Raw genomic sequence first — 144,179 nt, 5'->3', positions numbered from 1 at the left:
ACATCATTTCCATCTCTCTGCTTCTCTTGTCCTTACTCTTTAGCATGTCACCTCATGGTCATAAGACGGCTGCTACACCTGTAAGCATTGCTTTTTTTTTTTTTTAAGCAAGAAGGGACAGGCTCAAAATGTCCAAAGGAACATTCCAACGCAGTCTATCCTTTTTATTTATTTGTTTACGGCTGTGTTGAGTCTTTGTTGCTGCACTCAGGCTTTCTCTAGTTGCGGGAGCCGGGGCTTCTCTCTAGTTGTGGTGTGTGGGTTTCTCACTGCGGTGGTTTATCATTGCAGAGCACAGGCTCTAGGGCACACAGGCTCGGTAATTGTGGTGCAGGGGCTTAGTTGCCCTCACAGCCTGTGGAATCTTCCTAGACCAGGGACTGAACCAGTGTCCCCTGCATAGGCACCAGTCTCCCCTGCGTGGCAGGCCAACTCTTAATCACTGGATCACCAGGCGAAGCCCCCAGTCTATCCTTTTTTAAAGCTTTCCTGAAATTTTATCCAGCAACTGTTTGTTGGATAGAATTGGACACATGGTTACTCCTGGGCTAATACTGAAAGATGGTTAGGGAGAAAGGAATTATGCATTGGGGTTGAGCCAGCCAGAAACATTGTACCACGAGGTTTTATTCTAATTAGACTTGAAATGATTATTGCAGATTGTTTGGCACCCCCTACCATGATCTGACAGCCAAGAAAATCGTGGGCCAGAAATGTCTGAGATCCATAGCCAGGTAATGGCAGAACAGAGACTAGAGTAAGATCCAGCTATTACCATTCTTAAGCCACTGAACATTACATACATCTGCACACAGACTATTAGAAGGTCCTACTTTAGAAGCTATGAGTCATTTCCAAAGACAGAATTTAGATTGCTGGAACTTTGTTTTAGCCATCTCCCAAAGAACCTTCCCCTTCCTATAAATCATCAGAGCAGCAAATAGGAAAACAGACCTTTCAGTCTTCCTTTGATGTAAAAGATGGCAAAATAAACTGTCCAAAATTTCCACGGGACATGTCCTCCATAAGTTGTCCTCTTGCTTTGTGTAACTGAGAAGGTTGTTTTTTTTAAATCTCTAGTGTAGAATAAATTAATTAAATGGTGAAAATCCAAAAGTGTTTAAGTGCAATCCCAATTTTTGTTCCTCTCCCTTACTATTCACTACCATTATTTTTGCTAGGAATTTTTTTGAAATTATTGTTGCTGTCAAATTACTTTAATTCTGACCTCTGACCCCCCCAAATAAGGTTTTGCTAAATGTATGCCTCCTAAATATCAAAATTTTTGTTTCCCCAAATGACTAATTTTAGCTTTCTAGGTATGATATTCCCATTTAAGGAAAAAAAAAACTATATCTATTTCAACCAACCAATGCTCTACGAGAGTGCTGATTATTCTCCACATCTATGATTTTTGTCATTATGAATAAATGCTGAGTAAGTGGTGGCTATTATTATGCTTGTGCTTAGTCATTCAGTCATGTCGACTCTTTGAGACCCCATGGACTGTATAGCCCACCAGGCTCCACTGTCCATGGGATTCTCCAGGCAAGAATACTAGAGTGGGTTGCCCGATCCTCTTCCAGGGGAATCTTCCCAATCCAGGGATTGAACCCAGGTCTCCCGCATTGCAGGCAGATTCTTTACCAGCTGAGCTACCAGGGAAGACCCTGTGACTATTATTAAGTTGTTATAAGTTCAACATGACAGTAGATGCACATTTTTTAAAGTTAAAATAGAAATCAATTGTATTTTTATCATGCTCAGACACGTTTGGGCCTGAATTTCTAAGACTCTAATGGTTTTTCATAACTAAATCATTACCCCATGCATGTATGCTTAGCATAAACATAATTAAAGCATTCAGTCACCTGCTATCATGTTTGTTTGTTTTTTAACTACCTTAAGGATTGTGTGTGCTAAGTCGCTTCAGTCGTGTCTGACTCTGCGAGCCTATGGATTGTAGCCTGCCAGGCTCCTCTGTCCATGGGATTCTCCAGGCAAGAGTACTAGAGTGTGTTGCCATTTCCTCCTCCAGGGAATCTTCTCAACCCAGGGACTGAACCCATGTCTCTTACGTCTCCTGCGTTGGCAGGAGGGTTCTTTACCACTAGCGATTATTCAGCAATAATCTTGCTACCACTGCAAACTCTGTTAGGAGGAATAATTTCTATGAAAATTAAACTTAACAAGCTATCATTTTTTAAAGAGAAGCATAGTAATGTTTTATACACATTTTGCAATTACCCTCTATAGTCTTTCTAAGTCAATTTTAATCTGTTTGGGGTGTGTAGTTTATTGGTTATATTTCAGTTTCTATGGCAACAGATGCAATCATTGCATACACATTTTGCAGCTGGGTAGACAAGCAGTCTCCTCTGAGACTTACACTTGCAAATAAAGCAGTGTGTGAGTAAAAGGAAAGCATTCTTCTCCTCCAGGAAACTGAGTACACTACACTTCCAGGATACCAGGCTTAGGCGATAGCCAAAAAAACGCTTCCAAACACAACCCGTTCTCCAGGTTTCACATGGAACAATTGAGATGTCTTTACTCAAGGCATAAAGATACTTCCACTGCTGCTTTTAGGATTTGGGACACAATGGAAAACTGTACAGTAAGTACCTGGTTCTCATCCATTTCTTAAGACGTCCTGTGTTTCTGAAGTGGAAATTTATAAAAGCACAGTTCAGATATTCTGAAATAAAATTTAGATGATGATGAAAATAAGTAATAGAAGTCACTGCAAAAAAAAAAAAAGGAACCAAAGAAATCTCTGTAACAGAAATTCCTTAAAAGTCTTTCACAATGTTCTAAAACTGAGATTGTGCATTAATTTGAGCTACTTCTTCTGAGCAAGTGAATGTCTTATAGATAATGGACTCAAAGAAAAAATATTTTCACTTTTTTGTTATAGAAAATTTAAAACATACCACACAACTAGAAATTTAAAACACACCACACAATCCACCCGGTTGAGTCCTTTTTCTCAGTACTAATGCCCTGACTTCGGAGAAGGCAATGGCACCCCACTCCAGTACTCTTGCCTGGAAAATCCTATGGATGGAGGAGCCTGGTAGGCTGCAGTGCATGGGGTCGCTAAGAGTCGGACACGACTGAGCGGCTTCATTTTCACTTTTCACTTTCATGCATTGGAGAAGGAAATGGCAACCCACTCCAGTGTTCTTGCCTGGAGAATCCCAGAGATGGGGGAGCCTGGTGGGCTGCCGTCTATGGGGTTGCACACAGTCAGACGCAACTGAAGCGATTTAGCAGCAGCAGCAGCAGAATGCAATGAACTTTTATGTACCTACCTCTCAGGTTGCTATCATTAATACTTGACGTGTTTTATCTATAAACTCTCATACTCTTCTTTTAACAAATAATATTAAATTATTTCCTTTCACTCATATATATCTGTGCTGTGTTGTGCTTAGTCACTCAGTCATGTCCAACTCTTTGTGACCCCATTGACTGTAGTCCGCCCAGGTTCTTTGGCCATGGAATTCTTGAGGCAAGAATACTGGAGTGGGTTGCTATGCCCTTCTCCAGGGGATCTTCCTGACTCAGGAATCAAACTGGGGTCTCCTGCATTGCAGGCAGATTCTTTACCAGCTGAACTACCAGGGAAGCCCCGTATACATCTAGTATATATTTAATTGATAAGGATTTTGACATGTAATAATTACACTGTTATCTATAACACTTAAAATGAACAGTTAAGTCATTAATATCAAAATATTCTATTTTAACTTAATAATATGGAAAGTGATTGATGTTAACAATTGTTATACTTTATGTAAAAGGCTTATAAACAAATCACTTCCATAAAAGTGTATGTGATTTATTATACCCATGGAAAACAAAATACATTTTAAAAATCACTTTTTATTTTGTCCTACAAGTTTCCTTTTCTTTTTCTAGAGGAGATATCAGTATGTAGTTATTTCCTATCGTTTTACAGTAGTGTAGGGAATACCTATTGAGGAATTTAATTTTCATCAATTGAGATAATATTAGAGTATCTCTGATTTAGTCCTCAATTTCCCTTCAATTGGCCCAGAAGTAAATACCAAGACGTTTTCATTCCCCATATACCCATCCTGCTTGATACTAATATATTTATGAACTATGTCTCATTAAATGCTATTGATTTAGCTCTTTCTCCATGAAAACACTCTCTTGGAATGACTCATGTTTCACTGTTGAGTGTCTGTCTCTTTGCTTTTCCATTTAACTTCTGTGAAAGTCTTTCTAATTTTGTCTCTTTGTTCTTGATTTTGCCTGTTTATCTCTGTGAATATCTTTATCTTTTTCTCATTTTGTTTTTCTCCTTATTCACCTTTCATTTCCTCTAATCTCTGACTCTCCTTCATGGTTATTATATTTATTGGTCATAAGGCAATATTTTCTGTACTTTATTTTTAAAATAGATGAAAGAAACATTTGGGGCTTCTGTAGAAGAAAATAAAATGGTTTTTCACCTGATTTGTTTTCTTCTTTCAAAGTATTAACTGTCTTAGCATGTTCTTTTAGAATACATATTTAGCCATTCTAAGAGGTATTGCACATTTACTGAAGATTTCCAAAGAACTTTTTTTCAAAGAAAAATTCAATTTAAACAAAAACAGTTCACCCATTCCTCCCACCTCCCCACTTCCCCCTTCCCCCTACCCCCCACCCCTGACAGCCACCAATGCATTCTCTGTATCTATGGGCTTGGGTTGATTGATTGCTGTTTCTTTCCTTCCTTCCTTCCTTTCCCTTTCTCTCTCTCCCTCTCTTGCTCTCTCTTCCTTTTTTCATTCATTCCTTCTCTCTTTTCTTTTCTTCTTTCCCTTTTGATTCCACATATTTAAAGAGATTGGGGCTTTCCTGCTGGCTTATCACTAAAGGAGACTCGGGAGACATGGGTTTGATCCCTGGGTCAGGAAGATCCTCTGGAGGAGGGCATGGCAAGCCACTCTGGTATTCCTACCTGGAGAATCCCATGGACAGAGGAGAGTCAGACATGATTGAAGCAACTGAACATGCACACATAACAGAGATTATACAGCAATTGTCTTTCTCTGACTTATTTCACTTAGCATAATGCCCTTAGCACTCATCTCACATGCTAGTAAAGTAATGCTCAAAATTCTCCAAGCCAGGCTTCAGTAATACGTGAACCATGAACTTCCAGATGTTTAAGCTGGTTTTAGAAAAGTCAGAGGAACCAGAGATCAAATTACCAACACCCGCTGGATCATCAAAAAAGCAAGAGAGTTCCAGAAAAACATCTATTTCTGCTTTATTGACTATGCCAAAGCCTTTGACTGTGTGGATCACAATAAATTGTGGAAAATTCTGAAAGAGATGGGAATACCAGACCACCTGACCTGCCTCTTGAGAAACCTATATGCAAGTTAGGAAGCAACAGTTAGAACTGGACATGGAACAGACTGGTTCCAAATAGGAAAAGGAGTACTTGAAGGCTGTATATCGCCACCCTGCTTATTTAATTTCTATGCAGAGTACATCATGAGAAACGCTGGGCTGGAGGAAGCACAAGCTGGAATCAAGTTTGCTGGGAGAAATATCAATAACCTCAGATATGCAGATGACACCACCCTTATGTTAGAAAGTGAAGAGGAACTAAAAAGCCTCTTGATGAAAGTGAAAGTAGAGAGTGAAAAATTTGGCTTAAAGCTCAACATTCAGAAAACGAAGATCATGGCATCTGGTCCCATCACTTCCTGGGAAATAGATGGGGAAACAGTGGAAACAGTGTCAGACTTTATTTTGGGGGGCTCCAAAATCACTGCAGATGGTGATTGCAGCCATGAAATTAAAAGACGCTTACTGCTTGGAAGAAAAGTTATGACCAACCTAGATAGCATACTCAAAAGCAGAGACATTACTTTGCCTGCAAAGGTGTGTCTAGTCAAGGCTATGGTTTTTCCAGTAGTCATGTATGGATGTGAGAGTTGGACTGTGAAGAAAGCTGAGCGCCAAAGAGTTGATGCTTTTGAACTGTGGTGTTGGAGAAAACTCTTGAGAGTCCCTTGGACTGCAAGGAGATCCAACCAGTCCATTCTAAAGGAGATCAGTCCTGGGTGTTCTTTGGAAGGAATGATGCTGAAGCTGAAACTCCAGTACTTTGGCCACCTCATGCGAAGAGTTGACTCGTTGGAAAAGACTCTGATGCTGGGAGGGAATGGGGGCAGGAGGAGAAGGGGACGACTGAGGATGAGATGGCTGGCTGGCATCCCTAACTCGATGGATGTGAGTCTGAGTGAACTCTGGGAGTTGTTGATGGACAGGGAGGCCTGGCGTGCTGCAATGCATGAGGTTGCAAGGAGTCAGACACAACTGAGCGACTGAACTGAACTGAATCCCCTAGATCCATCTTAGTTGTGGCAAATAGCCAGATTTCATTCTTTTCATGGCTTAGTAATATTGCACTGTATCTATATACCACAGTTTCTTTATCCATCCATCCATCAATAAGCATTTAATTAATTTCCATATATTGGGTATTATAAATAATGCTATGATGAGTGTGGGTGTGCATACATCTTTATTTGGGGATTAATTTTTGTTTTCTTTGGATAAATACCCAGAAGTAGAATTCTGAATCATACCATAGTTTCATTTTTAATTTTTTAAGGAACCGTGATACTTTTTTCCATATTGGCTATACCAACTTACATTCCTACCAACAATGCACAAGTGTTCCCTTTTCTCCACATCCTGCTAATACTTGCTATTTCTTGTCTTTTTGATAGTAGCCATTCTAACAGGCAAGAGGTGATATCTCATTGTAGTTTTAATTTGCATTTACCTGATGATTATTGATGTTGAGCACCTTTTCATGTACCTATTGGCCATCTTTATGTCTTCTTTGGAAAAATGTCTATTCAGGTTTTTTTTTAAGTTCATTGACTTTTATTTATACATGATAAATGATTAAAAATTCTGATGTGTCATCTGCTAAAACAATGGATGCCATATTTAATTAATTTATTTATTTTTAATTAATTTATTTATTTTAATTGGAGGCCAATTACTTTGCAATACTATAGTGGGTTTTTTCCATGTAGACATGGAAAAATGTCTATTCAGATTTTCTGCCTAATTTTTGAATTGAATTGAGTTTTTGCTATTGAGTTGTATGAGTCTTTTTATGTATTTTGCATATTAACCCCTTATTATGTATTTTGGGTATTAACCCCTTAACAGATATACCATTTGCTAACTTTTCTCCCATTTGGTCAATTGTCCTTTGCTGTGCAGCTAATTGTAACTTATTAAAAATAAGTCAAAATGCTTTTGCCTGGGAGTTTCAAAAGGGTAAACTCCCCTCCTAACAAAGAAAAAACTGGAAAATTTTATAAAACAGTACTCCAGTTTTTTATCTGTGAAAGAGAAAGAATATCATTCTTTTCTCCACCTTCAATAATTCAATGTATTTGTTGGCTTAATAAAATAGTTCCTATCATTTTTGCTCTGTTTTATTATTAAGTTCCCAACAAGCATGTTTCTTGCTTTATTTATATGACAAGCATAAATGGGTACACATGCCACATTCTTGTTGTGAATAGAGTGCCTTGATAATAGTAATAGTGGGGAAGATAATAACACACTTGCCATAAATACTCATTTAAGTGATTTAAACCCAATGGCTATTGCTCTCCAAAAGCAACTTTGGGAAATGTGTTTCAACCCCTAATGAATGAACTATATTTTAAGACATTATTAACTTTATTTAATATTAGCTATTTCTCTCATGTATTTTTAAAATTATTAGGTTCATTTCTATTATGTTTAACTCCCTTTTATGACACACAGTTTTATGTTAAGGATATGTTATCAACAATTCACTATGTTTTTCAGTAGGTTTAGAACCACTGCTGGAAGAAAAAGAAAAAAACATTATCCTTCACTCTGTCTTTCCAGTGAAAAAAATAAATAAGTAAATATTAGAAATGTCACTTTGGTGAGGTTATTAACAACCTTAAATTATAGGGAGTTTCCCCTAAAAGGAAAAAGGGATGATAAAACATGTCTACTTGAAATGGCTTCATAGTTTAAGCAAACAACATGGTAAAAAAAAAAAAAAAGTCCCACCCAGCAGGAAATGGTAAGAACAGCCTTAAAATATTCCAGAGAAATAGACTATTTCAACAAAAAATTAGGGGAAAAAAGTCAGCCCTCAACATCAGTTGAGTTTTGATGGAGACTGTCAAAGACTTGGACTGGAAAGACATACTAGAGAATCTCAGATTTTTAAACAGCACTGGAAAACACAGTTCCTAGGAAAGCTCATGCAGATTAATGAATGAAAAGAAGGTAAAGATACTGATCATATTTTAAGTATAAAATTAAACATTGTCACAACATAGCTAATTAATTTATTCTAGTGTTATTAAAATGCACTCACTAAAAACATACTTCCAGATCTCTATACTTCACATCTAACCCATGCTGGGTACTATTCAAATTATCTCTTCAAAAATTTCCCCTGATATCTCAGAAAAAGTTCTTAACTTGTAGTAGCTTTTCCCTAACTTTAGTATCAAGTAATAATCAAGAAATATAAATAGGATATAGTCATGGGAGTTGATATAATGGAAAAAACTGGTAAACTCCCCTAATGGAGAAACAAAAAATTGAAATAATTGGGGCCTGTAAATTTAGTTGAAATGTTTACATTCTAGTTTCTAGTCAGTGACCTTAGCTAGGTTATTTAACTCCTCTGAACCTCTCTTTATATATAAAGTGGGACTAATGATATTTACTTTATTGGTTTTTAAGCAAGATTTAAGCAAGATTACGTATGTCTTGCTTAGAGCATGGTAGATGCTCAATTAATACTTAACTTTCTTCCATTTTTATGATTAAGATAGAGCTTGAATTAAAACTTGGATATCTTAAAATGCAGGTCAGTGCTCTTTTCCTGTAGCTAGAGGGCCATCCTGAGAAGGAGGCTGGAGAACATAGATTTGTCTAAAGAAAAAATTTTAAATAACATTTATTTATTTGTTTATTTATTTATTTAGACTTCCCAAGTGACTCAGTGGTAAAGAATCCACCTGTCAATTCAGGAGATGTGGGTTCGATCCCTGGGTTGGTAAGATCCCCTGGAGAAGGGAATGGCAACACACTCCGGTATTCTTGCCCGGAAAATCCCATGGGCAGAGGAGCCTGGCAGGCTATAGTCCATAGGGTCACAAAAGAGTCAAACACAACTTAGGGCACACACATTTGTTTCCTTATTTATTCTTGGCTATGCTGAGTCTTCGTCACTATGTGGGCCTTCTCATTGCCGCGAGCAGGGGCTCCTCTTTCTTGCAGTGGGCGGGCTGCTCACTGGAGCGGCATCTCTTCTGGAGCATTGGGCTTCAGTAGCTGCAGCACGTGGACTCAGTAGTTTCCACTTGCAGGCTCTCGAGCATAGGCTCAGTATTTGCGGTGCAACAACTTAGTTGCCCCAAGGCATGTGGAATCTTCCCCAGACCAGGGATCAAACCCACATCCTCTGCTTTGGCAGGCACATTCTTATCCTCTGTACCACCAGGGAAGTCCTGAAAAAAGAAATTTTAATCAAGTTTAGAGTGTTCCGATAGACAATATGATAAGCAAGGAGAAGATCCTGTATGAAGCAAATGTAGAAATAATGCTTCAGGTTTCTGTACTCCAACATCTAGTGCCTCATAGGAATCTTTATTGACATACAAGTACCCTAACACTTGTCTTGCATTTTAATCATTTATAAGATGACTTCTTATAAATTTCAAATTTTCTTAATAAAGCCTGGTATCTTGTTTTTCTGATTCTTATAATATATACAGTTGAGATACTTTATTTTACAAATTATCCAGGTAATAGTTAAGGGATTGGTGAACATCTGTATAGAACATTGCCATCTTTTGCTTAGATTTTAATGAAAAGATATATGTTTTAAGCAAACTGCTTGGAAATATATTTTTACAAAATTCAGAAAGGGCTAGGCAAGAGCTATCACAAATATATTTACTTTTATTTAACAACTCTGTTAGTGGTTGTGTAAGCAGATAGGGTAAGGGGTCCCAGGAGAAAGAGAACCAGTCATGGCTTTCTTGACAACAGAAAAGCAATTTTTCGTTGAAGACTTTTTGTGATCTGAGTCTGGCCCTGTTCTATGCTTGCCCTTGAATAAGTGTCAGTAATTAATGATCTTAAAGGAACAAAAAGCTGTTTGTCAGGCAAGAGAAGGAATGATAGTAAAAGTAATATATCGATTGTAAAGACTCCCAGTTCTGTTTCAGTGGAAAGATTAGCCTTCAGGGCTCAACCACCAGAACAACCAAATCTAAGGGATGATGATGTTGACCTTTTTTGACCCTCATGATTTCAATCAACTAAAACCTGGACTCTATCTCCCACCCAAGCCCCTTCATGAATATGTGTATACCCTTAACATTGCTGTTCAGGAAGACACTATTTTGGAAAAGACCCCGGTGTTCTTCTTACTTACTGCAAGTGATAAATTCTGCCTTCTCCCAGTCTTTGGCTTGGTTGTGTTTTTTGGATAGATGCCCACCATCTAGAGTTGAACCCAGTTTTAGGTAATAGTTGGACATAGCATGATCTGATCAACTCAAAAGGATTTCCCCTCCTATTTCTGAAACTGTTCAGCCCAGGTTGGGACTGGGTCAGGATTTGAACCCAGCCAAAACCTGGACTGGAAGTTGAACACACTTTAACTGAGACCTAGCATACCTGGTCTCAGGACTTAATGAAACACAGGATCTTGATGACTCAACACAGAAAGAATTTAGAGAGAGACAAAGCGATAGGTAAGAAGTAGATTTATTTGAGGAGAAATACTCTCCACAGACAGAGTGTGAGCCACCTGAGAAGGCGGGAGCAGCCCCAGGGTATGCAATTGTCAGTTTTTATAGGGATGGATAGCTGGCACTAACGGTAAAGAATCCATCTGCGAATGCAGAAGAAATAAGAGATGCAGGTTTGATCCCTGGATCAGGAAGATCCCCTGGAGAAGGGCATAGCAACCACTCCAGTATTCTTGCCTGTAGAATCCCATGGATTCAGGAGCCTGGCAGGTTATGGTCCATAGGATCACTAAGAGTCAGACATGATTGAAGCCATTTAGCATGCTTGCATGCATGCATGCAACCAGTGGGTGGGTTAGTCTAGCTATTTTAGGAAGTGGTGGGGATTTCCAGGAATTGGGCTACCACCCACTTTTGAACTTTTATGGTCAGCCTTGGAACTGTCATGGCACCTGTTGGTGTATCATTTAGCTTACTGATGTGTTACAATGATCATATTACTGAGGCTAAAGGTCTAGTGGAAGTCAACTCACCTGCCATCTTGGACCTATTTGGATCTCATCAGTTTGTGTCCTTGTGCTAAGTCATTCTTTCAAAGATTGTGCCCTGCCCCCTTCCTTCCTGTTTCATTTCTACTTACTTAATTTCTGGAGAATGCTCTGAAAAGTGCCACTATTTTGGCAGCAACTAGGTAAGTTTAAATTCTCAGTCTTTGTCCTATGATATGAAAAGCATAGTCACTGATGATGATTATTCTTACTTAAGAGGTCACGCTTGATAAAACTAATATATCCTGAACAGCAGTCTAAAGCTTTACCATACTTACTGCATGTCAACACTCGTTGATTCTCGTGAGATCTGTATTATTGTTTTCTGTATAGATACCTTTTAAGAATATGGCTCTTCTTCTATTATCTCCTTTTTACAGTTCAATAAATTTTAACTTATTAATACATAAATATTCACAGTTTGATTGGAACAGAGATGAACTAGAAACTCTAACTAATGACTCCAGATCCATGCTATAATAAGATCAACACTATATTCCTGAAATGGTTAATACATATTTTTTCCTCTAAGGCAACTTATCTTCTAGGGTTGTTGTTGTTGTTGTTCAGTAGCTAGGTTGTGTCCGACTCTTTGAGACCCCATGGATTGCAGCACACCAAGCTTCCCTGTCCTTCACCATCTTCCAGAAAGGTGTTTTTTTCTGTGTGTGTGTGTGAAAGTGTTAGTCTCTCAATCGTGTTCAACTCTTTGCAATCCCATAGTCCACCAGCCTCTTTTCTCCATGGAATTCTCCAGGCAAGACTACTGGAGTGGGTTGCCATTCCCTACTCCAAGATATCTTCCCAACCCAGGGATTGAACCCAGGTCTCCTGCATTGCAGGCAGATTTTTTACCACCTAAGCCACCAGAGAAGCCTCACTATCTCCCAGAGTTTGCTCAAAAGAGTCAGACACTACTGAGTGACTAAATCACCACCACTTCTCTTGGATGTTCTGTCATTACAGAGACTCAACTTGATGAAACTGAATGCTTCTTTTTCTTAAATAACTTTCTCTTTCAAACTGTCCCCTAATCACTCTGGAGTGGATTTTTCCTTCTTCCTCCTCTACTACATCCTGTCAGTCACATAATCTTGTTAATTAGTTAACTGATTTAGTCTTTACATAGGTCCTAGATATGCCCTGTGCCCCTAAGCACGGGTCTGGGAGCTAAGAATATCAAGGTAAGTCTCTTCCCTCTAGGCCCACAGTGAGTGGATTTCAAATTCTTATTTAATGTCTTTCACATCCAATACTTCCTTTTCATTTCCACTAACCATATTTTAATACAATTATGATCTTGTGAGGATCAGACCTTTGCGAAAGTTTTCTAGCTCATGGTCTGTCATCTTCTAGTCTCCCTGCTCTTCCCCAGTCTGAGCCCCCATCCATTGTGCCCCATCTAACCATCCTATTCACTACCACCCGAAGAATCTTCCTGAACCTTGCTTTGCAATGTTGCTTCTTTGCCCATATGCCTTTAAAGCCTGCTATTGCTGGAAGAGTTATGTTCAAAGACATTAAACAACTTCTTTTTATTTTATTTATTTATTTATCTTTGGCTGCACTGAGTCTTCATTGCTGTGCGCAGGCTTTCTCTAGTTGCGGTGCAAGGGCTTCTCACTGAGGTGGCTTCTCTTGTTGCAGAGTATAGGCTCTAGGCATGTGGGCTTCAGTAATCGTGGCTCGCTGGCTCTAGAGAACAGGCTCAGTAGTTGTGGTGCATGGGCTTAGTTGCTCTGAGGCATATGGAATCTTCCAGAACTAGGGATCGAACTCGTGTCCCCTCCATTGGCAGGTGGACTCTTAACCACTGGACTACTAGGGAAGTCCAATTGCTGCTTCTTTACCGATTATAGTTCTAGCATTGCTAGGTTCTTTTCACCCTCTAGGTAAAAATTGTTGAGATACACAAGAATTACCCTTGTTTCTCAACAGCATCTAATCCAGAGCAAAGCCCTGCTTCTTTGGACCTTCCCCCAAATCACTAGCACAAACCTAAGTCGTTTTTTTTAATTTCAATATTTTATTTTATTTTATTTTGCTTTATTGCCATGATTAATTTTTTTACTTTACAATATTGTATTGGTTTTGCCACACATCAGCATGAATCCACCACAAGTGTACATGTGTTCTCAATCCTGAACCCCCCTCCCATCCACCCCCCTACCCCCCAACCCCCCACCCCCCAACCCCACACCATCCGTCCGGGTCATTCCAGTGCACCAGCCACAAGCATCCTGCACCCTGCATCAAACCTAGACTGGCGATTCGTTTCTTACATGATATTATACATGTTTCAATGCCATTCTCCCAAATCATCCCACCCTCTCCCTCTCCCACAGAGTCCAAAAGACTGTTCTATACATCTGTGTCTCTTTTGCTGTTTCGCATACAGGGTTATCATTACCATCTTTCTCAATTCCATATATATGCGTTAGTATACTGTATTGGTGTTTTTCTTTCTGGCTTACTTCACTCTGTGTAGTCGGCTTCAGTTTCATCCACTTCATTAGAACTGATTCAAATGTATTATTTTTAATGGCTGAGTAATACTCCATTGTGTATATGTACCACAGCTTTCTTATCCATTCATCTGCTGATGGACATCTAGGTTGCTTCCATCTCCTGGCTATTATAAACAGTGCTGCGATGAACACTGGGGTACACATGTCTCTTTCAATTCTGGTTTCCTCAGTGTGTATGCCCAGCAGTGGGATTGCTGGGTCATAAGGCAGTTCTATTTCCAGTTTTTTAAGGAATCTCCACACTGTTCTCCTTAGTGGCTGTACTAGTTTGCATTCCCACCAAGAGTGTAAGAGGGTTCCCTTTTCTCCACACCCTCTCCAGCATTTATTGCTTGTGGACTTTTGGATCACAGCCATTCTGACTGGAGTGAAATGGTACCTCATTGTGGTTTTGATTTGCATTTCTCTGATAATGAGTGATGTTGAGCATCTTTTCATGTGTTTGTTAGCCATCTGTATGTCTTCTTTGGAGAAATGTCTGTTTAGTTCTTTGGCCCATTTTTTGATTGGGTCATTCATTTTTCTGGAATTGAGCTGCACAAGTTGCTTGTATATTTTTGAGACTAGTTGTTTGTCAGTTGCTTCATTTGCTATTATTTTCTCCCATTCCGAAGGCTGTCTTTTCACCTTGCTTATAGTTTCCTTTGTTGTGCAGAAGCTTTTAATTTTAATTAGGTCCCATTTGTTTATTTTTGCTTTTATTTCCAGTATTCTGGGAGATGGATCATAGAGGATCCTGCTGTGATTTATGTCGGAGAATGTTTTTTAAAACCCTTTTACTGAGACATCCCTTGGTTCTCCATGGTGTGTGGTCTCCCTCTTTGCAATAAATTAATAAACGCAAACTCCTTCAACCATAGGTGTGTTCCTGGTGGTCTTTGAATGGAGGGCATTGATAGATCACATGAATTCTCATTTTATTGAGCTTCTCAACTGAATTCAAAAGAAGTTGAGAATCATTGCTATTAAGACAACCAAGCTATTCTTTATGTTTTCCTGTAAACAAGTTATATACATTATTAACTATCTAAATCCTTTCTATCTCTTGAAGCTAACTCATGCTCCCCTTCATCACTCAGGGCCTCAAACCCTGCCATTGCACATCGCTTCCTCCTTCACTGAGCTCACACCAGTGGACCCATTTGGAACTAAGTGCAAAACATTTCATTGCTTTCTTATCCTTTAACATTGCTTGGACCTCCTCTCCTTACAAATTGTGGCTATTCAACATCAGACTCTCCAAAGAAGAATCAATTCTAACTGATAATAACAGAAAAATCTTCCTGAACCATGCTTTGCAATGCTGCTTCTTTTCTGGGATAACTTTGATGGTTGCTATTGCTGGGAAAATTAAGTTCCAATATTTCAGCCTGTGAGGAATGAACAAATTGGGCTGTTCAATGTCAAATCTTTGAAAGCAAGAGATAGGAAAGAGAGCATGTACGGGAAAGTCAGGTCTCTGCCAGGGCCAAACCTAGGAAGAGACCTCCAAGAAGGCTCCAAAGGACAAACAGGAGAGGCAAAACCTGGCATTGTTTACTATTAAGGAGGAAGAAAGAATGAAAAATAATTAACAAGTGCTTGTGCTCCTGGCAGGTTTATCATCAGACATACTTGAATAGCCTTAGATGTTGATTTCACGTCTCTCTGATGGTTTTCTTGATATTCTGTTTTGAAGAAAGCATAAATATGATAACTGGTCTTTTTTTTTTAACCCTCTTTTACCGCCATTTATTTAATCATTTTTTTCACTACACACGTTTTGAGAGCACTTTCTGTGTGAGAGACACTGTGCTAAGGCCTGGAGGCACAAAATCCATCAAGAAAGATAGGCCCCTGTTCTCATTGAAAGCCCACAATATACTGGATGGAAACAGACAATTAAATATTAGATTGCTCTAAATTATGCTAATTATAGGACCAGGGACAATTGGACTACATATGAAGGATTCTTGGAAGAAACAACTTTAAATGGACACCTAACAGATTAGAAGGAGTTAGTCATTTTATAAAATTGTAATAAATCATTTAATATAAGTGAAAGTCGCTCAGTCGTGTCCAACTCTTTGTGACCTCATGGACTATACAGTCCATGGAATTCTCCAGGCCAGAATACTGGAGCGAGTAACCTTTCCCTTCTCCAGGGGTTCTTCCCAACCCAGGTCTCCCGCTTTGCAGGCGGATTCTTTACCAGCTGAGCCACAAGGGAAGCCCTGATATCTACTACTTGCTCAAATAAAAAATTTTAAATACCAAGGTTTAAAAACTTATTTTCTAGGGACTTACCTCCTCCCTTCAATATGCTCTGACAGTTATGCTAGCTGTGACAATATGCTAACTGCCTACTTTTAAGACACAGCACTATTCTGTCTCTCCAAGATTTGTGTTCTTTGCATCAGGTTATGTGAGTGCATCTTTCTGTCTTACAAAGCATTCTGTGTTGCAAGATCTTACAAAGTTTTATTTGGTGGGAAATATCACTTATGGCATGGTGTCAGATTGAAAAATGTATCCTCCATTGGGGAATATTATGGCATATCACGAGTATTGCCTTCACATATTCCCAGAAGCTGCTGCAGTTTCTGTGTATTACTGATTAATTAATGTTTTACCCAATACTGCACAGACTACTTTGGTAGCAAAAAACAGGAAGGCAGGGTCCACGTCTATCCTTATCTATAGCACTAACACCTAGTGCCATTTCTTACACTACATCATAATGACCACAATATAAAAAAAATGATAATACCCTTATGCAAAAATTGGAGAGAATGTAACCAATAGTATAGAGAAGCAGAAGAGGGGTAGAAACGGATAACCCAAGGGTGTTGAATTTTACTAGAGATAAAATGGTGGTAACTTGAAATCATTCATGCATAATGATCCAAAATTCTTGTGGTTTCAGAGAAGGTATACAGAAATAAGTCCACATATACTCATATTTCAAATGAGAAGAACTTGTGGCTAGAGGAGGATTACTGAGACATGATCCTTTCCTTAAGCAGCCTCCAGTCTAGCTGAGAAGACAAGGCTCAAGAACAAGAAACAAGCTGGTAGCAATTAAGTGCGAGGCATGAGGTGCTGAGAGCCTTAGTTGTGACAGAGGCAGAGAGAACGAGGAGGAGAAAGAGGAACATGCGTTTCAGATTTAGCGCCACATCCTTTTATATGCAGGGCTCCCTGATGGCTCAGATCGTAAAGAATCCACCTGTGATGCAGGAGATCAGGTTAGATTCCTGACTCAGGAAGATCCCCCTGGAGGAGGGCACAGCAACCCACTCCAGTATTCCTGCCTGGAGAATTCCATGGACAGAGGAGCCTGGAGGACTACAGTCCATACGGTTGCAAAGAGTCAGACACGACTGAAGTGACTTAGCACACACACCTTTTATATGCTTGGTAGCAATTGTATCTATTTAGATGACTAAACTCTGATGATTAAACTTCTTGATGAAAGTGAAAGTGGAGAGTGAAAAAGTTGGCTTAAAGCTCAACATTCAGAAAATGAAGATCATGGCATCTGGTCCCATCACTTCCTGGGAAATAGATGGGGAAACAGTGGAAACAGTGTCAGACTTTATTTTGGGGGGCTCCAAAATCACTGCAGATGGTGACTGCAGCCATGAAATTAAAAGACGCTTACTTCTTGGAAGAAAAGTTATGACCAACCTAGATAGCATATTCAAAGGCAGAGACATTACTTTGCCTACTAAGGTCCATCTAGTCAAGGCTATGGTTTTTCCAGTGGTCATGTATGGATGTGAGAGTTGGACTGTGAAGAAGGCTGAGTGCCGAAGAATTGATGCTTTTGAACTGTGGTGTTGGGGAAGACTCTTGAGAGTCCCTTGGACTGCAAGGAGATCCAACCAGTCCATTCTGAAGGAGATCAGTCCTGGGTGTTCTTTGGAAGGAATGATGCTAAAGCTGAAATGCCAGTACTTTGGCCACCTCATGTGAAGAGTTGACTCATTGGAAAAGACTCTGAAGCTGGGAGGGATTGAGGGCAGGAGGAGAAGGGGACGACTGAGGATGAGATGGCTGGATGGCATCCCTGACTCGATGGACGTGAGTCTGAGTGAACTCCGGGAGTAGGTGATGGACAGGGAGGCCTGGCATGCTGCGATTCATGGGGTCGCAAAGAGTCGGACATGACTGAGTGACTGAACTGAACTGAACTGAACTGAAACTACGATAGCAAAGACAACTTTCACATCAAATGTCTTACAGAGTCTCCTAACCTATGAGGTAATTCTAGCTTCTCTATAACTTCCTCCTTTAGGTCACTCATCTACATCCTCTATTAACCTTTGGGGTTAAAACTCTTTGGTGCCAGCTTTTCCAGAGTGTGCCAGTTTTGCTGGCTTCCAAACCCCTAGCCTTGATACAGTGATGGTCGAGGCCTGTGGCATATATTCGCTTCCCTTAACCGACCTACTGAAACATGATATATTCCTGTTTAGTCCTTCTGCTGAGATGAGTTCTTGGCCTGTCCTTTCTAGCCTAGACTGTGTGTTATTACTCCTGCCCACTTGTACGAGTTACCTATTGTTGCATAACAAATTACCCCAGTGCATAAAGTGGCTTAAAGCAATGAACATTTATTATCATACATAGTTTCTCAGGATCAAGACTCTGGGAGAAGCTTAGTGCGGTGGTTCTGATTCAGTCTCATGAGGCTGCAGTCAAAATGTCAGCTGGGGCTGCAGTCATCCAGTGGCTGGCATGGGGCTGGAGGATGCACTTCCCAGCTCATTCACATGGCTGTTGGCAAGGGGCCTCAGGTCCTTGCACATGGGCCTCACTATAGGGTTGCTCATGGTATTAATACTGCAGCTGGGTTCCTATCAAGTTAATGAGATAAAGACAGACAGAGAGAGAGAGAGAGGCAGGGAAGGAGGGAAGCACTGCCTCTTAGGACATACACCATTAGTTCCACCTTATTCTGTTCATTAAAAGTGAGTCACTCAGTCTAGCCAACACCCAATGGGTAGGGATTACACAAAGATGTGAATATCAAGAGGTATGAACCATATGTGGTAGTTTTATAAAGACACCACTTTATAAAGTGACTCCTCCATTCTTCATTTGAAATAGTTACCTTAGTTTTCTCATATATGTATAATTTTCTGATGAAATTAAAGTGAATTCTAATCTGTTTGCCTGTGAAACTATATGAAGTCAGTATTTTATATGGTAGCCTCAAAATAAGAGTTCCCTTTTCCTCCTACTTTTCGAGAGTGAAAACGTATGTGTCTTTCCCCCTAATATTGTCTTCCAGTGAAAGCTGTAGGTTACAATTTTGTAAGTATGTCAGGATAACAGCACAAAACATTCCTTAAACTCACCATGTCAAGAAGCAAACAGAGAACTCTTTCTCCTTCTTGCTGCCAACTGAAAATATTCATATCCAAATCCTTTACCACTCAGCAGGCCAAACCAAATTCACTGTAAAAGCGAGCATTTGCCAAACGTTTTCTTTGTTTACTTATATCAAGTAAATAAAGAACTGTATTAATGTGAACATTTGTTCATTTCATAAATAATTGAAATAATTCAGGGCTTGAGTCTTCAGTGTTTAGAGGAAGCAAGAATTCAGTAACTCAGATATAGCCTACTGTTGCCATGGTTTGACATGTGGCAAGATTCCTTTAAACCAGGTATAAATTGGAAATTGGAAGTCAAGGTCATGGCCTCTGTCATTCAGGAATTTACAGCTGCTGAACACTTTAGAACTTGGTTCCTGAAACCATACCTGTTGTCACCAAGAAAACAAAGACTGGTCTGATATCCCCTTCTTCGAAGGAAGCAGTAGAGATTTCACTTTCTTAAATGCGTGCCAACTTGGACAGCAGTGAAAGGATTGTCTGATGAAGAAATAATGTTGAAATACCCATGATGGTTGCTCCACCAGAAGTCATCTGCATTCATAGATTTGGACATAGATCCCTGGTTGTGTGTATGAATAGAAAGAAGACAGAATTGTACTCCAGTCTCAGTTCCATCACAGCTGTGTTAACCTCAGCAGTATTTCTGACCTTAGTTTCCTTAAAAGTGAAATGGGAAAAATTCATAAGTATACTTGTAAATTTGCTCTGAGGACAAAATATGTTAAAATACTAGTAAAAGGGTTGACACGTAGACATTCAGGAAATACTGATTCTTCTTCCCTTTGTGTCCCATTGAAGTGTTCTGGAAATACCTCTACCAGAGTGTTTTTTCATGTAACAGCTGTCTGATTTTGTGTCTGTGCTGGTGGATCTGGTGTGGAGGGAAGGTTTTCTGTCTTCTGCATGCAGGACATCAGATTGTTAACTGTATTCTGGAGACTTAAGAGAGAATTGTGCTGAATATTTAAGTACTCCCTGAAGTCAGTGCATGATTTAGGAAATTATGTATATTAGAATGTTATGCTGCAACATGATACATTAAGTCCCAACGAAGCTGTGGTTCCTGGTTCAGACGGTATTAAGTTTCTCCGCTTAAATTTTATTATAGTGTAGATCATCGATATCAAGTGAATCAAGCCAACTATGAAAGCATCACTAATAAGAGAAACACATTTTAATGTATCAAGAAACCACTCTGTGAAATTTTACACAAAATACACCACTTATTTCAGAGACATTTGCTGGAAAATTGCTAATGTTGACCTTTATATTAATTTATGTTTACTGAATGCTTTGCAGTCACCTTTGTTTCCCATCTCCAAGGACTGTTGATAATGGATCAAATCAAACCATCGCCTTGAAGATAAGACTTTGCTGAGATGGAAGGTACCATCCCACCACACACCAAGTGAAAAGTTAGGATAATCTGGTCCATAGTATTTTGTAGAGTCCCTTCTACTGTCAAAATGGGCCAAGCTCTAGTCTTGAACCTTTTCTCAAATACTTTATCCTCTATTAATTGAGAACAATTAGTTATTGTCTCCCAAACTTCCTTCACTTTGCCCACAGAGCCAGGAAGAAGAATCAGCACACTCTTCGCACATTTTACTCCTTCCAAGCCATTTATTTCCACTGGAAACTTTCTCTCAACTGCCTTTTCTTACTAGAACTTAATGTACTCAACTCTCTCCTTGTCATATCATCTTGATTCCCTTGTCATATTCTTGCTTGATATGCTCAGCCTTTTCCATCTCACACCATTCAAGTTCACAAAGGACTACTCTGTAAACCACAACTCAGTTTTGAAATGTATAATGATAGATATGACAACGAAGAGAATATAGTTATTCATGATGAAAATGTCTATCTTACCCCTGTAGACCAGGAATTTATGAGGAAGTCTGGATAGAAGCTGATGCTGCTTAGTGAACATGCAAGCGGAGTAGATAAAGTTAGGTGATATTTCTAGTTAAGGTCTCTAATACCATGTCTCTAAGCAATGATTGCTTGATGCCCTTCTTCACCAAATACCATGCTGCTAAGAAGACTAGATACTCAACCCGTTCACAGGAGACAATATGGACAATAACTCTACTGAAGTCATGCAGAGCGTCTATGGTACTTTTTGCCTTCCTCTTAATAGGTCCTATGCAGACTTGAAAAAATGGGATATATTCTCTAACTCTAGCCTATCTTTCTTTACTTAAACACAATATGATCATTTGGGCTTAGGCATTCTTACTTATGACTTCCTTGGTGGCTCAGATGGTAAAAAATTTGCCTGCAATGCAGGAGACCTGAGTTTAATTTTTGGATCAGGAAGATCCCCTGGAGAAGGGAATGGCTACCCACTCCAGTACTCTTGCCTGGAGAATCCCATGGACAGAGGGGTCTGGCAGGGTACAGTCAATGGGGTTGCAAAGAATCGAACATGACTGAGCGACTAACACTTGGATTGGATTCTTATTTATAGTCACCTTGATAAATCTTGGGTATTCCTATATTACCTTCTATTTGAAAGTAACCACATCTATTGATGGTTATGCCATGTTATTTTTCAAATATTCATCATGAAAGGGTATTCATCATCTTGCACCCCACCTCACATTCTCTTAACATACTTCTAGCCTGAGTGTTGGAGAAGGCAATGGCACCCCACTCCAGTACTCTTGCCTGGAAAATCCCATGGATGGAGGAGTCTGGTAGGCTGCAGTCCATGGGGTCACTAAGAGTTGGACATGACTGAACGACTTCACTTTGACTTTTCACTTTCATGCATTGGAGAAGGAAATGGCAACCCACTTCAGTATTCTTGCCTAGAGAATCCCAGGGACGGGGAGCCTGGTGGGCTGCCGTCTATGGGGTCGCACAGAGTTGGACACGACTGAAGCGACTTAGCAGCAGCAGCAGCAGCCTGAGTGTTATTATAACAACCAGGCGCACACAAGCATAACGTTATAGCACCTTACAACCACTGCAATTTGTTGCTTTCTACATCAGGAAATTTTTGCTGTAGCCCCTGTAGGAAACTGTTCAGCTAAAGTCTGACTCATGTACAAATCTGGAACTGCAAGGGATTAACAAAACACAGGACAAGAATCGGTAGAGAAGTAATACTCTCTTCCCTTGGGTGGACAATTATGGCTGAGTTCCTCAGACCATTCCCAAATGATAAGATCACACTGGTTGATTTGCCATGTTTCTTAAAAAGAATGTTTTTTCCCCTCAGTTGATAAATGTAAGATTTAGGAGTATTTTAGTCATGCCCATTGTTATAATACATTGGCAAGTAGATATGCCATCATGACTTTAAGAAATATTTTATCAGTTCCCAAATCAATATGCATATTTTTCAGAATATTTAAACCAATCAGAATATTTGGTCTATTAAATAAACACAGCATGAGAAAAATTTCAATGAGAGATGTAAAGTAAATCAAATGTTGAATTGCATGATTCTCTCTTTTCAGTGTTTTGGCATAAAAAAGCAAAAAATTGTGAAGTCCCTGATGGTCCAGTGTTTAGGACTCTGTGCTTTCACTGCCAACAGCCCATGTTCTATCCCTGGTCAGGGGATACCCCAAGTGGAGTGAAGTGGCAAAAAAAAAAAAAAAAAAAAAAGATGAAAATTGAAGATTTGCCCTTAGAAATGTATTATTTTTTTCTCTTTAAATAATGGAAACATGTTATAGAAAATAGTAACAAAGTAAAATTACTGCAGTAAAATATAAAAAGTATAAAAACCCTAGTATATGACATGGTCTTTGATTTTTGCCTCAAAATGATTTCCCATTTAATACCTTCCCTTAAATATTGATATAAAATCAGGGGTCAGACAAACATCTTGGTAATGCTAAGAAATTGTACGTTAAATGAAATATGCAAACACTTATTTTCATTTTCCAATCTTAACTCAGAGAAGATAGAAAATACAAGTATTCAGTCCCCAAAGAAATATTAGAATCATCAAACTGGGCTGCTTTGGAATAAAAAGACCTACATGTGTGCCCTGTGAACTTAGTTAATATAACTACAAGTACTGTAATTTTTGCATTTCCTGATTTGTACTAAAATTGCAAGTATATTAGTTTAATATTTTATAGGGGGTTTGGAAGACTGCTCTTGAAATTTTCAAGGTATAGGGTTGTTTTTCTTCTGGAAGGAGAAACCCAGCATCTGACAATAATTCTCTGTAATCTTTTACTTGGCCAAAGGCTCTGATTGGTTATAGACATGGCTTTTCCTCACACACAAGTTGAACAATTTCACAAGTAAAGAGGCTTCATTTTTTTCCTGTTTTGTTCAAAACGGTAAAAACTATGCATCATACCCTCCTTTTGTGTCTGTCCTAGAGACCCTAACGTATTTGATCTAATACCAGACATTCCAATTAGTTACCCAGTCATCATAGTTAGTGTGTTTTTTTGTTTTTTTTTTTTTAATTTTTGTAGGCTCTTAATTCCTCAACCAGGGACTGAAGCTGGCTCTGGCAGTCAAAGTGCAGAGTCTTGACCACTGGACCGCTCAGGCACTCCCCATAGCTACTTTTTAAAAGGTATGGGGGGAAAGCTACTTTTTTTTTTTTACTTTTATTTGCATTTATTTTTTGCAGCATTTATTCCCAAGCCATAATTTTTTGTTTCTTCAGTTTCTTATGGGATTTCTTTTTCTTCTGTGCAGCCTCCTCTTCTGGTTTAGGAACAATCTGTTCTTTTTCAGCAATGATCATCTCAGTGTGGCAAGGAGAGCTCACGTACGGGTTGATCCTATCATGAGCTCTGTAAGTGCTGCACCGCATCTTGGGTGCTTTGTTCACCTGGATGTTCTCAATAACCAGAGAATCTACACCTAAGCCCTTAAGTTCAGCATTATTTTCTGAATTTTTGAACACGTGCAGTAAAAATCCAGTACTCATTTTGGGCCGCCCGCCCTGCGTCCAGCCCCACTGCTTGGCTTGTGCACACCTGCCACCTCCACCACTGTAATGATGGAATGTCACACACTGCTTCTTTAAAGTGACCTCCTTCAGATACTTGGTGGCTTTTCAGATATGCATACCCTTAATGGCCTGAGTTTCATGCAGTTTCACATGTTCTTAAAGTGAACATGAAGATTTGAACCTCTGGATTTGCATGATTTTGCGGTGTTTCCTGGGTCAAGTGAATAGCATACCATTTTTAGAGGTCACCTCAAGCCACTTATCAGACAAAAAAGGAAAAGCTACTTTTTAAAAAAACTTTTAATTTTATTTTGGAGTATAGCTGTTTAACATTGTTGTGATAGTTTCAGGTGGACAGCAAAGGGACTCAGCCATACATATACATGTACCATTCTCCCCCAAATTCCCCTCCCATCAAGGTTTCCACATAACCTAGAGCAGGGTTCCCTGTGCTATACAGTAGGTATTAGTTGGTTATCCATTTTAAATATAGCACTATATACATGTCCACCCCAAACTCCTAAAAAGGGAGAGTTTTTATCTGAATACCTAGAGTGCTTCATGCCTTGCAACAGTACCACTGACATTATTCTTTGTTCTGTGTGACGTTGTTTGTCTTTGTTTTTGTGACCTAGCACATCCACAGAGCACTCTGTTATTGACTACAGACAAAACTCTTCTCAAATAATAAACATTATCATAATTGTAAATTATTTTGTGGAAATAACAGGTTTATGTTCAGATGCATAGACTGCCTCCATAAACCTCTTCCTCCCCAAAAATGTGTGTAATTTTGTTTTCACATGGTCATAAGAAACAGTAAACTTCTTGTTTATTTTTCGTAGCAACATTCATGGACCTTACATTTTGGCTATATTTATTAAATTACCTAGAAACTTCCTAAAAATCAAAAGTTCAATTAAAAATTCAAGAAGGTATACAAATGATTTTTATAATTATCAAGGGCTGATTTTAAAAACAGTACAAAACAATTGGAGTAGCTAGCACTTACTAAACACTTCTTTTTACGCATCTGTGACAAATAATAATTAGGCCTCCACAAACATTCCCTTTATATTGGTCATTTTCATCAGCATATTATAATGTCTACATCCTTTAAAAAACATCCTTTGTGCCTTTTCCCTCAAGATATTGATACTGTCTTTTCCTTTACTTCCCTATAAACACCTTTAAAAAAAATTTTATTGGAGTATAGTTGACTTACAATATTGTGTTAGTTTCAGATGTATAGAAAAGTGAATCAGCTATACATATACATAGATCCACTCTTTTTCTGATTCTTTTCCCATATAGGTCATTACAGAGTATTGAGTAGAGTTCCTTGTGCTGTTATTAGTTATCTATTTTATAGATAGATAGATAATAGTATCTATCGCTATTAGTTATCTATTTTATACATGAAAGTGAAAGTGAAAGTGAAGTCGCTCAGTCGTGTCCGACTCTTTGCGACCCCATGGACTAGTAGCCTACCAGGCTCCTCCCTCCATGGGATTCTCCAGGCAAGAGTACTGGGGTGGAGTGCCAACATAGTAGTGTGTATATGTCAATCCCAATTTATCCCTGAAAAACATCTATATTCTCACCATTCTCACTTGCTCTCCTCATATTCCTATTTTTAAACCTGTGTTTAACCCCTCTAGTCAGGCTTTTGGGCTTCCCGGGTGATGCTAGTGTTAAAGAACACCCCCCCCCCGCCCCCGCCAATGCAGGAAAGATAAGAAATGTGGGTTTGATCCCTGGGTGGGGAAGATTCTCTGGAGGAGGACATGGCAACCCACTCCAGTATTCTTGCCTGGAGAATCCTATGGACAGAGGAACCTGGCAGGCTGCAGTTCATAGGGTCGCAAAGAGTGGGACATGGCTGAAGAAAGTTAGCACGCACAAAGTCAGGCTTTCATTCTTCCACTCCACTGAAATATACACTCTTTAAGGTCACTGTTCTTGCTGAATCCAGTGGTTTATCTTCAGTCTTCATATTATTGTACCTGTCTTAGAGCAGCATTTGACAGTAATTGATCAAGGCTACCTTTTGAAAATTTTCTTCTTTTGGCTTCAGAGACGTCATACATCTGTTTTCCCTTCTATGAAATTGTGGGGTTTTTTTTCCCCCTAGTTTTTCTTACTCTTCCTGGCCTCTAAATTTTTTAAGAGTCCTAAAGTTGACCTTCACTCAGATTTTAAGGTTTCTTTGCTATTGTTTACATAGAGTTAAGTGCTCTATGGGTATAGAGATCCTGATTCTTGGAGGGAGAACTTTTCAACCAGGGGACATATCAAGAGTCCAGTTGAACAACTATGGCTGCTGTTTGGGCACTTCCAGCTCTTAGAGTCCAGGGATCAGTCAGCAAGATAAGGAGTCACCATTCTTTTGCAAGGGTAGGACTGGTTAGAATATGCGAGGAGCTCAGGTAATCCACTTGGGCAGACCCTCGGTACTCCTTTGACCAATCCTTTTTTTTTCTAAGATTTTTTTTTTTTTGATGTGGATCATTTTTTAAGTATTTATTGAATTTGTTACAATATTGCTTCTGTTTTAGTTTTTTGGCTGCAAGGCATGTGGGATCTTAACTCCCCAACCAGGGATAGAACCTGCACCCCCTTCATTGAACGGCAAAGTGCTAACACTGGACAGCCAGAAGAGTCCCCTCTCTTGAGTAATTCTGATGGTAAATTGAATTTGTTATTGTTGTTGAGTCATTAAGTCGTGTCCAACTCTGTGACCTCATGAATTGCAGCACGCCAGGCTTCCCTGTCCTTCACTATCTCCCTCTGTTTGCTGAAACTCATGTCCATTGAGTCAGTGTTGCCACCCAACCATCTCATCATCTGTCACCCCCTTCTCCTCTTGCCCTGTTTTTCCCAGGTGTAGTAACTCTGACCAGAGAGAGATATGGTAAGCAGTGCACAGATACCAGAAAAGAAAGGGTCTAGGTCATGTCAGGTAAACCATCAAGACCAGCAGAGCTGCTAGCTGAGGGTGAGGGGATCTGGAACGTATAGGAGAGGAGGGATACAGCCAGTGTTAGCTGTGGCCCCGTGATCAGCTACAGCAGTGAGACCTGTTGCTTGTCTCACTAACCTCCCCTTTCTGAATTTCCCTCAGGAAGAAAAATTCATAAGGAGCTGCTTTGGAAGCTATGCAAAGAGTAAGAAAGGCAGGGGATGGGTTATGGTGACTCTGACTTATTTCCCCAGCTTCTGAGAATGCTGCTGGAAGATGATCCTCAACTGTCAGCCTTCTATAGGAATTTCTTCAGAAGAAAATTGCCTTGCCCAAGGTCATGACTCCTTTCCAGGATAGCTGCTACCCTGTGATCCATCACAGTGGGAATATAAAGGTCTGAACCCATGTTCCAACTCAGGACAGTTCTGAAGGGCTGTCCCAGCTGCACAGCTACATGTGGGGTCAGCTGAGGCTTCACTGGGACTGCATTGCAGCTCAGCTTCTACCTCTGCCTGATCCTACTTCATTCTCTTCTCTGCCATGAGTATTGATCCCGAACACACTCCTCAGTAAGCTTCCCACACACTAATCTCCTTCTCAAACTCTGCTTCGGAGGAAATCCAATTGGAGGCACTAGAATATTGTCTCCAGTATCCTGAACTCACTACATGCTTGTAACCAGGCATATAACTAATTACAGTTCCTCAACATGCCGAAAGGATCTGTACCTGTCCTCCCTGCCTCAAAAGTACTCAGGCCATTTTGGTCAGGCCCACTCACATTCATGGTCCAAGACTAAGCTCAAGACAGTTTCACCACCTTCTTGAAGCCTCCTCTAACCCCACTGCCATTCCCAACATGTGTTCCTCCAGAAGCCTGTGCCTCCTTTGATCACATATTTCACTGTACCAATCTGGAATTACAGATTTACTTGTCTGTACAAGACTGAGACTTTCTTAAAGTCAACATTTGTCTGGTCTTTCATTTTTGTATTCTAATGCTAATACAGGGCATCTGATAATGATGGGCCTTCAATAAATGTTTTTTAAATGACTGAATGGAATAGAGACTTTTCTCTATGTCACAGGCAAATGTTTATGCAATATAGATTTGAAAATATAGATTTTGGAGCCAGCCTGTCTTGTAATGGAGACCTAGCTCTATATTTAATTAGAGTTCTGTTGAAATAACCTTGGGCAAATTGCTTAACCACTCCAAGCCTCATTTCCCTTAGGCATAAAATGGAAATTATAATAACACCAATTTTATAAGGCTGTTATAAGAATTAAAACAATAATCATAATGGGTATGATATTATGAAATACCATTTTCATTTGTTGCAGCCTACCATACTGTAGACAGAGTGTCAAGGCTTTTTTTTTCTTTAAATCGGGGTATAGTTGCTTTACAAAGTTGTATTAGTTGTGTTGTGTACAGCGTTGTGTACAGCAAAATGAATCCACCATATATATATATATATATCCCCTCCTCTTGGACCTCCCTCCCAACCCCACCCCTCTATGTTATCACAGAGCACCGAGCTGATCTCCATACACTACGCAGTAGCTTCCCACTTGTTATCTACTTTACATGTGGCAGTACACATATGTCAATCCCAGTCTCCCAATTCATTTCACCTCCCTTGCAACCCCACCCCTTGTTCACACATACATTCTCTACATCTGTGTCTCTATTTTTTCCCTGCAAATAGGTTGATTTGTACCATTTTCCTAAATTCCACATATAGGTGTTAATATACGATATCTGCTTTTCTCTTTCTGACTTACTTCAGTCTGTATGACAGATTCATTTCACCTGTAATTCTCATTCAGTCTTCCAGACAAATCTACAGTTAATGGCAACACCATTAAGATTAAAAAGAAGAAGAAGAAGAAGAAGAACAGCAAACTTAGACTCACAGATGATATTTAGTTTATCTAATATGCACAGTGTGTTCATGAAGATAGGCTATGCCAAGCTGCCGTAACAAATCAACCTCAAAATTTCAAGGGATGAATAGATAAAGGTTTACTTCTTACACATACAATGTATACTGTGAATCCAGTGGTTCTCCTGGGTACCTTCATTCCAACTTTTCTTCAGGGTTATAAGACTGTGTCTTGCATCTATGCCATCTTGAATATATGGCTTGCAGTTCACTGCAGCAGGAAAAGACTGACCTGAGGGAGGATGGTGGCTGCATGTGGGCCTTTAAGTACATCAATCAACTGACATACATCCTTCTAACAATAGCACATTGACCAGAACTACTCACGCAGTTTTACCTGACTTCAAGGAATCTGTAAAATGTGATGAGGGAACATAGGGCTATTTAGTGAATAATAAATGTTTCTGCTATACCTGGCTTGTAGGCCAGATTCAAAATGGTGATATGTTTGCCTTATATGGGGGCTTCCGTGGTAGCTCAGTGGTAAAGAATCTGCCTGCAATGCAGGAGCTTCAGGAGACATGGGTTCGATCCCTGGGTCGGAAAGATCTCCTGGAGGAGGGCATGGTAGCCCACTCCAGTATTCTTGCCTGGAGTACCCCATGGACAGAGAAACCTGGCAGGCTATAGTCCATAGGGTCGCAGAGTCAGATACTACTGAAGCAACTTTGCATGCACACACACATGCATGCCATATATGCTCCAAAGCTAGGTTTGCTAGATAAAGTACAGGACACCCAGGTATCTGAATTCCAAATAAATTAATATTTTTAGTGTAAGTATACCCCATGAAATGTTTGGGATATTCTTGTAATAAAAAAATAGCCATTTCCTAATCTGAAATTTTGATTTTAATTTGCTAAATTTGGCAATCTTACCCTAAGGCCATAGGTTTCACACATGACTAAAACTTGGTACTCGTTTCAAGTAGAGAAGTACTTCTTCACCTAGAGAAGTACTTCTTCACCTAAAGTTATTTAAAAATGTTTAGCTAATGAGGACACATCTGCAGGTTGAAATTTGTTAGTTGCTCAACCATGTCTGGTTCTTTGCAATCCCATGAATGGTAGCCTGCCAGGCTTCTCTGTCAGTGGAATTCTCCAGGCAAGAATACAGGAGTGGGTAGCCATTCCCTTAGCCACTTGCCAATTCACAATTTCAACCATACCTACAATTACACCATATTAAGGTTTAAAAAAAAAAAGTTGAATTTTAAAACCTGGATCTACGTAAACTCCATAACCACCTAAGGATGTAGCTAATTTTCTGTAATTTCAGTTGCCTAAGTCTAACATTTCCTTATTTATTAAAAATAAGAAATTTGACTGGAAAATCTTGAGTGGCTTCTTCCTCTTAAAATCTAGTATCCTATAACTCTATCATGTTTCTTCTGTAGCAAGGTGTCAGGGTATTAATGAAAACATACCACAAAGAGTACTTCTCTCACAAATAACACGTTATCTCTCAAAGTTCATTCCTCAGGAGGCCATAGTCTTATTTTAATTACAGTGCTGTTGCTTAAATCATTTTTGGAGAACATAGCAACATATTGAGTATCCTCTCTAGTGGCAAATTAATTTTCCATGAAAGTGGATTTGATTTTTGTAACTAAACCAAAAATTATTCAGAGCCAAGTCCAATGGATGGTAAAACTGAAAAATACATAGAAATTGTAAACAAAATACGATATGAGTTTATCAAATATATGAAACTGATTTATTTTTGAGCATCTTAAGCCAGAGGTTTAAAGCATTTAGGAGAACCGATACTGAGCAACAGTTACATCCCTGGAATAAGTACTTGGCCTCCAACTTTAAGTGGCTCACACTCAATGGGATGTGCAAGTTCTGCCAGTTGGTTACAAAAAGTCACTCTCTATCAAGAAGCTAGTGATTCATGGCTCTTCATGATAAAGGATTGAAAATACGATCCACATAATTTATTACCCAAATGCTCTTTTATCCTGAGACAGTTCCTTTTCAGTGAACTTTTTAACTATGTTTAAGAAAAGAAATGCCAAGTCCTGATGGTTTTCCACCTCCCAGCAGAATACATACATACATATATACACATGAAACTTCCCTTTGCTTATTCATCAAATGATTTTAAAAGTACCAGGACCTATATTCTACCACATAAAGATTGTATGACAATGGAAGAAAACAGAAAAAGTTCTTTCAAAAGGAAAATGTAACATGTTATCATTGAAGATGATTTTACATAAAAGGCAAAGATTTGAAAATAAAACATATTTCTAGACAGAAACAAAACAGGGATAATAAAATAAATAAATCAAAATCACACAAATTTGGCCGTATCTCTAGGCCTAGTCCAATAGCATATGTTTTACTGACACAACTATGGACAGATAAAGGAGTAGAGATGAAAGCCTTCTGCCTCCACATATTTTTATTTTCTCCCCACCTCCAATTTTCTCTTCCCTTTTCTTTCCTTTTTTGATTTTTATGGATTACACATACATTTTTGCATGGTGTGTATAAAAGCACATACACATATGTAAAAGAACATTAAAAACACAATTCATAGTCACACTCAAGCATGATTTGGAAATATTTATCTAAAACTATTCAAATTTTTATATAACCTGAACTAATAATTTTAATTTTAGAAATTTACCTTAATAAAACTCTAGTGGGTTGAATGGTGCCCCCACAAAGTTATGTGCTTGTTCTAGCCCAGCATTTATTAATGTTACTATATGAAGAAAAAGAGTCCTGGAAGTTACAATTTAGTTAACGATCTTGTGATGATAAAATCATTCTGGGTTGGCCCTAAATTCAATGACAAGTGTACTTGTAAGACTAAGGCAGAGGGAGATTACAGAGACAGATGAGGAAGAGCAGTATGAACACAGAGACAGATATTGAAGGATGCAGCCACAAGTCAAGCAGTGCCAACAATAATGCAACGAACATTATCTCCCTTAAAAGCCTGGCGTATGGGAATTCCCTGACGGTCCGGTGGTTAGGACCCTGTGCTCTCACTGCCCAGAGCCAGGGTATGACTCCCGGTTGGTAAACTAGGATCCCACAAGCCACAGGCAAGGCTGGAAAAAAATAAGCCTGGGATCAGTGTGGCTCTGCCAGACATATGATTTTTAACCCCTAGAACTATAAGAGAATAATTTCTGTTGTTTATACTGCCAAGTTTGTGGTAATTTGTTATAGCAAACTCTGACAACTATACAGAAACTACCATAAAATCAATAAATATGATAAGCATAGTTTAATATATAATAGCAAGGTGAAAACAGCATCTTATAATATACCATGTCTATAATAGAGGGACCGTTATGTCTACTACTGTGGGCAAGAATCCCTTAGAAGAAATGGAGTAGCCATCATAGTCAACAAAAAAGTCCAAAATGCAGTACTTGGATGCAATCTCAAAAATGACAGAATGATCTTTGTTCATTTCCAAGGCAAACCATTCAGTATCACAGTAATCCACGTCTATGCCCCAACCAGTAATACTGAAGAAGCTGAAGTTGAATGGTTCTATGAAGACCTACAAGACCTTCTAAATTTAAGCCCCCAAAAAATGATGTCCTCTTCATTATAGAGGACTGGAAAGCAAAAGTAGGAAATCAAGAGCTACCTGGAGTAACAGGCAAATTTGGCCTTGGAGTACAGAATGAAGCAGGGCAAAGGCTAACAGAGTTTTGCCAAGAGAATGCACTGGTCATAGCAAACACCCTCTTCCAACAACACAAGAGGAGACTCTACACATGGACATCACAAGATGGTCAATACCAAATTCAGACTGATTCTATTCTTTGCAGCCAAAGATGAAGAAGCTCTATATAATCAGCAAAAACAAGACCGGGAGCTGACTGTGGTTCAGATCATGAACTCTTTTTTGCCAAATTCAGACTTAAATTGAAGAAAGTAGGGAAAGCCACAAGACCATTCAGGTATGCTCTAAATCAAATCCCTTACAATTATACAGTGGAAGTGACAAATAGATTCAAGGGATTAGAGCTGATAGACAAGAGTACCTGAAGAACTATGGATGGTGGTTCATGACATTGTACAGGAGGCAGTGATCAAGAGCATCCCCAAGAAAAAGAAATGCAAAAAGGCAAAATGGTTTTCTAAGGAGGCCTTACAAATAGCTGAGAAAAGAAGAGATGCAAAAGGCAAAGGAGAAAATGAAAGATATACCCATTTGAATGCAGAGTTCCAAGGAATAGCAAGGAGAGATAAGAAAGTGTTCCTCAGCGATCAATGCAAAGAAATAGAGGAAACAACAGAATGGGAAAAGACTAGAGATCTCTTTAAGAAAATTAGAGATACCAAGGGAACATTTCATGCAAAGATGAGCACAATAAAGGACAGAAATGGTATGCACCTAACAGAAGCAGAAGATATTAAGAGGTGGCAAGAATACACAGAAGAACTGTACAAAAAAGATCTTCATGACCCAGATAACCACAATGGTGTGATCACTCATCTAGAGCCAGACATCCTGGAATGCGAGGTCAAGTGGGCCTTAGGAAGCATCACTATGAGCAAAACTAGTGGAGGTGATGGAATTCCAGTTGAGCTATTTCAAATCCTAAAAGATGATGCTGTGAAAGTGCTGCATTCAACATAACAACAAATATGGAAAACTCAGCAGTGGCCACAGGACTGGAAAAGGTCAGTTTTCATTCCAATCCCAAAGAAAGGCAATGCCAAAGAATGCTCAAACTACCCCACAATTGCACTCACATCACATGCTAGCAGAGTAATCCTCAAAATTCTCCAAGCCAGGCTTCAACAGTATGTGAATCATGAACTTCCAGATGCTCAAGCTGGATTTAGAAAAGGCAGAGGAACCAGAGATCAAATCACCAGCATCCACTGGATCATCGAAAAAGCAAGAGAGTTTCAGAAAAACATCTATTTCTGCTTTATTGACTATGCCAAGCCTTTGACTATGTGGATCACAAGAAACTGTGGAAAATTCTAAAGAGATGGGAATACCAGACCACCTGACCTGCCTCCTGAGAAATCTGCATGCAGGTCAAGAAGCAACAGTTAGAACTGGACATGGAACAGCAGACTGTTTCCAAATCAGGAATGGAGTACGTCAAGGCTGTATATTGTCACCCTGCTTATTTAACTTACATGCAGAGTATCTTGAGAAATGCCGGGCTGGATGAAGCACAAGCTGCAATCAACATTGTCAGGAGAAATATCAATAACCTCAGATATGCAAATGACACCACCTTATGGCAGAAAGCGAAGAAAAGCTAAAGAGCCTCTTGATGAAAGCAAAAGAGAAGAGTGAAAAAGTTGGCTTAAAACTCAAGATTCAGAAAACTAAGATCATGGCATCTGGGACAAAGGACTTGACATTTCTCCAAAGAGGATATACAAATGACCAAAAAACATACCAAAAGATTCTCAACACCACTCATCCTTAGAGAAATGCAAATCAATATCACAATGGGTTATCACCTCACACCCATTAGAATATCTCCTATCAAAAACAAGCAACCAGAAAATAGTAATTGTTAGCAAAGACATGAAGAAATTGGAATCTTTGTGTACTGTTGGTGGGAATATAAAATGGCTCAACTGCCATGGAAAACAATATGATAGTTCCTCAAGAAATTAAAAATAGAATGATCCAGCAATCTCACTTCTGGGTTTATATCTAAAAGAACTGAAAGCAGGATCTCAGAGATATTTGCACAGCCATGTTCATAGTATTATTCACCACAGCCAAGAGATGAAAGCAGGGAATATGTCACTGACAGATAAGTGGAAAACCAAAATTTGGTGCATTCATACAATGGAATAGTATTTAGGCTTAAAAAGGAAGGGAAGGAAGGTGTACTTGCTATATACTGTAACATCTATGAACCTTGAGGACATTATGCTAAATGAAATAAACTAGTCACAAAAAGACAAATACTATATGGCTCCATTCATGTAAGTTGCCTAAAGTGGTCAAATTCATACAAACAGAAAGTAGGATGGTGGTTGCCAAAGGCTGGGGAAAGGGGAATTGGGAGATGTTGACTAATGGTTATAGAGTTTTGGTTTTGTGAGATAAAGAGTTCTGGAGATCTGTCATACAATGATGTGAATATACTGAACACATCTGAATTGTATACTTAGACATAGTTAAGATGGTTAACAAAACATCAAAATATATATTTTAAATATTTTCAGTTTATTGTACATATAAATAAGCTGCTGCTACTGCTGCTAAGTCTCTTCAGTCGTGTCCGACTCTGTGCGACCCCGTGGACTGCAGCCTACCAGGCTCCTCCATCCACGGGATTTTCCAGGCAAGAGTACTGGAGTTGGTTGCCATTGCCTTCTCCTGATAAATAAGCTATTGGTAAGCAATTTTATCAAGTGACTAAGAATGCAGATTCCAAAGTCAGACTGCCTGGCCTCAAATCTCAGCTTTGCTACCTACTAGTGATGTGGGCAAGTCATTTAATAACTCTGTTCCTCAGATTTCTCTGTAAATAGAGTTTAATTACAATAGTACCACTCTATTATTGTTGTTGTTTAGTTGCTAAGCATGCTTTTCAGTCCATGGGATTATCCTGGCAAGAATACTGGAGTGGATTGCCATTTCCTTCTCCAGGGGATCTTCCTGACCCAGGGACTGAACCCACATCTCCTGCATTAGCAGGCAAATTCTTTACCACTGAGTCACCAGGGAAGACCCAGTACCACCTTACAGAATTGTTTTTTGAATTAGATGAGCTAATATTCATAAAACAAGGTCTAGAACACTGTACTAAATAAATGTGGTGACCTATCAATCTCACTCCTGATGTATTTCTACATAGAAATATTAACAGAGATTATTTCTAAGGGGATGGCCTATTAGAGATTTTAATCTATTTTTCTCAGCTTATATGCATTTTAAAATCTTTTTATTACACGTGTATCAGTTCCATAATAAAAGCAATAGAAGATTTTTTATGAATACAAAATAAGTCAGATGGTCCATCTAGTTTGGAAGTTTGTCTCTCTTGGTAATACTTAGGAAATAATTTCTGAGCCAACATGCATTATTTATTATATTTCAAAAAAGTAAAAACAAGTGTTAGTTGCTCAGTCGCATCTGACTCTTTGAGACCACACAGCCCGCCAGGCTCCTTTGTCCATGGGATACCCCAGCCAAGAATACTGGAGTGGGTTGCCATTCCCTTCTCCATGGGATCGTCCCAACCCAGGGAGCGAACCCAGGTGTTCTGCATTGCAGGCAGATTGTTTACTGTCTGAGCCGCCAGGGAAGCCTGATATTTCAAAAATCTTTCTAGTATTTTTAGCACTATTATTGAAAAGAAAAAAGAGAAAGATACTATTATATGTGAGTGAGAATAACAAAGTCTACAATAACAGCCTGTAACTGTTGTTATAAAAATTATGGTCTATAATCCCCTAATTTTTTTTTTACAGTTATTAACTATGAGTGTAATTTCCTCACTGTTTGTAGGCTGGGTGACAGTAACAAATTAAATGCAAGACTGCAGAGGTATCCCATAAGGATGCCTTCCTGATCCATTATTTTTGCAACACTGGGAAAAGCCATGGTAGATTTGGTGTTGATCCTGCGTTTCCCCTGGACGGAGTCGGCTCTGGCCTGCTCTATCTCTCATTACTGTGATGACGGCCCTATCCAGATGCTAAATACTCAAGAGACGCTCCAATACAGTATTAAACACTCTGCACACTTCATCCCCAAAGAATGTAGCATTCTAAGAGAAAACAGGCCTCCTTCTGACACCAGTAAAATTGTGAAGGTGTGTGATAAATCAGGCATCAAAATGAGAGGCCTCAAACTCTTAAATGTGCTCTGCCCCTTACAGTGAGTCCCTGCCCTTCTAGTTCCAAAACAGAAAGAATCATATATTTTAAATAATGATACTAAAGCTTGCAAATACACATCAGTGGAAACAACTGTAAAATATGTTCAACTATAAAGTGTTCCAGTCACCTGCTATGCAGTTAAGAAGGCTGTTCTAGATGGGAATAAGAATAAATAGAGATGTTCACTAACAAACTGTGTGAAATATCTTAAGCCCCTTGAGGTGATTTATTTTGTGAGGATGTGCAGGAATGTTTTGTCTTAACCATTTGTCTTAATGGTTTCTTCCATTTTCTTTCTTTCATTTCTTTTCTTTTCCTCCCTCCCTCTCTTCTTTTCTTCCTCCCTTCTTTCACCCAAAAGTTTTTAATTCTTAGTGTACCATTTACTTGAAATATCAACTTTCTAAAGAAATACAAAATTTTTAAAATCTAAAATAATGATTTTTACTTATATCAAAGAAAACAAAACAATGGCTTGTTTTTCAAACAAATAGATTTGGTTATAAGCTAGAATTATTTTTCCATTAAAAAATAAACCTGTTTCAACCAGAAATATATAAAACATTGTTTCTGAAATGACCAGGGCTTAGTTTTCTAACAAAAATGCAAAATAATCTGCCTCAGAACAATGGAAATATATAAATTATGACTACTAGTATTAACTACAATTTACTAAACATTAGATTTACTTATTTTGCTAAAGCAATATATAATTCCTACTATTTTTATTCCTCTTACTTTTTACTGAGATAATGTGAAGTAAAGAAGTGTATGCCTCAATGAATTTTTACATCCATGATCCACCAGCCAGATCAAGATAGAGAACACTTAAAGATAATGTTTCCCTTCAATTTTGGGTGTATAAGTCTCTCCCTGAAGATGTAGACAAAAATGTAGATACATAGGCCACATTCCCAGAGATTCAATAATAATAATCTGGGATAGGGTCACTAAGAATGCATCTTAAATAAACTCCTCTACTTGGAGAATCTTTGCCCTTGAAGGAAGCCTAACTTGACTTATGACTCAAAGTTCCACTACTCTCAACTTCAAAGATAATTTTTTTAGGAAGTCTAGGTGGTTTTTTTTTTTTTTTTTACTGAGGAAGAACATAGATAGGACATTTGGTATCCTTGTGTAATTTTAACTTTTAGTGTTATTTTCTCTTTTTTTGAGGCAGTCTCCCAAATGAAGTTTCTATCAATCCATGACAAAATGAATAATTTTAGTCATTAGTGAATATATCCTAGTAATATATCCTTTCTGTAGAAAATTTTTTAAAAATGGGAAAACTTAAATCAAGACCACTAAACCATTGTTTATATAGTGATTTATCTTTTTCAGTGCTTTTCTATGTACAGTTTTTTTTTTTAACAAGAATATGTGTGTGTGTGTGTATATATATATATTGAACCTGCCATTACCACCCAATGCGGGAGACCCAGCTTTGATCCCTGGGTCGGGAAGATCTCTTGGAGAAGGAAATGGCAACCCACTCCAGTATTCTAGCCTGGAAAATCCCATGGACAGGGGAGCCTCTTAGGCTGCAATCCATGGGGTCGCAGAGTTGCACACGACTGAGTGGCTTCACTTTCACTTTACCACCTGATTTTTCTTCAGCACTTTGCAACATTATTAAAAATTATCTCAATGTAGTTTTATCTAATAGAATGTTCTAACTTTTGAAAGCATCATAATTTATTACTCTGTATTTAAAATTTTAAACATAGACCTTGTTTCCACTTTTAAAAAATGTAAAGAACACTGTAATGAATAGTTTTGTACACATTTTTAAATTTCATTTAAAAATATTTCTTTAAGATAGATTGTTAAAGAAATTGATATGGAGGTATAAGCATTTTTAGGGCTTCCCAGGTGGCACTAGAGGTAAAGAGCCTGCCTGCCAATGCAGGAGCCACAGGAGATACAGGTTCAATCCTTGAGTCAGGAAGATCCCCTGGAGGAGGATATGGCAACCCACTCCAGTATTCTTGCCTGGAAAATCCTGTGGACAGAGGAGGCTGGCAGGCGGCAGTCCATAGGGTTGCCCAGAGTCAGACACAACTGAAGCAACTCAGCACACATGCACGCAAGCATTTTTAAAGCTTTTAATATATATTGTGATTCAGTTATCTACTGCTATATAACAAAATCTCCAGAGCTTAGTGGCTTAAAATAAAATCATTTATTATTTAGATATATAGTATTGACTGAGTTCACTCATGCAGCTGCATTGAGCTGAAAGCTTGACTGAGGCTAGAATGTCTAAAATGGCTTCACTTAGGTATCTGGGACCTTAGCTGGGGTAGCTGGAATACCTGGGGACTGGTTTGACCTGTTTCTGCATAGTGTCTCATCATCAAGTAGTCTAGCTTGAACTTATTTACATCACAGCTGGATCCCCTAAGAGTAAAAGTGAAAACTGCCAGGCTTCTTAAGATCTGTACCTAGAAGCCAAAGCAAGTCATGGCGCCAACCCAGATTGAAGGAGAAGAGAAACAGACTCTACTTTTTAATGGAAAACCTCCAAAATCATGTTGCAAAAGGGCATGTGGGGTTGAAGGTATTGCTGTGGTCATCTTTGGAAACAATGACCACCTACTGCCATATTATTACTTTATAAAGCACAGCCATTTCTCATCTAACAGGTTTATTATAAAAAGTATATGCAAAACATACTTCTATCAGATTGGTATAAATTAAAAAGTGTCAGCAAGGATGTATAGCAATAATACTATACTTTCATATACTCCTGATATGGGGACAATCTTGATGCTCACTTTATAAAACAATTTGGCCTTAATTGCCAAAGGTCATAGGTATATACCCTGATGAAACAGGGATACAGGTAGGCCAAGGTATATGTATAATAAGGTTCATAGCATCATCATTCATACATCATTACATCCCCAAACGAAAACAAACTTAAAGTTCACTGAATCTAGAACAGATTTTAAGAAAATGTGGAATATTATAGAACAATGAAAATGAACAAACTATACTCACAGCAATATAGATGAATCCTCCAAACATAATGTTGAATATAAAATACAAGTCATAAAGTGATTCGTGTAACTTGATTTCATTTATTTAAAATTCAAAAACAATCAAAAGTAAACTATGTTGTTTAGGGATAATATATAAATAATCAAACTATAAAGAGCAGAGAAATGTTTACTATATTAAAGTCAAAGAATGAGTTTGATCTAGTAAGGGGGAAGGAGGATGGAGAGTAGCATCCAGGTAGAGGAAAAAGAATAACTGTATGACAGATGAAGTTGACAGGATTTGAGGAATTTAAAGGAAGCCCGTGAGCAACAGGAAGAACAAGAACTCAGAGGCCAATGTAAGGATTTTCAGACTTCATGCTAAGAGAAACGAAAACCACTGATTGGCTGTAAGCAATATGCTCAAGTTTTCATTTTCAAAGAGCTATTGTGTCTGTCATAGATAAAACAGATTAGAGAAAATAAAAAATGCATACAGGAGTAATATTAGGAATCTATTGCAAATGGCTTCAGGTGAGAGATAATAGGGCTGCAAGTGGTACAGTGAGAGTGAATAAAAAAAGGATGGATCCGAAATGGGCTTGGTGAGTGGAATTAAGAAGACTTGTTGATTAGGGGCACATCCCTGGCAGTCCAGTGGCTGAGACTTTGCCTTCCAATGCAGGGGCTGCAGGTTCCATCCCTCATCAGGGAGGTGGGATCCCACATGCCTTGAGAAAAACCAAAACATAAAACAGAAGCAATATTGTAAGAAATTCAATAAAGATGTAAAAAAAAAAGAAAAAGACTTGATGATTAGGGAGTTCAGAAAACAGAATGAGTCATCATGATTCCTATTTTCTGGCATGATCAGCAAGGTGCCATTGATCCAGAAAGGGGACATTAATGGGGAGTTCAGTCTGGATTTGGATTCCTGGGAGACACACAAGTGTAGACATTGCCTAAGCAGGTAAATAAATTATTTGGAGTTCAGACTGAGCTAGAGAGAGAAATTTAATATTTTTTCTTTTAACGTACCATGGTAGTAAATGACATAGAGCATCCCTGAAGTACCAAGAGCAGATAAAATGACTCAGAAAGGACAGACGGAAGCAAAAAACAGTGAAAATGATAACATTATCTATGTGCAGGACACTACACATGATTGCAGGATCACAAAGGTAAGCTATGGTGCCTAGTTTACCATGAAGTAGAGGAAACAGACACTTAGATTATACAAATCTTACCTGGTAAATGATAAGAACTAAAAGATAACTCTGGGATCCCAGGGCAGGGCACTTAAGTCTGGAAAGCTGAATAAGAATCAGCAATAAGGGGAAAGATGGAAAAGGCATTCCAAGCAGAAGCAATAGGATGTACAAAAGCATTGAGTCCTGAAACAGTGTGGTATATGTGCATAATCACAAGCAGGCTGGCAGCATTTATGCATAGGGCTTGAAGTTTATGCAACAGGAGGTCAGACAAAAGAGAGAGAAAAGCCCGATGATGGGTGGTTTGATGTCCTTCTATGAAGTTTAGGGTTTATTGGGTAAGAAAGAGAGTGTATATTCCTATGTTTGGGAGATTGCTTAGACCAAGCATGAAGGGTAAGGGCAAAGCTGAATACAGCAAAGCTGGTTAGGAAACAAATAAGCTGCTACATGTATGGAAAATGGTGATAGGGATAAAGGTGAGCAACATATTTGAAAACTATTTAAGTTTACTCTTTAACTCAAGGAGCCTATGTGAGGTTGTACCTGCTTAGTTCCAGGTTTCTTCCAGCTTTAAACACAGTTGTCAGGTATACGGGAGAGATGGCAGAAGCCCAAGTTTAAAAATTTTGAATTTCTACAAAACAAAAAGGAAAAACAAGCAACCAATAACAAGTAACCACTACATAAGCAGAGCAATCACATGGAGTTGCTGTTGCCAAAGCACCTGGGTAACATTTACCACAAAGCTGTTGTTTTTTAGTCACTAAGCATTCCACTCTTTTCCAAATCCATGGACTGTAGCCCACCAGGCTCCTTTGTCTGTGGGATTTTCCAGGCAAGAATATTGGTTATTCAGTCGCTCAGTCATGTCCAACTCTGTGACCCCATGGACTGCAGCACACCAGGTTTCCCTGTCCTTCACCATCTCCCAGAACTTGCTCAAACTCATGTCCATTGAATCAGTGAGGCCATCCAACCATCCCATCCTCTGTTGTCCCCTTCTTCTCCCGCCTTCTGTCTTTCCCAGTATCAGAGTCTTTTCCAATGTGTTGGCTCTTTGCATTAGGTGGCCAGTGTATGGGAGTTTCAGCTTCAGCATGAGTCCTTCCAATGAATATTCAGGGTTGATTTCCTTTACGATTGACTGGTTTGAGCTCCTTGCAGTCCAAGGGACTCTCAAGAGTTTTCTCCAACACCAAGTTCAAAAGCCATTAATTCTCTGATGCTCAGTCTTCTTTATGGTCCAACTTTCACATCCATACATGACTACTGGAAAAACCATAGCTTTGACTATACAGACATTTGTCAGCCTAGTAATGTCTATGCTTTTTAATACACTGTCTAGGTTGGTCATAGCTTTTCTTCCAAGGAGCAAACGTCTTTTAATTTCATGGCTGCAGTCACCATCTGCAGTGATTTTGGAGCCCAAGGAAATAAAGTATGTCACTGTTTCCACGTTTCCCTATTTATTTGCCATGAAGTGATGGGACCGGATACCGTGATCTTAGTTTTTTGAATGTTGAGTTTTAAGACAGCTTTTTCACTCTCCTCTTTCACTTTCATCAAGAGTCTCTTTAGTTCCTCTTCGATTTCTGTCACAAGGATGGTGTCATATGCATATCTTAGGTCATTGATATTTCTCCCAGCAATCTTGCTTCTAGCTTGTGCTTCATCCATCCCAGCATTCCGCATGATGTACTCTGCATGTAAGTTAAATAAACAAGGTGACAATATGCAGCCTTGACGGACTCCTTTCCCAATTTTGAATAAAACGATTTCACGATGGTAGAGTAGAAGGATCCATGCTCATCTTCTCCTGGGAGAACACCAAAATCACAACTAGCTGCTGAACAACCATCCACAAGATAATGTTTGATCCCACAAAAAAAAAAGATACATCACGTCTATGGGCAAAGGAGAAGCCACAACAGGCCAGTAGAAGGAACACAGTTGCATTTAAAATTAAACCTCAAACCTGCCAGAGATGCAAACAAAGCCTTGTGCACACCAAGACCCAGGGAAAGGAGCAGTAACCTCCACAAGAGACTGAGCCAGATCTTCCTTTGAGTATTTGAGTGTCTCCTTTGGAGGTATGGGTCAGCAGTGGCCTGTGCAGAAATAGGGTCTCTGGCAACAGCAGTCCTGGGAGGTGCAGTATGCTGGCATTAGTACTTTTGAAGGAGGTCTCCATTACTGCCATTACCCCTACCATAGTTTAGCCTCAGGACAAACTACAGGGAGGGAACACAGTCCCATCCATCAGCAGAAAATTGGGTTAAAGATTTACTGAGCATGGCCCCTAAAGGAACTCAGTCCTGAATATTCATTGGAAGGACTGATGCTGAAGCTGAAGCTCTAATACTTTGGCCATCTGATGCGAAGAACTGACTTATTGGAAAAGACCCTGATGCTGGGAAAGATTGAAGGCAGGAGGAGAAGGTGATGACAGAGGATGAGCTAATGGGATGGCATCACCAACTCGATGGACATGAGTTTGAGCACTCTGGGAGTTGGTGATGGACAGGGAAGCCGGGCGTGCGGCAGTCCATGGGGTCGCAAAGAGTCAGACAGGACTGAGTGATTGGACTGAACTGAACTGAGCATGGTCTCGCCCACCAGAGCAAGACCCACTTCTCCCCACAGCCAGTCCATCCCATCAGGAAGCTTCCACAAGCCTCTTATCCTCATCCATCAGAGGGCAGACAGAATGAAAACCAAATTAACCAAACTGACCATGTGGATGGCAGCCTTGTCTGACTTAATGAAACTATGAGCCATGCCATGCAGGGCCCCCCAAGACAAATGGGTCATGATGGAGAGTTCTGCAAAATGTGGTCCACTGGAGAAGGGAATGGTAAACCAATTCAGCATTCTTGCCTTGAGAACCCCATGAATAGTATGAAAAGTGGTTTGCCATTTCTCCTCCAGGGGATCTTCCCGACCTAGGGATCGAACCAGAAAATCCTGTGGCTCCTGCATTGGGAGCACATTCTTTACCACTGAGCCACCTGGAAAGCCCCAAAATACAAATGGGTATGGCCACAACAGTCACAGATTCTGAGTTCTGTGCTGGAGGAAGGAAGCTGGCGGGCTAAGGCTACAAAGCAGTGGAATTCAGTTGCAGGCAGGTGTGCCTGGCCATCAGGAGTGTGTGGCTCCCAGCATAGCAGCAACAGTCCTGGCAACAGGGCAGTGGGCGAGGGAGCTTGTGCTTTGCTGGCTCTGCCCCCGCCAGCACGTGCCTGTGCAGGGCTGCAGGGGTCAGAGCAGCTGGGCCACTCAGTGACTCCAAAACTTGAGACTGGCTGGTGCTCAGATATAAGGCACAGCAGCCACGAAATTAAAAGACGCTTACTCCTTGGAAGAAAACCTAGATAGCATATTCAAAAGCAGAGACATTACTTTTTGCCTACAAAGGTCTGTCTAGTCAAGGCTATGGTTTTTCCAGTGGTCATGTATGGATGTGAGAGTTGGACTGTGAAGAAAGCTGAGCACTGAAGAATTGATGCTTTTGAACTGTGGTGTTGGAGAAGACTCTTGAGAGTCCCTTGGACTGCAAGGAGATCCAACCAGTCCATTCTGAAGGAGATCAGCCCTGGGATTTCTTTGGAAGGAATGATGCTAAAGCTGAAACTCTAGTACTTTGGCCACCTCATGCGAAGAGTTGACTCATTGGAAAAGACTCTGATGCTGGGAGGGATTGGGGGCAGGAGGAGAAGGGGACTTCAGAGGATGAGATGGCTGGATGGCATCACTGACTCGATGGATGTGAGTTTGAGTGAACTCTGGGAGTTGGTGATGGACAGGGATGCCTGGCGTGCTGCGATTCATGGGGTCACAAAGAGTCGGACACGACTGAGAGACTGAACTGAACTGAACTGAAGGAAGTAGAAGCCTCTGAGAGTAGAGTAAATCTCAGCGGCACCTGAACAAGGAGGACAAAGTAAAGGAAAATCCAGGGGGTAGGAAATAGGGCTAGGGAATTACAGAGAGCAAGACACCAAGGTTTTGACCACTGCACAAAAGCAACAGAAGAGGGAGCATGCTGGAATTGGAAAAGCTTTTCTCCATCAATCTCACTGTAAAAAGGCGAGGAGGGGTGGGGTGGGGACACACACACAAAAAACCCACAAACCTCCCTGACTTCCCATAGAAATGAGCATGTGGAAAGTATCCAGGGAAAATCTCATACAACATTTATTATAAGAAAAAATAAGGAGCAAACTAGCATCTTTATAGCCGGAAAAAGCAGGCCAGGATGTGCCCACAAAAGAGACCAAACTATAACCTACCATTTCAAAACAAACCTAACAGACATTAAGCAAATGATTCAAGATGTGAAAGAACATCATAAATCAGGATCAGAGAGGCTCAGCATTGAGGTGACAGAACTCAGAAAAGAATTAATTAACTTATTAAGAAGAATTAGGTTAACGAATGCCTTAAAAGTAATAGAAAATGAAAAGGGGAAGTTCTTCAGTTTAAAAGAGAAATTAGAGAATTCTCTGGCTGTCCAGCATTAGGACCCAGTGCTTTCAAGGCCATGGCCTGGGTTCAATCCATGATCAGGGAACTAAGGTACTGAAAGCAGTATGGCTCAGCCAAAAAAAAAAAAAAAAGAGAGAGAGAGAGAAATTATTTTAAAAAGATAAACAAAATGAAGAAATAGATTAAAAAAAAAAAAAAAACCAGTGACTCTAATACATAGATCTGTTCTGGCAGCTACAGACTGGGAACCCTGCTTTTTACCTGTTGCTCCATCTTTGTATATTGTGGCCCCACTCAGGTCTTGTTACATGGCAAGTATAGAATTATTGTTTAGTTGCTCAGTCGTGTTGGACTCTTTTTGCAACCCCATAAACTACAGCCTACCAGGCTCCTCTGTCCATGGGATTTTCCAGGCAAGAACCCTGGAGTGGGTTACCATGCCCTTCTCCAGGGGATCTTCCCGACCCAGGGATCAAACCTCTGTCTCCGCAGGCAGATCCATTACCATCTGAGCCACCTGGGAAGCACCAAGAATAGAATACCTTTGTTAAATAAATGGTGCTTAACTCCTATGACAACTCCCTTATTCCCCATCTCCAGGACTCAGAGGAGCCTTCAAAGGTAAGAATACCTCTTCCTCCATGGCATTGAGTTAATTTTCTAAAGTCACCTAGGAGAATAAAAAAGGGGAGATCTCTCTTTCAGAGATGAAATACCAGGACTCAGGGCATTTTTTTTCATGTTTTTTCCTTTTTCAGTTATTTCTACTTCTCCTGTTATCCACTGTGTCCTGGTATGTAAGCAGACTTTTCTATCATGTAAGAAATGTTAAGGAGAGAGACATATTCATTTGGCCTAAATCACACATATTAATTCATTCAAAATTCAATCAGGGGCGGTCCTAAGATGGCAGAGGAATAGGATGGGGAGACCACTTTCTCCCCCACAAATTCATCAAAAGAACATTTAAACGCTGAGTAAATTCCACAAAACAACTTCTGAATGCTGGCAGAGGACATCAGGCACCCAGAAAAGCAGTCCATTGTCTTCGAAAGGAGGTAGGAAAAAATATAAAAGACAAAAAGAGGGATAAAAGAGGTAAGGATGGAGCTCTGTCCCTGGAAGGGAGTCTTAAAAAGAGAGAAGTTTACAAACACCAGGAAACACTCTCACTGCTGATTCTGTGGCGAGCCTTGGAACCACAGAGGGCAACATAACTGGGAGGAAAATAAATAATTAATTAAAACCCACAGATTACGAGCCCAACGGTAACTCCCCCAGAGGAGAAGCAGCGCAGGCCTGTATTCACCACTAGCAAGCGGGGGCTGGGCAGGGAGGCGGGGGCTGCACTGCTTAGAGTTAGGACCGGGCCTGAATGCCCCGAGGGCTATCTGAGGGAACTGACTTGGGCTAGCAAACCAGACTGTGGGATAGCTACCAGGCAAAAAGTTCTAACCTAAGAGCGCCAGGCCCACTTACAGAACAAAGGACTGAGCAGAGCTCCGCGAAAAGTCCTAACCTAAGACACCGTCAGGCCCGCTCACAGAACTAAAGACTGAACAGAGATAGCAGGGGGCAGATCATCCTCCTCCAGTGACAGGCAGCCAGAGCAGGAAGGGGGCAGTCGCAGTCCCAGAGAGGCATTATCTACCAAACTGCAAGCAGGCCTCTTTGCTAACTAAGACTTCTTGGGGTTCTGGACGGTCAACATCCGCCTGAGAAGGCGCTGGTTGTACACCCAGAAAACTGAGCGGCAGGGACGAGGGAGGTGATAAGTTGCCGTGACTGCGCTCGCCAAACACCTCATCACCTGAGCTGCTTGGACCTGGGAAGGGCACAAAATGCAGGCCCAACCGAGTCTGCGCCTCTGAGGACTACCCGAGTGCCCGAACCTGAGCGGCTTAGACCTGGGAGGTGCATGCAGCCCAGGGCCAGCCTCAGAAGGTCCCGGGCGGAGCAACCTAAAACCTGAACAGTGTGGGCAGGGAGAGCACACGCGCCGTGAGCGGGGGCAGGCCCAGTGTGGCTGAGACACTGTGAGCACACACCAGTGTTATTTATTTGCAGCGTTCCTCCCTCCCCCCGACAGCGGGACTGAACAAGTGAACCTAAATAAGTGTCCACCACCACCCCCTTGTGTCAGGGTGGAAATCAGACACTGAAGAGACCAGCAAACAGAAGAAGCTAAAACAGAGGGTACCATCTTGGAAGTGACAGGTGCAATAGATCAAAACCCCGTAGTTAGTACGAACTACATAGGAAGGGGCCTATGCTGCTGCTGCTGCTGCTGCTAAGTCACTTCAATCGTGTCCGACTCTGTGCGACCCCATAGTTGGCAGCCCACCAGGCTCTGCCATTCCTGAGATTCTCCAGGCAAGAACACTGGAGTGGGTTGCCATTTCCTTCTCCAATGTATGAAACGGAAAAGTGAAAGTGAAGTCTCTCAGTCGTGTCCGACTCTTCTCAACCCCATGGACTGCAGGGTACCAGGCTCCTCCGTCCATGGGATTTTCCAGGCAAGAGTACTGGAGTGGGTTGCCATTGCCTTCTCCAGGGAAGGAGCCTGTGGATCTTGAGAAATATAAGCCGGACCAAGGAACTAGCCGAAAATGATCTGACCCCACACTGCCCACAACACCACCAGAGAAAGTCCTAGAAATATTTTTACTATCATTTTTTAACTTTTTAAAAAAATTTTTAAATCTTCTATTACTCCTTTGATTTTCATTTTTATAACCTACTATTACTTTGCAAAAAAAAAAAGAGATCCTATTTTTAAAAGCAAACTTCATACATATATATTTATATATATATATAAAATAGTTTTTGTGACTTTGTTTCTTTTCTTTTCTTTAATATTGTATTTTTGAAAATCCAAACTCTACTCTAGATTTTTAATCTTTGCTTTTTGGTATTTGTTATCAATTTTGTACCTTTAAGAACCCAATCTACAGTACCCATTTTTACTTGGAAGCGAGATTACCGGCTTGACTGCTCTCTCCCCCTTTGGACTCTCCTTTTTCTCCACCAGATCATCTCTATCTCCTCCCTCCCCCTGCTCTTCTTTACCCAACTCTGTGAATCTCTTTGTGTGTTCCAGATGGTGGAGAACACTTAGGGAACTGATTATTGGCTGGATCAGTCTCTCTCCTTTTGATTCCCTCTCTTTATCCTCCTGGCCACCTCTGTCTCCTTCTTCCCTCTTCTCTTCTCTGTATAACTCCATGAACATCTCTGAGCGGTCCAGACTGTGGAGCACACATAAGGAAGTGATTACTGGCTAGCTTGCTCTCTCCTCTTTTGATTCTACCTCATCTCATTCAGGTCACCTCTAACTCCTTCCTCCCTCTTCTATTCTCCATATAACTCTGTGAACCTCTCTGGGTGTCCCTCACTGTGGAGAAACTTTTCATCTTTAACCTAGATATTTTATCAACGGTGCTGTATAGATGGAGAAGTCTTGAGGCTACTGTAAAAGTAAGACTGAAAACTAGAAGCGGGAGGCTTAAGTCCAAATCCTGAGGACACCAGAGAACTCCTGACTCCAGGGAACATTAATCAACAGGAGCTCATCAAACACCTACATACCTGCACTGAAACCAAGCACCACCCAAGAGCCAACAAGTTCCAGAGCAAGATATATCTCACAAAATCTCCAGCAATACAGGAACACAGCCCTTAGCTTCAATATATAGGCTGCCCAAAGTCACTCCAAACCCATTGACATCTTATAACTCATTACTGGACACTTCATTGCACTCCAGAGAGAAGAAATCCAGTTCTACCCACCAGAACACCGACACAAGCTTCCCTAACCAGGAAACCTTGACAAGCCACCCATACAACCCCACCCACAGTGAGGAAATGCCACGATAGAGAGGAACCACAAACTTCCAGAATACAGAAAGGCCACCCCAAACACAGCAATATAAACAGGATGAGGAGACAGAGGAATACCCAGCAGGTAAAGAAACAGGAGAAATGCCCACCAAACCAAACAAAAGAGGAAGAGATAGGGAATCTACCTGATAAAGAATTCCAAATAATGATAGTGAAATGATCCAAACTATTGAAATCAAAATGGAATCACAGATAAATAGCCTGGAGACCAGGATTGAGAAGATGCAATAAAGGTTTAACAAGGACCTAGAAGAAATAAAAAACAGTCAGTATATAATGAATAATGCAATAAATGAGATGATAAACACTCTGGAGGCAACAAATAGTAGAATAATGGAGGCAGAAGATAGAATTAGTGAAGTAGAAGATAGAATAGTAGAAATAAATGAATCAGAGAGGAAAAAAGAAAAACGAATTAAAAGAAATGAGGACAATCTCAGAGACCTCCAGGACAATGTTAAATGCCCCAACATTCGAATCATAGGAGTCCCAGAAGAAGAAGACAGAAAGACCATGAGAAAATACTTGAGGAGATAATAGTTGAAAATTTCCCTAAAATGGGGAAGGAAATAATCACCCAAGTCCAAGAAACCCAGAGAGTCCCAAACAGGATAAACCCAGGGTGAAACACCCCAAGACACATATTAATCAAATTAACAAAGATCAAACACAAAGAACAAATATTAAAAGCAGCAAGGGAATAACAACAAATAACACACAAGGGGATTCCCATAAGGATAACAGCTGATCTTTCAATAGAAACTCTGCAGGCCAGGAGGGAATGGAAGGACATACTTAAAGTGATGAAAGAAAATAACCTACAGCCCAGATTACTGTACCCAGCAAGGATCTCATTGAAATATGAAGGAGAAATCAAAAGCTTTACAGACAAGCAAAAGCTGAGAGAATTCAGCACCACCAAACCAGCTCTCCAACAAATGCTAAAGGATCTTCTCTAGACAGGAAACACAAAAAGGGTGTATAAACTTGAACCCAAAACAATAAAGTAAATGGCAACAGGATCATACTTATCAATAATTACCTTAAACATAAATGGGTTGAATGCCCCAACCAAAAGACAAAGACTGGCTGAATGGATACAAAAACAAGACCCCTATATATATTGTCTACAAGAGACCCACCTCAAAACAAGGGACACATACAGACTGAAAGTGAAGGGCTGGAAAAAGATATTCCATGCAAATAGAGACCAAAAGAAAGCAGGAGTAGCAATACCCATATCAGATAAAATAGACTTTAAAACAAAGGCTGTGAAAAGAGACAGAGATGGATACTACATTATGATCAAAGGATCAATCCAAGAAGAAGATATAACAATTATAAATATATATGCACCCAACATAGGAGCACCACAATATGTAAGACAAATGCTAACAAGTATGAAAGGGGAAAGTAACAATAACACAGTAATAATGGGAGATTTTATTACCCCACTCACACCTATGGATAGATCAATTAAACAGAAAATTAACAAGGAAACACAAACTTTAAATGATACAATAGACCAGTTAGACCTAATTGATATCTATAGGACATTTCATCCCAAGACAATGAGTTTCACCTTTTTCTCAAGCGCACACGGAACCACGGAACCTTCTCCAGGATAGATCACATCCTGGGCCATAAATCTAGCCTTGGTAAATTAAAAAAAGTTGAAATCACTCCAAGCATCTTTTCCGACCACAATGCAGTAAGATCAGATCTCAACTACAGGAGAAAAACTATTAAAAATTCCAACATATGGAGGCTGAACAACACGCTGCTGAATAACCAACAAATCACAGAAGAAATTAAAAAAAAGAAATCAAAATATGGATAGAAATGAATGAAAATGAAAACACAACAACTCAAAACCTGTGGGACACTGTAAAAGCAGTGTTAAGGGGAAGGTTCATAGCAATACAGGCATACCTCAAGAAACAAGAAAAAAGTCAAATAAATAACCTAACTCTATACTTAAAGCAACTAGCAAAGGAAGAAATGAAGAACCCCAGGGTTAGTAGAAGGAAAGAAATCTTAAAAGTTAGGGCAGAAATAAATGCAAAAGAAACAAAAGAGACCATAGCAAAAATAAACAAAGCCAAAAGCTGGTTCTTTGAAAGGATAAATAAAATTGACAAACCATTAGCCAGACTCATCAAGAAACAAAGGGAGAAAAATCAAATCAATAAAATTAGAAATGAAAATGGAGAGATCACAACAGACAACACAGAAATACAAAGGATCATAAGAGACTACTATCAGCAATTATATGCCAATAAAATGGACAACGTGGAAGAAATGGACAAATTCTTAGAAAAGTACAACTTTCCAAAACTGAACCAGGAAGAAATAGAAAATCTTAACAGACCCATCACAAGCACAGAAATTGAAACTGTAATCAGAAATCTTCCAGCAAACAAAAGCCCAGGTCCAGACGGCTTCACAGCTGAATTCTACCAAAAATTTAGAGAAGAGCTAACACCTATCCTACTCAAACTCTTCCAGAAAATTGCAGAGGAAGGTAAACTTCCAAACTCATTCTATGAGGCCACCATCACCCTAATACCAAAACCTGACAAAGATGCCACAGAAAAAGAAAACTACAGGCCAATATCACTGATGAACATAGATGCAAAAATCTTTAACAAAATTCTAGCAATCAGAATCCAACAACACATTAAAAAGATCATACACCATGACCAAGTGGGCTTTATCCCAGGGATGCAAGGATTCATCAATATCTTCAAATCAATCAATGTAATACACCACATTAACAAATTGAAAAATAAAAGCCATATGATTATTTCAATAGATGCAGAGAAAGCCTTTGACAAAATTCAACATCCATTTATGATAAAAACACTCCAGAAAACAGGAATAGAAGGAACATATCTCAACATAATAAAAGCTATATATAACAAACCCACCACAAACATTATCCTCAAAGGTGAAAAATTGTAATCATTTCCCCTAAAGTCGGGAACAAGACAAGGGTGCCCACTTTCACCACTACTATTCAACATAGTTTTGGCCACAGCAATCAGAGAAGAAAAAGAAATAAAAGAATCCAAATTGGAAACGAAGAAGTAAAACTCTCACTGTTTGCAGATGACATGATCCTCTACATAGAAAACCCTAAAGACTCTATCAGAAAATTATTAGAGCTAATCAATGAATACAGTAAAGTTGCAGGATATAAAATCAACACAGAAATCTCTTGCATTCCTATACACTAATAATGAGAAAACAGAAAGACAAATTAAGGAAACAATTCCATTCATCATTGCAATGAAAAGAATAAAATACTTAGGAATGCTGCTGCTGCTGCTAAGTCACTTCAGTCGTGTCTGACTCTGTGCGACCCCATAGACAGCAGCCCACCAGGCTCCCCCGTCCCTGGGATTCTCCAGGCAAGAACACTGGAGTGGGTTACCATTTCCTTCTCCAATGCATGAAAGTGAAAAGTGAAAGTGAAGTCGTTCAGTCATGTCCGACTCTTAGGGACCCCATGGACTGCAGGGTACCAGGCTCCTCCGTCCATGGGATTTTTCCAGGCAAGAGTACTAGAGTGGGTTGCCATTGCCTTCTCCAACTTAGGAATATATCTACCTAAAGAAACTAAAGACCTATATATAGAAAACTATAAAACACTGCTGAAAGAAATCAGAGAGGACACTAATAGATGGAGAAATATACCATGTTCATGGATTGGAAGAATCAATATAGTGAAAATGAGTATACTACCCAAAGCAATCTATAAATTCAATGCAATCCCTATCAAGCTACCAACGGTATTTTTCACAGAGCTAGAACAAATAATTTCACACTTTGTATGGAAATACAAAAAACCTCCAATAGCCAAAGCAAGCTTGAGAAAGAAGAATGGAACTGGAGGAATCAACCTGCCTGACTTCAGGCTCTACTACAAAGCCACAGTCATCAAGACAGTATGGTACTGGCACAAAGACAGAAATATAGACCAATGGAACAAAATGGAAAGCCCAGAGATAAATCCACACACCTATGGACACCTTATCTTTGACAAAGGATGTAAAAATATACAATGGAGAAAAGATAATCTCTTTAACAAGTGGTGCTGGGAAAACTGGTCAACCACTTGTAAAAGAATGAAATTAGAACATTTTCTAACACCATTCACAAAAATAAACTCAAAATGGATTAAAGATCTAAATGTAAGACCAGAAACTATAAAACTCCTAGAGGAGAACATAGGCAAAACACTCTCTGACATAAATCACAGCAGGATCCTCTATGACCCACCTCCCAGAATATTGGAAATAAAAGCAAAAATAAACAAATGGGACCTAATTAAAACTAAAAGCTTCTGCACAACAAAAGAAACTATAAGCAAGGTGAAAAGACAGCCTTCAGAATGGGAGAAAATAAGAGTAAACGAAGCAACTGACTAAGAATTAATCTCAAAAATATACAAGCAACTCCTGCAGCTCAACTCCAGAAAAAATAAACGACCCAATCAAAGAATGGGCCAAAGAACTAAACAGACATTTCTCTAAAGACGACATACAGATGGCTACAAACACATGAAAAGATGCTCAACATTCATTATCAGTTCAGTTCAGTTCAGTTTAGTCGCTCAGTCTTGTCCGACTCTTTGCAACTCCATGAATCGCAGCACGCCAGGCCTCCCTGTCTATCACCAGCTCCCAGAGTTCACTCAGACTTGCGTCCATCGAGTCAGTGATGCCATCCAGCCATCTCATCCTCTGAAGTCCCCTTCTCCTCCTGCCCCCAATCCCTCCCAGCATCAGAGTCTTTTCCAATGAGTCAACTCTTCGCATGAGGTGGCCAAAGTACTGGAGTTTCAGCTTTAGAATCAGTCCCTCCAAAGAAATCCCAGGGCTGATCTCCTTCAGAATGGACTAGTTGGATCTCCTTGCAGTCCAAGGGACTCTCAAGAGTCTTCTCAACACCACAGTTCAAAAGCATCAACTCTTTGGCGCTCATTATCAGAGAAATGCAAATCAAAACCACAATGAGGTACCATTTCATGCCAGTCAGAATGGCTGTGGATCCAAAAGTCTACAAGCAGTAAATGCTGGAGAGGGTGTGGAGAAAAGGGAACCCTCTTACACTCTTGGTGGGAATGCAAACTAGTATAGCCACTATGGATAGCAGTGTGGAGATTCCTTTAAAAACTGGAAATAGAACTGCCTTATGACCCAGCAATCCCACGACTGGGCATACACACCAAGGAAACCAGAATTGAAAGAGACACGTGTACCCCAATGTTCATCGCAGCACTGTTTATAATAGCCAGGACATGGAAGCAACCTAGATGTCCATCAGCAGATGAATGGATAAGAAAGCTGTGGTACATATACACAATGGAGTATTCAGGTCAGGTCAGGTCAGTTCAGTTACTCAGTCGTGTCCAACTCTTTGCGACCCCATGAATCTCAGCATGCCAGGCCTCCCTGTCCATCGCCAACTCCTGGAGTTCACTCAGACTCACGTCCATCGAGTCAGTGATGCCATCCAGCCATCTCATCCTGTGTCGTCCCCTTCTCCTCCTGGAGTATTACTCAGCCATTAAAAAGAATACATTTGAATCAGTTCTAATTAGGTGGATGAAACTGGAGCCTATTAGACAGAGTGAAGTAAGCCAGAAAGAAAAACACCAATACAGTACGCTGCTGCTACTGCTAAGACGCTTCAGTCATGTCCAACTCTGTGTGATATACTAACGCATATATATGGAATTTAGAAAGATGGTAACGATAACCCTGTGTGCGAGACAGCAAAAGAGACACAGATGTATACAACAGTCTTTTGGACTCTGTGGGAGAGGGTGAGTGTGGGATGATTTGGGAGAATGGCATTGAAACATGTATAATATTATATATGAAACGAATTGCCAGTCCAGGTTTGATGCAGGATACAGGATGCTTAGGGCTGGTGCACCAGGATGACCCAGAGGAATGGTACAGGGAGGGAGGGGGGGTTCAGGATGGGGAACATGTGTATACTCGTGGTGGATTCATGTTGATGTATGGCAAAACCAATACAACATTGTAAAGTAATTCAGTTCAGTCAGTTCAGTCACTCAGTCGTGTCCGACTCTTTGCGACCCCATGAATCGCAGCACGCCAGGCCTCCCTGTCCATCACCAATTCCTAGAGTTCACTCAGACTGGCATCCATCGAGTCAGTGATGCCATCCAGACATCTCATCCTCTGTCGTCCCCTTCTCCTCCTGCCCCCAATCCCTCCCAGCATCAGAGTCTTTTCCAATGAGTCAACTCTTCGCAAGAGGTGGCCAAAGTACTGGAGTTTCAGCTTTAGCATCATTCGTCCAAAGAAATCCCAGGGTTGATCTCCTTCAGAATGGACTGGCTGTAAAGTAATTAGCCTCCAATTAAAATAAATAAATTTATATTAAAAAAACTTCATTCAGCAAGTAGTTATTAAGCAACAAATAGTTACTGGGCAGTAATGAACAAGACTGAAGATTAGTTTCCTGCTTTCATGGGATTACCATGAACTGAGAAGGATGTGGCTTCCCAGCTGGTACTAGTGGTAAAGAACATGCCTGCCAATGCAGGAGATGCAAGAGACACAGGTTTGAATCCTTGGTTGGGAAGATATCCTGGAGTAGGGCATGGCAACCCACTCCAGTATTCTTGCCTGGAGACTCCCTTGGACAGAGGAGCCTGATGGGCTACAGTCCATAGGGTCACACAGAGTTGGACACGACTGAAGCAACTTAGCATGCCTGCATGAACAGGATGTAAACCAATACTGAACAACAGCATAGGCTGTGATAAGAATTGGGAGTGAAGTGAACAAGGTGAGGTAATGTTGGAGGGAATTATTCTAAATAGGAAAATCAGGGAGGACCTCTCTAACCACATGCATAGTCTCAAATCATCTGGAAAGCTGGATAATATTTTTCTTAAATATCTATCTATTTGGCTGCACTGGGTCTTAGTTGCAGCCTTTGGGATCTTTCATTGCATCATGAAGGATCTTTCATTCCAGTGCAAGGAATCTCTAGCTGTGGTACGTGGGCTTCGTTGCTGCACTGCATGTGAGATCTCATTTCCCTGACCAGGGAAAGGACCCACATCTCCTGCACTGAAAGGCAGATTCATAACTACTGGACCACCAGGAAAGTCCCAGTTGGTTAATATTAAGATATTTAAGTGCTTTCACATGAACCCCAGTTGCTGTTCTACTCTAAGGGCCTCCTTTCCATTACATCATTTTCTTCAAAAGGTACCTGGGTATAGACATAAATAGACATAGACATAAATGATCTTAAGACCATTCCTGATCTTAAGAACTCATAGTTTAGCAGAAAAAACAGACATGTAAACAGTTAAGAAAATACAACATGGCAAAGAGGATACCAACAGCATGAACAAGGTTTCTGTTCCTCAATAACTCTTCTGCTTTAGCCTTCTGGTGTCCCTGAAAACTCTGTTTACCTGTTTGGGTTTTAGGCTGAAAATTCTGCCTGTCTCCCTATACAATCTTAATGTTTACTTCTACACTGTTGGCTATATCAAAAGTAACTTGACTTGCATGCTCTGCTAGCTTAATTCCCTCACTGGCGGTAGATTCTAGTGTTGGCTTGAGATATACATAACAAAGTACTGGGGAAAATATTTTTAAAACTTACTTTCTTAAAGAGACCATATTTTTCATGTCAGATTTTTCAAATAAATGCTAAATAAGATGTCTGGCTAGATAATTGAAGCTGGCTGTTATCACACAAGAGAATGTGTTCAAGTGATAATTGTCATGATTAGAAGCCTGTACTGCATTTCAGTATTACAATTTCCTGTCAGTAATCATGCTAGTCTGGAAAGCAGGCAGTGAATGTTTATTTGGACTGCAGGAATTTTTAAAGACAGATAACACAGGCACAGAATACTCTATGAAAGAAACACAGAGTTAAAAGTATTTGAACAGATACATAGGTATTTGAATTATGTCCTGAAGTGGCTAGTGGTTTATATTAGCTTGTCAACTCTTAGATTCATCACAACTCTTTCAGATTCCTCTGAGATACTTTTGACTACTGGGAATTGCTAGTTTCCCCCCAAGAATGGTGTCACCACATTCCAGGTCCTAGCATCGGGGAAAGATAAAAAGAGCAGTGATGGTTCCCTTTGCCCAATATCCTTCACTTCACATATTACAATGTCTCCAAATAAGGTAAGTTTAGCTGTCAATCCTAGCTTTATATGAGGTGGTAAGTGAAGAAAAAAGGGGATTTAAGTCCTCCAAAGGCACCTTTTCTCTGTGTGATTCTTTAATGAGGATGACAGCAGAATTGAGGTTTCTGGAAATGCTCACAGGCATTAGGTGGAATCAGTACACAGTTCCAATAAGGCCCCCCAGAGAAAAGGAATAAGGTCAGGAAAAAGTCAGCTTCTGAAGATACACACTCCGAGAAGCAATAATTATTTGGAGGCAGAGGGAGACTTAGAAAACATAGAGATGTAAGATGTGTCTATGCTTATGATTTAATTAAACCACTATATTAACACTCCATGCACACCTTCATAATTGCACTTACCACACTGAAATATAAATTGTTTAGGTATCTGTCTCTTCTGCCTAATTATGAGTTCCTTCATGTTGTTGTTGTTTATTCACTAAGCCATATCCAACTCTTTGCAGTCCCAAGGACCGTAGCCTGACAGGCTCCTCTGTTCATGGGATTTCCATGGAGTGGGTTGCCATTTCCTTCTCCAGGGGATCTTCCCAACCCAGGGATCGAAACCGTGTCTCTTGCATTGGCCGGTGCGTTCTTTACCATTGAACCACCATGGAAGCCCTCCTTCATGTTGAAATAGCATTTGAGTTATTTTCTCACTCTCAGGATCTAGTACTGTGTCAGGCATGTTGAATAAATGAGTGGGAAATATAAAAAGGCAGACATATTAAAATGCAATAGGTATCTGCATGCAGTATGTAAAAAGGGTAGCTGGATTAACATAATGTTATTTAGCATTATTTAGAAATATTGAAGAGAGCTATTGAATAAGAAGACATGAGAATTCTGAATATGTGTCCACTATAGTAGTGACAGGTATTCATTAGACTATTCCAAAATATGGATGAATTTCTATCAAGCATATGTTGTCTGGATATCCAGGTTCTATGCATATCTGTTCATTTCTATAGCATTTGTTGAGTACTTGGACTGCAAGGAGATCCAACCAGTCCATTCTGAAGGAGATCAGCCCTGGGATTTCTTTGGAAGGAATGATGCTAAAGCTGAAACTCCAGTACTTCGGCCACCTCATGTGAAGAGTTGATTCATTGGAAAAGACTCTGATGCTGGGAGAGACTGGGGGCAGGAGGAGAAGGGGACGACAGAGGATGAGATGGCTCGATGGACATGAGTCTGAGTGAACTCTGAGAGTTGGTGATGGACAGGGATGCCTGGCATGCTGCGATTCATGGGGTTGCAAAGAGTCGGACATGACTGAGCGACTGAACTGAACTGAACTGATATATGTGAGGTACTAAGACAGAAACTGGGACTACAAAGACATCTATTTCTGCTCTAAATCTTTACTATTTCCTTTCTTCTGCTAATTTTGGACTAAGTTCTTTTCTCTAGTTCTTTAAGGTATAGAGTTAGGTTGCTTTGGGGGAATCTTTCTTGCTTCTTAATATAGAGAAACAATAAACTTGGTGACTTATATGAGCAGAACTTAGCATGGAAGGAGTATGTGGCTCCAGAGAGATAAGGTTCTAAAGAACTTTACAGAGTATGAAGACATTTTTATCTCCATGAAATAGTAAGTGCAGAGTCTATTAAGTACCACAGATTGTGTGGCTTAAACAACACAAATTTTTTGTGTCACAAATCTGAAGACTAGAAGTTCAAGGTCAACATTTTGGAAGGGTTGTTTCTTCAAAGGCCTCTCTCCTTGGCTTACAAATGGCCATCTTTTCCCTGTGTCTTCACATAGTCTTTCGGTTGTACATGTTTGTATCCTATTCTTTTCTGCTTATCAGGACACAGTCATCTAGGATTAGAGTACACCCTAATGACGTCTTTTTAACTTAATTACCTTTGTAAAGATCCTATCTCCAAATATAGTTGGAGGCTTGGCGTTCAACTTATGAATTTCAACAGTTGTTGTTTAGTCACTAAGTCATGTCTGAATCTTTTGTGACCCCATGGATGGTAGCCTTCCAGGCTCCTCTGTCCAAGGGATTTCCCAGGCAAGAATACTGGAGTGGGTTGCCATTTCCTTCTCAAGGGGTTCTTCCTGACCCAGAGATCTAACTGGAGTCTTGTGCATTGGCAGGCAGATTCTTTACCACTGGACCACCAGGGAAGCCTGAATTTCAGGAGTTGTTATTCAGTCTCTAAGTCATGTTCCACTCTTTGCAGCTCTATAGACTGAAACATGCCAGGCTTTTCTGTCCTTCACTATCTCCCAGAGTTTGCTCAGACTCATGTCCATTGAGTCAGTGACGCTATCCAACCATCTTATCCTTTGCTGCCCTCTCCTCCTTTTGCCTTCAATCTTTCCCAGCATCAGGGTCTTTTCTAATGAGCTGGCTCTTCACATCAGGTGGCTGAACTACTGAAGCTTCAGCTTCAGCATCATCCTTCCAGTGAATATTTAGGGTTAATTTCCTTTAGGATTGACAGGCTTGATCTCCTTGCTATCCAAGGGACTTGCAAGAGTCTCCAACATGACAATTCAAAAGCATTAATTCCTTAGTGCTCAGCCTTCTTTATGGTCCAATTCTCATGTCCATACATGACTCTGGAAAAACCATTGGCTATATGGACCTTTGTTGGCAAAGTGATTTCTTTGCTTTTTAATATGCTGTCTAGGTTTGCCATAGCTTTCCTTCCAGGCAGCAAGTGTCTTTTAATTTCATGGCAGCAGTCATCATTAGCAATGATTTTGGAACCCAAGAAAATTAAACCGTCACTGCTTCCACTTTTTCCCCTTCTATTTGACATGAAGTGATGGGACCTGATGCCATGATCTTAGTTTTTTGAATGTTGAAATTTAAACCAGCTTTTTCACTCTCCTCTTTCACTTTCATCAAGAGGCTCTTTAGTTCCTCTTTGCTTTCTGCCATTAGAGTTTTATCATCTATGTATCTGAGGTTATTGATATTTCTCCTTGCAATCTTGATTCCAGCTTGTGCTTCATCCATCCTGGCATTTCACATGATGTACTCTGCATATAAGTTAAATAAACAGGGTGACAATATACAGCCTTGTTACTCCTTTCCCAATTTTGAGCCAGTCAGTTTTTTCATTTAAGGTTCTAATTGTTGCCTCTTGACCTGTGTACAGGTTTCTCAGGAGGTAGGTAAGGTGGTCTGGTATTCCCATTTCTTTAAGAACTTTCCACAGTTTGTTGCAATCCACACAGTCAAAGGCTTTAGCATAATAAAGGAAAGCAGAAGTAAATGTTTTTCTGGAACTCTTTTGCTTTCTCTATGGTCCAACAAATGTAGGTAATTTGATGTCTGGTTCCTCTGCCTTTTCTAAACTCAGCTTACACATCTTGAAGTTCTTGGTTCACATATTGCTGAAGCCTACCTTAAAGAATTTTGAGCATAACTTAACTAGCCAAGAGAACACACTGGTCAGAGCAAACACCCTCTTCCAGAAACACAAGAGAAGACTCTACACATGGACATCACCAAACGGTCAATACCGAAATCAGACTGATTATATTCTTTGCAGCCAAAGATGGAGAAGCTCTATATAATCAGCAAAAACAAGACCAGGAGATGACTGTGGTTCAGATCATGAGCTCCTTATTGCCAATTCGAGACTTAAATTGAAGAAAGTAGGGAAAGCCACAAGACCATTCAGGTATGATCTAAATCAAATCCCTTACAATTATACAGTGGAAGTGACAAATAGATTCAAGGGATTAGAGCTGATAGACAAGAGTACCTGAAGAACTATGGATGGAGGTTTGTGACATTGTACAGGACACAGTGATCAAGCCATCCCCAAGAAAAAGAAAGGCAAAAAGGCAAAATGGTTGTCTGAGGAGGCCTTATAAATAGCTGAGAAAAGAAGAGACACAAAAGGCAAAGGAAAAAAGGAAAGAGATACCCATTTGAATGCAGAGTTCCAAGGAATAGCAAGGAGACATGAGAAAGCCTTCCTCAGTGATCAATGCAAAGAAATAGAGGAAAACAATAGAATGGGAAAGACTAGAGATCTCTTTAAGAAAAGTAGAGATACCAAAGGAACATTTCATGCAAAGATGGGCTCAATAAAGGACAGAAATGGTATGGACCTAACAGAAGCAGGAGATATTAAGAAGAGGTGGCAAGAATACTATACAAGAATATATACAGAAAAATTCAGAAGAACTATACAAAAAAAGAATATATACAGAAGAACTATACAGAAAAAGAATATATACAGAAGAACTATACAAAAAAGATCTTCATGACCCAGATAACCATGATGGTGTGATCACTCACCTGGAGCCAGACATCCTGGAATGCAAAGTCAAGTGGGCCTTAGCAAGCATCACCACAAACAAAGCTAGAGGAGGTGATGGGATTCCAGTGGAGCTATTTCAAATCCTAAAAGATGATGCTGTGAAAGTGCTGCACTCAATATGCCAGCAAATCTGGAAAACTCAGCAGTGGCCACAGGACTGGAGAAGGTTAGTTTTCATTCCAATCCCAAAGAAAGGCAATGCCAAAGAATGCTCAAACTACTGCACAATTGCACTCATTTCACACTAGCAAAGTAATGCTCAAAATTCTCCAAGCCAGGCTTCAACAGTACATGAACTGTGAACTTCCACATGCTCAAGCTGGTTTTAGAAAAGGCAGAGGAACCAGAGATCAAATTGCCATCATCTGTTATGTCATCAAAAAAGCAAGAGAGTTCCAGAAAAACATCTACTTCTTTATTGATTATGCCAAAGCCTTTGACTGTGTAGATCACAACAAACTGTGGAAAATTCTTCAAGAGATGGGAATACGAGACCACCTTACCTGCCTTCTAAGAAATCTTTATGCAGGTCAAGAAGCAAGATTTAGAACCGGATATGGAACAACAGACTGGTTCCAAAACAGGTAAGGAATACATCAAGGTTGTATATTGTTACCCTGCTTATTTAATTTACATGCAGAGTACATCATGTGAAATGCCGGGTTGGATGAAGCACAAGCTGGAATCAAGATTTCCAGGAGAAATATCAATAATATCAGATATGCTGATGACACCAACCTTTTGGTAGAAAGTGAAGAGGAACTAAAGAACCTCTTGATGAAAGTGAAAGAGGAGAGTGAAAAAGTTGGCTTAAAACTCAACATTTAAAAAACTAAGATCATAGCATCAGGTCCCATCACTTCATGGCAAATAGATGGGGAAACAATGGAAACAGTGAAAGACTATTTTTGGGGAGGCTCCAAAATAACTGCAGATGGTGATTGCAGCCATGAAATTAAAAGACTCTTGCTCCTTGGAAGAAAAGCTCTGACCAACCTAGATAGCATATTAAAAAGCAGAGACTTGACTTTGCCGACAAAGTCCATCTAGTCAAAGCTATGGTTTTTCCAGTAGTCATGTATGGATGTGAGAGTTGGACTATAAAGAAAGCTGAGTGCTGAAGAATTGATGCTTTTGAGCTGTGGTGTTTGAGAAGACTCTTGAGAGTCCCTTAGGCTCAAGGAGATCAAACCAGTCAATCATAAAGGAAATCAGTCTTGAATATTCATTGGAAGGACTGTTGCTGAAGCTGAAGCTCCAATACTTTGGCCACCTGGTGGGAAGAACTGACTCATGTGAAAAGACCCTGATGCTGAGAAAGATTGAAGGCAGGAGGAGAAGGGGACAACAGAGGATAAGATGGTTGTATGACATCAGCGACTCAATGGACATGAGTTTGAGGAAGCTCCAGAAGTTGGTGACGGACAGGGAAGCCTGTGTGCTACAGTCCATGGGGTCACAAAGAGTTGGACACAACTGAGCAAGTGAACTTACTAGCATGCAAAATGAGTGCAATTGTTCAGTAGTTTAAACATTCTTTGGCATTGCCTTTCTTTAGGATTAGAATAAAAACTGACCTTTTCTGATCCTGAGGCCACTGCTGAGTTTTCCAAATTTGCTGACATATTGAGTGCAGCACTTTAACAGCATAATCTTTTAGTATTTGAAATAGTTAAGCTGGAGTTCCATCACCTCCACTAGCTTTGTTCTTAGTAATGCTTCCTAAGACCCATTTGACTTCAGACTCCAGAATGTCTGACTCTAGGTGAGCGATCACACCATTGTGTTTATCCAGGTCATTAAGACCTTTCTTATATAGTTCTGTGTATTCTTGCTACCTCTTTTTAATCTCTTTTGGTTCTGTTATATCCTTCTCATTTCTATCATTTATCATGCCCATCCTACATGAAGTGTTCCCTTGATATCTCCAATTTTCTTGAAGAGATCTCTAGTCTTTCGAGTTCTATTGTTTTCCTCTACTTCTTTGCATTGTTCATTTAAGAAGATCTTCTTATATCTCCTTGCTATTCTCTGAAACTCTGCATTCAGCTGGGCATATTTTTGCCTTTCTCCTTTGCTTTTCAGTTCTCTTCTTTCCTCAGCTATTTGTAAAGCCTCCCCAATCACTTTGCCTTCTTGCATTTCTTTTTCTTTGGAATGTTTTTGGTCACTGCCTCCTGTACAGTGTTCTGAACCTCTGTCCATAGTTCTTCAGGCACTCTGTCTACCAGATCTAATCCCTTGAATGTTTTTGCCACCACTGTATAATCACACCAGATTTTATTGAGGTCATACTTGAATGACCTAGTAGTTTTCCCTAGTTTATTCACTTTAAGCCTGAATTTTACAATAAGGAGCCAATGATCTGAGTCACAGTCAGCTCCTGGTCTTGTTTTTACTGACTGTATCAAGCTTCTCCATCTTTGGCTACAAAGAATATAATCAATCTGATTTCAGTATTGACCATTTGGTGATGTCTATGTGTAGAGATGTCTCTTGTGTTGTTGGAAAAAGGTGTTTGCTATGACCAGTGTGTTCTCTTGACAAAACTCTGTTAGCCTTTGCCCTGCTTCATTTTTTACTCCAAGGCCAAACTTGCCTGTTACTCCAGGTATCTCTTGACTTCCTACTTTTGCATTCCAATCCCCTAAGATGAAAAGCACATTTTTGTGTGTGTTTGTGTTAGTTCTAGAAAGTCTTGTAGGTCGTCCTAGAACCAGTCAATTTCAGCTTCTTCAGCATTAGTGGTTGTTGCATAGATTCGGATTACTGAGATGTTGACTGGTTTGCCTTGGAAATGAACTGAGATCATTCTATCATTTTGAAGTTGCACCCAAGTACTGCATTTCAGACTCTCTTGTTGACTATGAGGGCTACTCCATTTCTTCTAAGGGGTTTTTGCCCACAATAGTAGATATAATTGATATAGATATATAGAGTAGATATAATGATCATCTGATCACCAGCAGATACATCCACAACTGATCATTGTTTCCACTTGGGCCCTTCGGCTTCCTTCTTTCTGGAGCTATTAATAATTGCCCTCTGCTCTTCCCCAGTAGCATATTCAGTTCAGTTCAGTCGCTCAGTCGTGTCCGACTCTATGGCACCCCATGAATCGCAGCACGCCAGGCATCCCTGTCCATCACCATCTCCCAGAGTTCACTCAGACTCACATCCATTGAGTCCGTGATGCCATTCAACCATCTCATCCTCAGTTATCCCCTTCTCCTCCTGCCCCTAATCCCTCCCAGCATCAGAGTCTTTTCCAATGAGTCAACTCTTCTCATGAGGTGGCCAAAGTACTGGAGTTTCAGCTTTAGCATCATTCCTTCCAAAGAAATCCCAGGGCTGATCTCCTTCAGAATGGACTGGTTGGATCTCCTTGCAGTCCAAGGGACTCTCAAGAGTCTTCTCCAACACCACAGTTCAAAAGCATCAATTCTTCGGCGCTTAGCCTTCTTCACAGTCCAACTCTCACATCCATACGTGACCACAGGAAAAACCATAGCCTTGACTAGACGGACCTTAGTCAGCAAAGTAATGTCTCTGCTTTTGAATATACTATCTAGGTTGGTCATAACTTTTCTTCGAAGGAGTAAGCGTCTTTTAATTTCATGGCTGCAGTCACCATCTGCAGTGATTTTGGAGCCCAGAAAGATAAAGTCTGACACTGTTTCCACTGTTTCCCCATTTATTTCCCATGAAGTGATGGGACTGGATGCCATGATCTTCGTTTTCTGAATGTTGAGCTTTAAGCCAACTTTTTCGCTCTCCTCTTTCACTTTCATCAAGAAGCTTTTTAGCTCCTCTTCACTTTCTGCCATAAGGGTGGTGTCATCTGCATATCTGAGGTGATTGATATTTCTCCCGGCAATCTTGATTCCAGCTTGTGTTTCTTCCAGTCCAGCGTTTCTCATGATGTACTCTGCATAGAACTTGAATAAGCAGAGTGACAATATACAGCCTTGACGTACTCCTTTTCCTATTTGGAACCAGTCTGTTGTTCCATGTCCAGTTCTAACTGTTGCTTCCTGACCTGCCTGCATACAGATTTCTCAAGAGGCAGATTAGGTGGTCTGGTATTCCCATCTCTTTCAGTATTTTCCACAGTTTATTGTGATCCACACAGTCAAAGGCTTTGGCATAGTCAATAAAGCAGAAATAGATGTTTTTCTGGAAGGGGCTCATCTTCCGTTGTCATATATTTTTGCCTTTTCATAATTCATTGGGTTCTTTCATCATGAATACCACAGTGGTTTGCCATTCCCTCCTCCAGTGGATCACGTTTTATGAGAACTCTCCCCTATGACCTGTCCATCTTGGGTCGCTCATAGTTTCATTGAGTTTCACAAGCCCCTTCACCACAACAAGGCTGTGATCCATGAATGGGGATTTTCAGGAGAGGGGGGCGCAATTCAGCCCATAACAAGGTTAGATATACATTTAGGTCATCCAAACAGGAGGGTGGATGACAGGCTTGATTGGTGCAGGACTTGGGACAGGAAAAGCCTTTGGAGGACAATCACAATAATCTGTGTGAGTGATGATCAGAGCCTGAGCTAGAAAGAGGACAGTGTATTGAAGCGAGATGCTAAAAGATTTATCAGGAAAAAAGGGCTTGCAGGATAGAATTCAAACTCCTCAGTATAGTCCGTAGAGCCTTTGACAATTCAGTCCTGATCCCTCAACGCAGCTGAATGTTCTGCCACTCACCATCAGGCATGCTACCCTCTAGGCCTAAAGACCTTCTCAAAGTCTCCAATCACTTTTTCTCCAGGTCAATTCTGTGTGCCTGATCTTCCCTCTTCAGGAAACATTCTTTTCCCTTTTCTCAGCCAGCTGAACATCTATTCCGGCAGAGGTAGCCCAGTGTTATCTTCCCCATGAAACTCCAACTTTCTCTGGCAGCGAATCACTTCCTCCTCCAGACACTCTGTGCATCAACTCTCTCACAGGGTGCTCTGATTCTTTTATATTTTACAGCCTGTCACCCCCACTAAACTGTGAACTCCTTTTGAGCTGGGATTGGTTCTCTTTCTTTGTTTCCCCAGAGGCTGACATGGTGATCGGCAAATGGAAATTGTGAAGGTATCCGATGAATGTATGAGAATACCACTGATATCCTATGAGGTGAGGCCTTGCCTGTCATTCCTCTGTAATATCTCTTTTTAACTATAACACTAGGAAGAGATTAAAGCAAGAAAGTCAGACTTTCCATATTTGGGGCTTAATCTCTCTTATAAGAAGAAGCAAGATATTTTCACGAACCAGCAAGGAAAATTCCAAGGGAAAAGCCAGGCAAATCAGCAGAGTTTCCAATTTGTCACCATTTTAATCCTTCTTGTAAATCACTTCCAGGATAATTTTAAAGGACAAAATACCACTGTCTTCATGTCTTTTTCTATTGAAGAACTTCAGGAGTGACTTCCATTGCCTATCTGGTTAAATCCAAGTTTCCCAGTCTGGTTTTGAAGATTTTCCACAGCCTGGCTGTGTTTCACCTATTCAATCCACTGTCCACCCAACAGTCAGAATTAACTTCCTAAAACACAGATAAGATTATTACTCTCACACTCAAAAATACTTTAAGGCTCCTCATGACCACAGATAAATTTCACATTCCTCACAGAAGCTTTCTACTATTTGGCTCTGGTCTTGTGTTTTCTATAACATCTAGTTTTCTATATAACATCTAGTTTTCTATCTCCAGCTCTTACCTTTCTCCTGAATTCCAGATTCATATGCACCACTGCCTAATCAGTATTTCAACTTACATGTCTAATAGACATCCAAAACATAGTATGCCCAACTCTTGATTTCTCTCCTTTAAATATGCAACTATCACATCCTTCCTTACCTCAGCAAATGGTCTCTAAGTCTAGAAAGACCTTAGTTATCTTGGACCCTTGTCATCTAATCTGCTGGCAATTTTTGCTAGTTCTGCATTCAGAAAATATGCAGAATTTCACTACTGTCCACAACTGTTTCAGTGCTACCACTCTGATCTAAGCCACCATCATCGCATTTGTTATTTCAGTAGTCCCTTAACTGGTCCCTCTGCGTATATGTTTGTTCTCCCACCCTCTTTCAAACCCTCAAGGCTGTGTATTATATTATTACATTCATATGACAGTCCTGAATAGTTATATGCCTTCTCTACTCAAAACCCTCCGATAGCTTTCCACCTCCTTCAGGATGCAATCCAGTCTTTAACATGGCCTACAAAACATTATGTCATCTGTCCCACCCCTCCCTTTCTGAACTCATCTTCTTCCACACTTCTCTTGCTCAATCAGCTATTGAATTTCAAGCATCCTTGTTATCCCTCAAGGATACAAATTGCACTTTTGCTTCCATACCTTTATACTTAATATTCCTTCACCTGGAATTTTTCTCCTCTAGGCAGCCACAGGCACTCTCACTTCCTTCAGATCTCTTCAAATTCTACCTTATCAGAAAGGCCTTCCTGACAACTTTATATAATTCAACAACCCTTCCCATCATTTTCTAACTTCTACCTTGCATATTGTTCTTCATAGCATTTATCACTACCAAATTATGCATCTGTTAATATGTTTTTATCTGTCTCCCCCAACTTGAATATAAGCTTCTTTAGAGAAGGCAGTTTGTATTCTTTACTGACATATTCCCAGGACCTAGACCAGTGCACAGCATATTGTAAGCACTCAATTTATATTGAATGAATGAATAATTGCCCCTCATTAGAGTGAAAGCTCCTGTGGCCAGAGACTAGCTCTCATAAATTATGTATTCCCTTTAACACCTAGCTTAGTACCTTGAATATGGTAAAAGTTCCAAGTGATAATCAAATTGAAGTGCATCTTATTCCTCTTTGCTTCTCAAAGATGCTCACTGTTCCTTTTTGACAAGTTTCCATACTCTACCTACTTCCTTCCCTCCTCTGTTGAAGCTCCCTTCTGGTGGAAGCCTCAGTTCCTACAATTTCTCTCTTTAATGTCCTCTTTCCAGCATGCATGCTAAGTCGCTTCAGTCATGTGGGATTCTTTGCAACCCAGTGGACTATAGCCTGCTAGGCTCCTCTGTCCAGGGAATTATCCAGGCAAGAATACTGGAATGGTTTGTCATGCCCTCCTCCAGGGAATCTTCCCAACCCAGGGATTGAACCTGCATGTCATGTGACTTCTGCATTGGCACGTGGGTTCTTTACCACTAACACCACCTGGGAAGACCCCTCTTTTCCTGTCTATATTCTGTTAAAACTTTGGTCTCTGGTCGTCCAGGAAACTTCATATTACAACTATAATTTCTCAACTCTAAGAGGCTACAAAGACTATTCCCTATATTAGAGCACCCTAGAATATCATTTATTCTCTGCTTCATGGATATTCAGCCTTGCTTTCCTGATAATACTGAAGTGACACTATGGCAAAGATCATGTTGTACTTCCAAATCCTTGAAAACAGCTAGTACAAGGCTCTACTCATGATAAGTGATTAAACTATGTGAACTGATCCAGAATAGTATTTCCCTTTGCATACAAGACAGCATCACTTGGATATCTCGTAGGGATCTTATTCCTTCTGAGACAGAATTCCTGATTTTAGCACTCATACATATTCCTTTGTCACCCCCCACACACCTGTCACCAGTAGGTATTCAATTTTTTAAGCTCAAAGTCTAGGAATCATTTTTTTAATTAAACTTTAATCTGAGATCATAGATTCACAAGCAGTTGTAAGAAATAATATGAAGATTCCATATATCCTTCAATCAGTTTCCTCCAGTGGAAAATTATATGCAAAACGATAGCATACTCTGACAGTTCCTCAAATAATTAAACAAAGAGTTACCATATAACCCAGCAATGACACCTCTGAATATTAAGAGAACTGAAAACTTACGTACACATAAAAATGTGTACACAAATGTTTATAGCAGCATTATTCATAGTACTCAAAAAGTAGAAACAACCCAAATGTCTATCAGCAGATGGATGGGTAAACAATATGTGGTATATCTGTTTAAGGGAATATTATTCAGGCCTAAAAAGGAATGAACTACTAATACATGCTACAACTTGGATAAACATTGAAAACATGGTGCAAAGTGAAAACAGTCAGATCCAAAAAGTCATATATTATAGTATTCCATTCATATGAAAGTCCTGAATAGGAAAATCTTTAGAGATAGAAAGTAGAGTAGTAGATTGGGGTAGAATGAGCAAGAAGAGGAGATGGAAAAGTTGAAGAGAGGTAATGTGGCCAGATGATTTAGGGATTTCTAGGCTATTTAAGCAGAGAAGGCAATGGCACCCCACTCCAGTACTCTCGCCTGGAAAATCGCATGGTCAGAGGGGCCTGGTAGGCTGCAGTCCATGGGGTCGATAGGAGTTGGACACGACTGAGAGACTTCACTTTCACTTTTCACCTTCATGCATTGGAGAAGGAAATGGCAACCCACTCCAGTGTTCTTGCCTGGAGAATCCCAGGGACGGGGGAGCCTGGTGGGCTGCCGTCTATGGGGTCACACAGAGTCGGACACGACTGAAGCGACTTAGCAGCAGCAATAGGCTATTTAAGGGGCTTCCCCAGTGGCTCAATGGTAAAGAATCTGCTTGCAATGTAGGAACTGCAAGAGATGTAGGTTTGATCCCTGGGTAGGGAAGATCCCCTGGAGGAGGGCATTGAAAAGCACTCCAGTTTTCTTGCCTGGAGAATCCTATGGACAGAGAAGCCTGGCAGGCTACAGTCCATAGGGCCACAAAGGGTTGGACTCAATTGAAGCATCTTAGCATGCACAGGCTATTTAAAGACTTACACATTTTTCTCTGAGTAAGATAACAAGGCCTGGACGGTTTTGAGCATAATTTGACTTTTAAAAGTCACTTTGTCAGACTTAGAGAACAAACTAATGGTTGCCTGTACAAGTTTAAAATGGATAACCAACAAGGACCTACTGTACAGCACATGGAACTCTGCTCAATATAATGTGGCAGCCTGGATGGAAGAGAGTTTGGGGGAGAATGGATGCATGTATATATATGGATGAGTTCCTTCACTGTTCACCTGAAACTATCACATTATTAATCGGCTATACCCCAATACAAACTAAAAAGTTTATTTTTAAAAAGTCACTCTGGCTGTATGGAGTAAAAACCAGGGGATGAAAAGAGGGAAAGCAAGGTGATTAGTGAAGTAAAGTAAGTAAACTCGCTCAGTTGTGTCCGACTCTTTGCGACCCCTTGGACTGTAGCCTGCCAGGCTCCTCTGTCCATGGGATTCTCCAGGCAAGAATACTGGAGTGGGTTGCCATTTTCTTCTCTGATTAGTGAAGACGGTATTCTAAAAATCACAATAATGGTGGTTTGGAGTAGGCATTAACCTTGTAGGTGTTGTGAACTGATTGATCAGGACATGCTTTAAAGGTAGAGCCAGGGAATTTGTTGGTGGGGTCAATGTAGAATAAGAGAAAAGTCAAGGATGACTCGAAGATTTTGTGTCTGAACTGGACAGATGGAGAAACATTCACTGAGATGGGGAAACGTAAAAGAAGCAGGTTTTGACCAAAGAATTACATAGGGGATTTTGGACACGTTATATTGAGTTGGCTGTTAACTATTAGTCTTGTTGGGACTCTAATTAGGGAGTTGTCAATGTGTAGATTGCCTTTTGGTTGGATGACATCACTTAGGGCAATGGCCTAGAGCACTCTCTAGGAAGAATGAAGAGGTCAAAGATACCAAGGCACTCCAAAATGAAGAGGCCTGAAAGATGACAAGGAACTAGCAAAGGAGACAAGAGTACTTAGAATAAAGCTCACATTCCCTACCTTAACCATCACCTGGCCCTCCTCCGTATCTTTAACCTCACTCTCCAGTCACAGAGGCTATTCAGTTTTTGAAAAACACCAAGTCCTTTCCTGTCTCATTGTCTTTGCTGTGCTTCCACCAGGCATGTTTTTACCCAAGCTCTAATTTTGTTCATCTGCCCCTGTTACCATAACTTCGGCTAAATTGTAACCCTGAATTTTCTCTAAACTCCGTAATTAAAAAGCCCCAATCTGGCATCGCCTCACTCCATGACCCACACACACACCAAATTAGGGTTCTTACTATAATCTCAAATTATTTCACTTGTTTTCTGGCTAGAAACCAATCCTACCTTAATTTAACAAATGATTATGAAGTGATTACTGTACCCCGAATATAAACTCAGCTGTTCCTCCTTGTATGTGATTTTCTGGAGAGCAGGAGCCTCAGTATCTTGTCCTCCACCGCACCTCCAATACAAATGACATTGCCTCAGCCAATCAATTCTTGAGTTTTCAGTATTCGTTAATGGAACGGATCGCAAGGGTGGCTCAGCCGTAAAGGATCAGCCAGCAATGCCGAGACTTGTAGGAGACGCGGGTTCCATCCCTGGGTTGGAAAGATACCCTGGAGTAGGAAATGGCAACCCACTCCAGTATTCTTGCCTAGGAAATCCCATGGATCGAGGAGCCTGGTGGGCTGCAGTCCATAGTCACAAGAGTCGGACAGGACTGAGGGAGTAAACGACAACTTCAAGACATCTATTAGTCTTGAAAAAATTTCGCCTGCCGCTCCACCCACGCCCACAGTAGCTAGGAGGGAGGAAGGGACGAGGGAGGGAGGATCTCACGCATGCGCTATTGTTCTCTAAGCGCTTGCGTTTGAGCCCCGCCCCTTTCTTTGACTGGTTTAGCCACTGCACTTGCGCAGTTCAGGACTGTTTGTTCCTTTGTCGGCGCTATCAATAAAGTTTTAGCGAGCGCGCACTTTCCTTTTCCTTGGCAAGATGGCGGAGTACGACTTGACCACTCGCATCGCGCACTTTTTAGATCGGCATTTAGTCTTTCCGTTGCTTGAGTTTCTCTCCGTAAAGGAGGTAAGGGGTTTTTTTGAGCGCGCGGAAGGCGTGGGAATGCGTGAGATGCGAGGTAAGGCCAAAAAGCAGTGGCGGTAGCCTTAGGCCTGACACGTGGGAGGCGGCCGCGAGTTTGGTCTTGAGACGAGCTTTAAGGACCTGCTAGTAGTTCAGCGTCAGCTCTGTTGATTAGCTACGCGGAATTCTGCCGTGAGCAGGGGTAAGGTGACAATACGAAACTCAGGGGCTAAAGGGAGTGATCTCTGCTTCACTTCTTGAGGTGCCGGTGCCGTAGGGACTTCCGCGTCATCCCTCTCAGAAGTTGACGATTGGCTGGCTCTGCTGTAGTAATGCTTGACTAGCTGGCTTCTAGAAGCAAAAAATTTAATTTTTTTTTCGGGCACTGTAGGGAAGGGTGGCTTTGGCTCTGTGCTTTTCCTTGCCGGATGGTTTGGAATGATTTTCTTACACTTATCTAGTTCCTTAGTTTCCGTAAAGTTATGCGTTCTTTGCGAGTATAGTGTTTCTGTAGATAGCCACTTCCTAAAAGCGTCGCATGTTTTGTTCGATGGGAAGGGGGACCCAAAAAATAACAAACCAGCAATTTTTATCTTGAAAGTTGGTTTTCAGCGTATAGATGTACGGACTTCGAGTGATGGGAATTGGTTGCTAATGTTCATTTAGCTATTCAAGATACCTTGAAAAAGTATTTGGTTCTGGACCTCATTTAAAAACATGTCTCAGCCCTAAAAGTTTGAAACTCTTAGGCTTAGTTACACTTTCGTTTATTGGGAAATTGGTGCATTTTAGTAGTTACAATAAAGCGATATTGCTGTGAGGAAAGAATTAGAATATTGACCAGAAAAAATAGACGCGTTCTGTTTCCAGAAGCATATTAAAACTCGAGTCTACTTAGGGCACTCTAGATTTAGGGAGTAGATTTTGTGTGTCCGAACAGCAAAAAAATTAAAAAGCCCTACAAATAAACATTAAATTGTTCTGATAAGTTTTCAGATTTTCCCATGGTGCATTGGACAGGTATAACCCTCAAATTCGTATGAACCTTTTCTAAAAACCTACAGACAACTCTATAGTTGTTGAAATTAGAGAACAGCCAAGTTTATTTTCAATACTGTTCAAAGATGTCTTGTCATATAAAACTTTGTTCTGTCTTGGTTTTTCTTTTATAGGATGTACTTTATATTATAGAGCTTGAATAAAACAGTTTAGTTTGCCATCTGTTGTCTTTTTTGGATAATTGAGGAAGATTCATCAAAGCTCAAGGAATGGAAAAATATCAAACTAGCCAGACTTCTTGTTTAATGGTCTTTACACTTTGGTTTTTTAAGGCAGACAGATGAAAGGGAGGAATACATAAGTGTAAATTAGTTTTTCATTGGGCAAGACCAAAACTGAACAGCTGAGAATCAGTGGGAAATAACAGCTCAAAACGTGTTTTCTTGGAGAGAATATTGGTAATTTGGCTGTAATACTTCGAGAGGCAGATGATGCTGGAATATTTATTTATCAGCCATTAAGTATAGGATTACCATGGAATTATGAGAAATCCAAGATAAAATCTCATCACTAAAAAACTTACCCTTTGGTGGAGAAAGGTCTGTAATTATAAGTCCAAGAGTAATAAATGTCAGAGAAGTACTAGCGGAGTGTTATCAAAATTGAAGAGGTACTATTCTGTGGGCAAAAAGGATTTTGAGGAGGGGAGTCTTTGAGTTTTATAGGCTAGATGGTTAGGATAGATCCTCAGTGATGATGAGGGTATTAATTAAATATATTTCTAGTATGTTGGAGAATATAAGCTCCATGAGAGCAGGAACTGTGTTTTCTCCCTTGTGTTCTCAGTAAAGAGAGTCCGGTATAAAGGCTTTTCATGATTATTTAATAAATGTGTGAATACTTATTTGAAGCTTGATATTCTTTATTCTCAAGTGAAGTAGAAGGCCAGATAATTTTTAAGAGCCTGGGGAATGAGTTGAGACCTGGACTAGAATCCTCTCTCTGTCAGTACTCTCATGCACTTGGTAGCTGTCTTTCCCATCTTGACTAAACCTTTTCTCATGCATCAAGTGTACAACACTTGATTTAGAAAAATCCATGAACTAGTGTGTATAAGCTACTCCATAGTGTTTTCATATAGGAGGCCGCTGCTGCTAAGTCGCTTCAGTCATGGCCAGGCCGTTCTATATGAGAGGGGAGTGAGGCATTCAGTTGGGGTTTTGAGGAGTGAGGTCAAGCATGGAAATGGTGACTGAAGAAACTGACCAAAGACAAGTGCAAGGATTGGTGAGTGTGAAGAGCCTTTGATTGGAAATCTTACATTTATAAGTGGTCATTTTTGAAATGTGAGAAACAGTAGGTTATTTGAGTAGCGTAGACAATGTGGTGGATAAATGCCATCTCAAGATTGATGAAAAAGAATTGCTGATTTGAGAAAAGCAGAGATTTGATTAACATTATTGCCTCGTTCTGAAATATTTTTAATTAACCTTAGCCAGAACATAGAAAAGAGATAAATATTTCCAGTGCTAGCGATTGACATTGAATTCTATTTGGTTGGATAAAATACATGGAATAAATGATAACTACTATAGAGAAGAGCTTTAAAATAGCCAAAACCTGGTGGGCTACAGTCAGTCCATGGGGCCACAAAGAGTCAGACACAACTGAGCACACATTAAAGAGAAGAGCTTGGAAATAGCGAAACTATCCAAACTAATGTGGAAAGTGACAATCAAAAACTGTAAAAATTAGAGGGTGTGTTGAGGGTGATCAAGCATTTCAGAAACAGTGGTAGAAGAGGTGATGAATTTAAGTTAGAAATGTTAGAGATGAGGTACCAGATGAAGGTTGTTATAATTTGCAGGATAAAGAAGCTTTAAGGCTTGAGTTTTTGAAGAATCATCAGTGTAGATGTTGGATTTGTAACGGATGATAGCAGGAAGAGGTGTTGAAAGATTTTTAGTTTATTAATAAGTAGGAGTTGTTTTCAAGAGGTAGATAGACTGAATTGGCCGACTGTATCATGTGAACCAAATACAGCCCTCTCTGCCTGTTTTGTATGGTCTAAGCTAAAAAAAAAACAAATTTAACAGATGAGCATTTGCAGCTGTTCTCAACTATAAAACACTAACTGTACACCAGTTGAGTGAAATTCTTCCTGTCTAGAAAGAATCCCATTCTTCTCATTAGTAGAACTGTGTTATAAAAAATTTTATTCTGTTATATTTTTTAATTTCAAAAAGAAAATTGTAACTTTTCTTTCTTACGGTACTTACATATAGTATTCTTGATTTTCGCGTTTTGGCTCACAAAATTTAAAATGTTTACTATCTTTTCTTTACAGAAAAAGTGTGCCTATAAGATGAAATTTAGAGAGAATGATATAAGTGGGTGTAGATTTAAGAAGGGGCCATTGAGGTCTGACACAGAGCAACAGTGCTTTGGATCTACAGTTGGGAGAAACATTACAAATTAAAGGCTATTGATGAAGTGATGAGAGGTGACATGCCAGGAAAAGGATGTATTCACCTAAGGTTAGAGTTTCCATAGGGCAAACTGAAAGGAAACTTTGTTGTTGTTGTTGTTTTTTAAAGTAAACTTTTTACCAAGTATAACATACATACAGAAAAATGAGCAAATAAAATGCTTTTTTTCCTCCTAAGGAAGCACACTTATGTGTGACCACCATCCAGAATCAAAAAATAAAATGTTGCAAACATCCTAAAAATCTTTCTTCTGACCATTCTTAGTCATTACTCACTCTTCCCAAAGGTAAGCACTAGTTTGATTAGTTTGGCCATTAAAAATTTTATATAAATGGAATTAAGCATTCACCAGCACCTACTGCTTTGTATGACTTCTTTCAACATTGTGAGATTTATCTAAGTTAGGGTGGCAGTAGTTCATTCATTTTCAATTTGGGATGTTAATCCATTGTATGAATATACTGCTGTTGATTCATTCTAATGTTGATAGACTTGGCTGTTACAAATGACGTTTCTGGGAACAGTCTTGGTAATGTCCTTTGAATGTATACACCCATTTATTTTGGGTACCTAGGAGTAGAATTGCTAGGTTAAAGAATATTTTAGCTTTGGAAGATAAAAACAGTTTTCCAAAGAGGTTGTAGTTCTGGCAGCAGAGTAAATTGTTCAGTTTCTCTACATCTATACCAACACTGATATTGTCAGTTTTTTTAGATTTTCGTGTGGTTTTAATTTATATTTGCTTTTTATGAGGAATTAATGAGGTTGAGGACCTTTCTCGGTGTTTATTGGCCATTTGGGTGTACTATTGTGGAGTGCCTATTAAAATCTTACGGCTGTTTTCAGTTGGATTGGATTTTTCTTACTATTTTGTGGGAGTTCTTCATGTAGTTCAGAAGGTTCAGGTTTGATCTCATGGCTGTACCATTTGACCACCTTTATCTTTTCATGTTGTAGAAATTATCTGCATTTTTCTTTGCATGGCAAAACTAGATTTAGTACAAAAATCTTTTGCTGAAATGTTATCATCTTGACTACTTAATTAAAAATTGTTTTTTAATTACTTTACCGTCTCTCTTCCTGAATGCTGCTATGTAAAATCCTTACATGTTGCTCAGTACACGTCTGTTTATGTGAGTTTGCTTATGTATCTATTTGGTCCCAGAACTGTGGGCTAAATTAATGTTTATTGAACTTTTTGCCAAAGCGAAACCTGTTATGACAAGATTGATAGAATGGGCGCTAGTTTTGTTTCAGGAGTGTGGATGGAAAGCATTATAAAGGATTTTAACTATTTAGAGAAGAAGTATATGGACTATAAAGGAGAGACCACCTCAAGGAGAAATGGGTAGGCATCTTGTGGATGTGAGAGTGACTAAGAAGGTAAAACATTTAAGAATTGACTCCTAATTACCTGATTGTGGAAAGATGTCAGCTATACCATGTGCTTCTCAGTGGAGTTGGTATGGTTGTTTATTTACCAAGAGCCTTGTTCTTTCTTGGCTAAAAGGTGACTTGTAGGGACACATAAAAGATCAGAAGTTGGTGAGAATGGTTTTGCTTTATTTTAAAGTTGTTAGGTAAACAAAATATTTTGTCTCTGTAAGTTGATTGCTCGCTTTTCTTGTAGGAGCATGAATTAATAGTATATGATATTTTACTAAAATATTGTAGTTTAGGATATGTTTCCAGGTACACTAATCTTACTATTAACTACTTTTTTTGAGGGAACTTCAATTTATTCATTAGAAAGGTGTTTTTTTGTTTTTTTTTTTTGCAGATATATAATGAAAAGGAGTTGTTACAAGGGAAATTGGATCTTCTTAGCGATACCAACATGGTAGACTTTGCTATGGATGTGTACAAAAACCTTTATTCTGATGATATTCCTCATGGTAAGTTTTGTCATTACATCTGAAGTTTGACATGTGAGCTGAGGGCATGTGTATTAAACAAGTTCTTTCTTATAAAAGAACTTTAGCCAGAAGTTTTAATAATTATTTGAATGATTTAAAAGTTGTTTGCGTGAAAGGTAGTAAATATAAAGGCTACAGGTCTTCAAAAAGAGTATTTTCTTTTGTAAAAGGTGCGAATCTACTTTAAAACATGGTCATCAATGCTTTCGGTATGCATCATCAGAGTGGTACTTACTAATCAGATTGTTTCCTTAGAATTATCTGGGAATGTTGCAGGTTTTTTGGCTAGCATCTTGTGTGCCTTAGAGGTTTCCTGTTTGTCTTGAAGATCTGAGAATAGCCATGGTTCTCAAGAGCTTGGTCCCCAAAACCACCATCTTCAGCTCACCTGAGAGAGCTTGTTAGAAACGGGAATTCTTGTGCACAGATTGACTTAGCCAGAGAAAGTTGGCTAAAGACCAGCCCTCAAATTAGGGAACGACTGTGGTATAGTGTTTTCTAAACCCGTTTTCTGTAGTATTAAGTAAGTAAAGTTGCTCAGTCATGTCCGACTCTTTGCGACCCCTGGTAGGACTCTTTCCTACCTGGTAGGATGGTAGCCTACCAGGCTCCTCTGTCCATGGGATTTTCCAGGCAAGAGTACTAGAGTGGGGTGCCATTTCCTTCTCCAGTAGATATTCTTTGAAAACAAAAAAACACTGCAAGTAGTATGAAAAGATTCTAAGAACTCTTCAGTAGAGAAATAACAATTTGTTCTATTTAAATTGACATTTCTCAACATTTGATCACAGATTCCGTCTGTGTGTGAGAAACACTCTTCTAGTATATACTTTCTAATATATAATGTAGAAATTATCTTAAACATAATCACTGTTTTGACTTCTGCTAAAATTTCCTGCAAGAACCATAGCTCTTTCAATTTTAATTTGTGGTGAAAAAGTAGACTTAATATTTCTCTGAAACTTTAAAACATGCTAACAGGATAGGTTACGTGCAAGTTTTCTCTGACTTCATAGTGCAGTAAAAAGAAACTATAGAATTGTTTGTGAGAGATTGCCGAACTAGATTTATAGTGAAAAGAGAAGTTACTGATTGGATTTAAATTCCATTCAGTCTAGTTGAAAACCTGTAGTAATAAAGTCTGTAAACCCTTTTGGGCCTCTGTTCAGAAACTGGGATAGTCTGCTGAGAGAATGCAATGACAGCGAATATAAAAACACCGAGAATGAAGTCTCTGAAATGTAAAGTTAGGTAATTGGTTCCTCAACAGCTTTTTTCAGGCTGTATCTGTATATTCCTCAGTTTTCTTTGAGAGTAAGAAGAGGGTTTCCTCTGACTTTGTGATGCTAGAAATAAATTGGATCTAGGGGAGTTACTGACTTGGTGGCTTCTGGCATGTGAATATGTTGGGGAGAAATAAATATGTGTGCAATTTAGATAGATTGAAAAATGTCTAAGACATCCTCATAGTTAGCAGTATAATTCAACATTGTAGTACTCCTTTGCATTTTTAATAGCTTTGAGAGAAAAAAGAACAACTGTTGTTGCACAGCTGAAACAGCTTCAAGCAGAAACTGAACCAATTGTGAAGATGTTCGAAGATCCAGAAACTACAAGGCAAATGCAGTCAACCAGGTAGCTTCTTTTTTTTTTTCCGCTTCTTTTTTAAAAAAAGTATTTTATTGAAGTTGCATTGATTTATAATATTGTGTTAATTTCTGCTGTACAACAGAGTGATTCGATTATGCACACACACACACATATATATGTGTGTGTGTGTGTATATATATAGTGTTCTCCAGTATGGTTTTTTCCACAGGATATTGAAAGTAGTTTCTTGTACTGTACAGTAGGTCCTTGTTGGTTATCTGTTATATATATTTAAAGCTTCCATCTGCTAATCCTCCCCTCTCCCCCTGCACCCCCCGCCCCCATGCAACTACAAGTCTGTTCTCTGTGTCTTTGAGTTTATTTCTGTTCTGTAGTTCATTTGTGTCATATTTTACATTCCACATCCAAGTGATGTCATATGATATTTGTCTTTCTGTTTTTGACTTAGTGTGATTTGGGTACAGCCATGTTGTTACAAATGGTGTTACTTCATTCGTTTTATGGCTGAGTAGTATTCCATTGTTTATATATACATCTTTATCCATTCACTTGTTACTGGACATTTTATGTTGTTTTCAAAACAACTTGGTTACTGTGAATAGCGCTGTTACGAACATAGGGGTTCATGTATCTTTTTGAATTACAGTTTTGTTTATATGTATGCTCAGGAGTGGGAATGCTGGGTCATATGGTAGCTCTGTTTTTAGTTTTTTGAGATGCCTCCATACCGTTTTCCACAGTGGCTGCACCAGTTTGCATTCCCACCAACAGTGTAGGAGGGTTTCCGTTTGTCCACAGCCTCACCAACATTTATTGTTAGACTTCTTTTAATAATGGCCATTCTCACTGCTGTGACATGGTACCTCACTGCAGTTTTGATTTGCATTTCTTTAATAATTAGCAGTGTTGGGCACATTTTCATATGCCTGTTGGCCATCTGTATGACTTCTTTGGAGAAGTATCTATTTAGACCTTCATGCCTTTTTTCAGTTGGGTTGCTTGCTTTGTGGTTGTTGAGTTATGTGAGCTGTCTGTATTTTTTTGTTTGTTTTTGCCACATTGGGTGGCATGTAGGATCTTAATTCACCAACCAGAATTCAGACCTGTTCCTCCTGCAGTAGAAGTGAGAAGTCCTGAGCACTGGACCACCAGGGAATTCCCTTATGAGCTGTTTGTATTTTGGGAAATTAAGCCTTTGTTGGGCGCATCATTTGTAAATATTTTTTCCAATCAGTGGATTGTTTTTTCATTTTGCTTATGGTTTCTTTTGCTGTACAAAAGCTTATAAATTTGACTAGGTCCTCTTTGTTTATTTCTGTTTTTACTTCTATTGCCTTCAGGTAACCTCTCCTTAATTTGAATTCTAAAATTCTCTTTTCTGGATTAATACAAACATTAATTCATGTTTTATCTAGTAACTCAGTCTTGGTCTAAATGATCACTTTGTTTACTTTCCTTTATCTTTATTGTGTAGGGACCAAGAAGTCCTTAATTATAACTGATAATACTAAATGTTTTTAGAACTTCTTGACCAGTTAATCCAGATCTCATTATACTGAGCACCTCCACCCCTCTTTCCAGGGACTTCTGGGAATGTCTGGAGACATTTTCGGTTGTCACAACTGGAGAGGTGCTGCTAGCATCTAAAGAGAGGCCAGGAATGCTGCTGTACATCCTACAGTGCATCAGATATTATCCTCCCTTTCCCCTAAAGAATCACCCAACCCAAAATGTCAGTAGTGCTGAGGGTGAGAAACTCTGTGCCTAGGGAGGACCTGTTTGGGAAATCCTGAGCTCTCTTATCACATTGCATATCCTTCCATGCTCAGCCCAAGGAGGGTGGTGGAGAGCTGATAGGTTATTTTTTTATTTATGACTTCCTCTTAGCTAGAAGTAGACTTATTGTTTGGTTTCCAAAGAAAGTACTCTGACTTTACTTAGTGAAGACCTTTGTGTCATTAAAAATGTTTAAAAATAAGATCTTCTAGTAAAATTGAATATTGCCATCATGGAAAATCTTTTCTATCAATATATTCACTTGAGGAGTTGTTCAGGATTTTACCATGTTGCACCTTGAGTTCTTATGATATATCATTGAACCAAATTTTTAGAGTGATTGGCTCTACGTTTTTATTTGTGATTTGAGAAAGTGTTACCAGATATTTCTTTTTAGAAAAGCAGCAAGTACTATAATATACTTGCTATACATACATACTATACATGTACATACTATAATGTACCATATTATACTGCATATATATACACACAAAGATAGTTATATCTTAAAAAACTATTATCTGTGTTTCCATATATTTGTATATAGCTTTCCCTGTTTGTGTTTATTTGTATACACTTAGAATTAAGTCCCATAAGTGCCCACAAAGGGACAGCTGAAATAATCTAGATGTTAGGATACAAAGAAAATTTAAGATTTAAATTCTAAGCTTAGTGTAGTCTGAACAACTGGGAAGTAATTGGATTAGGGTATGAATAAGAAAATACCGATTTGTTCACCAAATTGTCAGAAGAGAGAACTCTTTGTGACTTAATAAACAATAAATTGGAAATAAATGAAAGGATGAAATTATGGGTTAAAATCATAATCTTAAGTTTATAACCTTTTCATTTTCACATTAATAACCTCTCCCCACCAAGTCCCCATTTTAAAATGTCATTGAACATATAGTACTGTACTTCTCATACTTGCCCAGAAATACCCAGTTAGCTAGAGGACAGTGATTATATACTTTATAATATAAAGGGTGTAACACAAAGTTCTTCACTGTGATCTACAGCAAGTATTAAGTGAGGGTTTTTTTTTTTTAATCTTTTTATGTTAAAATGTTGTAAATGTTTCTATTATAATATGCTCATATCCCCTCCCCATTAAACCTTCAAGTAAAATTATGCTCCCAAAGACATGCCTCAGTATTCATTCTTGCAGTAAACATAAGGAAATGGTTTCATTCTTGAAAATGTGCAGAAGGCGGGCAACTCTGCCACCTGTCATTTGTCCCTTGGTGTCTTTGTCACCAGTTTGTTTTTTACTAGCCTGCCAGCATCTCAAGTTATGCTAATTTTAGAAAAGTTAAATTGGGTTTTTTGACACTTTGGTATGAATTGTATATTGATAGAATGTGTAGCACAGATAGCCTGTAAGTTAACTCCTTGCAAGAAAAGTTATGACCAACCTAGATTACATATTCAAAAGCAGAGACATTACTTTGCCGACTAAGGTCCGTCTAGTCAAGGCTATGGTTTTTCCTGTGGTCATGTATGGATGTGAGAGCTGGACTGTGAAGAAGGCTGAGCGCCAAAGAATTGATGCTTTTGAACTGTGGTGTTGGAGAAGACTCTTGAGAGTCCCTTGGACAGCAAGGAGATCCAACCAGTCCATTCTAAAGATAGCCCTGGGATTTCTTTGGAAGGAATGATGCTGAAGCTGAAACTCTAGTACTTTGGCCACCTCATGGCGAAGAGTTGACTCGTTGGAAAAGACTGATGCTGGGAGGGATTGGGGGCAGGAGGAGAAGGGGACGACAGAGGATGAAATGGCTGGATGGCATCACTGACTTGATGGACGTGAGTCTGAGTGAACTCCAGGAGTTCGTGATGGTCAGGGAGGCCTGGCGTGCTGTGGTTCATGGGGTTGCAAAGAGTCAGACACGACTGAGCAACTGAACTGAACTGAACTAAGCATGATTTATTAGTCTTATAAATTTGCCAAATCACTGTCCTTATGAAAAATAGTAACATTGTGGAGGGGGGCAAAATTAATATATAGGATTAATTCATGCTTGTTTGTATTGCCCATTTATTTCCTTCTCCATTCTAATATATTATCAATTAGAAATGTGTCCTCAAGAGAGCAGGTAGCATTTTCAGTAGGTTACCACCTAAATAGATCTCACTGATGTCACTATAAGAATAGTCAGAATGTTCTGGTTTTATTACCTGAAAAACAGATCATGTGGTGAATCAGAACATATGGTTTTCAATTAGGGCTTAAGAAATCTCAAAGTGAAATTTTAAACTTTAGTTTTCCTTGACTTCCTGTTCATTATTTTCGAAACATGTAATGTTCTGTTTATTTCTGGAAGTCTTATTTTTAGTGTTAAATATTTAAATAATTATATGGTTTTATCTGAGTAATAAGATAGAAGATAAATATGCTTGTTTTCTGTGGCCTGTGAAAGATAGTAATTTTAAAATTTTTTTATTAAGGGATGGTCGAATGCTGTTTGACTACCTTGCAGACAAGCATGGTGTAAGTAGTCTTTTAAAAAACTGTTTAGTTGTCATGTTGTAATAAAGGTAATTAAAGAACAGTGCTGAATAGTTAGATTCATGGCTTGAAAAAGATGTAATTTCCTGATTAATGTGTTAGACATAAGACCAGGTATGTTTTTGAAGCTTTAAAAATTAGTCTTGATTGGAAAATAATATGCTTTTAATTACGTTTAGATAACATGTTAGCTTTTTGTATTTCTGATGGATTAACAAGTAGGTAAAACAGAACTAAATTTGAATTAAAATGCCTTGGAGAATAGCATTAAGTAACACTTTGGCTGCCTTGTGGAATGTAGTAGCCGTTGACATTATCAAGACCTTTATAAATCCTCAGATAAAGGAATGTTGTTATAGGCTTGCCTAGTCATTTTCTAGTCTCCTTCCCTTGCATTAACTCAAAGTGTGTGTATAATCATTTGCATATAATTAATTATTTAGCTTGCATTCAAGTTTTACAGAGAAGGCAATGGCAACCCACTCCAGGACTCTTGCCTGGAAAATTGCATGGTCGGAGGGGCCTGGTGGGCTGCGATCCATGGGGTCGATAGGAGTCAGACACGACTGAGCGACTTCACTTCACTTTTCACTTTCATGCATTGGAGAAGGCAATGGCAACCCACTCCAGTGTTCTTGCCTGGAGAATCGCAGGGATGGGGGAGCCTGGTGGGCTGCCGTCAGTGGGATCGCACAGAGTCGGACACGACTAAAGCGACTTAGCAGCAGTAGCAGCAAGTTTTATCTTTTATTTAACACATAATTATTGTAACAGGAGGCATGTTGACTACTGTGCATGATTACTTTTTCTAGTTTCTATGTAAAATGTTTTGATATATTTGTTAATGTTCTAGTTTGGAGCCTTTGTCTTAGATTTCTCCTCTTTCACTAGGTTTGCATCATAAACTCTAAAAATGGATGTAATTTGGGGGCCAGTTTTTGCAGGGAACTGAAATTTACTGTACACATTATTTATACAGAATGAGAAAATCTTAACAGGGATGCATATGCTAGATAGTTGTGTAAGCTCCTTTACCAGCTAAGGGATTCACACATCAGACCTTCAGCTGTAATTCAAGTTTGTATCACAACAATGAAGGTGTTACAATTCATAACTTAGGCCAGAACTGTGAATGTGAAATTCAATAATTCCTAATATATATTTTAAGGGTCATTTGGTTTTCTGATATTGGGCTGGGAGAGGGATCAGTTTTTGAAAGAATTGCCATCTGGGGACATTGGAAAGAGTAAATGGTTTGAATCTTAAAACTCAAAATTAAGAAGAATAACCTAAGCTTTTTTTCTTTTTTTAGTTCAGGCAGGAATATTTAGATACACTGTACAGGTATGCAAAATTCCAGTATGAATGTGGAAATTACTCTGGAGCTGCAGAATATCTTTACTTCTTTAGAGTGTTGGTAAGTAATCTTTTCTTTTCCTTTTCCCTCTCTTTTGTAGGTTGCCTTGGTTCTTCAAAACAGGTCTATAGATTTGGGTCTGTTCATTAAGTTTTCAGCCATCATTGGCAAAAGAAAAAATAAACTTTCAACAGAAGCCAAAGAGAAACAGGAAACCTTAAGTCAGGGCCTCAAAATTTGGAGGGAAATTTAGCTTGTCCTTGAAATCCAAAAGTAGGAACCACTAATTTGTCATTTTATATATAGTTGTATGATTTTAACATTAGTAGAGTTCTATCATGTAATAGATTTGTTATAATAATACTGCCCGGCACAGTGAGTGGCACATTTTGGGTGGCATATTACTTAATTTTTAGTGAGTAAATCTATTATTGCTAATTTTACTTCAGCGTTTTATGCTGCACGTATTCCTTAAATACGTGTTCTAAACAGCTGTGGAATTCTAATGATATTTTAAAAAGATTTTATGCCTTAATAGTATCTTTTTCTACTTTCTGCCCCTCAGGTATTAGACCATAAACTTCAGTTTTTTTTTTCCCCATTTTGTAGGGAGTAGATGAGTTTAAATGGTATTGCTAGGTAATAGCAATTTGTCTTATTTGACAAGTTCTAGTTTCATTGCTTTTGTCAGGTAAAGAGAGCTGCGTGAAGCTAAAGGAAAAATCAGGCTTCACACTGACAGATTTCTTTCTCATTCTGTCTTCTGTTTAGGTAATTATATTAATAAATGCCTTCTAAAATTTCCAGAATTCTCATTTTAACTAGCTTCTCATTTGAGAAATTATAATTTGTTACTTTGGTTTAGTAAGAAACTGCTTACATTTCTGATAACTCTAGTTAATCCTAGAAGTTGGGAAATTACCTCTTAAGACAGGGACTTTTTGTTTTCTAACCTTGGAACAGTCCCTTCTTTCTGTCTCTGTTTTCTGGTACCTTTTTCTTTTAGCCCCACATGTCACAAAGAAAACATTCAATGGCTGCTATCTTTGGTTGTTTTCTAGGAAATTAAATTTTCCTTTTTTTGTAAGGGAAGGAAGAGTTTGGTGTTATTAAATAAATCTTACTCTTTAAAAAAATACTTAGACAACTTTGTTTTTTAAAAGTACCATCCTTTCAAAGAAATAGATTTCACTTTATTTCTGAGTTTGATTTGAAAATAAATTTTTTTTTTTCTTTTACTCCTATTTGTAAATGAATTCTTAATTTGCAGTTTAGCTGTGGTTAGCTTGCAAGTGCATTGAAGGTAATGGATGATGCTAAATTTGTAGTGGCTTATCAGAAAATTCCATCAGTTTTACTTTTAATATTATGAAGGATTTAAGAGAGCAAAAGTTGATTACTTTGGAAATGTAAACAGCTTAGAAGAGGATTGTAAAATCAGAAGCCTGATATGATTACAGGTACATGAAAAGAGTTGGTTATTCATATCATTTGTTAATGCTGGGAGTGAATTTTGAGAATGAAGATTTAGTGTCATGTTAGAGTTCTAGCACAGTAAATTTATTGTTGCTGGTCAGTGAGTGAATGTGCCATTTTGCTAAGACATGGAAACTTAAGGTACCTGCTGGAAATCCAGATATTGAAACTCTTCTAGCATATCCACCCTTGAAAGCAGGTTGGTATGAAGAGCCAACTGTAATGACATGGACTTGAGCCAGAGTAGTATGCATGAACCTTTTGGGAATTAAAAAACTTGCTGCACTGCTACAAAAAGCTTTTTATCCTAACATGTATTACATATTTTAGTTTTAATAGTATTATTATGTTTATGTAGTATGGTTTAGTCTGAAAATTTCTGCATGTGATTCATGTATGGGGCCTCCCTGGTAGCTCAGATAGATGGTGTATACTTTAAAAGTTTGCAGAATTTTTATATTTACTTTTGTAAAATATGAAGATCTCAGTTGGTTTCCTGTCTTTAAAAAATTCTGGATTGATCTTAAGCTTTTGTATCACCTGGCAAATCTTGTGATAGAACTCAGATGACATTCCAGTGGTTGAATACCATGGTCCAGATACAAAATTACTGTTTTATGTTAAGAATCAAAATACAGTGATTGGACAGTACTCAGAAATTAGGTGCAATTCACCTTAAAGTTTTTGTCCCATCTTGTGCCACAGAAAAATTGAGTTACATGGAGTTGGTTATTTCATGTTGGCATATTGATAAAGGCTAACCAAGCTAAGTTTTAAGCTGTTTTATTTTACTTTTTCTTTTGATATAGATAGACACCATTATAAAATCTATGTATTTGTTTGAGATCTTCTTAATAGCAAAGAAAATCCTATATTAGATTTGAGATAAATACTGTCGGTGTTTTTGCTTATTGGTTATTTAATTTTATTTTTTTGCAAAGGACCTGTTTTCATTTCTAAATTCTTTCCTAGTGGTTGATTAGTCTTTTAAATCTATGGTTAGGGAAACATAAGCTATGAAAGAACCATTGTAACTATGATCTGAGATTAGAATTTGACTCTCTGAGTGACCTATTGTAGGTTAGTGTTGTATAAATTAAAGCTGTGTGACCCTAGAATCTACTTTTATTTTAAAAAGATTTGGTGGCTTTTAGAAAATACCAACTAGTACTTAAATGCATCCTCTTTGCGAAACTTCTTTGAATAATACTGTAAGAAATTCATTAATTTAAATTGAAATGGTGGAATAAATTTGGTAGGAATTTTGGAAATTTTTTTGTTTTGAAAGTTATTATCACTGTATTTTAATTATTTTGTTATAATTTGTCCTCACTGTGGTCTTTGGTCTGGCTTCAAAATATAACCCCTCCCCTCATCCAACAGCTATTTGAAATAAAAGTAATTTTAAGATGCTCGGACTGTTGGTGATCATATTTGTGTATGTGATTCACTTAGAATTTAAAATTTCCTACCCTTCAGTACTTGTCATTCAATTTAAAGGTACTTGTCCTTGACTCAAGAAAGTTTGAGTAATGATGATTTGCTGGATTTTAAAAATCTTTTCATTTCTTTTTTTTTTAGTGTATTTATTTGTTTATTTTGAGTTTTAGAATCTTGACTGAAGATTTGGATCTGATGTGCTCTGCTTGTCACTGTAAAAGATGTGTATTTCATACATCGTTCATCCCATTTTAACATCTAAAATTGAGATGTGTCCTAAATTGACCTAAAATAATTAATACACCTTAAAATTGATGACATCTTAAATTTCAGTGAAATATTAGTACTTAGATTTCTTTGTAAGGATCAAACATCTTCTCCTTTGTAATTTGAACAATAGTTTTATGGATATTTGTGTCAAGTGTTTAATTTCAGTAAGTTTTAACATGCACATACCTGTGCAGCTACCACCAAATCAAGATAAAGAATATTTTACCCCAGAAAGACCCCTTGTTTCCATTTGCAGTCATACCTCATCTCTTGTTCCATCTACTGATTGGTTTCCATCCCTATTAGAGTGGCCTTCTAGAATTTCATATTAAGAGGAATGACATTTTTAAGCTTGTGCCTGGCATATTTTGACTAGCAAGTTTTTGAGATGTCTTTGTGTTATTGTATGTATCAGAAGTTTGATTCTTTACATTCTAGGAATATATTAGTTTTTCTGTTCATTCATTAATAAACATTTGGATTAGTTCTGGATTTTGTCTGTTATATTCATATACAAGTTTTTTTGTGGACATAAATTGTAACAATAATAAGAACCAGTGGTTTCATTATGTTTCCAATTTTAATTTGCAAATTCTTCTGTGCTATTTTCCTGTTCTAAGAGTTGGTTAGTGTTGCAAATTCAGTCTGCTATTTGCCTGATCTAAGAGTTTGCCTGTTCTAAGAGTTTGTTATATATTTTTCAGTATATTTGGGTTATTGCTGTCAAAGAAAGACTCAGTGTAGGCTGAGTTTGAATTATGTGTGGTTTTAATCCTCATTGTTAAGGCAACCTATAGTACTGTAGTACTCTGTATCGTCATTTCTATTCTCATTATTGTTGTGGTAATGACTCACATTTTCTGAGTTTTTATTATGTGTCAGATGATGATGTAATATTCTTTACATGTATTATGTCATCTAACTCATACAACAGTTGAGGTGGGTTCTGATAGTATCTTCATTCTATAGATGAAGAACCTAAAGCTCAGATGGTTCAGCTGTTTGTAGTGGTAGAGCCAGAATTATTAGTGGTTGGATTTCCAGTCCTGCCCATACAATTTTATATAACTTGTAATTATAATATGTACTAATGGTACTTTACAATTAATACCACCGTGTAAATGCTTCAATGAAAAAGGTATTCTGCCTCCAGTACACTCACTTGCTTCTGCTGCTTTAGCACAGTTGAGAGTCATTATATAATCAGCTTTTCTTTGCCTTGTTCTTTGAGAGTCCAGCTTTACTTGTTTTTGTTGTTAACCTAGTCTTTATAGATGTTTGGGTTTATGATACTCTTCTGCCAATGGCAAGAGGAGATAGCATGGCCCTCATTTCTCTTTTTTTGTAGGTTAAAATTGCAGTGTGAAATTTATAGCTTTTATGAATAGAGGTATAATTTTCAACAAGTTATGCTCTCCATGCATCATTTTTGCCCTCTTTTTTAATGAAGATAAAATTTTATTTACCTTTCATGGTTTTAGGATTGTATAAGAAAATGAACTTTTGTTGCTCATTGCATATTCCTTTGATAATTATTAATGTTATTGGCCAATACACCTGCTTTTCTTTCTGTGACTTTTTACATTTGTATTATAATTTGGAAAGCTTTTTGTTCTGAAAAACTTTTTTTAATTGTAAATGAGATCCACAAGTCTTTATTTCCATATCTTTACTCCAGAAAGTTTTAGCAACAAATTGCTTCTGTATCTTAACTCCTGGCAAAGATTTAGGGCTCTAAAATTCGATTAATTGTGTATGTGCTGTGCTGTGTACTTAGTCACTCAGTCGTGTCTAACTTTTTTCAACTCCATGGACTGTAGGCCACCAGACTCCTCTGTCCATTGGGATTCTCTAGGCAAGAATACTGGAGTGGGTTGCCATGCCCTTCTCCCTGGGATCTTCCCAGCCCAGGGATTGAACCCAGGTCTCCTGCATTGCAGGCAGATTCTTTACCATCTGAGCCACCAGGGAAACCCTGATTAAGTTATCTGAAATGGATTATGCTAAAACACTGGTGCTGTATCCTAGTTTTAGGTTACTCTTTATTTTCTGATCTAGACTGAATATCAAAGACCTGAGTATTTTTAGTAAATTAAGTTAAATGAAAGCTGTTTGAGTCAGCTTAACCAGTGTGATCCAAATAAAGGGCAGTTTGGGGAAGAGAGCTTTAGATTTTTTAGTAGGCTGGGTGGATACATAGGGTATAACATTATCTATTCCTCTGGAGTATTCAGAATATAATTAATTATGATGGCTTCAACAGGTTCCAGCAACGGATAGAAATGCTTTGAGTTCACTCTGGGGAAAACTGGCCTCTGAAATCTTAATGCAGAATTGGGATGCAGCCATGGAAGACCTGACACGGCTAAAAGAGACCATAGATAATAATGTGAGTTACACCTTTTTAAGGTGATTCTCTGAAATTTCTATGTATCCTTCATACTTTGATAGGAAAAACACTGTGTACTTTTAAAAGGAAGGAAGAATGGGAGGGAGGAAGATTAAACTAAAATGTTCACCTGACTTAAAAATCACAGTGGGTTAGTGGGTTGATTAATTTTACTGAATCTCCTTGAAGGAAGTTGTCAAACCTCTTTTGGCTCTTAGAGAAAATAACTCGGCTTTCATTTTTGTTAGAGCTATAATGCCTCTTTTACCTGTTTCAGTGGAAAAGACATAATACTCTTACCGCTACCCTTTATTGAAAGTCCTATGCAGAAGACATTTTTCATCTCCTATTAGTGTCTAATAAAACCTCTTTTATGGAGTATTTAATTTAATGCTTGCTTTTAAAAATGTTTTCTGAAATGAGTGTAACTTAGAGGCTCTGTAAAAATGGCTTAGTGGACATTGTTGAATTTGTCTTGGAGAACAGAGAAATTTTGCATGTCAAGGGTCATGTAGAGAGCAGAGTAGTCTAGGAGATTGGACTTTGATCATAATCACAGTGTGCATGCTTTAGAAGGTTCTCATTTTATATTAGCAATAATTTATTCCCTTTCCTCTTTCTCATATATTAATATTTCCTTTGTATACATTTTTTAATCCTTTAGTCTGTGAGTTCTCCACTTCAGTCTCTTCAGCAGCGGACGTGGCTCATTCATTGGTCTCTGTTTGTTTTCTTTAATCACCCCAAAGGGCGCGATAACATTATTGATCTCTTCCTTTACCAGCCACAGTAAGTTATTTCACTGTATTTTTAAAAAATATTTATTTGTTTATTTATTTGGCTGAACTGTGTCTTTGTTGTGGCATGGGGGAGCTTTTAGTTGTGGCATGTGGGATCCAGCTCCCCAACCAGGGATTGAACTGGGCCCCCTGCATCGGAGCCACAGTCTTAGCCACTGGACCACCAGGGAAGTCCCCACTGTATAATTTTCACTTTAATTATATGAAATCAAATGGAATTTTTAGAATTTAAAATGTACTTCTAACATTTAAATTTGTTTTCACGTTTTTTTCCCTTCTTCATGTGGTAGATGTGCTTGTTCATGGAAAAAGCTTACATATAACTCTTAAGTAAATTATTTGATAAAAGTACATTCTGAGCCCTTTAAAGTGCTCTTTAAGTGTGGTCCCTGGGCCACCAGCATCAGTATTTTGCAGAATCTCAGGCCTTATCCTAGAAGACCTGAATAGAATCTTCTATGTAACAAGAATCCAGGTAATTCATACTTCCATGAAAGTTTCAGAATTAGAAGGCTTTTAGGCTGTATTATTTGGAAGGAAGATAATACATCCCAAGAATCCCTTTTATATCATCTTTGCTCTATCATCCAGCTTTTGGTAACAAGAAGTACACTGCTTTGTGAACTATACTGTTCTATCATTAGGTAGAAGTCATTTTTAAAATTTATTCTTCCATTTGAGATAAATGCCTCTGAATCTTCTGCCTGTTATTTCTTAATATTTTGGTTGGAGCAACAGAAAACAAGACTTACTTTATGAAAATATTTCAGATACCTGAAGATAATTTTCCTTATTTTTCTTTCCTTCAAGCTAAATATATCTGGTTTTATCAAGTAATGTAGTTGGTTACGTTCTTTAGTATTATGGCTGCTGTTCTTAGATAACCACCAGTTTATCCATAGCCTTTAAAAAATCTGGATGTTTAAAATGGAAAGCTTATTCTAGAATATCTAAGCTTTATAGAAAGCAGTGGCAGTATTAGCTTCGGTGACCAGTGCATATACTTTTATTAATTTAACCCAAGATTTCATTAACTTTTGTTTCTAGGTATGACTTACTAACTGCATTGTTGGCTAAATCACACGTAAATACTTTGAGCCATATTTCTGTTATTTTTAACCTAAATTAAGATAGAGATCCTAATACGTTTCACTTGATTTCTGCTTATTGTTGTCTGTCAAATTAAAATTTTAATTTTTTTCTAAAATGTGTATTTACTTTACAGAAGTATAGTTTAGGAATTTATGGTGTAATACCCTTTTAATATAAAATCAGTGAATATTGAACAACCTGTATTTTTTGTGTGATTTTCTAAGTTTTAAAATTAAGGCAGTAGTACTCTAGCAATATTTTTGCATAAGTTGATGAAATATAATCATCTAAACTGATCACGTTAGTAACCATGTTCTCTAAATGCTCAGTTTATTAAGATTTTTAAGACTGAAATATTTGAGTTCTTCAGTTAAGTTGTTAACATGAACATCTAAACTTTAAATTTAAGAGAAATTGTTATTGGTGGTGATAAAGATGAAAAATATTTGCCAACCAAGAAGTGCCAGTAATTTTTAAATGTAGAAACAGGGAGCCAGTTTTAAATGGTATAAATTGTGTTTTCTGCATTAAATGCTAAATATTCCCCTAAATCTGGCAAATAGAAGCACTTTTATCAGAAATCTGCTTGGCCTATTTTCTGTATTAATATTATAACTTAAGTTCAGTGTTAGTGTATTTAGTCAGTATTTGCATGATAGTGAAAGTTACTCAGTTGTGTCCGACTCTTTGTGACCCCATAGACTATACAGTCCATGGAATTCTCCAGCCCATAATACTGGAGTGGGTAGATTTTCCCTTCTCCAGGTGATCTTCCAAACCCGGGGATCAAACCCAGGTCTCCTGCATTGCAGGCGGATTCTTTACCAGCTGAGCCACAAGGGAAGCCTTTGTATCATGATACACTAGTCCAGTTTGTTAAAACTGAACACAGGCAAGGAAGTTTTTGTAACAGGAAATTATTTTGATCTTTCCTTGAAAAAGCAAAAACTACATGGCATTAAGTGAGGTAGAAGACAGAGTATGATTCCAGCATTAAATTTTAAATGTAAATTACAAAAGAGAAAATTTTTTATAACTTACATGGTTTACAGTTATTTATTTTATTAGAGATTATAGCATTCAGGTATGCCATCTAGATTCACAATAGTCGCTAAAGCGGGCATAAAAGCTTGTTTCTATCTGAGCTGCTGTTCCTCCTTAAAGAAACCCTCTTTGTAGGAAATTGAAGGTTGCTCAGTCTTGTCCGACTCTTTGCAACCCTAGGAACTATACAGTCCATGGAGTTCTCCAGGCCAGATACTGGAATGAGTAGCCTTTCCCTTCTCCAGGGGATCTTCCCAACCCAGGGATCAAACCCAGGTCTTCTGCATTGCAGGCAGATTCTTTACCAGCTGATGCACCAGGGAAGCCCCCAGAATTTTATAGTTGGATACACTTTGCTGTATGTAATAATAGATTGTAATCTAGAAAGTTATAGTACATTTGTTGCATTAAATAAGCTCTTAGAAAAGGTTAAAAAAGGAAAGTCACTGTGTACTAAAGTAAGATCGTACAAGGATGTTATATTTTTTTCTGACTTTTGATATAGGAAGCCCACAACTTTATTTGGTAGTATTTTAGGCATTTATTTGCAAAGAAAAAAGCTGAACCAACCTCAAAAAAACTGATGTATAAAACCAACATGCCATCATTTGCTATGAGAAGTGCTAAGAGGAACTAAGAACATGAAACATTGACCAGATTGTTCTGACCCTATAGGTTTAATATTTATATAGGAAGTTACAGAGTACAGAAGATTTCTTTATGAATACTTGGAATCAGGATAGAATATTAATTTATGTGACTAGAATGTTTAATAGCACGATCAGATTAACATATCCATTTCCACAATATTTTTGTCGCTAGGTCTATCCAGGATCCAGGTCAGGAACATGTTTTGGTGTGTATGTCACCCTAAATATTTGAGTGGGCTTTTCCAAGATTTGGTTTTTTCTGTACTTCTCTTTTTATGATTCTGTTTCAGATCACTGCCTCTCCATTTGCTCCCATCTTCTTTCTTTCCCGGTCCCTAGTGTTGATTTAAATATTTTTTATCAAGTTCTCAAGTCTTCCTGATAATGATAGTTTTCTCTTACTAAATTGATGAGTACTACCTATCTTTAATTTTAAACTATCCATGCATCTTATGAAAAAAGATGTTTTGTAAGAATTTCAAATTCAAAAATTAAGGATATAGTTCTCAGTATTTATGGAGATTAATCAGTCATGCATTCAAATGAGGAGAGATTAAAAATAAAATTGTCATGTAGTATTTTGCCTCCCTTCTGAATGATAAACCTGTAAGATTGTCTTATGAATTTATTAATATCTCTAAAGTCATGAGTGGAAGTATGAACCTTCCCTAAATGAGCAAGTTTTATTCAGACATTGGATACTGTAATATCTGGCTCTAATCTTGATACCTAGCAGGTGGGTTATAAGGACAGGTTTTCTTGTACAAAGTCATAGGGATCCCTAGGTATTGGCCTTCCACGCTACTCCTTACGGGTGAATTGGCCTTCCACGCTACTACTTATGGGTGAATTGGCCTTCCACACTACTACTTACGGGTGAATTGGCCTTCCACACTACTACTTACGGGTGAATTGGCCTTCCACACTACTACTTACGGGTGAATTGGCCTTCCACGCTACTACTTACGGGTGAATTGGCCTTCCACGCTACTACTTACGGGTGAATTGGCCTTCCACACTACTCCTTACGGGTGAATTGGCCTTCCACACTACTACTTACCGGTGAATTGGCCTTCCACGCTACTACTTATGGGTAGACTCACTCTCCTATAGTTTTTATAGTTACATGTGTATCCAGAGACGAATATTATTGAGCTGATTTTAAAAACAGTTTAAATAAAGTAAACAAGAAAAGTAAAACTATTGAAACCCACTAAAAATTCTATAATACAGATCAAGGGGAAATAGTATAGATTCATTCCTGACAACCTTATGGCTTTTATATAATTAAAACTATATTTAATTCCTTAGTAGAATCATTTATTATAAGTACTAGAAATATAAAGGTAGTAGTTGAGATAGCAGAAAGCTTTGCTGAAGATAAAAAATCAAACTTATAAAGGAAAACAATGCAAAAAATAGATTTGTTTTTTAAATTTTAAAGTAAGATAAAGGTTCATGGTTATAGAAATATAATTAAAATAACAACTTAGAATTAAGACAGTTAATTATGAAGCTATATTCTGTAAGTGGGCTTAATGCTTTCATTTGTATTTCCATGGTTTCATGTATAAAAAAGACCTTATGCCATTAAAAATTCTCTGAATAAGTTTTTAAAAACTAGAAATTTCATAGCGTGTGCTTCCTGGACAAAAATACAGTAAAACTGGGCATTATTAAAAGTTTTATAAATAACTGAATCAAAGAGATTAAGTATTGATAATTATGAAATACCTGCCACAGCAGCACTCAGAAATTAGTTAATAGCCTTGAATACTTGTTCAACTTTTAAAACCTTGATTAAAAGTACAGAAAAACAAAGTCAGTGAAAGTAAAATTAGCAATGTATTAGTAAATGTTAAACATTTTCATCCTCCCAACTCAGTATTACAACTTTAAAATTTCTCTAAAATACGGTGCTTATCATCTTCACTTGCCATAGGGTCAGGTTGCCATCATATTTTCTTCCTTATTAGTAATGTCTTAATGACATATTCCCATTTTTGCCTGATTATAACTTTTTCATGTGAGAAAACTCCCAGTTGGCTTGACAGATTATTGTTTCATTCATTTTCCTAGACTGCATATTCTTTGAGTAGGTTTTAGTAAGTAGTGTGTAATTTGCATTTGTGTCTCTACAGTCAGTGTGTCTTTTTCAATTGTCATTGATATATAGTAGGTATTAATGGAGAAAGTATCATATTTTTCTGTTTCTAATTTCTAATAGCACAGGAATAAGGGCTTCCTTGGTGGTGCAGAGGTTAAAGTGTCTGCCTGCAATGTGGGAGACCTGGGTTCGATCCCTGGGTCAGGAAGATCCCCTGGAGAAGGAAATGGCAACCCACTCCAGTATTCACAGGAATACAGTTTAATGTGGTTCATTGAGTTTATATAGATTGTGATTTCAGGCTTTTTTCAAATACAAAAAGTGCTGTGATGATGATTTATACTTTTGTCCTTGAAGTGAAAGTTTCAATGCCAGTGCTGGTTGAGTCTCTCACATCATTTACATTATCATTTCTGCCATAATTTATTCTGAATCTAAAATGGAGATGATTTACACGTTTGAAAAATGTTGAACTTTTATTTTTTATTTTTTTTTTTTTTTGAACTTTTAAATGTAATATAATATATAAGATATCAAGTGTAAGCTGGAACAGTGTTCGTAGGTTATTAGAGATGAGGCTTTGCCACCAAACGTAGATGCTATTAGTAAGAAGAATGCATATGTAATACAATGCTCTCATTACTCTCCATTTGTAAAAAAAGATTTAAAGTCCAGTTAGCAAAAGAATGTTTGATTAGTTTTCTAAATAAAAAAAGTATATTTCCTAAGAAATTTCAGGTTTTACTGTTAACAGTCAACTAGATTGTGTCCAGAATTTGTCCTCACTTACCATCTGCCATTATTTTTCTGAAACTTCCTAATTGTTCCTGACAAGAAAACTTTTTTATGCAAGTATTTTACTTGCTTTAGCTTAGGATGATCTCTAAAAATCCATCCTCTGCAGTTATAATAAGTTTAGCCTTTCTGGAAATACCCTTTTCTTCTTTTTTGTACCAATTCAAAGCCTGCCTGTTTTTCAAGATCCAGCTCAGGTTTACTTCCTACATAGGTCCTGTATATTGTGCCTGCCTTATACTTGGTTTAATTAATGTCTTTCTAAAAAAAAACTTAAAATTGCCTTATCACTCTAACTAGATTATAAGCATGTTTGAGAGGAGAATTTTATTTGGTGGTTTATTTTGTCTTATCCTTTGATTACTAAACGTTCTGACTTACAATCAAAAAATACTGTAAGAATACTTCCATAAAATTATACAATTAGAACACGGTTGTGCTAGAAAAAGAATAAACTTTCTTATTTGACCATCCTGAAATTGCACTTCAGAGCACAATAAATACTGAACCTCTTATTTAAAGGAAAAATAGTTTTAAGTTAGATTTCAAAAATAGAGAAGGTATAGGCTCCTTTCTTACATAGTTTATAATTCAAACAAATAACACAAGTAGCTTAAGAACATATTTAACTACATATAGATGTGCAATTTATGATACCAGTGAGACCTGGAGAAGTTAGAAGAAGATGAAAATTGATTTGACTTTTAAATTTTGATTGATAAGAAAGGAGGTGAATGATAGAGAAGTAAAACAGAAGAGCACAGTGGTTACTGGCAGGCTATTAAACAGCGATATCTATGGCTTTTTTATATTTGAACTAAATCATATGATTACTGATCCTACAGGAGTATAAACTAAGATGACTTGCCCAGAATCACCCTTAATCCTCACTCCCTTCCTTTTTGTACTGATCAGTATAGATAACTTACACCCAGACATAGACAGGATCACTTCTTTCCTAGCAGGTAGGAATTCCCTGCTTTGTTTGGAAGTCTGCTGTGGTAATGCTGTATACCAAAAGCTATGGACCACGAGCTAAAGATTGTGGCCCATTGCTTTTTTTCTCGTGGCCTGCAATCTGAGAATGACTTTTGCATTTTAAATGGTTAGGGAAAAAAATAATATTTTGTGATATGAAAATTATGAAATTAGAGTTTTAATGTCCATAAATTTTTATTGGAACACACATTCATTGATCTATATTGATCTATGTGATCTGTGCATGTGTAGAGATAGATGGATATAGAGAGATACAGAGATGACCTGTATCTGCTTTCGGACAGTAACGGCAGAGTGGAATTGTTGTGACAGAGGTGGTCATACGTTGTTGCACTCGCCTGGCTTCACTGCTGCTCAGTGCTCCTTGAATCCCAGTGATGCTGTCCTAGCGCCTGGCCCTTTTCAAGTGTCAGGTATATCACTACACGGCAACATTTTACCGGTGCATACTCATCATGTCGACAGGAGAAAAGTGGATTTCAGATGTGCTTAAATTTTAAGGCACAATACAGTGGAAATATTTTGTTTCAAATTAGAAAGCAAAGCATTGAACTGACCGTGTAGATGTGCTGAAAGTGTACAGTGTTCATCCATATAACTAGGCCGTAAGCTCTCATTACAGTATTCCCAACTGATAACAGAGCAGCTCTCAGAAAAATTAGGAAATTTAAAACAATACTGCAGCAGAGTTTCCTCACAAAATTAAGGAAAATGAGGCTACAACTAAAGTATGTTTCTGAACAGCTCTTTTGTTAACCAAGTAAGGAAAGCCATTTTACTAGTTATGTTCAGTTGCAGCAGCCAAAAAAATCTGTCCAGAAAAAAAAAATTGGTTTAAAACTTACAGCCTTCTACTGAGAGCTGTTCCTCAGAATTGAAGATATTGGGAGCACATCAATAGTCAATTAAAAAATAAAGCATATGATTTTTTAGTGATTTCTTAGATTTTGTTGATAGATATTTATCAATATGGCTAGTTGGTTTGAGGAATCACTGTTGGATTTGAAGTGTCTGAAGAACATGCCTTTATGAATAGTTTATGGAACAACTACAGTTGAAAATATTTTCAGAGTTAAGAAAACATTAATTTAGTACAACCTGAAGTTACCTGCTAACTGTGTTAAAAATATTGGTGGCAGATATATGTGGGGGAAAAAATTGGTTATTATTGGACAAATTTACAAAGCTTGTGAAAATGTGAGGTGTTGAAAGCCTATAGTTATCCATTGCACTAAACATTTCCATGTATTTTGTGGAAGATTCGTGAATCCATGGTGTATTATTAAATCATTAGCGTCAACAGTCAACTTCATTTTCTGTTGTGGGCTTAACTGTTCATGGTCCCTGAATTTTTGTTTGATCGATAGAACATCTTGACTTTCCCTAGTACCACAATGATAAAATGGCTTTGCAGTGGCAAAGTTTTATTGTGACTTTTTCTAGGTTGGAGTAAGGTGGAAATTTTCTTAAACAAAAAATTGCCCTCAACCACTATGAGCAAGCCCTGGATGGCTCTGGAAGTTATGTTTTGCTATAGACTTAATGTTTCTTAGTTCAACCTAAAATTATAAATCTGAACAGTACTTATATGCAGGCTTACACTGCAGCAGGCATTTGATGATGAATAACATAGTATGAATCCTAAGTAATGTCTAGCTGCTTTAACCTTTCCTGTTCTTTCAAAAGTTTAAAGAAGAAATGAGACCTTCATTCCCACACAGATTTGTAGCAGATACATTTTTTAAGCTCAAGTTACATTTCAAAAAAGTTTTAGATCTCATTGTAAGTACAAAGGAAATTTCTGTGTATGAAAATCCATCTAACTGTGCAATTGAAATAGAAGTGATTTATTTGCAATGTAATGATAGCTAAAAGGCAATATCAAAAGATCTTAACAGAATTCTTAAAAAGCCTTCCCCAAGTGATATATACGCTAAATTAAAGTCTTATCATTGATACCAATGTTTGGTAGTACCTGCATACATTAAAAAATCATTGTCGGGTTAAATATGTAAAATCTCGTTACAGATTAGCATTAACAAACGTTTGTAATAAATTTTAATAGGGATCTCTAAATTTGAACCCAATAAGCAAAGTTACCCTATTAAGGGAATTTTACTATTTTTATTAGTAGACTTGAATTATGAATATTTGTAGTCAGCTATTATATTTTGAGTTTTTATAATAGAATATTTTAGAAATTTGTTTTATTTTTATATAGGTACCTGATTAATATTCTGAGACTTGCTTCTTGACCTGCAAAACCTAAAATATTCATTATCTGGTCCTTCACAATAATTTTCTAACCCAGCTGTATACTCACAGAGAGAGATGATTTCTTAAGGACATCATTTTCCAATAAAAACAGTGAAATTATACATGATGCAATAATACAGAGAAAGGATAAGTAAAGGGGGTGGGTTACCATCATATAAAATAAACTTTAATCTTGTATGAATAAATCTATGAATGAGTTCCATAAATGTCTACTAAAACTACCTACTTCAAATCTGATTAAGAAAACCAATCATGCTCTCCTATACACCATGTCTCTGGTAAGAGTATTGAGGCAGTCACTTGTACTGAACAACAACATTGCATTTAAAATTTTCTGCCTGAAACTCATACTTAATTTTTCAGATAATGAAGCTTTTAGCTGATTTATTTAGTTATCTTTTCTTAGAAATTGTTTTGTTCTTGAGTTAATGTTGATTATTTGTATAGCTTGCCTTGTTTAGAGGGAATTTAAAGAGGACTAAGTGGAACTAGATTTTATCTAAATGTTAGGTTATTATCAGATTGTAGGGTCCTCTGATGAGTTCAAACATTTTATGGGGTATCTACAATATGACAAAGTATAGAGATTTATTAACATTACAATCTGGGAGAACTTGGGAGATCAGGTTTCTCTGCTGGACCTTGAAGAATGGCTAGAATTTAGACTTTCAGAGGGATGTGTTTGGGAGAGCAGTGGAGTGAGCTTTAAGAAGTGAGGAAGGCAGGAGGCAGTCAGTGGTGTGCTGGGAGATAGAGCTGGATGGGTACCTTGGAGCTTGAAGATTGAACTAAGAGAAATGGACTTTATTGACAAATATTTCCAACCTGGTGCTCAGAGGTTCTTACTGGATAAAAATTAGGGAGCTGTAAAAGGAAATTGAGCAGAAGAAATACAGGATAAATACCGAATGACCAGGGTGGTCAGCTGCTGGTCATCAGAATAGTTTCCAGTCTTCCATCCGCTGAAATTAATTGGTTTTAATTCAGTTTGTGTAAGCGCCTGATTCTCTTAATTATGAGGAGTGTTTTGCACATAGCTTTTCATACATTTGTTCTTACAGGTAAATGAAATCTTTTGAAACAGACTGATGGCTTATATAAGAGCCTTTCAAAATCCTTTTACTCAGCAGTGGTAATAGAGGTAATATTTACCTCTTAAGTGAGTCTCTCATCTCACTCCAAATTGAGAAATACCAGCTAGCATTCTTACCATTTAAACTTTTTCTTGGTGAAGATGGCCCTAATAATACTCATTGGTAATTTTTTACAATCCTTGGTTACTGAAACAGTGCTGTCTGATGGGCTGCTCAAGTGTTTTCTTTAAATCACAGATGATTATAGATCTAGAGAAACTTGGTAAGTTATTAAGTAAATTGCATGTTTTTATTTAGGTATCTTAATGCAATTCAAACGATGTGTCCACATATTCTCCGCTATTTGACCACAGCAGTCATAACCAACAAAGATGTTCGAAAACGCCGGCAGGTGCTGAAAGATCTGGTCAAAGTTATTCAGCAGGTAAAAAGTAAAATCTGTATTGATTTTTAAAATATGCCTAACTTTAACCTCTTTTTCTTGAAGAAGTAGGACTCTTAGATCTTACAGTGAAAAGAGTGAAAGTCGCTCAGTCGTCTCCGACTCTTCTCAACCCCATGGCCTATACAGTCCATGGAATTCTCCAGGCCAGAATACTGGAGTGGGTCACCTTTCAATTCTTCAGGGGATCTTTCCAACCCAGGGGTCTCCTGCATTGCAGGCGGATTCTTTACCAACTGAGCTATCAATTTAGCTATCAGGCTAAAAATCTTTTAAAAAGTAGGAGGAAAGTATACATGAAAAGAAAAGAGCCCCAAATGAGCACATGCTGCCTTTCAGTTCAAGATATATTTATGGTAGATGTAGCATGAGTGAATACTGCTCCCTGCTAGTTGGATACTTAATATACGTTGTGTATTAGTGTTGCTCTTACTGCAAAGAGTAAAGGAGATCTGGAGCCTGGATTCTTTTTTGAAGGACACTACCTACATAATACCAGAGTAGTTAATCTTTACATAATTTTAATAGTACCCATGTTGTGCTAAAGCTGTAGCACTACTGCTTGGTTTTAAGTGAATTTCTCAACAATAACTAACTGTGGGTTCAAAAAAAACTTAAATATTTATTTTATCTAAGAATAATTTAGATAAAGGCAGTTTTATTCATCAAAATATGAATACACTGTTACTTGGAGAAGTTCATCACTGTTCATTGACTAAGGGAGACTTTTGGCAGAAGAAGAATCTGAAAGCTTTTGGAATGGTTCTAGGATGACCATTTAGAGAACTTGGTTTAGAAGGCATCATAATGTTAAGGTGTGGCCTTGAATTAGAATGTAAGCAATTGCTTTGAGAAGGTAGTACTTGGTAATTTGTTAGAAACTAATGGTAAGGGAGGAGAAAATAGGAAGATTGGGGGCAGTCTACTACTAAACGGTGTTGAATCAAATCCAGCTTAACCTTTGACTTAATTTTACAGGAGTCATACACGTATAAAGACCCAATTACAGAATTTGTTGAATGCTTATATGTTAATTTTGACTTTGATGGGGCTCAGAAAAAGCTAAGGGAATGTGAATCAGTAAGTATAAATTTTTGCTTACAGATTAATAATTCTTTAATTTGGGGGTATTATAAGAATTAACCTAACAGTTTTATTAATTATGTCAGAAATGTTTATTAATCTTAAAATGGCAGACTGTCTAGAAATGTGTTGGGTCAAAGACATTTTTAATGTTATTACCATGTGTCTACCCCTTTTGTTAACAGTTGGTTAAAACATTAAGGGCTTTATAAATTCACACATAATTTCATGTCTTATCCTGAATGAATAAAAATATGTGAAATGCTTTATTTGTATAAGCAAGATAATATCAAGTTTTACATCACAGTTGTGGTTCCAGCTTGTTACATAAGCAGGCCTAATTTGAAATTTTTCTTACGATTGTATTTTAACATTTGCTATAAATCAGTCAAGCTAAGAGTGAATTTTTAAACTAGTGTCTTCTGTTAGCTGGCAGAAACTAAGGTACTGTCAGAGCATCTGAAAAACTTGGGCTTACAGTCTTTTTTCTTAGTAAGTTAGTTTTCAAGTTTTGAAAAACTAAGAATTACTTGTTAAATGCATTTACCAAATCTGTAAGTAAGTATGCCTTTAGAGATGATTTTCAAACATTGAACAAAGTTTGTAACAACTTGTGTACATGCAATCAAATGCGACATTATTAAATATTGGTGTTTATTGTAATACTAAGTATCTAGGCCATGCCAGGCAGTGGGGCACTTGGTTGCTGTTCTTGAAGTTAAAATATTGTCTTTTAATTATGATACATCTGTGAAATAGATGTCACCCTTTGAATTTTTTTCTCCTGTGGCTTTCCAGTCTACTTATTATCACAGAAGTATGCATATCTTTAGTCCATATCTACGTTAAAAAGCTGGAAATACGTTATCTACAGAGCATTTCTATAGATTAATGACAGGACAAAGCTGCTTTGTTGTAAGGTTGTTCAGGTCATCAGTGGAACAAGGAAACGTAGGTTTTAGCTCTTTTTCTTGTAGCATTCATTTTCTTCTTATTTGCATTTTTAGAGACTTGAATATAATGTTCTAAAAAGTACTATGAAGTAGAACCTGTGATATTAGATGAGAGAGTTGTAGTGAAAGGAATAATGAGTAAAGAACAAAGAACGTATTTGAGACAAATTTTTAAAATTGCTCATCGGCACTTATAATTTTTTCCTCTTATATTTTATTCATATAGGTACTAGTGAATGATTTCTTCTTGGTGGCTTGTCTTGAGGATTTCATTGAAAATGCCCGTCTCTTCATATTTGAGACTTTTTGTCGCATCCATCAATGTATCAGCATTAAGTAAGAATACTGATTTAATTTATACTTTCTACTTTTAAATTCCTATAAACTTTCATTTATTGTAAAGTTACAGTTACCAAGATTCCAGTTAATTGGATTTCTATTGTATTTCTCTGTGCTATAGTAGAAAAAGGAAATGTCATAGTGATTTATTAAAAATCCTAACTTTTGTTTGAATTCTGGGATGCTTCAGATCCTTTTTATTTCCATATGTGTGGGAAAGCATGATTTTTGAAAATTACTTGAAGGCAGTATTATGATTGTCAGAGAGTTACCTTTTAAAAGAACACTATTACACCATTACATAGGGAGAAAAGAGTGATGACCAGTTTTAGAATGGTTTTCAACATGAGTTCACTTAAGGAATCAGTCCTTAGTAAATTGGAAATGCTGTTGAAAAGACCACATTTGGTAATTATTTCAGTTAATTGAATTTATTCTATTTAATTATATATTTGAATTCTCATAGTAAACTCCTGTAACATCCTAAAATGTTGAAACATGGAAAAGTTATGGAGAATTTCAGTTGAAATTTTCTCTGTTGTGTGAGGAAATTGTTGGGGAAAAATTGTGAAACTTGCATAACTTATTAGAAACTGATTTTATGTATTAGAAATTGAAAAATAGCAGTGCCCCTTGACCACAGATGAAGTCAAACAGTAAATGCTCCTTAAATGTTTAAAAACTTACTATGTTAATGTTTGCCTCTTAGGAATTGTATGCACACCAAAGTTTTTCTTTAGAGCCTATGGTTTTCACTAAGTCATCCATTCTTGCTTGCCTTATTTTAGTGGGTTGTCATTGAAGTGGTTATTCAGAGTTAGAATTACAGTGTGAACATGGGTCTTTTCCTTTGGGAGTTGAAGTTTTGACCTTATTTAGTACTTTATTATAGCAAGCAGACATACTGATAAAATTTTAAGAATCTGGTTCCCAATCTAGTTCCCTTAAGGAATACATGGAAATTCCTAACAGTCATTAGTCATGAAATACATTAGTCATGAAATGCATTATCGATGTAAGTATACATATTTATGTATATGCACAAGCAGATAAAGGAAGAGCCCCCTTTCACTTTGTTTTGCTTGCACTTCTGTTCGGCTTTCCTCCTGACTCTGTGGAACCATATGACTGACTCTGGAAACCCAGTTTTACGAAACACTGATTCAATACAACTCCTTTGTTTTGTAGCTCCCTCTTTATAGCTGAGAAACTGAAGGTTCAGAAACATTAAGCAGCATAGGTCTTACTTAATGCAAGATTCTGAGCTAATAGCTCTCTGACATTCATTGTCTTGACCCTGGTTATAAATTCTTTCTTTTTCATTGTGAGCAATTGATATTTTTAGAAATAGCCGATTTAGACTAATTTGTCGTTAGTGTATCATTTGAGCCAGAGGATAAAGATGGAAAAAACCATGAGTCAGTGTTTAATTTTTTGTCCAGAATCTGTAGAGTTTTGTTTTTTATCTTACAAATATAGATTCCCTGAAGCCACCACAAACTTTCTGAAACCAGTTTTCTGTGTTATGCTATGTAGGACTTCTGTGTTATACTAAATAGGGCTACGTTACTGTTCTAGTTAGGGTGATTATTCCAAAGGACATCCAAGATTGAGAACCATTGCATCAGGTCACAAAATTTTTTTAGGCACATAGTTATAGCCTGCTAGGGTAATGGATTGAAAAATGAGTGATTTAATATTTTTAGTATGCAGTGAATTAACAGGGTAGAGGACAAGCATAAAGTACAGAGCTTCATGTGAATAAACAGTTATTCTTAGTGCAACAATGATATCTCAGATTCTAAGGTTTGGGGGGTGGTACTGGAGAGTATGGGGGCCAGTAGGACTCAGTCCAGGGGCCTAGGCTTCTTCATGTTTTTAGAACTGCTTTAATAGGTTAGAAATATGACTGAAAATAACGTTAAGCATCTAAGTTGGGCTTTTATAAATACAGCAAATATCTTCAGTCAGACACCAGGGACTTGGAATCCATGATAATGACCAAACTAGCTATTGTTTACATCCAAACAGTATATAGAAAAAATTACTGTTCTCTAGTTCAGAGGTTTTTAAGCCTAGCTGTATATCAGAATCATCTGGAGAACTTAAAAAAACACCAATAACTTAAACTTAAGAATGGATTTTTCTGGCTTTACCACAAACCTTCTGAATCACAATCTCTGGGATCAAGACTTGAGAATCTGGTTTATAGGTTCTCAGGTCCAACCCCTAAAAAATTAAAGCATTCTCAGAATGGGAAGGGGCATATCTCAGCACCTGTAATTTTCAGAGCTCCTCTCAATAATTCTGGCGTAAGAATTAATGAAGAAATCTTCTGTGCCCTTTACAATTTCCTTCAATGGTAACATTTTGTGAACCATAGTAAAATACCACAACCACCCTATTGATGTTGATACATTCAGATACAGAACATTTCTGACACCACACAGATTCCTCAGATTGCTCTTTTATACCCATACTGACTTCCTTCTCACCTCTTGTGGCAACCACTCATCTGTTTGCTATTTCTGTAATTTTGTCATTTAAAGGATGTGCAGAACTTTTTAAAAAGTAGTGTTCAGGGTAGTCCTCTTCTTTCTGAGGAGGATAAATGCATATGATACAGATTATGATATAATTAGTTAAGAGCAGTTTAACTATGACAATTTTTGAAAGAAGAAAATATTACAGATGTGAATGAGTGCCAGGCACTGGATAGAAAGTAGAGAACACAGCCTCAGAGCTTAAAATCCAGAGGAAGAAACAGATAAGATTATAATTAGGATAGGCATTTTGAAGAAAGATACAGAGTAATTAGAATAACATGGACATAATTTGTATACAGAAAAGTCAGAGAAGTAATTTGGATTGAAGTTTCACTGAACCCTGATAGCTCTCTAAAATATCTTTAAGTAGACTCTTTTCCATCGTATACTAATTATGACAAATCACTCCATTTACTAGTTTACGCTGGCCTATCTCTGCTTCTAATTAATTTAGTTATTTGATATTTGATCTTTTTTAGGGCTAGGGGGAAGGATTTGTCTTTGTCTTCCTTTCTTTCCCCTAGTGGACACAAATCAAATGCTATTCAGCATTTTAAATCTGATGGTTGTTTATTAAATAACCCTTTCCATTTGTGATTTGGAACATTCTCTGTTGATAGGATTCTTCACTAAATGGCACATGTGACGGTCTTATCTTTATAAAAATGTATATTAAGAATGTTTTTATCAGTTTATACACAGCCCTATAGATTTATAGGATAAGTTACAAATCTGTTTACCATGAAGTATGCAACATCTGTCAAAAAAGATTACTGTGGTGGAATTTAATTTAGTTTAGCTGAATAGTTTATCAGATATGGTGTGTCTGAAATTTAAAAGCTGTTCTAGAATAATCCTTGGACCGGTTTTCAGTTGTAGATAAAAACAAAGTATGGAAGTAATATTTTGAATGTGTATGATAAACATGTTGGAGCATACAGTAATATAATTTCCCTATGGGGGTTAGTTTTGGCTTTTCACAAAAGTATGTATTTGCCAACTGCTCTTGCATTTAAGTTATGAAGTCATTCCACTTTGCTTATTTTATTCAGTAACATTTTAGATCTTAATATTTTTCTTAAAGGCTTTATTACCATATAGCAATTTATATTTAATTATACTTTGATATTAGAGATAAAAGGTGTGTTTCCAGATGGAGATTATTTTAAACAGCCATTATCGTTGTATTTCTGTGTTAATTATCAAGTAATATAGTGTCATTTTTCACTAATGAGATGTTGGTAAATTCAGTGAGAATTTTCATTTGTCATACAGAGCATTTCATGTCTCAGTTTTCTGCTGTTTTCTTTCTCCTATTTCCTCCTAATCTTACAGTTAAATACAGTTTATACTTAACACTTACTTTTTAATTAATTGTCATGGGATATCCTTATAAAACACTGGAGCTCTTTGGATATATAAAATAGTTAGCCACAGTCTTCAGTGGAAAACAGGCCAGAGATTTCCATGACTTAATGGCTTAAGTCAGTATTTTTTTAAATAAGTTGTGCTTATCAACTAAAATTTGGAAAGCCAGGTTATTAAGCAGGTAATTGATAAGCTTCTGAAATTCTGGACCCCAAATCTTTATTTGTTAAGATACATCAGGGTAAGAGCTATGGAAGGGTTCAGAAAAAGGAGACTGTCAAAAAAGATAAGTCATTGAAAACCTGATAGACAGCCTAGAGTTGATGAAAGCCTAATTGGTTCTCTAGATTTAGATTTATATACCTTATGTTCTTAGGTGGCCCGACTGGTCTTAATGCCTCCCCAGAAAGAAGAAAAGTATCTGATTTTGTGCTAAGAGTTATGAATATGTTTTACTAATGAAATTGAATAGAGGATAAAATAATAAATTTTTTTTATGCCTTAAAATAGCACTTAGGATTCTGTTTTTTCCCCTCTGCCCCAAAGGAATGAAGGCTTCCCAGGTGGCAAAGTATTAAAGAATGTACTTGCCAATGCAGGAGACACAGGGTCAGGAAGATCTCTGGGTCAGGAAGATCCCCTGAAGTATGAAATAGCAACCTACTCCCAATATTCTTGCTTGAAAAATTCCGTGGACAGAGGAGCCTACTGGGCTAGTCCATGGGGTCACAGAGAGTTGGACATGTATGAGCATGCACACACATGCCAAAGGAATGATTTACGTATTTGTTTAGTCAAAGTTATTACTAAGCTTTTCCTTTATGGTACTGACTTTGTATTTTATTTAAAAGTTGTTTCTCATAATAGGTTTATATGCTATTTACCTAATTTCTTCTAGGACCTCTGTGACTTTATTTCCTCTGTTTGAATCCATCAAGGATTTATTTGGAAATAGAAAGTAGCTCCTCTCCCTGTCCCCAAAATAGCCAACATGATTTATTGAAAAGCTGTTTTCTCCCACTTATTTGAAATGCCATCCATATTGTATTTGAAATTATTACTTGTTCATGGGACTTTTTTGGAATTCTTTAATCTTTTATAAATTGTGTGTTAGTGTCTGAACTTAACATCAAATAAGTGCTAAGTTAATTTAGCACCTTGTTTCAAATAAGGTAGATTTGTAGTATGTTTATCTAGTATTCAATATTTGTTTTCTCTGGAATTGATAATGGCCACTTAATTCCACTTCAGACTCTTTGCCAGTTTATAAATCTCTTTTCAAAATTGATTATTCTATGAGTTTTATCTTCCTCAAAAAATCTGGACTTGGACATAATATTATGCCTTCCTTTATTATCTTACTTGGTAAAGCATATTCTTCAGTGGCTTTATATAAGGTAGGGTATTTTGAAGGTAAATTTTTTTCACATCTGAAATTCTGTATTTTACTTTCATACTTGAGTAATGGTATTGCTAGGCATGGTACTCTAATTTGAAAACTACTCCAGAATTTTGTTGTAGAAGTCAGAAGACTTTTTTTTTTTTATTCCTCATCTTTTATACCGGAGAAGACAATGGCAACCCACTCCAGTACTCTTGCCTGGAGAATCCCATGGATGGAGGAGCCTGGTGGGCTGCTGTCTATGGGGTTGCACAGAGTAGGACACGACTGAAGCGACTTAGCAGGATCAGCATCTCTTATACAGGTGTTTTGTTTTCCTCTCTAGCAGTGGGGAGGGAGGAGGTTTTTCTGGTGCCCATTGTCTGAAATTTTACAGTGATATGCCTTTGTATAGGTCTGTTTTAATTTTTCATATTTATTGTTGTTGTTAGTCGCTAAGTTGTGTCCAACTCTTTCCAACCCTATGGACTGCAGCATGCCAGACTTCCCTCTCTTCCACTATCTCCTGGAGTTTGCTCAAGTTCATGTCCATTGAGTCAGTGATGCTTTCTAACCATCTTATCCTCTGCCACCCTCTTCACCTTTGCCTTCAATCTTTCCCAGCATCAGGGTCTTTTCTAATGAGTTGGCTCTTGGCATTAGGTGGACAAAGTGTTGGAGCTTCAGCATCAGTCCTTCCAGTGAATATTCATGTTGACTTCCTTTAGGATTGACTGGTTTTATTTCCTTTTAAGGAGATCAGTTCTTCATATTAGACTCTAAATTTAGAAGTTCATGCCTCCAGGTCTGGGAATTTTTCTTGAATTACAATTATTTCTTTAACAGTTTCTTCTTTATGTTCACTGTTTATTCTTTCTGGAACTTCTGTCATTCAGGTATTAGACCTCCTGCGTCAGACTTCTAATTTTCTTATCGTTTCTCTATTTTCCATCGCATTATCTTTGTTTTCTACACTCTGGGAGATTTTCTCCCAGAGAAATCTTCTGTGGATTAAAAATAGTCTCTGATGTTATTTTTCAATTTCCAAAATAAAGACCTCTGTCACTCTTCTTTTTCTGAATATTTTTTATAGCATTCTGTTCTTATTTTATGAATGTAGTTCCACAGTTTATAATTTTACTAAGGATATTAATGATACTTTTTGTTCTAGTTTTATTAAAATTGAAATATAATTAATGTATAGCAGAACATTAGTTTTAGGTGTGTGACATAATGATTTTATATTTGTGTATATTGTGAAATGATCACCTTAATAGGTGTAATTGACATTCATTGCCACACATAGTGGCAATTTTTTTCTCTTGTGATGAGATGTACTCTTAATTGTAGTCCCCATGCTATACATTATATTCCATGGCTTATTTATTCTATAACTGGAAGTTTGTACCTTTTGACCCTTCACCCAATCCCACCCACCCCCATCTCTTCTTTGTATCCATGAGCATTTTTTGTTTTGTTTTAGAGTCCACATATAAGTGAGATCATATGGTATTTGTTTTTTTTTTTTTTTGGTCTGGCTTAATTCACTTGGCATACTGCCCTCAACATGCAAATAGTACAATTTCATTTTTTTAATGGTTAAATAACTGTGTGAATGTGTGTGTAATGACATTTTCTTTATTCATTCATCCATTGATGGCCTCTTAGGTTGCTTGGTATTAAAAGTAATGCTGCAGTAAACATGGATTTACCTATATCTTTTCAAGTTAGAATTTTCATTTCCTTCATATAAGTTTAAGTGGAATAGCTGGGTCATACTGGCTTCTATTTTTAGCTGGGTTCTATTTTTAATTTGAAGAATCCACTTAGTGTCTTCCATAGTGATTGTACCAATTCACTTAACTACCAGCAATGCATCAAAAGTTTCCCTTTCTCCACATTCTTGCTAATACTTATTTCTTACCTTTTTAATGATAACTGTTCTAATAGGTATGAGATGATATCTCATTGTTTTGATTTGTGTATGTTTCTCTGATGATTAGTGATGTTGAGCATGTTTTCATGTACCTCTTAGCCCTTTGTATGTCTTCCTTGGAAAGATATTTATTCAGGTCCTCTACCCATTTTTAAATCAATTTTTTTTTTTTTTTTTTTCTGGATGCTGAGTTAGTATGTGTTCTTTCTGTAGTTTGGATACTAACCCCTTATATATGTGGTTTGCAATATTTTCTCCCACTTGGTAGGTTACTTTTTCATCTTGTTGATAATTTTCCTTTACTGTGCAGGGGCTTTTTAGTTTGATGTTTATTTTTGCTTTTGTTACCTTTGTGTTTGAATTTATTTTGGTATCAGATGTAAAAAATCCTCACAACGACGTATGTCAAGAACTTACTGCTTGTGTGTATGTGTATTTTTTAAAGGAGTTTTATATTTCCAGGTTTTAATGTTCAAGTCTTTAATTCATTTTGAGTTAATTTTTGTATATGGGGTGAGGACTGGTCCAGTTTCATTTGTTTGCATGTAATTGTCCAGTTTTCCCAGCACCATTTGTTGGAAAGTGACTGTTCTTTTTCCATTGTATATTCTTGCCTCCTTTGTCATAAATTAATTTACCATATATGCTTCAGTTCGAGCTCTCTATTCTGTTCCATTAATCTATGTGTCTATTTTTATGCCAGTAGCATACTGTTTTGATTACTATAGCTTTGTGATATAGTTTGAAATCAAGGAATGTGAAGCCTCCAGCTTTGTTCTTTTTTCTCAAGATTTGTGAAAGGTTGGGGTTTGGGGCTTCCCTGATGGCTTAGATGGTAAAGAATCTGCCTGCAATGTGGGAGACCTGGGTTCGATTCCTGTGTTGGAGAAGGTCTTCTGGAGGAGGGCATGGCAACCCACTCCAGTATTCTTGCCTGGAAAATTCCATGGACAGAGGAGCCTGGTGGGCTACAGTCCATGTGTTTGCAAAGAGTCGGACATGACTGAATGACTAAGCATGCATTTGGGGTTTTATGTGTTACTTAACATATTCAGGGACTTCCCTGGCAGTCCAGTGGTTAAAACTTCACCTTCCAGTGCAGGGAGTGCAAATTTGATCCCTAGTTGGGGAGCTAAAATCCCACATCCCTTGGGGCCAGAAAACCAAAACATAAAAAAGGAAGCAATATTGTAACAAATTCAAAACTTTAAAAAATGATCCACATTAAAAAAAAAAAATGTTCAGTATCTTGTGTCACTTGAGCAGGAGAGCTTTTCAACTAAAAGGTGTGAATAAGGGATTTAGATAAAATATGTAATGTATCTTTACTTTATTCAAGTATAATTGATTTATAATGTGTTAATTTCTGCAGTACAGCAAAGTGATTCATTTATATATCGGCTTTCCTGATAGCTCAGTTGGTAAAGAATCCATCTCCAACACAGGAGACGTGGGTTCAGTTCCTGGGTGGGTAAGATCCCCTGGAGAAGGGAATGGCAACCCACTCCAGTGTTATTTTATTGAAGTATAGTTGATTCATAATGTGTTAATTTCTGTACAGCAAAGTGATTCATTTATATATATATAAAATTGTAACAAATTCAACAAATATATATATTCCTTTTCATCTTCCTTTCCTTTATGGGATATTATGGGATATTGAATGTAGTTCCCTGTGCTGTTTTTTTCATAGGACCTTGTTGGTTATCCATTCTCTAGTTAATAGTTTGCATCTGCTAATCTCATATTCCTAGTCCATTCCTCCCCTAGCTCTCTTCCTTTTTGGCAGCCACAATTCTGTTTTCTATGCCTTTGAGTCTGTTTCATAGATAAGTTCATTTGTGCCATATTTTAGATTCCACATGTAAGTTAAATCATATGGTATTTGTGTTTCTTTTTCTGACTTAATTCACTTAGTATATCTCTAGGTCCACCATGTTGCAGCATATGGCATCATTTCACCATCTTCTTTATGGCTGAATAGTATTCTTTTGTGTGTATATACCATGTTCTGTCATTGGACATATAGGTTGTTTCCATGTCTTGGCTGTTGGGAATAGTGCTGCTGTGAACATAGGGGTGCGTGCATCTTTTTGAATTATGGTTTTGTCTGGCTGTATCTCCAGGAGTGGGATTGCTGGGTCATATGGCAGCTCTTGTGTTTTGAGCAACTTCCATACTGTTTTCTACAGTGGATGCACCAATTTACATTCCCATCAACAGTGTAGGAGGGTTCCTTTTCTCCACACCATCTCCATTATTTGTTTGTAGACTTTTAATGGTGGCCATTCTGACTGGTGGTCATTGTAATTTTGACTTGCATTTCTCTAATAATTAGCAATTATTAGCTATCTGTATGTGTTCGGAGAAATGTCTGTTTAGATTTTCTGCCCGTTTTTTCTATTAGGTTTTTTTTGTTGCTCTTATTTAGTTATGTGAGCTGTTCATATATTTTGGAAATTAAGTCTTTGTCGGTCACATCATATGCAGGTATTTTTCATAGCCAATAGGTTAGCTTTTTGTTTAGTTTCTTTTACTATGCAAAAGCTTCTGTTTGATTACATTCCATTTGTTTACTTTAATATTTATTGCCTTGGGAGACTGACCTAAGAAAACAGTATGGTTTACGTTAGGAAATATTTCACCTATGTTCTCTTCTCAGAGTTTTAAATCATGTCATGTCTTAAATATAAGTTTTTAAACCTAAAACGTTTTCTTTAAGCTGCCTGCAGACAAAGTTGAAATTTTAATGTTATCTGAATAATCTGGAAGTTATTTTTGAGTTTGAAGCTTAGATTGAATTGGGATTTTTTTTTCCCAGAAATTCTGCCTTTTGATATATTTTGTCTTTTAATTGATAAACTGAATTCTTTTAAATAACACAAAATAAGCATGGTGTAGGATAGCTAAAGGCAAGTTTTTGTTTCTTCAAGCTTTAATAAGATACTTATTTTATATTTTTAAATCTTTACTTTTTTTTTTTTTTCCATAAAATCAGCAAAATGTAAGAGAATTGTGGAGTTAGAGAACTTCCCTCTGTTATTTAATTTCTTTTACTGTGTATATTTTCCTGTTAACTTAAAATGGATTATTGCCACATTCTCTTATTCTTAAAGTGTTTGGTAGCCTAGATAAGCTGAGAAGGTATCAATAATTTACTAATACTTCTCAGACCTTATTTCAGATTTTTCTTTGACTTGATTTAATAAGTAGAGGTTCAACAAGCATATTGCAAAACAGTAAATCCTCAAAAGTGGGATTATGAGTCAGACCAGGCACATGTTTGTGGGTCTTGATGCATGTTGTCAGATTGCTCCAGCCATGATGGAGTAGAAGACTTAGAATATGTATGTAAAGAAAGAAGAGAAATAGAAAATTCTAAGTCGAGTTATACAGAATAAAATTGTCTTTTGTTTTATAATTTGACATTAAATATTTCCATACATAAATTATCCCCAAACCTCCAAACTAGAACTGGTTAAACCCTTTTACACTCACATAGCTCCTTCCTCTTTTTCCTTCTTACACTTAAAATAGTTTATATATTTGGAGGATTAGGTACTTGTCCCTTACTCCCCAACCCCACCTTTAAACTTTTATTAAAGTGGAAGACAGACTGTATGTTGTCACAAGCATCTAACACAATTCATGTTTTGTTGAATAAGTGACAGGAAAGGAAAAGAGTTGGTTTGGTTTGGATGGGCTGTGGTATTCATGAGGAAGAAGACTGAAAAGTTCAATTGTAGCTAAATTATAGAGAACCATGAAACTTGGAAGTTTGAATTTTATTGTTTTGGTAGAAGGGCTCATATTTTTGAAAGGAATTTAGGAATAAGCTGGTAGTGGGGCTTTAGGACTAAGCTGGCAACTATGTAAAATAATAAGGTGAGACTCAAGAGGCAGATTAGTTAGAATATTATGAAACAATCACAAAGCCTGCACTGGGGTAGTAACTAGGGTAGGAATCAGACAGTAAGTTTTTATTAATTGCCTCCTCTCTACTGGGCATCATGTTAATTGCTGGATATATAGACATGAACAGGGAAGCTGTGGTGCATGTTCTTGGGTTACATGGTTAGTCTGTCATGAAAGCAGATACACAGTTACACAACTACAGCTCTATGAAAGTGAAAGTGTTAGCTGCTCAGTTGTGTGCAACTCTTTGCAACCCCATGGACTGTAGCCTGCCAGGCTCCTTGGACCATGGGATCCGCCAGGCAAGAATACTGAAGTATGTAGCCATTCCCTTCTCCAAGGGATATTCCCCACCCAGGGATCGAACCCAGGTCTCCTGGGTTGGATGTGGATTCTTCACCATCTAAGCTACCAGAGACTATGAATGCTCTGCAAAAAAACAGAGAATCGTGAAAACATCAAACAGATACATAATGGTTGGGAGAAGTGTCTTGGAAGGCCAGTGAGGGTACTGTTTTCTCTGATATCCATGTAACACATCACTAAGTGAAGAAAAAGGTGTATTAGCCTTTGAAACAAAAGGCACAACATTTGCAAAGACCCTGAAGTGGTTTAAAACGTGTCATAGTTAATGAACAGTGAGGTTTAGTCTGTTTGGAGAGGAGAGTCTTTCAAGATAAAAGTAGTTTGGTAGTGAACTTTGATTAGAGTCAGTGGTTAAAGAGATAACTGATGGGACTTCTCAATGGCTCAGATGGTAAAGAATCTGCCTGCAATGCAGGAGACCTGGGTTTGGTCCCTGGATCAGGAAGATCTCCTTGAAAAGGGAATAGCTACCCACTCCTGGCGGGCTACAGTCCATGGAGTCGAAAAGAATCAGATACAACTGAGTGACTAAGCACAGCAGACATTATGCAACTATAAGGCCTTGGTTACTCTGCTTGAGTTCTTGGTCACTTTATAGTATCCAATACAGTAATCCTGAATGTTTCATTATAATTTTAATTATGTAAACAGCCTCTTTCATAAAGAGCTTCTATTTATAGATTTAAAAATCTTTTAAAAACTGACTATACCCAGTTAGTAGCTACTAGGAATAACATAATCTGTTTTTTAAAAGCAGTGTATGGAGATCTTGAAGATTGAAGTTTTAATGTATTTCATACAGATTGTTTCATTTGTGCTTTTCAGAGTAAAATGGTCTTGGCTTCACTTTAAAGAGTTGTATTTTGGGGAAATGGAGGAGACATACAAAAGAGAAATTGTTAGAGGAGTTGATAAAATAATGTTTTGGAAAATATGTTCTTTACCTTTAGAGTAGCAGCTTCAGCTAAAAGTATTAGACAATTGCTTATTTTAGCAGTGCAGAAGAAAATGAAATGTACACATTTCTAAAATAAGTCAAGTACCAGTAGGAAAAACACGGAGTTTATTGAGAAGCCATAGGAAACACCAGCTGCAGGAATTTTTCCTAGTCAAAAAAATGCCTTGTTGTTTCAGTAAAATGACACACTTCCCTGTTTTTAGTAACATAAATAAAATAGGGTTTGCTTAGAGAACAATGATAAAGAGAATAAAATGAAACCTGATCATGAAATTGAACTAGTAGTCATGGACTAATTGTTCTTTGTTTGCTGAGAATATGTACTTAAGGCAAAATTGATCATAAAAAGAGAACAGAACTTGACATGTAAATCCAAGGAGTTTTATGGTCGAGTTGGCTCATACTCATCATCATGATGTTTTTTAACTTCAAGCTTATTTTAGGGATAAATTTTAAATGATTGCCTTCATTGATTTAGCAGTAACTTTAATGATAGCCTAACTTTTTACATTTGGAACGAAATTCTTCTCTTTGTCAGTAAACATGAAATAGAAATAGCACCGATTATATTATTCCCATAAAGGTATTTTTGTTAACTTGATTGATTACTTTTGGATTAAGACTTCTGCAACTACATAGCTATATGATTTCCAGTGTATTAAAAATTTATACTTTAAAATTGGGAATGCTATCAGATTAGGAATTTTTATATTCTACTTTTTTTTTTTTTTTCATTAAAGTAGTGATAATATTAGAAGACCTGCAAGTGTATAATACCTTCATTGAAGACAAGTAAAAGAGGAGAGTTAATATTTGTGTCTAAACACCTGTATTTGGGACTTCCCTGGTGGCTCAGAGGTTAAAGCGTCTGCCTGGAATGTGGGAGACCTGGGTTCGATCCCTGGGTCGGGAAGATCTCCTGGAGAAGGAAATGGCAACCCACTCCAGTACTCTTGCCTGGAGAATCCCATGGAGGGAGGAGCCTGGTAGGGTACAGTCCACGGGGTCACAAAGAGTCGGGCACAACTGAGCTACTTCACTTCACTTCACCTATATATGCATATATGTATACCATCCTTTTAAATATTATACATGCATACATAGATACTCTTTCATCATTTGACTGACTGATTTACCTGCCTTGAAGGCTTGTGTTTGTGTTAATCTTGATAAATTAAGCCCTGCAGTGGCCTCTTTTTCAAGAGGACTCTGATCATTAATTAGAAAATGCAAATTGGTTGATGACATCAAAAACTTTAAATCAGGGTCTTGGTGTCTGTCATCTTTCTCCTTCCCCCTCTCCTCCATTTGTGTTTTCTCTGTATGTATGTATGTCTCTTTTTACTTAAACTCAGTGGCCATTTAGGTATCTATAGTGTACAATTCAAGGGACCGTCCTTAGTGCAGAAGAAAATGAAATTCAGCAGCCCTGAATTTTAGTTATGTGCTGCATTTTATTTTTATTAATTTCTGATGCTCCTTGTAATGGGTTTAATGTCTATAATCATTACACATTGTACAACATTTTTCTCCCTTAGATCATTAGTAGTGAAGCACTACTAAGTAAGATACTTTTAGGGAAGTTAGAAGGATTTGTGTAAATACAGAATGTGGGACCCTCCCTTCAAAAACCTTAAATCCGTTAGGTGAAATGAGCTAGATTGTGAACAGCTCAAGAAAATAGCACAAACATGAACAATGCAATTTTAAGAGTCATAGTATTTAAGAGAAGATGACCCGTAAGTACTTAAAAGTTTCCATATAGAGTATAGGTCAGAGACTGTGTATATAAAACTAAGTTTTTAACTCAGTTAATGTCATTTTTTTTCTTTTTTCTTTTTCATTAGCATGTTGGCAGATAAACTGAACATGACTCCAGAAGAAGCTGAAAGGTGGATTGTAAATTTGATTAGAAATGCAAGGCTGGATGCCAAGATTGATTCTAAATTAGTAAGTGTTGTCTGTGCTGTGTACTAGATATCAGTTGCTGATTATTTTATATTTTGGGAGGAAGTTTTTGTTGGGACATTTATTCTAGAATTTTTGTTTTAATGTATAATAGTTTTTTTGAAGGCAGCAGCAATTTCCTGTTTTTTTGTTGTTGGATGAATATTGTCATCTGTACTGTGCATAAAAATATTTGCAACATACATGTAGGCTGTGATGTCATACTTACAACTTAAGAAACTCGGTTGTTAACGTTATAGGACCAATTTTTCTCTCTCATTTTAGGGTCATGTGGTTATGGGTAACAATGCAGTCTCACCCTATCAGCAAGTGATTGAAAAGACCAAAAGCCTTTCGTTTAGAAGCCAGATGTTGGCCATGAATATTGAGAAGAAACTTAATCAGAATAGTAGGTCAGAGGTAAGAACCACACATCTTCTGTTGTCTCAAATTTGCCAGTAAATAATATAATTGTTACATGGGCATCATTTGAAAACAAAGTAATTTTGGTTGTGTCTGGTTTTGTATTTGGGGGTAATTTTATTTAAGAATCACTAAACTGAAAAGATTTTTCTTAGATTTTTGTGCATTAGTTAGGAAACAAAAATTCAATTATGTGTTCCTAGTTTTATTACAAGTGGGTTTTTTTCTTTTACCCTTCCTGTGTGCTTTCATTATGTCATTTCCTTAGTGTTTTCAACACATCATTTTGATACTGGCAGATGATAAGTTACATGTGTTATCTCTCTTTCAAGTACTTGAAATTTGTGTTCCTTTAAATCTAAAGAACTACTTCTGCAACAGTGTTGATCTTATTATGTTAGTGTTGATTTTACAAAATTTGACTTTATCTGATAATCATATTTAAGTGTCAGAAAAATAGATTTCCACTTTGGGTAGAAATCCTGCATATTAGATATTAAAGGAATTTGAATAGCCTTGAAATTTTGGGATTCCAAACTACCCCTAATACTTTTCAGGCATTATGATTACTTATAGCTGGAGGGTAGAAAGTTTTTAGAAAACAGTCAAGCTGCATTCAAGGATCTCATCTGATTGAAGTTTTTAACAGATTTGTGTCCTTAGCATAGTCCTTCAGTTTTAAACATTATTGTCCTTTCCTATTCCATCCAAGTGTAGAATTAACTGAGCCTGAAAAATAACTACCGTGTAGTTGTTATTTCTGTATGCTTAAGGGTCAAGTTGTATTGTTTGGGGTTATAACATTGGTGATATTGTCGTTGTTATACTTTATAATTGGTCAAAAACTATATCAGATGGTATTTTGTTGTGTTGTTCTGAAACACCTCACATTTGGTAATTGCAGAAGTTGTTAAAGTGGAGAATAGATCGGCAGAAGTGTGGCTAAAAAATGCTAGTGTCACTTTTTTTCAAAGTTGGCTTTTCAGAAATTCTTTTCACCCTGTTGATTTCTTTTTGTGTATTTTAGGCTCCTAACTGGGCAGCTCAGGACTCTGGCTTCTACTGAAGAACTGTACAGAAAAATTGAAAAACCTTTAAAAGAAAGGTGAAATAATAAAACCATTATATAAAGGTGAAACCTTTTAGAAACAACATATTTAGTATAATTTTGGAGAATTTGAATAAAATTGACCATTTCATTTTATTTCTTTGTGTATATAAGTGTGTGATTTTTTTTTTTAACTTTTCATTTTGGAAAATTATATCAATAGTTTTCCAATAAGTTGCAAAAATAGCAGAGAGAGGTCTTATGCAACCTAAATATAGTTTTTCCCAATTTTTTCCTTGTATGTTACTATAATCCAGTATCAAACTGGGGTATTGATATTGGTTCAGTGGTATGAATAACTCTGTGTGCCATCTTATCACTTTTTGTGTTACCATCTCTACAGTCAAGATACAGAGCTCTCATCATCATCAGGAAGGTCTCCTTATGCTACCCCTTTGGAGTCATGCCTACTCCAACCAGCTCTAACACCTGACAGCCAGTAATCTGTTCTCTTTATCTGTAATTTTGTTATATGAAAGTGTTAGTCACTCAGTCGTGTCCAACTCCTTGTGACCCCATGGACTGTAGCCTGCCAGGCTCCTCTGTCCATGGAATTCTCCAGGAAAGAATACTGGAATGGATAGCCATTCCTTTCTCCAGGAGATTTTCCTGACCCAGGGTTGGAACCCGGGTCTCCCACATTAAAGGCAGATTCTTTACCATCTGAGCCACAGTGGAGGTATAATCTTGTTATTATGAGAATGTTATAGCAACAGTATATGACTTTTTTTGAGGTTAGCTTTTTCTACTCAGAATCCCCTTGAGATCTGTTCAAGTTATCATGTATGTCTGTGGTTTGTTTCTTTTTATTTCTAAGTTGTATTCCATGATATTAATGTACCACATTGTTTGACCTGTACCTCTTTTAGAATAGTTTGATTGTCTCCAGTTGGGGCTATTAGCAAATAAGGCTACCACTTCTTAATGCCTTAGTTAAAGTGGCTCTTTAGTCACTCACTAGGCTACTACAGAGACTTAAATAGGAATGTAAGCTGAATTTTGTAAATACCTTATTGAATATGATGTACATGTGTGTGTGTGCAAATACACAGAGTTAAACACACAGAATATTAAACAGAGTTAAATATTCAAGAAGTATATGCAGTCCCCATTAGTCTCCTTTACCTACAAGTGGTTTGATTTTCCACTTTGTTGAACTAAAGCCCAGTCACATAATAGAAATATCTGTTAACTGGTCTCAACAAATGGTACAAAGATAAAAGATACATGCATATTTTTCTTTTATTTGACACCTGATCAGGCCACCATTAACACACAGTTAAGTTTGGAGAATACAGGTCAGATCTGGTGCTTGTGTTGTGTTCAGATTTCTGGTTTGTGATATTGGTTCTTCTAAACTATAATGCAAAGGTGCTGAAACTACAGGGGAAGATTCCCAAAGAGGGTAAGCCAAATGCTAATTTTTGACTCATCTATAACCAGTGCTGTGAGAATGCCAAGTTTAGAGGACCGCTTATAGTAAGTACAAAATGATCAAGGTTCATAGAGAAAATACCAAAAGGTGGCATATCAGTAACTAGATAGAAGTAGACCCTCATTACCTCATGTAGGAGCTAATTCCTTGGATCAAAAGTACTGATCTGTAATAAATGGAGCAATAGTTATATAAAATTACATGTGTTAGTCAGGCTATATTGAAATGGGAAGGGTGTTAAGATGCCTTTGTTTCCATCTTCACCAGTGACCCGAGGGCAAAATGTTCTGAAAACATCATTAACACTCACTTTTTAAGTCAGTTGTTCAACCAAGGTGTTAATAGCAAAGATTTCTAGGTGATTATATCACTAGCAATTAAAAGCAAGTCTGGCAGTTACTTCATTTGTCATAGTAGACCAATAAAAACTGTAGGGAGGAAAGAGAATTTGTCAGGGATTTTTAACACCTATATGTGTAAATAACCCAAAGGGAAGAAAAAGCAATCAAGCATTTGACTGCCTCACTCATGCCTGGAAGCACTGAATATTTGGTGTTAATATTTATATATTGTTGATGAGGAAACATACACAGATGGTTTACTCAAGGTCATACCTAGTAAATGTTAAAGCATGGAATTGAAAACAGACTTTTTCAGTTATATCACACTATCTCTCCTTACGTCATTATTGCTTTATAAATTCTTCCAGACTAAGTTTACATAGGGTTAGAGGATATATGTTTAGTAGGTTGTAAACGAGGACCTTGATTCACAAAACCATCTCATTATCTTGAAATGAGAGCAGAGGGTGTATTTTTTAACCAATATAATCATTTGATACTATTTGGAACCCAAAAGGACCTATTGGAATATATAAAACTTCAATGACTATCTGATTTTTTTTATATTTAAATGTTCTTTCAAGATTATACACTATATAAAGTTCAGTTCAGTTCAATTTAGTCACTCAGTCGTGTCCGACTCTTTGCGACCCTATGAACTGCAGCATGCCAGGCTTCCCTGTCCATCACCAACTCCCAGAGTCCACCCAAACCCATGTCCATCAAGTCAGTGATGCCATCCAACCATATCATCCTCTGTCGTCCCCTTCTCCTCCTGCCCTCAATCTTTCCCAGCATCAGGGTCTTTCAAATGAATCAGCTGTCCGCATCAGGTGGCCAAAGTATTGGAGTTTCAGCTTCAACATCAGTCCTTCCAGTGAACACCCAGGACTGATCTCCTTTAGGATGGACTGGTTGGATCTCCTTGCAGTCCAAGGGACTCTCAAGAGTCTTCTCCAACACCATGCAAAAGCATCGATTCTTCGGCGCTCAGCTTTCTTCATAGTCCAACTCTCACATCCATACATGACTACTGGAATAACCATAGCCTTGACTAGACGGACCTTTGTGGACAAACTAATGTCTCTGCTTTTTTATATGCTGTCTAGGATGGTCATAACTTTCTTCCAAGGAAAGCATCTTTTAATTTCATGGCTGCAGTCACCATCTGCAGTGATTTTGGAGCACAGAAAAATAAAAAAGTCTAATACTGTATCCCCATCTATTTGCCATGAAGTGATGGGACCAGATGCCATGATCTTAGATTTCTAAATGTTGAGTTTTAAGCCAACTTTTTCACTCTTCTCTTTCACTTTCATCAAGAGGCTTTTTAGCTCCTCTTCACTTTCTGCCATAAGGGTGGTGTCATCTGCATATCTGAGGTTATTGATATTTATCCTGCCAGTCTTCATTCCAGCTTGTTCTTCTAGCCCAGCGTTTCTCATGATGTACTCTGCATATAAGTTAAATAAGCAGGGTGACAATATACAGCCTTGATGTACTCCTTTTCCTATTTGGAACCAGTCTGTTGTTCCATGTCCAGTTCTAACTGTTGCTTCCTGACCTGCATATAGGTTTCTCAAGAGGCAGGTCAGGTGGTCTGGTATTCCCGTCTCTTTCAGAATTTTCCAGTTTATTGTGATCCACACAGAAGAAGAAATAGATGTTTTTCTGGAACTCTCTTGCTTTTCCATGATCCAGCAGATGTTGGCAATTTGATCTCTGGTTCCTCTGCCTTTTCTAATACCAGCTTGAATATCTGGAAGTTCACAATTCATGTTGCTGAAGCCTGGCTTGGAGAATTTTGAGCATTACTTTACTAGCGTGTGAGATGAGTGCAATTGTGCGGTAGTTTGAGCATTCTTTGGCGTTGCCTTTCTTTGGGATTGGAATGAAAACACCTTTTCCAGTCCTGTGGCCCCTGCTGAGTTTTCCAAATGTTCTGGCATATTGAGTATAGTACTTTCACAGCAGCATCTTTCAGGATTTGAAATAGCTCCACTGGAATTCCATCACCTCTACTAGCTTTGTTCATAGTGATGCTTCCTAAGGCCCACTTGACTTCACATTTCAGGATATGAGGCTCTAGGTGAGTGGTCACACCATCGTGATTATCTTGGTCTTGAAGATCTTTTTTGTACAGTTCTTTTGTGTATTCTTACCACCTCTTAATATCTTCTGCTTTTTGCCTTATGTTTCCATTTTTCTTTCTTCTTCTATTAGTTGGGCGACTAAGCATTCTATTTTTAGAGCTGTCACCCTAGAAATTTTAATAACCATATGGGGTCTTAGCTTGCGCTGCATACAGGCTTTTTCTAGTTGCCGAGGGTGGAGGTTTCTCTTGTGCGGCATGGGCTCTAGGACATGCAGGCTTTAGTAGTTGCAGCTCAGGCTCTAGCATGTGGGCTCAGTAGTTGTGGTGCACAGGCTTTGTTGCCTCAGGGCATGTGGAATCTTTCAGACCAGGGATAGAACCCATGTCCCCTGCCTTTGCAAGTGTATTCTTATCCACTGGACCACTGGGAAGTCCTTAACATGTAATTTTGACCTGTGTGTCATGATGAAAGCTGCTACTGAAGTCATCTTACTCTCTACTTGTTATTTGTGTTGTCTGTCCTTTGCATTGTAACTTCATAAATTAAGACATTATTTTGTACAGTAATATCCATTTCCTTGTTCATTCTATTTTGTGATTAGACTTTTTTCCTCGAATTGCTTTTAGCATTTCTTTTCCATTGGTGTTCCTCAGTTTTACAACGCTGTGGCTAAGTGAATTTTACTTATATTGACAGTATTTATTGGGCCTCCTGATTCTGAAAATGGATTTTGTCTTGCATTAGTCCCGGAAAAGTAACTCTTTGGATATTTCTCTTTTTTTTCAGTTCCTCAGGTTTTGAGTTCTCACACCAGATAAACCTCCCTACCTTCCATATTTTTTACCTCCGTGTCTCTGCTGCATTAGATTTTGGGTAATTTCTTCAGATTTGTCTTCTGATTCATTAATGATCTCTTCAGCTGTTTCTGATTTGCCATTACACATCCATTCAGCTTTTTTATTTCAATGATTTTCATTTATTTTGTATTTTGTATTTTGAATCTACTTCCCTGCTACTACTCTTAGCCATGCTGGCATCCATTGTTTGATGAGTACAGTAGCTTCTGAATTACTCTCCCTGTAAGTGTTCTTGACATTTCCCCTCCCACCATTCCCAGCTGTTTTCCATATGAGAGTAGTCTTTTAGAATTTAAATCTGATTGTTTTGTGCTCGCTTAGGCAGCACATATACTAAAATTGGAACGATACAGAGAAGATTAGCATGGCCCCTGTGCAAGGATGACACACAAATTCCTGAGGCATTCCATATTTTTCTGAGTCTCATTTTAAGTACATTGTGACTGTGTGGGAGTTACAGGCTGCTTTATGTTGCAGGTGGGGGAAACTTCCTAGGTTGGTGTGAACTGGGACAACAGACCTCCCTGGCCCCTTCCACTCATCATCTTTCTCCTATGGTCACCTCTTAAGAGGGTCTCTTATTTTCTTTCAGAAACCAAATGCACAGCTTTGTTCTACTATGGAAATTCTGCAATCTTGGAAATCATTACTAGTATCAACTATTAGTCACTTTTTAAAGCCTCAAAAGTGGAGTGGGGATGGGGGCCAGTGGAATCCTTGTTTGGTTCTTACTTTACCCAAACTGTGTATAAAGAATAAAGTTAGCAGAATGACAAAAAAAAAAAAAATCTGATTGTTTTTCCTCCCTGGTTAAAATTCTTCAGTGGCTCCGCATTGTTAGCCTAAAGACTGAATCCCTGACTGTCATTATCTAATATCTGCTTGCTGCATCCTCCTTGTATACCAGCCTCAAGCCACACTGACCTCCTCTGCCCTTCAGAGCAGTAACTTCCAGCTATTTTGGCTACTGAAGAATAAGAGAAACATTACATTATAACCCAATACTATAAAAACATATTTGATGCAAAAGTTTATAAAACAATACCCACCCTTTCAATATGTGGTGATCTCTTTTTCTATTCTGTTGGTATTCATAATCTAATTGGTATCAATTCACATTTGAAAAATACTTCTCTAAAGAGCAAGAGTCCTCCTTGTGCTTTAATGTTTGTAATGCTGTTCCCTACCTGGGAATAAATTTTTTCTCCTGTCTCCCTCTTTCCAAAAGCACACATGTACTTTTAGTTTATTTTTTCTCCAGAACTCAACTCAGTTACCAAAGAAAACTTGACATTTCCTTATGAAAGGAAAATTTCTTTTACCCCTAAACTAGGCTAGATTCTTCTATTACGGTTTTATCTCATTTGTATTACTTATGCTCAAAATTCTCCAAGTTGGGCTTCAACCATACATGAACCGAGAACTTCCAGATGTTCAAGCTGGATTTAGAAAAGGCAGAAGAACCAGAGATCAAATTGCCAACATCCATTGAATCATAGAAAAAGCAAGAAAATTCCAGAAAAACATCTACCTCATGAAAGCCTTTGACTCTGTGGATTACAACAAACTCTGGAAAATTCGTAGAGATGGGAATACCAGACCACCTTACTTGCCTCTTGAGAAATCTGTGTGCAGGTTAAGAAGCAACAGTTAGAACCAGACATGGAATGACAGACTGGTTCCAAATTGGAAAAGGAGTACATCAAGGCTGTGTACTGTCACCCTGTTTATTTAACTTATATGCAGAGGACATCGTGTGAAATGCTGTGCTGGTTGAAGCACAAGCTGGAATGAAGATTGCAGAGAGAAATATGAATAACCTCAGATATGCAGCTGACACCACCCTTGTGGCAGAAAGCAAAGGGGAACTAAAGAGCCTCTTGATGAAAGTGAAAGAGGAGAGTGAAAAAGCTGTATTAAAACTCTCAGAAAATTAAGATCATGACATCTGGTCCCATCAATTCATGGCAAATAGATGGGGAAACAATGGAAACAGTGACAGACTTTATTTTCTTGGGCTCGGCCTCCAAAATCACTGCAGATGGAGACTGCAGCCATGAAATTAAAAGACACTTAATCCTTGGAAGAAAAGTTATGACCAACATGGACAGCATATTAAAAAGCAGAGGCATTAATTTGCCCACAAAGGTCTGCCTAGTCAAAGCTATGGTTTTTCCAGTAGTCACATATGGATGTGAGTGTTTGATCATAAAGCTGAATGTCGAAGAATTGATGCTTTTGAACTATGGTGCTGGAGAAGATTCTTGAGAGTCCCTTGAACTGCAAGATCAAACCAGTCCATCCTAAAGGAAGTCAATTCTGAATATTCATTGAAAGGACTGATGCTGAAATGGAAGCTTTAATACTTTGGCCACCCAATGAGAAGAACTGACTCACTAGAAAAGAACTGATGTTGGGAGAGATTAAAGGCAGGAGGAGAAGGGGATGACTGAGGACAAGATGGTTGGGTGGCATCACCAACTCAATGGACATGAGTTTGTGCAAGCTCCAGAGTTGGTGATAGGGAAGCCTGGCATGCTGTAGTCTGTGCAGTCACAGAGTCAGACATGACTGAGCGACTGAACTGAACCCCACTTACATTAATAACTTTATAATTAATTGGTTAATATTTGCCCTAGACTATCAGTTTCATTGTTTATGGATATTTGTCTTATTCTTTGCCAAATTCCTAATGCCTGGCTTGTATTAGGCCCTTAATTAACTATTGAATAGACTTTGCAGGTGGTGCTAGTGGTAAAGAACCCGCCTGCAGTCTCTTGAGTTGGGAAGAGCCTGTGGAGGAGCACATGGCAGCCCACTCCAGTATTTTTGGCTTGAGAATCCCATGGGCAGAGGAGCCTGGCAGGCTACAGTCCATAGAGTCGCAAAGAGTCAGACATGACTAAAGCAACTTAACATGCACAAACTATTGAATGAATGAATAAATGTTGTTCAGAATGGTACAGAGGAAGAATTGTGGACTTGGAGGGAGAGAGTTTGATAAATGTACGTTTTCAAAAGCTTGCAAAGAGTTCCCCAGCACTTCTTTCCATGAGTTTACAGTTGATGTCTGATACGCAGACACAAATGTAATACAGTTTGTTAGGTACTGTTATATTTGAAATTTTGAAAATAGACTGGTGAAGTGTCACAGTATCCTTTTTTTTTTTAATGGTTAAGGTCACTGGAAAAGTTGTTAAAATCTACACAATACTGCAATTTATGAGAAGTTTCAAAACTTTCTCTTGGTCTTGGTAGAAGCAAAAATAGAAGCAGATATTCTAATGATCTCAGATATTTTCCTTCCTTTGTACTTCACAGCTAAACAGCGTATAAAACTATTGACTTCTAAAATGACAATATTCTGAACTTGGAATTCTGTTTGTCAGCCTACTGTTGATCCCCATATCTAACCAATATTTTGTTTTTCAGTTGGATGTGTGGACAAAGGAAGAGATACAGTTATCCTCAAAGATCCTCATGCATCTTGAAGAGGTCACTTGGAAAGTAAACTCTTGATTTTAGTACCACTGCTAATACAGGACAGTGGCAGCCCTAAATCAGACTTGCCTCAGCCTTAGACGTCAGTGGGGAAATACTGAGCAGTAAAGACCATCAGGAAGAGAAGTAAACAAGGTCAGGGCTAGAGGGAAAGGTTTAAAACTTCCAATGAGTCTTTAATTAGACTCTTAGAAGGAGCCTGCTGTTAAATTGTTTTATGAATTTTCCATGCAAATAATTTACTCCCACACATTTTATTTCTCTCAGAGATCAAACCATCCTCTGGAAAAGTGTTAACTTACTGGAGAGGTAGCACAAACACTGTTAAGTTTTGTTAATTTTTCATCTCCCGTATTTAATAAACTGTTTGACTATTCGAATCTGCAAGAAATAACATTAAGCATCTCCTATTTTGGTTCTAAAACTGTGACTCTCATGCTGACTTCCATTTAGCCTAATGAGACTGGTAGAACAATGCCAGATTGATTAATTTTGTTTTTAAGTATTGTGAGGACAATGGAGAAGCTGACATTTTGAACTGGGAAGCAGCATGGGTGCTTAGGCACAATTCCAGCTAAATAAGTGAAGTATATGTCTGTGTATGCATAAGTCTGATGACTTAAAAGTATACTTCTAAGATTCCATGTGCATCAGTGTTAGGTAGCAGCTGTTTGAGGACCAGAGGATGACTTGTGTGCAGAATAGCATGGAAAAAAACAAATGGATTGCAGAAAGACAGTCTTACTTGATCAGGACTTGAAATGTGGTGCTCTTCTGAGGGAGTAAAACAGTATTTGACTGCATTTATTTGTAGATATGTTGTTTTTCTTAACCTCTACATTCCCTTTTAAGCCTGGTAACCATAATTTGTTCATCTTTGTACTCCCTAAACAGTAGATACTCCCTAAATAGTAGATACTTAGTAGATATTTCCTCCACTACCTATTTGTTTATTCAAGTGATTTCCTCTGGTTTCCTCAACTTAGGGAGTATGTCTTTATTTTAAAGACCAATAGTCTGCATAGAGAGGATGCACTGATTAGTTATGTCTGTTCAGTTTGCCAGTTAGAATGGAGCTGTTGGTCATCTGTGCAGAAGTCAATCAGTGTTTCTCTACTCCTAGCCAGAGACTTGCACCTTGAACCTTTGCTAGTGTTTCCTAAGTGTATGCCATTGGATGCGAGAAGACCAGAAAAGGGTTCATGTAGGTCTGCTTAAAATTATCACAACTTTTAAAAACAAAGCAAATCATGAATCTAGTGGCAAATTAGAAGTTTATCTTTGTATATTGAAAGGACAGTATATTGGCACCATATATGCTGCCGTAAGTAGCATACTTACGGTATGCTACTACATTAATAGGGACAGAACTTTAAAAGCTGTGACAAGTATTGAAACTTACCATTCTTACTTAAAATTAAATTTTCTGCTGGTGAGTTAGTATAATCAGGCCTACAAAATACTGGGCAGAATGTGTGAATAGCCATCCAGAATTCTAAGTGATCTGTATGTTTCAGTAGATGTTTTAATGTGCTGTGCTAAGTCACTTCAGTTGAGTCTGACTTTTTGCAGTCCTACGGACTAGCCCACCAGGCTCTTCTGTCATGGGATTCTCCAGGCAAGAATACTGGAGTGGGTTGCCACACCCTCCTCCTGGGGATCTTCCCAACTCAGGGATCAAACTTACATCTCTTACATCTCCTCTATTGGCAGGTGACTTCTTTACCACTAGGATCACATGGGAAGCCCATAACTTTTTAGTTTTTTAAAAATTTATTTATTTATTTTAATTGGAGGCTAATTACTTTACAATATTGTAGTGGTTTTTGCCATACATTGACATGACTCAGCCATGCGTGTACATGTATTCCCCATCCTGAACCCCCCTCCCACCTCCCTCCCTATCCCATCCCTCAGGGTCATCCCAGTGCACCAGCCTTGAGCACCCTGTCCCATGCATCGAATAGATGACATAATTAGAAATCATTCTTTGTTGTCTAGACATAACTCCCTTGTTTTGGAACTTGGGCCTTGTTCTCTGAAGATCTGTAGGACTCAAATGAGGTTTCACTGACAGCCAATAATAATGTCTCATATTTGCTTCATTTTCCACTTTTAGTTAACATTCACTTTTAATGAGTTACACCATTTCAAGTGAGTCTCAAAACAGCTTTGTATTGTAACTTGGCCATTAGTTTTCAGATTTACCATTTGATCACCTGGCAGCCATTTCTTGTCTAATCATAGTGCCTTAAGGAACTCTGGGAAGAACAGTTGACTATATAGTTTACTATTTGTTTTCTTTTTAAGTAAGTCCCATACTGACAGAATTTCTCTTGTGAGATGCTACATTCTTTTACTAAGTAACAGAATGAAATTTAAGTTCATCGTTCATCAAAGTTTAAAAAATGTTGAAATGATTTTCTTCCTTTTGGAGCATCTAAAGAAAAAAATGAGAGAATTCCCTTTGGTATCTCCGGATGTTTGAATAGACAACAAGGAAGAACTGTAGATTTTTTCCTCTTTTTTCAACTAAATTATCCTAAGAACACTCTGCCCTGACATAGGAATGCCAGTGGAATAGGAGATGGTAACCTAAGATGTACCAGGAGACTCGAGGTTTTGTGTGTTTGAAACTTATATTCTACTATAATGACTAAATTGTAGAGAAGCAGAACTAATGTGTGTGTGTGTGTGTGTGTGTGTTTTAATTTACCCAATGTTTTCTGGGTTCTGTCTTCTAGGAGTAGACAAACTTCTTTTGTTTTTTGTTTGTTTGCTTATCTAAAAGTTCACTCTTAAATTATATAAAACAATGAAAGAAAAAGCTTTAAAGTTGTACTACATTAGAACAATATATTTGCTCAAAATAAAAATGCCAAAGACATAAAGGAATAAAGTTTTCTGCAGTGTTTCTCTCATATAACTTACTTACATTTTTTTTTGTCTTTCAACTTTTAATTGCACTGTAAACAAAAATAAATACAACTCACTGAATATCTGAATACTAGATGGAGTTTCAGTATTTAAAAGAGCATAACTCTTTTGAACTTGCTTTTGGTTTTAATTCAAGAATAATTATGATAGGTTCTTATGTATGACTGGAAAAAAAAACATGCAGTTGTGTTTTGGCATGTGTTCTTCCAGATTTTTCAGTGATAATCATGATAACCAAGAAAGGAAATTTAGATCGGAAGACCTTTTTCTGTACAAGATTCTAATCATCACCCTAAGAATAATTCCAACATGTATAGGTTACTTGTGCTTGAAGTCCTTCAATATATGTACATGACATAAAGTCACTGACATTAAGTGGTGGAGAACACGGATGTGGAAAAAGGATAAACTTTTGGGACAAATACGTACAATACCATGCTCTTTGCCAGCTTCACTGCTGTTACCAGAAAAATATTTGGGTAAGTAATAATAAATTAGTAAAAATATAATGGTTTCTATAACAGAATATTTTCTATCAGACTTTTCCCCCCTATCCTTCATGTTTAAAGCTTTCCTCAGTGGAATAAAAATTGAAGATCTTAGCTTTAACATACATTATTACCATAACGTAAAGAAATCTACACACACACACACACACACTCACACACTCACACTTGTAGAACAGAGACATGGGTGTTGTGCAATCAACAAAACACAGTTGTGCAATAATTAAAGAATTTTTAAACTGAAGATTAAATTGGAATGTTGTTATAAACATAAGGGAAATGGCCAACATTTTTCTTTGTATCAAAAGAAAATGCATTTCTAAAAATAAGCACCCTCTTTGTGATGACCCTTTAAAATAGTTTTAAGTGATTCCATTCACAGATGAGCTTTTGGGTCTGCAGCACTTTGCTGTAAGTGGTTTGCTCTTTGATCCTGTAGCCTTTAATCAGGTGTGTATCCAGAAGAAGAAAGCACTGGCTTGGCAATATCACCCTCCAAATTCTGCATCTCTCTGAAAGTGAATATGCCATGACTAAAACAGGCTGCTGGGTCCTGAAAGGTTTCCTTTGGTGTATGAATTTAAGAAAACATTGGTTAAAGCTAATTCCCATTGGTAAGCTTTATTTTACCAAATTGAGGCAAACATGGATCTTTCTAAAATTACCAAATTTAAAAATCCCCTTGACTGAAAAGAAAAAGTGTTTTTATCGTCCGTGTTTCATTTTACATTCCCAGAAATTAGAATTAAGTAAAAGGATTGAGAATGTTAGCTAGTCTTTTAAGTGTTGCTCTTGACCTTTACCAGTCAATTCCTTTGTAATGCAAAATTGATTTAGTGTAATCTAAAGGTCTTTGTATATATATACATATATATAGAGTGTCTTGGATAATGCCTTCAGAAATGCAAAAAGCAAAGAATTATTTTTATTCCCCGCCCGCTCCACTCAAATTCGCACTTATCTCTACTCTGTCATTTAGATTCCAGACCTTCATCCTTACCTAAACAGTTTTTCCCCCAATAATAACTTAATCTAAGTTATTATTAAGACTAAGAACTAGGTTTCATTTCTTTTTGGCCAATTAAAAATTGTTACAGCTTGATCCTGGATAAGTTTCTTAACTTCTCTAAAGACTTTTTCCAATACCTGTTTCATAGAGTTGTGAGGTTAAATGAAGCGATTTATGCACAGTGCCTGCACTCAGTCCATGTTAGCGAGCACTCAACAACTTTCCTTTTTGCCCTCCCCCTCCCTTCCCCTCTTACCTACTCTCTCATCCTCCCTTCTCTCCCTGCCCTTCCTCCTCCTCCACTCTGAGTGAGTAGTTGGTACAAGGTTAACTACTCAGTAAAGTGGTCGTTTTCATTGTTGTGAAACTCTTCTCTCTTAGAATCAAACCCTCATCATTTCTCTCCGGGAACACTGAATTTTGTTAATTGATCCGCATGCCCTATTAATATTTTTCACAATAAAGTTCTGTATCCACTGATTCAAATTTCTAAAATTCAGTGTTTAACAAAAGTCACGCACTGAAGACAATGAAATATTGCAAAGTGAAAGTGAAATCGCTCAGTCGTGTTCGACTCTTTGCGACCCCGTGGACTGTAGCCCACCAGGTTCCTCCGCCCATGGGGTTCTCTAGGCAAGAATACTGAAGTGGTTTGCCATTTCCTTCTCCAGGGGATCTTTCCGACCCAGGGATCAAACCCAGGTCTCCCACATTGCAGGCAGACGCTTTAACCTCTGAGCCACCGGGGAAGCCCAATATTGCAAAAACCACTGTTAATAACATATGCTTTCTATCTTTGTGTAGATGCTCCATATAATTGTTGTCTTCATAAAGACATTCTGGTGATTTTTAAATGACTTTGACAGCATTTTATATAAAGTTTTACTTGAAAAGACCACTATGTGCCAGGCACTGTGACTTAAGTGCTTTACATACTTTATCCTGTTTAGTTCTCAGCAATCCATGAGATGTTTAGTAGTAGTACCATCCATTTTACAGAGAAGGAAATAAACACAGTCATGCTCAGGGTCATACTGCTATAAATGGTATAGAAGGATTGGAACCCAGATGTGCTGATTCCAGATCCTATGCTCCTAAACACTAGCCTATACTGCCCCTCTGCTTCCAGAAGTAATTATATAATTTAATAAAATGCATCCTTAACCTAGTATTTTCTGAATGTGCTGCGATTCATGGGGTCGTAAAGAGTCGGACACGACTGAGCGACTGAACTGAACTGAACTGAGTTACAATGAAGAATACTTAACTTTTAAAAGGAAAACTTTTTTTTTCTTTCTAATAGATAGCACTGAAAAATAAAACTAAAACCTTATCATTGACTTTTCATCTTTTTGATGACTTGTCAATAAGGTTTTCTCATTCACTGTGTCTGAAATAAGGGAATATGTCTGAAGGATGGCATCAGTGTTGTAGAGACAAAATCATGACCTATGAGAAACAGTTGAAGAATCTGGAGACATTCAGACTTGAGAAAACCCAGGGGGGATATAAAGTTTTCAAATATTTGAAGGGCTTTCATGTGAAGGAAGGACTAGACATATTCTGAGAGACCCAAGACGACAGAACTAGAACCACTTGATGAAAGCAATTATATGAGAGCTATCTAACAATTAGAGCTATAGCACCACTGAAAAATCCCATTCTGAAATACAATGATAAAACCTTTACCAATCACAGTTAATTTCTACTCACTTTCTAGCTCACACTTTCAGGAAAAGAAAAGGCAGCTCATTTTTGGCAAGAACCCTCAGACACCTTAAAGAGTGCTCAGTTGGTCTCTGAGATGAGGCTATAATGTGAAAAAGAAGATTTTCATAAAAAGTCAAATTATAAACTTCAGTTGCTCAGTCATGTCTGACTCTGTGACCCCATGAATAACAGCACGCCAGGCCTCCCTGTCCATCACCAACTCCTGGAGTCCACCCAAACCCACGTCCATCAAGTCAGTGATGCCATCCAACCATCTCATCCTCTGTTGTCCCCTTCTCTTGCCCTCAATCATTCCCAGCATCAGGGTCTTTTCAAATCAGTCAGCTCTTCGCATCAGGTGGCCAAAGTATTGGAGTTTCAGCTTCAACATCAGTCCTTCCAGTGAACACCCAGGACTGACTTTAGGATGGGCTGGTTGGATCTCCTTGCACTCCAAGGGACTCTGAAGAGTCTTCTCCAATAACACAGTTCAAAAGCATCAATTCTTCAGCGTTCAGCTTTCTTTATAGTCCAACTCTCACATCCATACATGACCACGGGAAAAACCATAGCCTTGACTAGACAGATCTTTGTTGGCAAAGTAATGTCTCTGCTTTTTAATATGCTGTCTAGGTTGGTCATAACTTTCCTTCCAAGGAGTAAGCGTCTTTTAATTTCATGGCGGCAATCACCATGTGCAGTGATTTTGGAGCCCAGAAAAATAAGGTCAGCCACTGTTTCCACTGTTTCCCCATCTATTTGCATGAAGTGATGGGACCGGATGCCATGATCTTAGTTTTCCTAATGTTGAGCTTTAAGCCAACTTTTTCACTCTCCTATTTTTTTCATCAAAAGGCTCTTTCGTTCTTCTTCACTTTCCACCATAAGGGTGGTGTCATCTGCACATCTGAGGTGATTGATATTTCTCCCGGCAATCTTGATTCCAGCCTGTGCTTCCTCCATCCCAGCGTTTCTCATGATGTACTCTGCTTATAAGTTAAATAAGCAAGGTGACGATATACAGCCTTGACGTACTCCTTTTCCTATTTGCAACCAGTCTGTTGTTCCATGTCCAGTTCTAACGTTGCTTCCTAGCCTGCATACAGGTTTCTCAAGAGGCAGGTCAGATGGTCTGGGATTCCCATCTCTCTCAGAATTTTCCACAGTTTATTGTGATCCACACAGTCAAAGGCTTTGGCATAGTCAATAAAACAGAATTAGATGTTTTTCTGGAACTCTCTTGCTTTTTCCATGATCCAGCAGATGTTGGCAATTTGATCTCTGGTTCCTCTGCATTTTCTAAAACCAGCTTAAACATCTGGTAGTTCACGGTTCATGTATTGCTGAAGCCTGGCTTGGAGAATTTTGAGCATTACTTTACTAGTGTGAGAGATGAGTGCAATTGTGCGGTAGTTTGAGCATTCTTTGGCATTGCCTTTCTTTGGGATTGGAATGAAAACTGACTTTTTCCAGTCCTTTCCTGTGGCCAGTGCTGAGTTTTCTAAATTTGCTGGCATATTGAGTGCAGCACTTTCACAGCATCATCTTTTAGGATTTGAAATAGCTCTACTGGAATTCCATCACCTCTACTAGCTTTGTTCGTAGTGATGCTTCCTAAGGCCCACTTGACTTCACATTCCAGGATGTCTGGCTCTAGGTGAGTGTATTATAAATTTATTATATTTAAAAAATTAGAATTTCATCAAACCAGAAACCTGCCCAGATCCCACCATCCAGGGACAATAATTTGAAATATTATTAATAGCATCTATATTTGTGTGATTATAAAATGAATATCATAGAAAATGTAAATACAGAAAAGCATAAAAAATATAAGGAGAGGAAAAGAGGGACTTCCCTAGTGGTCCAGTGGCTAAGACTCCATGCTTCCAATGCAGGAGGCTCGGGTTTGATCACCCTGGTTGGGGAGCTGAATCCCACATTCTGCTACTAAAAAAGATCTCATGTGCCACGCTAAAAAATCCTATATGCCACAACTAAGACTCAGTGCAGGCAATAAATAAATAAACATTAAACAAAGAGAAAAAAAGTAAAAGTAATCACAATCCTTAATATAATCACTACTTAATTTTGACATATTTGTCTTCTAGTCCTTTATTTTACTATTTATATATGATGTTTTAATGAAGCAATACAAAGTTTTGCAGGCCATTCTTTTCATATAGCTTTATATTATAGACATTGCCTCATTATTTTAGTAATTCAAGTATGTGCTTATTAATGGAGACCTGCGTGTCTATCTTATGAATGTACTGTGATATATTTAACCAATTTCCTATCACAAAAATTACGTTATGCTGCAGTTTGTTAGCTTAGTGACATTGCAGTGAACATCTTGGTTTATTACTAATTATCTAAATGCTAATTGTGCTCATAAGTTAGATTTCTAGGAGACAAATTATTAATTCCTCCAATGATTTTATGTCTGACCTAACTGATCTCTGAAAAACATGAAAACCATGTATCATTCCAATTATTTCTTTTAGCTTATTGGAAAGACTGCTATTACTTTTAGCATATTTATCTTCTATTCTGCTACTTTGTTGAAAACCCATTAATTTTAGAGCTTTGGTTTTCTCTAGTTTTCTAAGCATATAGTTATATTATCTACAAACAATAGCTTTTAATCCTTTCTGTTTTCGTTTTATCTCACTGTTCTGGAACTACTAGTTGGTGCAGTGTCAACTGATAGTGATGATAGTGGGTGTCCACTCAGCTTCCTGCTTTTACCAGATATATTAAAAACCTTGAGCAGCTACTTCTGGTTTTGCCTGTTTGTTCATTTCCAAAATCAGGAATCTGTGTGGAATGCCATTGGACATCTACTGACATAGGTGGTAGAATACATTAATAAACTCAACAGTGGACTATCTGCATTCCTGGAATTAATCCTGCATTATCCTAGTGAGAGATTTATCTGTTAATTCACCTTTGAGATGTGTTGTTAATAATTGACTTTTTAAAATCGGTATTTCTAAGTGACATTGGGTCAGTTATTTATCTGGTCTCAGTTTCAGAATTATGCTAATTTCATAAAATTAATTCATTAGCTTTATTTCCAGATTCTGTGGCAGTTTGTATAGCTTGAGAAATATCTAGTTTTTGAAAATATAAAAGACCTTGTCAGTAAAGCTAGTATCTGGCATTTTTGTAGTAGTTTTAAAAATTAACTTTTTATTTAAAAGTAAAATATATGTATAGTAATGTGCACAAGCCTAATAAAATTTTAAGTACAGACACACACACACACACATACTCACACTACTCTGTAACCACCACCTAAATCCAGACATAAATCATTTCCAACATCCTAGTCAAGATTTCTACAAAGCTAATTACTATTCTGGCTTGAAAATTATTTTTGTCCTATATTTTTTCTCTTGTGAGTAGTTTCAGTGAACACATGCCCTACCCCTTTTCACCACTGTATTAGTTTGTCAAAGCTGCTGTAACAAAATACCGCAAACTAGGTTGCTTAAACAACATAAATTAATTTTCTCACAATTCTGGAAGCCAGACATCCAAAATCAATGTATTAGCGTGTTTGGTTTCTGTTGAGGCTTCTCTCCTTGACTTGCAGATGTTCTTCTTCTTACCGTGTCTTCACATGGCCTATCTTCTATGAGTGCACATCCCTGACGTCTTTTTTGTATGTCCAAATTTCCTCTTTTGAAGACATAAGCCAGATTGGATTATGGCCCACCCTAAAGGGACAAAGGCTTCAACATACAAATTTTGTAGGGAGCATAATTCAGTCCATAAGAGCCACCTAACATTTCTAACACCTCTGAATCTGGGGAGTTTCCCACTTCAGTAGTCCATACCTTTAGAAGTTAGAATCCAGAAACTCTTTTTTTCAAGCATGTGCCATGTGCCAAGGCTTCTGCAAACTCCTATGATTGTACTGCACGGCTTAGGGAGATGGTATTCACATAAACTCCATGAGAATGACACTTTACAGTTCTGCTCTGTTCAACTTCTCTGTCATGTGACTTAGGCCCATTATTCTCCATCATTTTGAAACTAGTGTCACCAAGGAGGTATTTCAGAAATCAGTTCCAAAGCTGAAGAGAGAAGGGCCATGAAACTTCCAGAGACAGGAAATCCAGTGACACTGTCCACTGCCCAGTGTGTGCAGAAGTAATATCTACCCTGTGATCGCTGAAAAGGCAGTTGCTCAGGGACAATCCAGCAGAGTAACCTGGGCATGATTCTGCCATCACAGTTTCCATGTTGGACTAGCCGATTCTAATAGAAATTCAGCATAATATACTTTACAAGATAGATTTTTTTTCTTGAGTTCTTTGTAGTGCATTCTTTTGCTTACAACTAAGAACCCTACTAGATACATTAGTTTTTGCAGGAATTTGCTTCTTAGAAAAAAGAAGGATTTCTTGGTGCCTGGTTGTAAAATATAGCACGTACCTAAACAAGACGGATATGAGTGTATATGTGCAATTTGAAAATAGTTAGATTTCTATGTACTTATTACTTAAGTCAAGAAATTGACAGTGTCTTTGTGTGTCTCTGCCATTTGTACCTCTTCCCTTTCTGATGTTTGTGTCAACCAACCCCTTGCTTTTCTTTACCGTTTTTACCACCAGCATTTGTACAACTAAAGAATTTGTTGTGAGGTTGTGTGTTTATGAAATTTACGTAAATGGAATGATATTGTGTGTATTTTTCTATGGCTGGTTTTCTTTTGCTTAATACAATATTTTTGAAATTTGTCCACATAGATGCACATAGTTGTAGCTTACTCATATCACTGTGTTGAGATTCTTTGTGTGATCCCATAACTTATTTATCCATTCCATCAATGATAGACTTTTAATTCTTTTATAAATAATAAAAGAGGCATTATTTCAAGAATTTTCCTAGAGATTTTAACATGCATTGGTTAATTAATTTTACATTATTAAGATCTCAACTTCATAAAAAATATTTATTCCCCCTGGACAATATACAAAACTTAGCACAGCTTATTTCAGTCACCTGTCCCCCATTTATATCCTATTGTTGTCATGTATTTGAATTCTAACTTATATTGTTTTTATTTTAGTCCAGAAAGATATTAGTGTTGTTGTTTTATACCATCAATATTTCATTGAACTTATCTGTATAACCCTCTCCTTCTTGAAGTTTAAACTTTTCATCAGATAGAGATCCTATTCCATGTGTCTGAAACACATATTTTAGAATTTTCTTTAGTAATGTTTTATTGATAACAAGCTTGCTATTTATCCATCTCTGAAGACATTTTTTATTTCTTTTAGTTGTAATGACTTTTTGGTTACAGTCATTCTAGGTATAGAATTCTGATTGTTCCCTTCTTTTAGCAAAATTGAGCCCCTCATTTCATAGACTTCTGGGTTCCATTGTTGCTATTGAAAATCTGTTATCAGTTTTATTTTTCATCCTTTGAAAATTGTTTATCTTTTTCTCTTAGGCTTCCCTGAAGATCTCTCTGCCTTTGAAGTTCTGTAGTTTCATTATGATATCTAGGTGTTTTCTTTTTCTTTTTCTTTTAACTTTAATTAGAATTCATGAACTCTTTGAGTGAGTTGATGATGATAGAAGATGATTTTCATCAGTCTTGGAAAAATTTTCAGTTGATATCTCTGTTTTTCTCTATACTTAATGTGATTTTTTTCCAAAGTGTTTCTATGTATGTCTCTTTCATATGCCTATCAAAATCCTGCATTAGTAATCTAATAAATATATCAGTCTAAAACAACAATAAGTGATTTATTATCTCTCATAGTCTCTGTTGGTCACATTCAGTGTATACTCAGTGAATTAGTCATTATTTGGGGTCATGAGATTACAGTGCTTTGTTGGCTGGGGCTGTAGTTATCTGAAGGTTTAAGGGACCCTGGAGTACCCAGTATCAAGGTGGCAGAGGCCTTATTTCCTCTGTTTGGGACTATTAGAATAGACCTCACGGCATAGCAGTCATACTTGTTCAGCCTTTTTCTCTTTATAAAGATTGGAGAGATGATGTCCAAGCTCTTTTCATGTCACAGCAGAAACTGGAAGTGCTGATTTTATCTGTTGAACTTCAGTTTGAAATTTTTATTCTATTTCTATTCTGTTTTAGATTTTAAAATCTTTCTTTAATTATATCACTTGCCACGTAAATGGCAACAAATGAAACAGTGGGAATGGATGAAATTGCCTCATAACAGAATGGGAAAAGAATCTAGGGCTGGGAAACTGTAATATTAAAACATAAAGAAGGCAACCCCCCTTGCCTGCTCACCTGCATCCCTCACACGCACCCTATATTAATAAATCCACTTCTTGTCTATCCAAAAAAAATAAAAGATACAGAAGGAAGCACATTATTTTTATAGCTTCTTGAATGCTAGTATTAAATTTTCCATTTGTTATTTTTAAAAGCAATAATAAAGATAAGGCATTTTTGCCTTTCGACAACTTTGACTGTATTCCATAATATGTGATCCAATAGAAGAAACACTTCATTTTGAAGTTGTATAGGTTTTTTGGTTTAAATTTCAATTATAAATTTATCTTTTTATTGCTTTGCAATCTATAAACTAATCTGCTATATTTTAACTTTGCAGAACATATATTTCCTTTTTGGTCTTGTGAAGGTTAGCATGTTAATTTTACTTTGATACTTTAAAAATGATGTGTTTTTAGAGTGAATCATTAATTTGATTATAAATTAATTTTTCAAATCTGTGATTATTTTGCTCTCTGATATGACAGAATTTATAGTGGAATGGTAAAATTTTCTATCTCAAGTATATTTCTAAATATTTCATATATATTTTAATGATTCTACATTTTAGTGCTGAATAATTTGATACAAGACTTTTATACAGTTATTAATTTTTATAATGTATTATTATACACACATATATAACTGTGTGTGTATCTTTTTTCCTCACATAATGTTTTCTTCCCTTATCTCTCCTTTTTATGAAATTCAATCTTTTGACATCTATTTTAATTGTGTTTACCTACTATGGCAAAACATTTGACTGTGTGGACCACAATAAACTGGAAAATTCTGAAAGAGATGGGAATACCAGACCACTTGACTTGCCTCTTGAGAAACCTATATGCAGGTCAGGAAGCAACAGTTAGAACTGGACATGGAACAACAGACTGGTTCCAAATAGAAAAAGGAGTACGTCAAGGCTGTATATTGTCACCCTGCTTATTTAACTTCTATGCAGAGTACATCATGAGAAATGCTAGACTGGAAGAAACACAAGCTGGAATCAAGATTGCTGGGAGAAATATCAATCACCTCAGATATGCAGATAACACCACCCTTATGACAGAAAGTGAAGAGGAACTAAAAAGCCTCTTGATGAAAGTGAAAGAGGAGAGTGAAAAAGTTGGCTTAAAGCTCAACATTCAGAAAACAAAGATCATGGCATCCGGTCCCATCACTTCATGGGAAATAGATGGGGAAACAGTGGAAACAGTGTCAGACTTTACTTTTTTGGGCTCCAAAATCACTGCAGATGGTGATTGCAGCCATGAAATTAAAGACGCTTACTCCTTGGAAGGAAAGTTATGACCAACCTACATAGCATATTCAAAAGCAGAGATATTACCTTGCCAACAAAGGTCCGTCTAGTCAAGGTTATGATTTTTCCTGTGGTCATGTATGGATGTGAGAGTTGGACTATGAAGAAAGCTGAGCGCTGACGAATTGATGCTTTTGAACTGTGGTGTTGGAAAAGACTCTTGAGAGTCCCTTGGACTGCAAGGAGATCCAACCAGTCCATCCTAAAGGAGATCAGTCCTGGGTGTTTATTGGAAGGACTGATGCTGAAGCTGAAACTCCAGTACTTTGGCCACCTCATGTGAAGAGCTGACTCACTGGAAAAGACCCTGATGGTGGGAGGGAGTGGGGGCAGGAGGAGAAGGGGACGACCCAGGATGAGATGGCTGGATGGCATCACGGACTCGATGGACGTGAGTCTGAGTGAACACTGGGAGTTGGTGATGGAGAGGGAGGCCTGGCGTGCTGCGATTCATGGGGTCGCAAAGAGTTAGACACGACTGAGCAACTGAACTGAATAGGTTTTATGGTATCTGTTAATTTTAAACTCTTTGTTATTTTTATATTTGCTTCTCTTTTCTGAACATTTGCCTTTATTTTTATCTACGTTGTTGTTACTGTCTTTAAATCACTGGAAGCAGTTCCAGTGCTAGTTCTATGTATATTTTCATATAGTTGAATGCATAGTAAATATACAATTTTTAAATATGTTTTTAATTTTGCAGTGTGACAAAACAGTTTTCCTTGTAAAAAAATCTTCTCACAATTTTAGTGAATGATGTTGGTGTTTTATAATTTTACCATACACTTTCTTTTATTGTGTATTAGGTTGATTTTTTTTTCTGTAATTGTTTCAAGTAATATTTCAATAAACTTCTCTATATTTTGATTTAGAATAATTCCAAAGTGGAATTAATGAGTCAAAGTGGACAAACATTTATAATAAGGCTTTTGTTTATAGTTCCATTTTAAAAATAAATTTATTCTTTTCCCATCAGTGACTGAGACAGAATCCAAACAAATATGCTAGAGTTTATATATCCTAAAGTATCATCCTCCTTAAAGTGGACATTCTGCACAGATAACATACTGCAAATACTAAAACTCCCCTTTATGAGTTGCTCCCAGAGCCTAACACATAACTTTTTAGTGATTTTCATGTGGTAATCTTAATTTTTGAGAATACATTTGATTTTTAGAAATGGAAGTCTTTCAAATTCATATCTTATGACTCAGAAGGAACAAACCCTCCAACAGAAGTTTTAGTATATACACTCCTGAATAAAACAGGATTTTGACCCAGGTATTTCTGACTTCCAAGCCCATGCACTTAACTAAACTTACATCCAACAGACAAGTGTTTGTTAAGTTTTATTGTTGAGTATTTTTATTCTAAGCGTTTGC

The 144,179-nt window shown here is 37.8% G+C and overlaps 1 protein-coding gene, 1 non-coding gene and 1 pseudogene across 2 annotated transcripts; 2 read left to right on the top strand and 1 right to left on the bottom strand.

Moving 5' to 3' along the window:
• Positions 1-23,895: 23,895 nt before the first annotated feature.
• LOC120860685 lies at positions 23,896-24,455 on the bottom strand (annotated as a pseudogene).
• A 48,324-nt stretch (positions 24,456-72,779) lies between these two features.
• LOC120860679 (eukaryotic translation initiation factor 3 subunit E) lies at positions 72,780-120,918 on the top strand. Its single transcript, XM_040236430.1, has 13 exons — positions 72,780-72,964; positions 78,230-78,344; positions 79,883-80,000; positions 84,201-84,243; positions 85,574-85,678; positions 91,068-91,193; positions 91,858-91,982; positions 102,349-102,475; positions 103,472-103,573; positions 104,756-104,865; positions 119,186-119,288; positions 119,571-119,705; positions 120,736-120,918. The coding sequence occupies exons 1-13, from the start codon at positions 72,875-72,877 to the stop codon at positions 120,772-120,774; spliced, it is 1,338 nt and encodes a 445-aa protein (XP_040092364.1). The 5' UTR covers positions 72,780-72,874; the 3' UTR covers positions 120,775-120,918.
• Positions 120,919-125,854: 4,936 nt separating this feature from the next.
• Positions 125,855-125,961, top strand: LOC120860704. Its single transcript, XR_005720412.1, has one exon. It is a non-coding gene; the product is annotated as a U6 spliceosomal RNA (small nuclear RNA).
• Positions 125,962-144,179: the final 18,218 nt, after the last annotated feature.

Source organism: Oryx dammah, unplaced genomic scaffold (assembly GCF_014754425.2).
Source record: "Oryx dammah isolate SB20612 unplaced genomic scaffold, SCBI_Odam_1.1 HiC_scaffold_11163, whole genome shotgun sequence".
NCBI lineage: Eukaryota > Metazoa > Chordata > Mammalia > Artiodactyla > Bovidae > Oryx > Oryx dammah.
This window is presented reverse-complemented; position numbering and strand designations above follow the sequence as displayed.

What these genes read in the sequence shown, in the direction of transcription:
- LOC120860679 (XM_040236430.1), top strand. Translation starts at nt 72,875, where the DNA reads ATGGCGGAGTACGACTTGACCACTCGCATCGCGCACTTTTTAGATCGG. An exon ending in TGGTCAAAGTTATTCAGCAG is followed by an intron (nt 102,476 to 103,471) that starts GTAAAAAGTAAA and finishes TTAATTTTACAG; the next exon opens with GAGTCATACACGTATAAAGA. An exon ending in CCAAGATTGATTCTAAATTA is followed by an intron (nt 119,289 to 119,570) that starts GTAAGTGTTGTC and finishes CTCTCATTTTAG; the next exon opens with GGTCATGTGGTTATGGGTAA.